This window comes from Podarcis cretensis (genome assembly GCF_951804945.1).
Source record: "Podarcis cretensis genome assembly, chromosome: 6".
NCBI classification, from domain to species: Eukaryota; Metazoa; Chordata; class Lepidosauria; order Squamata; family Lacertidae; genus Podarcis; species Podarcis cretensis.
Genome location: NC_137175.1, coordinates 21067775 through 21177197, shown reverse-complemented (window position 1 = coordinate 21177197; position 109423 = coordinate 21067775). Strand labels below are relative to the sequence as shown.

Here is a 109423-nt window from a genome sequence, read left to right as displayed (position 1 = left end):
GCACCTGCTGTAAAGGGAAACCCCTGGTATAAACATGTACAATTACATTTACATAATTTTATTGTAAACTGTTTTGCCCATGGACAAAAGTGCACCAGTTCTACCATCTTTTTCCTTTTCAAGAGAAAAAGTAGCTGTGATTTTCAGAACCATCCAGTCCCCTGCTGCTGCTCTTCCAAGGAAGATTGGTGTGTATATATATATAAAATAAAAACCAGGGCCAGCGGTTGCATGCAACTTCATGTTCATCTGCCCTTTTTGTATGTATAAAATTTGTAGCAACGTGCAGCAGGTAGCCGGAAGTTAAATATTTCAGTCCTGTTTTCAAAGTGTCTGCTGACTACAGCACTGCAAAGTGAGCATGTGATGCCTGCAGCATTGTTGAGGTTAAGCTGCTGTGTGCGCACATGAGCAGTATCTTAGCAGAACCCTGTTTGCCCCATCCATATAAAGCACTCGGAGCTTTCCAAGAGAATGGAATATAAGCATAGTGAATATTTTGCTTTGCTAGTACCCAGTAGCCACCCAGGGCCAGCATATGGTGTACAATTGTCCTAGTTCTGAAAGCTTTATTGCAGCTTTCTGAAAGCTTCATTGTAAAGAAAAGCCCATCCTGGTCTGCTGTTTTCCTGCAGGTGTAACTGCTAATAATGATGATAATGCCTTAGTGGTGGATTTAGTCTGCTTTACTAGTTATTCTGTGGTGCTTCCCCGATACTACCACGTTACTGCTGTCCAGAGGGGCTCCAGGGCAACTAAACTGGGACCAAAAAAATAAATAAAAACCCAACACATTTGCAGTATGAAGTTACGTCATTTCAGCAGGAAATTGCAGGATATGCAGGGACTAGAAACGAAGTAGTATGACTACCCCAAAACTTCTGCTGGCACAAGTAGTATTGAAAGTGGGATTGCATATAACTGCCGCAATAGCATCATGAGCAGAAATTATGTGCATTGAAAAGATTGAATGGAGGGGTCCCTATGGAAAGGGTGGAAGGTGCTATACCAGTTATGCTCAGCAGCTGGCAGCAGTGATACAAAGACACCAAAGCATTTAGAGCACAGATGGAAACACGAGCTAGATGTCATGGTTAGATGTCCCACGACAGCCTCCCACTTATCTCCTTTCCTCATCCACATTCAAAAGCTCCTATTATGTGTGTGTGTGAAGCAGAGTTGCCAACTTTGTTCTGGCAACATACAGGGCGGGGCGGTTAAGGGCATTTTTAATAATAATAATAATAATCTGGTGCTGAAGTGACTTCAAAGCAATCCATTACCATTTACTGCAGCCTAACAGGATAGCCGCTATGGAATCTGTCACGCACATACACCACACCACCCCCACCCCCGCCACACACACATACATGAACTTGTAAATCTGTCTGTGCTTGGCTACCCAGAGCTTAAATACATGATCTTTTTCACACATCCCTTCAAACATGCAGTTAGAGATGATCCCTAACCTAGCAGAGAGAAGACCTGAAATATAGGACCAAACTGTATCAATACAGGACGTTGCATTTTATACTGAAATGCAAGACAATCCTGTATTATATAGGACAGGTTGCAACCCTGGCCGAAGGTACACAAACAACAACAACAGTTGATTTGTACCCCGACCACCTGACTGGGTTTTATATACAAGAACATTAAAACGCTTCCCTATCATGCAGTGAGAGATTTTACTTTCTTGGGCTCCATGATCACTGCAGATGGTGACAACAGTCACAAAATTAAAAGACGCCTGCTTCTTGGGAGAAAAGCAATGACAAACCTAGGCAGCATCTTAAAAAGCAGAGACATCACCTTGCCAACAAAGGTCCGTATAGTTAAAGCCATGGTTTTCCCAGCAGTGATGTATGGAAGTGAGAGCTGGACCATAAAGAAGGCTGATCGCCGAAGAATTGATGCTTTTGAATTATGGTGCTGGAGGAGACTCTTGAGAGTCCCATGGACTGCAAGAAGATCAAACCTCTCCATTCTGAAGGAAATCAGCCCTGAGTGCTCACTGGAAGGACAGATTGTGAAGCTGAGGCTCCAGTACTTTGGCCACCTCATGAGAAGAGAAGACTCCCTGGAAAAGACTCTGATGTTGGGAAAGATGGAGGGCACAAGGAGAAGGGGGCGACAGAGGACGAGATGGTTGGACAGTGTTCTCGAAGCTACCAGCATGAGTTTGACCAAACTGCGGGAGGCAGTGGAAGACAGGAGTGCCTGGCGTGCAATGGTCCATGGGGTCCCGAAGAGTCAGACACGACTAAACGACTAAACAACAACATTCATGTACAGAGCAGGGGCAGAAGTTCAAAATGTGATGACGACATTATCATAAACCTTTACAAGGTGTCCCCGCACGTCCCGCTCTGCCTTCCACCCACCCCTGGGTTAGCCTGGGTGGACCGATGCGCAGCAGCAGAACGAAGCCAAAGGACAGCAGCGGCGCCGTCATCCAGCTTCCGGGCGCGCCGCTGCCCTTCTGCTCTCAGCCTCCCGGGTCAGGCTTGAGCCAAGCCGCGGTGCCTTGTGGGAAACCGCTGAGCAGGGCGAAGCCCATTGGCCCGCCCGGACTGGGCAGGCTCGCGCTCGGAATTGGCTGGGGCCTTTCGAGAAGGCGGCCGCTGATTGGTGCCCGGCGGGGAGGGGGGGAGAAGAGGCCGCTCGGCGCCCTGCGTAATTCGGTCACTACGTCGCCGCCGCGCCCTCTCGCCGAGGTTTGAATGTGAAGCGGAGGAGTTGCTGTCGCCGCCGTCGCTGCTAGTCGTGCTCTCTCAAGGGGTCCCGTCAGGTGAGGCCGGGCGCCTGAGCGGCGGGGGTCCGGAGCCCTGAGTCGGGCAGGGGGGAGGCGGCGGAGCCCCGAAGGGAGGCGGCCGCGGTCCGCCTTCCCCGGCCCTCGGGTGGCTCTCGGCTTGTGGGCCCAGCCGAGGGAGGGGGCGCACCTGAGCATGCTGCGTCTGCCTCGGCCCGCCCCTTCGGGGCTGCGCGCGCCCCCCGTTGGTCCTTCAGCCTAGCCCGTGACGAAAGCGCCCTGTTGATTGGCCACCGCAGCTGCCACTCCGGTGGGCGAAATAACGAGGTGGTGTGATCCGAATATACTTTCAATCACTGTCTCTCCGTTGCGATTTCCCCCTTCGTGGTATTAAGGCCAAGCCTCTCTCATCGCGGACTCAGCCCGGAGGCCACGGGACTGCCACATGCTGCGGAGGGAGCGGGATTTGTAGCTCCTGGTTCCCTGGGTATAATGAGCGGGTGCCAACCAAGGCTTAGGCTGCAATCCTGTGCGTACTTTTCCCGGGCGTGAGCCCCACTGAATAGAGCTGGGCTGACTTCAGAGTAAGCATGCATGTCAGTGACTACGCTGCTGGTAGCTCTAGAAGGATGTGATGGGTCTCAGGCTTATGCGGAAATGGGGTGTTTCCTAACCTGACTTGGAAAAGACTTGCGGGTGTTCAGTGGCGAGGGAAAGCCACTCTGCACGTGTTCAGAGGTGATTCTTAGGTGCTTGCATGGAATGTTACATTTCAAAGGATTTCCATAAACGTTTGTGGTAATTTTGCATGGCATTTTATTTCCACATTGCAAATTAGGAGTTGAGAAAGAATAATAGCCACTTCCTGAACTCACAGCACAGGCTGTTTGTAAAGGTTACTTTTGCATTAAGTGAGGAAGCAGTCAAGGTAATAGACATACCAGTAAATGGCATGAAATAGAGTATGTTTACATCTCCCAGTACAGTGGTACCTCGGGTTACATATGCTTCAGGTTACAGACTCCGCTAACCCAGAAATAGTGCTTCAGGTTAAGAACTTTGCTTCAGGATGAGAACAGAAATCGCGCAGTGGTGGCGCGGCAGCAGCGGGAGGCTCCATTAGCTAAAGTGGTGCTTCAGGTTAAGTACGGACCTCCGGAATGAATTAAGTACTTAACCCGAGGTACCACTGTATTATTTAGGAGATGTGCAGTAGCATTTTGTAGCAGTGAAACTGGGTTAACAGCGGCTGGATCCTCCTCATACAACAGTGGTTTCTTAAGCAGTGGGTGGACCTTCTCCAGGAAAATGTTTGTAATGGTAGCTAGAAGTTTTCATCTGTCGTGATGGGTCTGGGGTGAAAACACACATCATGGCCTTCACAGTATCAAACAACCTGTGTGGAAACTAGGTCAGACGTGAGCCATGCAACTGCAACAAGTGGATGCTTTTGACACTTCCTCTATAGGGAAGGTAAACAGTGTTTCCATGTGCTGCTCTGGTTCACCAGAAACGGCTTAGTCATGCTGGCCACATGACCCGGAACCTGTACGCCGGCTCCCTCGGTCAATAAAGCGAGATGAGCGCCGCAACCCCAGAGTCGGTCACGACTGGACCTAATGGTCAGGGGTCCCTTTACCTTTACTTACTATAGGCAGTATCTAATTATGCCCCAGTTGGACAGTACCTTAGAAGATTTTTCAGCAAAATTTAACTGTTACAGTGAGTGGAGTCTAACAGCCCCTGCACCATATGGAAAATTCTTTGTTTTTTACCACTAGTGTTCAAGCTTGTCAGTAAACCAAGAAGCGTGATCTATGGAAGAGACACTGGAGGGTCACCCTTGGTTGCCTGATTAACCGCCTCATGCCTCTAACAGGCCATGTATTGAGTTAGCCATGTTCATCATTTCTTGCATTATCCATCAGATCCATACATGCACACATAATGTGCCCTCCTCTTTGCTCAACTGTTTATTCTTGGTCCCATGGCTCTCAGTAGATCAGTGAATAGCTTAGAATTCAGGAGGAGAGTTCAATGTTCCAACTGGGGCTGTCAGTTCCAGAGTTTCAGAAGAGTAATGAGAGTATAGTGACCTTTCTGTTGCCCAGTTGCGCAGGAGAGGGAATTCTTGTTGTTTCCAGAAGCCTCTCAGTATTATAATCAGTTGTCAATAATTGTCTGTGTGTACATGTATGTGAATGATCACTTTGGTTCCTGATTTTGTATGTTGTATGTATGTTGTATGTAACTTATCTAAAACTAAAGAAGAGGAGGAGTTTGGATTTGATATCCCGCTTTATCATTACCCTAAGGAGTCTCAAAGCAGCTAACATTCTCCTTTCCCTTCCTCCCCCACAAACACTTTGTGAGGTAAGTGGGGTTGAGAGACTTCAAAGAAATGTGACTAGCCCAATGTCACCCAGCAGCTGCATGTGGAGGAGTGGGGAAGTGAACCCGGTTCACCAGATTACGAGTCTACTGCTCTTAACCACTACACCACACTGGCTCTCAAACTGCATGTGTGCACCTAGAGGTTTTCATACATGCCTGTCGGGTTTTTTCTTCTAGTGGTTGTTCCCAAGGGTTCCTTGACTTTCCAGAGAGATTTTTCAGAAGGCAATGGAAACAAGTATAACAGGTGGTTCAAAAACATGTAGCAATATACAGAAATTTTGCTTATGACTCTTGTTCTTGTTTCTGATTTTTATAGAAATTTTTGTTAAATTTTTAGGTTCTGCAGTTATGGAACTGAGTGATGCCAATTTGCAGACTTTGACAGAATACTTAAAGAAGACACTTGATCCTGATCCTGCCATAAGGCGTCCTGGTAAACAGTTTAAAAATATGAAATTTGAGCCTGTATTGAATGGTGTCTAGTGATAGTTTGACCCAAAACATTATAAGAACTGTTTAGTCATTTTCTGGGTTTTTCAGAATCAATGGTAATGGCCCAGAACATGGTTTTTCAAACTGTTGGGACAACATTCATTAATGAAAAAGAAAACTGCTTGATTTTTTTCAATATGTTCTTATCTGAAGGAGCAGGCTGACTGAAATCAGTATGTGTCAAAATGAGACCTCTTTTTACTTTCTGTCACTTTAAATGCAGATCAGTTGTGTGGGTGGGATGGCTCACCCCTGGAAACCTCATGTGACAGTTGGACATACATTCTTTTTTAAAAAAAGTTAGAAGGTCCATCTGTATGCTTTTTGAATTGCAGTCGTGTTACTGATTATTAAATGCAAGTTAGCTTTAATCTTGCTGCAATCAAAACTGCATGACGGATCAGTGAATACTTTCTGAGTCATATTAACTGTCCATGGTTCCATTCTGAAATCTGCCTTTGAGGTGATTGGGCATGATGCAAAGAGAGTAGGTTGCATTGAAATCTGAAATCAGATTTGAAGTTGAAGTGAACTGTTTAAGCACTTCACGTCCCTTCAGCTTCATTAGGCATGCCTTACTTATCTTGATTATACCCACGGTCTCACTCAGGATAGTAAATGTGAATTCAGGGGGTCCTGCTTAGGCAAAGTAACTGTGGAAATCTCAAGAAAAACCAAACTAATTTCAAAAAGACTAGAGGAGGGGCAAATGTGTATTTTGCACATCTCTATTTATTAGCTGTTCGGATAAATTAGTGATCTATGCATGCTTAGATTTGAGTAAGCCCCATTGAATATACTGGGATTTGCTTCTGAATAAATATTAATTGAATTGCATTGAAGGTCAGGTCCACACTGTGTTGACCTCTTAGAAAGAGTCACTACTGGAGGTGCTGTTTTTGCCTAGTGGAATTGTTGACTCCCCCCTCCCGCTTTTAACAGCAGATCCTCAGGCCTAATCTCACACAGCTTATGAAACTGCTCTCACAACAGGCTTGTCATGCAGCATGGAGAGCTTCTGTACAAGAAACATTAAGTCTAAACATCTGTTGGCTGTGTGGAACTAGTTATGTGGTTCGTTGAATCCAAAACAGTTTATTAACACTGCAAAATATAAATAAGTAAATATGTATAATATTGGTGTTCAACTGTTAAATTTTACAAAATACGTAACTATTTCATTAAATTACTTCCCATCAGTTAAATTGGGTCTTCCATTACTAATTCTTGCTGTGCATTCTGCATTTCTGGAAAACCTTCAAAATACTATATGTCAAAGTTTTTCAGTAAAATGAAGAGGAGAGGCTTAATATTTTTTGTCTCTTTGTTATTCAGTCATAACATGTAGGTTAAGATGACAGTCCAAACTGGGCTACCTTTTCAGAAATTGTGAAGATACAGAATTTAAGAGCAGCTTCCTGATCTGCATCTAAAATGATTTGCAGTTGCCATATTGCAGCTGTTTAATAATTGTGGGGTTGCAAGTACTGTTATAGAAATATTAGGCGATATCCAACTAAGTCATACTCTGTGTAGGTCAAGTAACAGTAACGGTATTGAACAAGCTGGTTGTGAATAAAATAAATTGATTTCAGTGGATCTACCTAAGTGTGGCTTAGTAGGATACAATCCATTAATAGCCATTTCTTCACTGTATCATGCTAAATACCAGCTTGGTATTGTATTAAATGGTGTTAAATGTTTGGAGCTTAGACTGTGGAATAGCTAACCTTTTTGCTAAATTCATTATATTTAAATGTTTTATAGCGGAAAAATTCCTTGAGTCGGTTGAAGGAAACCAGAATTACCCACTGCTACTTTTAACTCTACTGGAGAAGTCCCAAGATAATGTCATCAAAGTCTGTGCCTCTGTCACATTCAAGAATTACATTAAAAGGAACTGGAGAATTGTAGGTATTTTGTTTATTACTATGATAGTGTGTTTCCTTGTAAAGTAAGTGGTTATGAATAAAGTAATGGGAACACTTGTGAACTAAGATGTTGCAGGATGATTATAGACATCAGATTTGGTATTGTGGTAAGCTACTGAAGGGAATACCAGGGACATGGGTGGTGCTGTGGTCTAAACGACAGAGCCTAGGGCTTGCTGATCAGAAGCTTGGTGGTTCGAATCCCCACGACGGGGTGAGCTCCCGTTGTTTGGTCCCAGCTCCCCACATAGTAGTTTGAAAGCATGTCAAGTGAAAGTAGATAAATGGGTACCGCTCCAACGGGAAGGTAAACACAGTTTCCACGCGCTGCTCTGGTTTACCAGAAGCGGCTTAGTCATGCCTGGAAATGATGCCTTATGAGGAACGGCTAAGGGAGCTGGGCATGTTTAGCCTGGAGAAGAGGAGGCTAAGGGGTGATATGATAGCCATGTTCAAATATATAAAAGGATGTCACATAGAGGAGGGAGAAAGGTTGTTTTCTGCTGCTCCAGAGAAGCGGACACGGAGCAATGGTTCCAAACTACAAGAAAGAAGATTTCCACCTAAACATTAGGAAGAACTTCCTGATAGTAAGAGCTGTTCGACAGTGGAATTTGCTGCCAAGGAGTGTGGTGGAGTCTCCTTCTTTGGAGGTCTTTAAGCAGAGGCTTGACAACCATATGTCAGGAGTGCTCTGATGGTGTTTCCTGCTTGGCAGGGGGTTGGACTCGATGGCCCTTGTGGTCTCTTCCAACTCTATGATTCTATGATTCTATGCTGGCCACATGACCTGGAAGCTGTACGCCGGCTCCCTCGGCCTATAGAGCGAGATGAGCACCGCAACTCCAGAGTTGTCCGCGACTGGACTTAATGGTCAGGGGTACCTTTACCTTTTACCCATAAAGCTACCTTTAGAAACAGGTATCTATTCTTCCAGAACAACATACTATTAGTACACTTATTTACTGAAGGGAATAGTGATTTTGTATCAGGAATCCCAGGTTAACAGTTTCTTTGGTTGCTTTGCTAGTTGCAAGGATCCACACATTTGGACTTGCTTCACTAGCCAATCCTTTATTGGTGTCCTTCATTATCTCCTCCCTTCCCCAAGTTCTGTGGCACCTACAAATAACTTGAGAAAGGTATGGATGATAGTGCTTGAACTTGGCTTTTGTAGAAAACATTACAAATGCCTTGTTGTTACTATCTTCTGCAAATGAGCTGTGGAAAGAAAAATGAGAAGTAGAGGAAAGAAAAAGAAGAATTTTTTCTCTCTCACAGTCAGGATTTTTGAGACAGTACAGTGATCTTGATAGATGAGAAATAGTTCTCATTGGTGAACTGTTGAATGAATTTATTATACTTCCTACCATGTTACCCTTTTCTGATTTGGTTACTTTCAATTGGTGTTTTAATTTTTATAACTTTGAACTGTATCTGCTTCAGATCTTCCAACTATTGATACTAATTCACTGCAACAGGAAATTAGGACACTTAATCACAACTGAATCAAATGTTCCACTTTGAGGTTAATATTTATTATTTTGAGGATGTTCCAGAATCTGCTTTAAGGGCTTGTACTCGGTTACTCTTCAGGTGCTTTCTCATCAATGGGTTTAAAACGTTGAAAAATAACGTCATATAAATAGTTAAATCATAAATTTGGAAAAGTATCATTTTACAGCTGCAGTTATTGGCACAGAATCAGGAATTGGGAAGGTAGCTCCTTTCTCATGGAGCATTTGAACCTGTGAAGATGATAACTGAAGTAGCGGGGGTGGAGTGGGGAGGCTATAAGCAGGCAGTGGATGCTGCACCATGGCAACCCCTGCAGTTGCTGTTTAGCTTGATGATGGAGAACACTGATGCAGTGATCAGTTTATTTCAGATGGAAGTGGAAACAGAGCACGAAATGGAACTCTGCTTCCTGGTGTCAGCAAATTCCACCCATCTCGCCTGATGCATCCACATGCCAGTATGTAGTGTTTACAGCTGAGCTGTTGTGATGCAACTGGTTATGGTCTATTGTCTGTCTGATTGGCGGTATGCACAGGAAAATATTTCCTGGGCCCAACATGTTTCAGAATAAATGTGTAGCGTTTGCTTTTTCCTGAAAGCTTACAACTCAGCCAATGCACTTGCTGCAAAAATGCAAGTATCTCGAGATGTTATGATACTAGCTCAACTAACATTTTGTTCCTAGATTGAAGATGAACCAAACAAAATATGTGAAGCCGACAGGATAGCTATCAAAGCCAACATAGTACACCTAATGCTTAGCAGTCCAGAACAAATTCAAAAACAGGTGAGGTGACAACGAAGAAAAAAAACACAGAATTCTGCTTATTTCAAGAGGGAATTGTTTTGTGCTGGGAGACTGATTGTGTTAATATATGAAATTTTGTTTTAAAGTGAGAAGCAATAGATACATCTAAGGGCAGATGAGTTGCTTTGTTTCTGGTTTGTGTCAGTTTCACACAGTTGGTTCACAAAAAAAAAATCAGTATGAAAATTGGTTTTTAAATATCTTACCCTAAAATAAGTGATTTTTGGTGCATTTCAGTATGTTGTTTTGAGTTGAGAATTGTATTACAAAATTCAGGGAAGTGTGAAATCTGATTCCAGATGTGCCATTGAAGCCATGGGTGGGAATCCTATGAGAACATTTGGACAGATTTAAAAACCCACGAAATAGTTAGGCAGTGTGTGAAACTACCCCAGTATGCCAGCTGAATTTCCCATATGCAGTGTCTTGTTCTAGTTTGATATCTAGGGTGAGTGGGGAAAACTAAATAGGCCCACTGGTGCAATAATCTCTGCTTGAGCACTGAAACTTCTCTCTCCTTGCCCCCCATGCACCTCCCCAGTTTGCTGTAGATGGTCAAGGGAACCCCCATAAAAGATTTGGAGGGTTGGGGGGTCAGGGAGAAGAGAAGGAGAAGAAATTCATTTGCACAGCCAAAAGTCCTTGCCCTAGTGGATCTATTTAGTTGGATACCATCCTTAGAGTAAAAGTAGCATATTCTTAAGGCAAAATGAGCCAGGACACCGAATGTGAGTCTGCCACTGAAAATGGTAGCTGTACATGCAATTCCCCCTCCATAGTATCTTGCACCACTGTCATGATTTCACATGGTCCACTGTCCTATAATGCTGCCATTGACAGTGGGTTGGGGAAGGGGAAAAACTTGTGGTGTCATGAATAAGATCTGCTAGATATTGCAGAGAGGATCAGGGAGGTACACATGCACCTGCTTTTGTCACTGGAAGTTGCATACTTAACATGTAGAAAGCCTGTCTTGAGTTTACTGTAAGGTGGTTGTTTATCTCCATGCAAATATCTACATAATGTTTCTGTCTCTCTCTGTCCTAGTTAAGTGATGCTATCAGCATAATTGGTAGAGAAGACTTCCCTCAGAAATGGCCTGATCTGCTAACGGAGATGGTGAATCGCTTTCAGAGTGGAGACTTCCATGTTATTAATGGAGTTCTTCGTACAGCACATTCTTTATTCAAAAGGTAGTGGGTGAGGGCCATGAATTTCCAAGTTCTGTTTTGAAAGTAAAAGCACTCTGTTCTAGCAATAATGCCTTTCAACTGCTAACTTCTTTCTTTTGCTTGGCTCTAGTTTTCAAATTCATAGAAAATGATCACGCAAATTAAATAGCTCTGGTTTTCCTTCATTTGTCAGGTATCGTCATGAGTTTAAATCAAATGAACTGTGGACAGAGATCAAACTTGTTCTTGATGCTTTCGCACTTCCCTTGACAAATCTCTTTAAGGTACAGTGTTGTATTTGAAATGTGGAATTGATTTATATACCTTCTGTGTAAAGTATTTTTTTAACTTCACAGCCAACATAAAGCATTTTATGTTGACTATTATGAAGTTCCTACTTCTGTCCTAGCTGCTGCGATAGTCAGATATATAAGGTGAAGAAGATAAAGTTTGAACTAAAATCTTCCATGCTTACTCTGTCTGTTCTTAAAGAGGATGTGTTAGCACCCTATAATATGCTCTTTATTAATAACTGCAATAATTGATGCTAAATTAAGATGTTTTTAGTAAAACAATGCTATTGGTGTTCAGACCTCTGTTTTCTAGGCTGTGCCTTTTTGTTTTGTTGCTTTTATTTTTTGTTGATGTTTTAGCTTATCTGGTTTTGTACATATATTGTGTTATTAATAGAAAAGAGAAATTACATTTAGTTGAATTTGGATGAGAGTCATGAATTTGTGACATCAGTGAGCTTTCACAGAAGTGGAACAGTATTGGCAAGTGTCTGAATAGATTTTGTTGGTGATTGCTATTAAAATTGCTCTTTTCCAGGCCACAATTGAGCTTTGTAGTACTCATGCAAATGATGTCAGTGCTTTGAAAGTACTCTTCTCATCTCTGATTCTGATTGCTAAGCTGTTCTACAGTTTAAATTTTCAGGTAAGCCATCTTTTACATTCTCTTCTAGTGGATAGTTCTGATCCTGCAAGCAACTTTCTGTATAGGAGCAATTTCACTGATGGATAACTGCGTGATTAAAAACCTCGGTGCTGCTAGCCAAAATTCTTGATGGGTTTTGGAGATGCTAGAGTGTTTAAAAACACAAGTATCTGGCCAAATGTCAGTGCTCCATAAGTATGCTAAGATAAGTTGTTTGTTAGAGCTTTAACAAATCTAAAGTAATGTGCATGTAACCTTTTAGTATAAGAAGCTTGGCTTTTCAGATTTGGATTCAGTGCTGATTATTTTTGGTAAGACTGGATTTGATCAAAGGTTGTGTCAAAAGAACAGAGGGAACGATAGCTGTTGACAGACAGAACTTCTCAAATTTAGGAGTAATAAACCTACTTAAGTTTAATTAAGTCAAAGGAAAGGTGGGTGCTTCTTGTTTTTTACTCTTCATAGGCATAATGGTAGGCCAGTAAATAAAGAAGCAGGGCTTACATGCATCTGTTACTAAGACTAATGTGGTCCACAACGACCCTTTATTCTGGGAACCCTGGGTGAGCAAAACGGATCTGACACAATAGGCTGCAGTTCCATTGCCTTGAAGCACTGTCAAGCCGTAAAGCAAGCTGGTTGTTACACAGCTCATGCTGTGCTGATTGAAAACTGAGGAGAAGGTTGATGAGCTGCAGGTGTCAAAAGCTACAGAGAAATTGACTTGGTTTGTGTCTCTTGGACTTTGGATTTCCTTTGGCAGTTGAAAATTATGTTTCATACCTTCTCTTGTTTTGTTTCTTTAAAAGTAATGTGGTGATTCTGTATTTCTTTGAGCAGGTTGCATGCCAAAATAGACAGGAAAGTATGTTTCTTAAATAAGCAATTACCTAATAGAAAAATAACTACGGATACGGATCTACTTCTCAATTTTGTAGGATCTTCCTGAATTTTTTGAAGATAACATGGAAACCTGGATGATGAATTTCCATAATCTTCTAACTTTGGATAACAAACTCTTACAGACAGATGTAAGTAGCAACATAAAAGTGGGATAGAGAAGCTGTCGCTCTCCAAATGTTGCTAGACTAAAACTCATCATCCCTGATTGTTGGTCACGCTGGCTGAATTTGATGGAGTCAACAAAATTTGGAGGGTCACAGTTTCCTCTTCTCTGGCATAAAACCTTTTGGAAAATTTCTGTGTAATGGGAAAGGGAATTCAACACTCAACTTGAGCTGCAAAAAAGAAGCTTTCCTGGTTTCTGAACAGGACACTGAAATTGCAGTAGCTCAAGTAATTCTGATTTTTGTCATCCTCTTGGAGGGAAATTGTGGAGCCAGTATAGGAAAGATTGAAGGTAGATGGTAATTTTCTCAAATAAAAAATTGTGTCCCTTTGTATAACATATCATAGCACTGGCTCCACGTGTTGATAGTGGTAATTCTCTTGTCATGGTCATATGCGATGACTGGGCTTTAGAAGAGGGAAATGCTACCATGCTTGCCCTCGGATGAGCATCTAGTTAATCAGACCTCACTTTCTGTTAGTGATCGAGAACATTTCTCCAGCCAGACTAGGATTTTGGCTTTGGGCAACACAAACTACCTTTTCAAGACATGGGGAATTGCTTGGCTGATTTTGGAACCCAGTTGGGACTTTTACCCTAGATGATGCCCTTAGGCATGTGTTATTGTCCCGTTTTCATCCCCTGAGCCTCCTGACCATCCTGCCCTCCAAATCCCCTCCGTTCATTTACTTTACTTGCTGCTTTGGCAGATGTCAGGGGTACTAGGAGACTACATTTTCCAAATACGTTGTTGGTGGTGCTTTTTTGTTGCCAGGATGAAGAGGAAGCTGGTCTGCTAGAGCTTTTGAAATCCCAAATTTGTGACAATGCAGCTTTGTACGCCCAAAAATATGATGAAGAATTTCAGCCTTACCTGCCCCGTTTTGTCACAGCAATCTGGAATTTATTAGTCACAACAGGGCAAGAAGTTAAATATGATTTGGTAAGTGACTCTTTTCCATCCAGCTTGAAATAAATGAACCTTTTGTAGGTCTTCTTCAGATTATGCTCATTTCGTGTCTTTCCCCCCGCAGTTGGTAAGTAATGCAATCCAGTTTCTAGCTTCGGTTTGTGAGAGGCCCCATTATAAGCACCTGTTTGAAGACCAGAATACACTGACAAGTATTTGTGAAAAAGTCATTGTTCCCAACATGGAATTTAGAGGTAAATATTTCCTTTCTTAAAAACCTTGATTAAAATTTTCCAGAAAAGCAAAAATTGAGTTTTTAGCAATGAGGGCTTGAGAACTGGCACAGTAGCCAAGTAATGGACTGCATTTGTGGCCATTTGCGTTCAAGAGGTTTGCAGCATGGTTTTGAGAGGCATTTTCTGTTCTGCACTCTCAGAACTGCACTTCCCTTTAATATATATGCAATATGTATGTCCATCAGAGTTGGGGAACTTCTGTCACTCCAGCTGTTGTTAGATTGCAACTCCCACTATTTCTGACCATTGGTCATGTTGGGCGGGGCTGATGGGAGTTGGGATTCCAGCAGTATCCAGAGGGGTACAGGTATCCCATCCCATCATGAGTGACTGAAGTAACTCATCAGTTTGGAAGTTCCTCTTCCACCAGTGCTTCTAGCTCAGTTTAATCTGAGTGTATTACACTGCTTTTACATTAATTGGATTTTCCCCTTTCTCTGTCATGAAGTGGTTCATACATAATGCCAAAGAAAGTTTTTGTGCTCCAGAAATGAGTCTTTCAGTATCTCAAACTGATTTCCAGTCTTAGTTTGCTGGGCCAAGTACAAACTATAATTTTGGCAGTTCAGATGAAACGGTAAATCATAGTTCACCTCAAATGATGAAAGAAGTCAGGGAATCATCATGTCTAGGGAGAGGCTGCTTCAAATCTTGTTGTTAAAGATTTGGCTTTATGTCTGAAGCAGCCCAACGGTTAAAATCCCCATCTACTCTAAGCTATCCTTAATATTTTGTCATACAAAGATATGCATTGGTTGTGATCAGGATCTAAAGAGCATCTCACGCTAATGGAATCTTTTACTCTTTGCCTTTGAAGAGCAATGCTATACCATAAGCTGCTGCTTCTGGAAATCTCTCTGTTTCAAAACTAATTTGCTGTGCAGTATGGTACAGGGTTGCTATTTAAAGGAGGAGTAAACACCATGCATGGCTTTATGAAAATAGTTCCACAATGTAATTTGGACCCTGGCCTGAGTATTCTAGATGAGAACTTTATTTACTACTCTCATATAAAATACTGATGGTTCACGAACTCCCATTGCCTTGATCATGGTAACTTCATAAAACAGAGCCCAATAATAGGTGATTTAAATTTATTTACAAGCATATGTTATATTAAAATAAATGTAGTTTGTATATCATGGCTGATCCTTTACATGTTTGTGGACTGCTTTTCTGCAGCTGCTGATGAAGAAGCCTTTGAAGATAATTCTGAAGAATATATCAGAAGAGATTTGGAAGGATCTGGTAAGCAGTTCTATGCTGGGTGTATAATGGCGTTTGAGAACTGATGCAGTTTTCTGAAGTGTTGACATGTGCACAAGTACATGCATTAATTGTCTTCCCTTGAATAGGCATGCAGTCGTCATAGGGTTAAAATACTTCTGCCCTTTGGGATTCAGATATGTAATGGTGTGGTTTTTTGCGCTTGTCCTGTGATTCCATGGATGAGCACATTTGTTGGCTATTGTGGGTGGGGGTTCATCTGACAAGCCTTAAGACAATTTTGCTTGCTTTAAGGGTTACTTGTTTTTGTCTTGCTTTTTAGTAGTTGGTGGTGTATTACTGCAACACTAGGAGGACTAGCACTACATCAGATTAAATGGTTGTTGCACCTTATTTATCCAGTGCCTACAGCCTTCTCCTACTGAAAGCTCAGCCTCCACTCCTGAGTTACTCCAAACAGTTCTCTATGAAGTTCTTCTTTACCCCAGCCAGAATTTTCTTCTTGTAGCTTTTCACACCCTCTCTTCTAATGTATAGTCTGTTTCTATGGAGTACCAAAGAAGCAGATGCATTTGGGTTGAGTGCTTCACATACTTCTTACTCAAAAGTCTCAGTTATATATGTGACACTTGGAATTTAAAACCCATTGAACTCTGGGACTGAGAGTGTCTTCTGAGCCTTTAAGGGTCACATGCTGCAGGGAGAAGACATTTTTAGTATACCATTTGTTCCCCTTGTGATCTTAAATTGCTGACTGTGTCAGGATAGGTTTTATAGGATCCTAAACTAATCCTTTAAATAGTCCCAAAATTCTTCTGAATGTTATTTTACTTGTGTTTTGATGCTATGGCCCTGCAGTTTTTGCTTTCATTTATATTCATGAGAATCAATATTTTGGCAGATTTTGTAATTCTGCATTCCTTAATACCACTAGCGTGATTTTTATGAATAATAATAGAGAAGCCTATTTTAGCAAATTGCTCTGTCCCTGAAGCACAGCAGGGTGAATCCAATTTAGCCGTTTTGCAAGCAAAGCTTCAGAATGAAGAAACATTGTTTTAATATAGCCCATAATGCATCTTGTTTTTATCTCTGCCTTGCAGATATTGATACCAGACGCAGAGCAGCCTGTGATCTTGTAAGAGGGTTGTGCAAGTTTTTTGAAGGACCTGTTACTGGGATCTTTTCTGGTTACGTTAACTCTATGCTGCAAGAGTATGCAAAGAATCCATCTGTCAACTGGAAGCATAAAGATGCTGCTATTTACCTTGTGACATCTTTGGCATCAAAAGCTCAGACACAAAAGGTACTTGTTTGCATTTGACTGTAAACACAGGGTACTATAAGTTGAATACCCATCCAGACCTGTTTCCTTGGGGAGAAGAACCATTATTTAATAGTAAGCACTCAGTGGAAGGGCATTCTTCACAGTAATGACATGTTTATGACCCACAGACCTTTAGTTATATAAAACTGATTTTGGAATAGTTTATATAGAGTAGGTCAACCCATGAGCAAAATTTGGTATTTGCCTGGGAACAACCTCTGCAGTCACTGCTTCCAATTTTGTTGCATTCCCACGCATGCCTTCTTGGAAGTATGCTAATGTAAGTGTTCAAGGATTGGATTGCTATGGTTTAACAAACTCTTCTAGGCTTGGCAGAATTTTGGGGCAAGGACTTCAGCACTCGATGTAAATATAAGAGGTGGAACATATGGAAAATAAAGTTTCTGAACAGGGGCCCAGCTTTATAATTTTTGGTGTTTTGGGGATAGCCATGTGCTGCTCTGTTTGAATGGGACATTTCCATTTTGCCAGCAATTGTAATTAGAAGTACTTATTACATTACTTCGTAGATTTAGAGCACCTCTACCATAAAAACCTAAATAGTATGGGTTTGACATAACAATAATGAGGATATTGAGAATTAGCATATTTTCAGGACTATTATTATGTTTGCAGTATAGGCTGTTTCTATCCAAGTTGTGTTTTTTACATTTTAGAAGACATGGCATAAAATGTATTGTGGTTAACCTATCTTTCACTTGGCACCTTTCATAATTATATTATATATCTGAAATAGACTAACCTAGTATCCTATAAGTAGAACATAAGAGTACTCATTCCTTCTCCCATTCACAATCCAATGCTTGAAGCCAAAATATATACAATGAATACTTACAGAAATTGCCAGATATCATTCACTTGCAAACTTCATTAGTGTGTAAATGGGAGCTTCTATAAACCAGTCCAGCAATTAATATTGTTTATGATTACTTGATCACACTTTTTTCATCCTAGCATGGAATAACACAAGCCAATGAACTTGTAAACCTGACGGAATTCTTTGTGAATCACATTCTACCAGACCTGAAGTCTCCTAATGGTATGCTTAGAATTCTATATTAAACATCTGTAACACCAATAAATGTAAACGAACATGGGAATAATTTTGGATCTGTGTTGTTGTGTCATGCAGGGAAGACATGGGCATAGATAACTAAAATAGGCATAATATCTCTTTAATTTCTTATCAGGTTTTAGTGGATTGCCTTGTATATTGTATTTTTGTAGATGCACACCTGGTATCGGTGGGCAAACTGTCCAAGATCCTGAAAAGCCTCTGCCACTCAGAGTGGCCTGGGATGTGGAGCCCTTATCAGCTGAAGATTATCAAAGCAACCTTCCAGGGGCCACATGCAAGTGGTGGGCAGGGCCAAAGTCAAAAGTGGGCAGAGCAATGAATGCAGATTTTGCCTTTATACAATAAACTAGTTTGTATGCATGCTCTCACTCTCCTCTCTATGTAGGCAAGCAAGAGCCATGATGGGCGTTCAAGGGCACATTCCAGCGGGGGGGGGGGGAGAAGCTGGGGAGGGGGTGTGGCTTGTGTACAGTTCCAGGACCTGAGGTTCCCCACTGTTTGATTGGGCAATATTTGTCAAGGTGGACCAGTGTTCTGACATAGTAGAAGACAGCTTCCTGTGTTCTTAATATGAGTCCAGAAATTGGGGATGGCTGGAGTTATTTTTTTGAAGTTGGGTGGGGTAATGGGTATGGAGAGCCAAGTGAAGAGCATTTTTTGTGTGTGTCATTCTGCAATCTTGTCTCTCCTTAAGCTTGAGACTGTCAGTGGGAATCTTTATTCTGTTGATAAATTGTGGAAATATGCTGTGAAATTTGAACTTCTATTATATATCTAATTTTGTCTATATGGTAACCGCGTAACTAGTATTAACTTTTTGGCAGTGAATGAGTTTCCCGTGCTTAAGGCTGATGGTATCAAGTACATCATGATTTTCAGGAACCAAGTAAGTTGTATCATCATTCAGAGTTCTTAACATCCAGCTGAAGTTGTTTGATAGACTATTTTTTGTGGGCAAAATACTGCAAATGGTGTACCTAGAACTGTACTAATTGTTTCACAATGTGCTATCAGTACTTCTGGAAAATAACATAAATTATTTTAGGGTACCCCAACCCCCATTTTAAAACCTCCAATTCTGAAAAAGTTGCAGTATACAGATGAAAAAACCCTTTCCCTGGAATCCATTGAACAGATCATAATCGATTTAGGGAAGATTCTCTAATTTCATACTTTGTTTTTTAGAACAGGTACAAAAAGTGCTCCTGTTTTCGTGTGTGTGATATCTTTTAAAATCTTCAGCTATGCAATCTTCTAATATGCAAAACATTCCAAAGGTCCATGGGACAGCATCCTGGGGACCATAGGATTTCATGAACATTAGTTTCTGTGGCCTCCTGGAAACCTCTTTGTTGTGGCTGCAGCAGCCTCCAAGGCTGTCCCTCTACTATCAGTGATTTGGCAGTAAGGAGGTAAAAAGGGACATATTAGGGGCACATGAAAGAGAGGCTTGGGGTCCATAGGCTCCAAAGATCTCTTGCTTCCCCAGCAAGGGAGGGGTAAATTGCTGGCTCTAGTGCTGCTGTGCTTGTTTTTCCTCCCACACCCAACACACATGATGTCTGCAGCAGCTGCTGGTAGTTCTTCCACAGATTCCCCGACCCACATTGAATTGCTGTGGCTAGGAACTCTTACTTGACCCATGACCTTGGTTTAATAGAATATGCACAGTAATTAAAAAAAAAGCTTAATACAGGTATGGGTGCACAATGTATGTACACCTCATGCAGGAAAGTTACAGTGGTCTGCTTATATAACAGTTGCAATGACCAAAAGATTTTGATAATAGATGGAATGTTTCAGTCCATTGTTTCTGACCTAATTCTTCCAAAACTGCTTGGTACTTGCTTCTAAAGCATTTTTACCTATGTGTCTATTTTGTAGGTACCCAAAGAACAACTGTTGGTTTCTATTCCTCTCCTAATCAATCATCTTCAAGCAGAAAGCATTGTAGTTCATACTTACGCAGCCCACGCTCTTGAAAGGTTATTTACAATGAAAGGAGCTAACAACACTACACTGTAAGTTTATGTTCAGGTATATATGTTACACTCATCTATTCATTGATTTCTTGCCGCTTTGGCTATATCCCTCACTGTATATGGAGAATCCTAAATTGATAAAACCACACACGTGTATTTATTATGCTAGTTCTTGCATTTTCTAAAACCAGAGTTTTTAGCTGATTTCCAAGTTGACTGCGCTCCAGAGGCACTTGAAAATGAATTGGCCTTCTCCATCTCTCTGTCCCTTGCACTGTCATACTCTAGGATTTCATACGTTCTCGCATTCCCTCTGGTGTCCATTCAGGATTGGTAGGACTCTCCAAAGTAGAGGATCTTGATGAGTCATTGGAAAAACATTGGCGATAATCAAACACTCTTTTCCTCTACAGGATTACAGCTGCAGAGATGGCACCGTATACAGAAATGCTACTAACAAACCTTTTCAAAGCACTGACACTTCCAGGATCATCAGAAAATGAGTATATTATGAAAGGTAAGAGGCTACATTTATTAGTCCAAATAAAAAGGTAAAGGTAAAGGTACCCCTGCCCGTACGGGCCAGTCTTGACAGACTCTGGGGTTGTGCGCCCATCTCACTTAAGAGGCCAGGGGCCAGCGCTGTCCGGAGACACTTCCGGGTCATGTGGCCAGCGTGACATCGCTGCTCTGGCCAGAGCCAGAGCCAGAGCCGCACACGGAAACGCCGTTTACCTTCCCGCTGGTAAGCGGTCCCTATTTATCTACTTGCACCTGGAGGTGCTTTCGAACTGCTAGGTTGGCAGGCGCTGGGACCGAGCAGCGGGAGTGCACCCCGCCGCAGGGATTCGAACCGCCGACCTTTCGATCGGCAAGCCCTAGGCGCTGAGGCTTTAACCCACAGCGCCACCTGCGTCCCTACTATTAGTGCAAATAGTTACCCTCAAATTTAAACCACTTTTCCTATCTTAGAGGCTCTCCCATTAGTATTTTTGAATGCTGTACTACGTGCCTATATAAAACTTAATGAACAAGTTCTTATCTTGGATGCATCCTACAAGATCTAGTATTTTTATGCAAGAAAAAAAATGTAATGTTAAGCTTAATGTTGCTGTCGTTTCTGCATTCAGTAATATAAGTCTCTGAATTTCTAGCTATCATGAGAAGCTTTTCCCTACTTCAGGAAGCCATAATTCCCTACATCCCTTCTCTCATCACTCAACTCACACAGAAACTGCTTGCTGTCAGTAAGGTAAAAAAGAAGATACTATTGCTTTTCTCAACCTGATTTAGAGGTTCATTTTTTGTCACTTGTGTTGACGTAATTCCTCGCCAATTTAAAAACAAAGCTTGCTTGAATCCTTGTTAGGGAATCAAATTATGTATGGGGGGGGGAGGTACTTACCATGATCCCAAGATCCACTGGACACACAGTGGATCTGCGCACACAATACTGCTCTGGGCTCATGTGTATGGACAAGAGCTATTGCATACAACTTTATTTTAACCTTAGGTTTTCTCTTACTTATATCACTGTATCCGCTTTTTGAAAGAATTCTATTGAATTTTTGTAGAAGCACACCAGAAGATTCCACTGAATACTACAGAAGAAATGTACATATAAAAGCATAGCCAAAAAATGCCAAGTGTGTAAAGAAAAGCATGTCTGCTGAATAAAGTTAATAGTTAATAAACATCAAAACATTTTTTCACTGTGTTTTCATGTAATTCCCATGCAGGTTAAATGAGGATCTAGTAAGGTATAGTAAAAATTGTGAATGGAACTTGCATGGAAGCATTTAAGCTTGTCATGTGATTTTTCTTAATATATAGTTGTATGTCCACCTATAATTCTTGTAACTTTTAATCTATACGGTGAAAAGTAACTTGGTAGTCAGAAGCGAGTTGATATTTATCTAAGGTGGCCTTGGGAATTCAAGAGGAGATTCTAGCCAGATACAGGCTAAATATGGCCATTTTCAGATTTTGACCTGATTGGAGATCGGAGGAGGCCCATGTCAGAGGTTAACTGTTTGCTTTCCTATGGTGTGACTAGAATTCTCATGTTTTAGGTAATGATAGTTGCACTGAAAGCAACTTCCTACTTTTTAGTTTAAGTAAGAATCTTATCAGTGACTTTGTGGTGTTCACGTCGTCTTTTTCCCCTTTTTCTTTTTAGAATCCAAGCAAGCCTCACTTTAATCATTACATGTTTGAATCAATCTGCTTGTCAATAAGGATAACTTGCAAAGCAAACCCCACTGCTATTGGAAGCTTTGAAGATGCTTTGTTTATGGTGTTCACAGAGATTCTGCAGAATGACGTGCAAGGTATAAAGAAAACATTATCTGGCTTCTTTGAAAAAGGGTATAAGCAGTGTCTGCAGTTCAGGTAGCCATTATTTATTTATCTAATTGAAAATATACCTATTTACACCTTTTTATATTTGGCAGATATACACATGATCACCCATAGCTTCTTATCTTTATGTAATAAAGTAAGCCAAAAGAAGAAAAAAATTAGTTTGCGTGGTTATATTCATTTACTTATGTTATTAGCCCACCCTTACTCCAATAACCTCAGGGTGTTATAAATGGTGTTTTCTCATTCTCTGAGGAGGTAGGTTAGGCTGAGAGTTCACAACCAGCTCAAAATCACAAAATGCTCCTTTGGATTATACTGTAGGTATCAATATTTACACACATGAATACACTCTCCTGTCACTTACAAACTTTCTTCCCCTTTCAACAGAATTCATTCCATATGTGTTTCAAGTGATGTCTCTGCTTCTGGAAATGCATAAAAATGACATCCCATCGTCGTATATGGCCTTATTTCCACATCTGCTTCAGCCAGTCTTGTGGGAGAGGTCAGGAAACATCCCCCCTTTGGTGAGACTCCTTCAGGCCTACTTGGAGAGAGGTGCCAGCACAATAGCAAATGCCGCAGCTGACAAAATTGTATGTATACACTGATTGCGTTGCTTGATTTCTAAAAGTGTGTGTGTTGGTGTTTCATAAAAAAGAGGTTGGAGACCCTCTCCTTTGTTAGTAGATATCAGAAAGAATGAATTATATTTTACTCACACTGGAAATCCAAGCTGTTAATTCAAGTTGGCTTGTGAAGTTATAAAACTTTATTAGACTCTAATGGCTATTGCTAAGGGAAAAGTCTGCACCAGACTGCAATCCTAGATGGCAGAATTCAAAGATGCTATGCATATGCTTCATTGTAGAAAACGACACATTTTGAATGTATTATCTTGAGCAAGTTTCTTTTCATGTTGGAATGGATTCAGATTTGCCCCTCCACAAATGGAAATGCTGCTTTCATTCAGAGAAGGAAATGAGATCCACCTGGGGCTCCCCTATAGCCCCCAGAGCCACTTCCATTCTGTTTGGGATATTTACTGACTCTTCAGATTTTTGCAGACTGAAGAGATTACTGGCTGGGGTTCCGTTTAGAATTCTCAGAAAGATGCCAGCCCCCAAAAGCAGCCCTTCCAGTCTGTTGGAGAGTGCTGGTTTGCTCATGTCCTCTTATGGGCTTCCCATAGGGATCTGGGCAGCCAATCTGGGAACAGAATGTGGGACTAGTTAGGTCTGATCCTGCAGGACTTAAATTCTTAATCTGCACTTGATGCTAGGCATTTGTCACTTACAGAGAATGAATGGCTATGTATTTCCCTGTTGTTTCCAAGCCATGCAATACTTTTCAGTAGTGCATTCAATCTGTCCTAGCACTGCTGAATACCCAGCTATGATCTGAAATTCCTGAATAATCTTAACTCAGTTTTTTACCCCATTGCTAGGGGTAAGTTTAACTAGGCAGTGTTAAATCAGTTCCCAGACTCATTGACTGTTCTGCTCTGGTTGTCAGTTACATCATAATTCCATTCTGGGTAGATTTTGTAGCTGCCAAATCATTTTACTGTTAATAATTTGCTGGCATCTGTCTGTCTCGGGAGACAACGGAGGAGTGCACCTTTGGAGGTGAGGTCAAGCTGTTGGAAGGTTGCAGCGCTTGCTGTCGCAGTGGAGGCCGATGCAAAACTTTGTGTTTTCCTTAATTTACAGCCTGGACTATTGGGTGTGTTCCAGAAACTTATTGCCTCTAAACTTAATGACCATCAAGGATTCTACCTTCTCAACAGTATTATAGAACATATGCCCCCGTGAGTATGAACATACCAAATTCAAGTAATTTTGCTGCTATTAGTTTGCATTGTTGTAGATCTCCTATTGCATGTACTCAAAATATGCCAAAAGAAAGTTAAGAAATAGTACACTCAAATGGCCTACTGGATTGATTAACCGGTTTCAACATCTTTTTGTCTTTCTAGTGAATCCATTGATCAGTACAGGAAACAAATTTTCATCCTGTTATTCCAAAGACTTCAGAATTCCAAAACAACAAAATTTATCAAAAGTAAGCTATATGTTTTATGGCTGAATGATTTGGGGAAGAACTCTGCACTGAGTGGCTTGGTATGCTTTGGATTAAAACAATCATCATGTGTCTTTTGATTTGATTTCAAAGATGGCAATAAAGGGCATACTGGTCAGACTAACAGGATTTGGAAGCCAAGAGAGGAATATTCATTGAAGCTTGAACTTGGTGCCTAACTAGTATAAGGGCTGGGTTGGTGGGGATTTGTGATGGAGTTGGTCCCTCTGCATAACAGCTTTGCCAGGTGAGTCCTAGAGACCCTGTGAAACCAGCAAAGAAGTTTTGTCGACAGATAGCAGGAAAGATACAGATGCTTATTCACTATGATTTTATAGAAGAGAGAGACACATATTAATACTGTTATACGTGCTCTTTTACAGCTACTGATCCATTCATTCTCCTTCTTTTAATAGGTTTCTTAGTCTTTATCAACTTGTATTGTGTAAGATACGGAGCAATAGCACTTCAAGAAATATTTGACAGTATACAGCCAAAGTTAGTATCTTTTTTTTTTTTAATCTATTTCTTATTATTACATTTCTATCCCGCCTTTTATCTCAGTTATCCTGCTCCTCATTTTATTCCCACAACAACCCTGTGAAGTAGGTTAGGTTGGGAGTGGGTGATTGGCCCAAGGCCACCCAGTGAGCCTCATGGCCAAATGGGGATTTGAACCCTGGTATTCCAGGGGGTCTAATCCAGCTCTGCAGCCACTATACCACACTGACTGCACCAGGCTTTACTAGGGATAACTGATAGCTGTATTTTCAGGTATCATTCTGTTTCCCAGGAAGAAGGCATCGGAGCTGGAAGTGAATATGAAAATGTATTATTTGTTTGTTTGTTTGTTTGTTTATTAAATTCATATCCCACCCTTCCTCCCAGCGAAGCCTAGGGCAGCAAAACCAATTTATCCCCTCACAAGTGGCTAGACTTCATAATTAAGTTGGTGTCATCTTGCAATAAGGGCCTGACAGTTATGTGCTTTAATTCAAGGTGGCAAACTGTAGAGGAAGAATCAGGAGCAATCACCCTTTTGAAAAGTTGTTTATGCTGTGAACTGTCCTTAGATTTACGGGTATAGGGTGGCATACAAATTTAATTAATGATAATAGTAACAGTAATGGTAACAACAACAACATAACTACTTTGGCTGCAAAGAAAGATTCTTTGTTTGCACTTTCAGCTTTAATTCAAGATGGCAAAGGAAGGCTCAGGAGCAAACATAATTTGGTACTTTTTGGATTTGGCCCCTTTTTTCTGTCACTGTTCAGTCAGAAATGTTGAGCCCTCTTAATTCTCTTCTTATGGTATACTGATTAAGCCAGGAACTCGTAACACACCATTTCCTTGGTAATGCTCAGTGGTCTGTCTGATTTATGTTCAGATTTCTGAGTCAATGGATCTCTAGCCTCTCTAAATATCTGTACTTGACTCAATAAATGCATTAGGTGGATACTGCAAGATTAAATGGGTTTCTTTTGGCACTTAACAGGATGTTTGGAATGGTTTTAGAGAAAATCATAATACCAGAAATACAGAAAGTATCTGGGCAAGTAGAAAAGAAAATCTGTGCCGTTGGTATCACAAAAATACTCACAGAATGCCCTCCTATGATGGACACAGAATACACAAAGCTGTGGTAAGTGCAATTACTTCTTTGATAAAGTTTATTATTGAAAGGTAGAACTTCTAAGGATGAAGAAGAAATTCCTCTCTTAAAAAAAAAGATGTCTATCTCACCCAGGGAACATGCTAGTTTTTGCTTAAACAGTTGCAACAGAGATTTTTGCCAAAGGAAGGAATCTCTCTGTTGGCCTCTCCCTCCCTCCATTGCTTCCATTTCTATTTCAAAAAAGATTTGAAAATGTGCTGGCCAAAATATGCCGTGCTGTTAGGAATAAGAGGATAAGAGTTCCAACTTGGGGGTGAGAATTCAATCATTCTGTGTCTAAAAGAATTCAGGGGACCGTGCTTTCAGGATACAAATCTTGCAGCATGTGCATGTGTGTGAGGTCAGGAAGCACATGCAATTTAGCACAGGTAAGAGTAATGAAGTTTACTAATGATATGCAACCAGAATATGTTACCGCATTATGTGTTGTTAATATGGGCTTCTGGTCAGTATCGGTGGAGAAGACCTCAGCAGTTAAGCCCTCTGCTTGTTTTGCATCCACCGTTCACTGTCCCCACCTAGCACTTGAGAAGCAATAGGTTTGGTTGTACATTCCTCTTTTGAAAGTGGTTTTCCCATGCACCTCAGTCAGGGAGCAAAAGTATTAATAAGATAGAAGTTCTCCTGTTCTAGATTAAGACAAATAATAATTTAAAAATCCACATTGCCAAGTCAGGAGCAGGACTGACTAGAGCCTGAATGCTTGTGTGAGCAGAAGGTGGGCTGGAGTGCAGCTGTCAATAAGAAGTGTTCCCGGCAGGAACCGTTCCAAATAAGTTGTTATTAGTTTTCCAATATTCCTCCAATAATAGCCAAATTATAACAATATCAATGAATTTGGCAGGAACAGTAGAGGAAATATGAATTATAAGGAAAACAAATAAATGTATGGAGCATAATGGAAACAAGAGCAAGTACATTGTTTTCCTTGGACACCGTCCGAAATAGAAGAACAGCCAGAGTATGGACAGGCTTTTTCCAGTTTTTCTGAATGCTTGTGCCGTTCCATTGCCAGTTTCTGCTCTGGCTCTGATAACTAGATCCAGGTATTCCTCTGCCTAAGGAATATTCTGCTGCTGAAAATTGGCTGTTTTCTGCGGCGGTTTGAAATGGTTTTCGAATCCCCGCAGCGGGGTGAGCTCCCGTCTTTCGGTCCCAGCTCCTGCCCACCTAGCAGTTCGAAAGCACCCCCAAGTGCAAGTAGATAAATAGGGACCGCTTTATAGCGGGAAGGTAAATGGCGTTTCCGTGTGCTGCGCTGGTGCCGGCTCGCCAGAGCAGCTTCGTCACGCTGGCCACGTGACCCGGAAGTGTCTCCGGACAGTGCTGGCTCCCGGCCTCTTAAGTGAGATGAGCGCACAACCCTAGAGTCGGACACGACTGGCCCGTACGGGCAGGGGTACCTTTACCTTCACCTTTAACATATTGTTTTTGTGCTACGCCTTTAAGATTTTAATTTACGTAAGTTGCTTAGATTCTTTTGCAGCGAGCAACGAATAAGTCCATTAAATAAAAGGTTTTCTCCATAGGACACCCCTTCTTCAGGCCCTCATTGGTCTCTTTGAGTTGCCTGAAGATGATACCCTTCCTGACGAAGAACACTTCATTGATATAGAAGACACGCCAGGGTACCAAACTGCATTCTCCCAGCTTGCCTTTGCTGGGAAAAAAGAACACGATCCAGTGGGCCAAATTGTGAACAATCCTAAAATCCATCTTGCACAGTCTCTTCACAAGTTATCAACTGCGTGTCCAGGCAGGGTAAGATTGTGTGGCTGTAATCTAGTGTGTGTGGTGATATGAATGTGGGGAATCGTTTCTTTCTCCTGAGTCTGTTCTCTTATCCTAGAAAATGCAGTGTGCCAAAATCGGAAGATTCCCTTTTTGACTGCTGTCTTGAATGAACATGCTCATAATCGCACTCTGTTGAAATCAGTTGTGCTGATTTTGTAGATGTGTTGAGGACTGGGGTGCCAGTCTTCTGCAAGAGCGATTTCTAAAGCGTGCCTCACTTTCAGATTATCTGGTTCTGATATGGCTTAATTTGTCAAACTCTAGTCAGCAACTAGATGGTTACTTGGTTGTGGCATTGCTCCAAGCACCAACTCACCAGGTAGAAGGTGAAGAGATGTGTTCATAACTTTCCACCTAGCTTCATGCTGGTTGGACTAACTGGATAACCACATACATGATTCCATCTTTTTCCCTTTCCTTGCATCCAAAGTTAACCTCCCTAAGTCCTGGCAGCATAGTACTGCCCCCGGCCCCGTGGTTTGAGGGACTAGGGAGTTTTACAAGTGCCCTTGGTCCTTATTGACTAGAAGCAGATTCAGGCTGTGCTAGCTCTGCGCAATGTTTGCAGCAACGGTACCAAAGTGTGTAGATGCAGGCAATAGCTTAAGTGCTGACTGCAAAACGAAGCTATAATATGAAAGTATACGCTGAGATGCACACAAGTCAATTAACGTTTTAGGATTTGGAGAAACTAAAATGTTAAAACATTTGCCTGCAAGCCTGCATGCTGGTATTTTAAACTACTGTAATTTAGATGCATATTAATAGTGCCACTCTATCTTGTGTTTAAAGGTTCCCTCGATGCTGAGTACTAGCCTGAATGCAGAAGCTTTGAAATTTCTTCAAGGATACTTACAGGCTGCAAGTGTAACATTGCTCTGACCTCTTTATTTTGAATGGGAGAATTTCAAAGTTGCATCAAGGAACGCTGATATTGACTGTTCTAAACAAAGCTCGGACAAGGTGAAACGAGTTGCTACTTCGAAAAACACATCACTGAATTACTGCTTGATACAGAAGCTGAATGATACTTTGTTCATGTGATCATAGGTAAAGAAGCAAGTGACTTTCCCATTCCCAGTTTGCTTTCAAAAGGAATAGTAATAGGAGTTTATCATTTGGGATTGATTGAAGTTCCACATCTGCAGTGTTTGGGTACCATTTTAAAATGTATAGAGTACTGGATGCAAACTCATGTTGTCACTTGTTTTTTCCAGTTTATTGTCATTTGTATTTCTTTTGTGTCTCAAAAGATTTATCTGAATTGTGAATAAATAAGCTCTTGTTTAAAGTATTTGTCTAGCAATATATATCTTACTATGGTAGAATAAATTGTAGTTGTCTGCAAAGAAACTGTCAATTAGTCCCAGCAATACCCAGCACTTCTTAATTTGCTTTTCCACCTGAGCTTTACCTTAACACTATTCATGACAAACATTAAAATTGTATTTGGAGAGGCACCTTCATAGCATTCTGACTCTTTAGTGTCTCAGTCATACTTGAACATCCCACCCACCCATCTTTCAGGAAATGCATTGCTATGAAATATAGTGGAAAATAAATGTCTCAGATTTAATCCATGCAGGTGCTTCTTGTTAAGCAGTTGTGTTCAGCTGCATTTGGGACTTGCTGGTATTCTTCAATTTCATATTTTAAACACTGAAATGCTGAGTCTTAATATTGGTCAGTGAAAGGTAACAAATGATTCTGGAGGAACTGCATCTTGCTGAAATTTTGTCTAGGGTTGTGTAATCACTGCTGTTAATATGTGGTATGAGCACCTAGGAGGCTTAAGGTTACAGATATTCAGAAATAAAGAAAATAAAAAGAGGCAATTTATTATCTCTTACTCTTATCTCAGATGTTTAACAAGACTGAAATGACCTTTACAAATTTAGTGCTATATAAATAGGAGTGATCTTCACAGTTGTATACAGCTTGAACTCCCTTAAAAATAATTACTATGCAACTTGAATATTCTAACCACTAGGCCCAGAAAACAGTCTTGAAGGCACATGATGCAGGTCTACTGCTGAAGGTCTGGGCCTCAGTACTGCATGAGTGTGTGACTACCTAAGAACCAAGTACAAACCATTTTCTGCAGCAAGAATAGGACATGAGCCAATTAAAAAGCAAGTTGACAGTCAAATGTATTCTGATTTCCTTTTTTAGTATGGACTCATGACACACGTGTGTGTGTGTGTGTGTGTGTGTGTGTAACTCCAGAAATCCTTATGCAACACAGACAGTAGCAATGGGCCTTTAAATATGTTTTCATGTACCATTAGTCCAATGTCTAAAGAACATTCTATTTTAAGCTTAGGATAAGTTTGCACAAAAGCATCTATTTACTGTATTTCAGTCACAATTTTCAAACACTTGTAGTTCCCAAGTGGCTCAAATAAGTAAGTAAGTAAGTAAATAAGGAGAGAGGAACCCTTGACATCAGGCTTACAAACTGAAAAAACAACAGACTGGGAAAACATCGAGGAAGGAGATCAAGTTATTCAAGGTCAGAACAAAGTGGTGAGGTTTAAGAGGGTGTTTATATCCCGTTCAGGCCAGGCTGATCTTCCCTTGCTAGTGATCATGCTTGATAAGCAAGTGGTGGTTTTTGTCCCTTTGACTGATGGATGGGGCCAGAGTGTTCTTTCTCCTTGCATTTGCAGTCTTGGGGTAACAGTCAGCTGGAGCTGAGTGTTCTTTCAGGCAGCAAGAAGAGAAGTGAGAGTTCCCTGCAGCTAACTCCTCCTCTCGATGGTGCCAGGTTGGTGTCATCATTCCTCACCTTTTCCTTCATGCTACCTGTAGAGGCAATGGGGTTCAGCCTACCCTCTCTGTTCTGCTGATGGAAGCCTTGACTCATCACCTCAGGGATAACATTGGATGGAACCCCATGGTGCTGAAGAAAGCAAGCCAAGGAGAAAGTAGAACTGGGGCTCTGCTCTACCAGAAGGGAAAAGGCAATGTTTGTTCTGGAGGGCAAGATAGGAGGCGGTAGATGCAGACATGAGAGACTGATAGGAAGTCAGTCATTTGTTTTGTTGTACCATTTAACCTAGCAGCCCAAAGCAGGCAATGGGGGCGAAGAATCGAGTCAAAATGATGAGCAGGGGTTTCCCAATCATTTGCCCTAAGCTTCAGTTCTAAGCAAAAACCGTCCACAAAGTTATCATGCTGTAAGAGGCAGAGAGCTCACCTTTTAGGTTTCATATGTAATATACACTTGCGTGTAATGCTAACTCTGCCCATGTGCTGCTTTATTAAGGCTGTCACTAGATTAAATAAGTGCTGGTTGATTAAACTTGCATAAGCATGAAATTAATAGTTTCTGGATCAGGCTACTGAGGAGGGCTTACTAATTTCAGTGGGACTTTACAACCAAGCAATGCTGCAGAATTGCAGCTTATATGGAAATACTTCATGTGCTGATTGTCCTTTTTCCTCGCCAAGCCAACTCCTCAATACAGAGCAGCAATGCCTCCAAGCACATATGGGATACCTTTTGAACATCTGTCCCTGTTCTGCTGCCCAAGAACAAAGGATGGCAGGTACCAACCTTGAAATGTGGAGAAAGAAGTAACTTTTCTACAGTGATAGGAAGGGGGAAAGCCTTCAGCTGATTAAACTGCAGCTCTATTTCAGAGACTCATCTTTCATAAGCAAAATATATTAAACATTTTTTTAAAAAAAATCTTCCCTGTTTAATTTTCAGGGCTGGCTCTACCATTAGGCAAAGGCACCTGCCTAAGGCAGCAGATGCTTTGATTTCACTTGTAGTATAACAATTACCATGGAAAATATGGATTTAAATAATAGAGTTTGGAGAAGATGCAGTTTTAAATGATTAAAATGGGACTCCAGGGAAGGAGTGGGGGGAAGTCCTGAGATTCGGAGGAATCATATGGATATGTAATTGATTTTTTAAATATAATTTTGTACTGTAAAAACTAAAAAAAAAATTCAAAAAAGGGGGGGAGGCAGCAGATGTTGAGGATAGTGGCAACAGCAATAGCCCCAAACCCCAACTCTTTCATTTGAGCCTAGATAGGATCAGGTTGTACATGTAATTTATTCATGGATGAATGAACGCCCTGCCCCAAAAAGAAGGAAGAACACAGTGTGCCTATTCATAGGATATAATTAGTCACCAACTTTTTTAGGTTTTTTTTTGGGGGGGGGTAGTTTTGGGTCCTGTCCCCACTCTGAACATCTCTTTCCCCCCTTTTGAGGATTAGTCCATCCCATTGAAAGACTGGATGCACATTTTTTGCTTTCCCAAGTCAGATCCAGTATAGTTAATCAGCCTGGAAAAGTAGATAGAACTGAAAAAGGAAATCAGAAAAAGTGTCTCTTTGAACTTCCTCCTCCATCTCTATTCAAGGGAAGGAAAAGGTAACCAGCCTCATGACCAAGAGAGCAGGAAGTGCAGTCAGGGGGTCAGAGGCTTAATGGATGCTAGGAGAAGACCTTAAATGAACAATGTTGGTGGTCCATGGTATATATACCTTATACTATATAATTCTCTGACTCTACCTCAATATTTTGGGCTTTGGGGCAGCCAAATCTTTAGTCCTATGGGAAAAGAAGACAGGCGCAAAAGTAGTATTGATGTTTGCTATACTTACTGATATGAAATTTTCCTTTAAAGCCAATATTGTGACTTTTTTTAGACTGGAGGGGGGCGCCATTTGCTACCCCACCTTAGGTAGGAAAATGTCTCCATTCAGTCGTATTTTAGACTGTGAGCAGGGTGTTCTAGACTAGTGACTGGAAGCAGCTGCCAAGACCATATAACATTGGTCCTGAAAGACCTACATTGGCACCCCAGTATGTTTCCGAGCACAATTCAAAGTGTTGGTGCTGACCTTTAAAGCCCTAAATGGCCTCGGCCCGTATACCTGAAGGAACATCTACATCCCCATCATTCAGCCCAGAGGGCCTTCTGGAGGTTCCCACACTGCGAGAAGTGAAGCTACAGGGAACCAGGCAGAGGGCCTTCTTGGTAGTGGTGCCCGCCCTGTGGAATGCCCTTCCCACCAAATGTTAAGGACATGAGTAATTATATAAGGTTACGTTGCTGAAATGAAAGCTAAGAAAGAATGGAGTGTGTGTGTGTGTGTGTGTGTAAGGACTTTTGAATTCAGGTTGGTTCTGGTACTAAAAACAAATCCCTAGGCTAGGCTCAGAGGCTCTTCTTTAATTCCAATGTGTGTCTTTTGTGCCTGGTTTTGACTGGTCGGGGTTCCGGGAGAAAAGCAGCAAAGTCGATTTGACAAGCCTGAAGTTCGCCCACTCCTGTACAGTGCTAAAAAGTCCGTTCTGCTTAAAGGAATGTCTGAAATAACACAGCTAGAATGCGTGGGGCAGGTTTTGCGGCAGTCTCTACCGTCAATCATGTTCTCAGCTAACACTATTAGGACATGCGGCAGCGCGCAGCCTGTAAGCTCTCGCCCACTCGTTTGCCACATAAGCACTTTGCGGAAGCTCCTTGGGGGGCGGACTTGCTTTAAATAGAGCAGCATGCTTGGCTCAGCGGCTTCCAGTACTACTTCGTAAAAGACTACGATACCCAGCACCCACAGTTACTTTCTCAAGTTTTAGTCGGAGCTTGACGGAAAGGAGGCACTACAAACCCCTAGGAGTCAGAAAACACATGTTGTAATCTTCCAGTCCGTTCCATAGATAAGGCTGCAATTGCAAACCCTATATTGCTTGAAGGAGTGGTGCGAGAGCTTTTGATCTAGCTTAATTAGAAAACTGTTGAAACTAGTATCTGCCCCCCGCCCGGAATCTTGCGTTCCCAGAGCGAAAGTGATCTCTTACTGATCTGGAGGTCAAATCTGATGATTCAGGCCACAGTTTCAAAAAGGAGAGGATTTTACGGCGCTGCAATGTAGTCACTTTTATGATTCAGAAAGAGTACGCGGAATGAAGCAACCTTTAAGCCTGAGATGGTAAAGCGGCGCCCCTCTAGGTATTCTTGGACTCCAACTCCCATCAGCCCCAGCCAGCGTGGCCAAAGCTCAGGGATGAAAGGAGTTATGGGTCAACAACGTCTGGAGAGGGGGGGCACCGGGTCCCCACGCCTGCTTTATGCAAAGAAGCACAATACGTATCTGCGGACCTGTTGGTTGGTGCCTTAGAATCCAATAAAAGGAGGACGTGGGTGCTACTTAGAGCAAAACTGGGATTCCAGAGAAATAATTCCTATCTCAAATAATGGTTGTTTATTAAGGAATCCTGCCATCCAGGTTCTTCATTCGTCCAAAACTTAACCGCGAAATAACAGATACCAATATTATACAATGCTGGACCGTCCCTTCTGTTTCCTTCCCCGCCCTAAATCTACTCGAGACTCCGAAAACAGTTCATTCAGCTCGTTGCACCCGCTATCTTTAAAAGGAACGGAACACAGGGTGCAATTCTCGTTGCCCTTCACTGGTCTTCTCAGCTGAGAAAGGAAAACAAGCATGTCCACCTGGGACCTCCCGCGAGGGCCAACCTTGGGGACCCGACAGGAATTGTTTCCTCCCGGCTCACACGCCCCGCATTCCCCGCTGCGCGAAGCCCCACTACCTCCCTCCCCGCATCCTCCGGCGCGGCTGCAGCCGGGAGTCCCGGGGTTTCTGGTTGGAAAGCACGTGGCGGCAGAGATGTCACTTCCCCTGCGAGCGCAGCATGCTGGGAAATGTAGTCTCGCCTCCTTCGCAAAGGGGGGAGGGAAAGCGAGAGCGAGCTGCAGACTCGGACGGGCCGCCTAAGTGACAGCCGCGGGGCATGCCGGGAGGAGTAGTCCCGCCGGCCGGAGAAGCCGGCCCGTGCCCGGATTGGCGACGCGCTCCGCGCTGGGCGGTGCTATAAATAGCTGCGAGAGGCCTGGTTGGCTCCTCCTCCTCCCCCCCCACGCCGTCGCGTGGTGCCGTCACTTCCTTCCCGGCCGGAGCTGGCCCCGCTCATTCTCTTTAGTGTTTGCCCTGTGTCTGCCGCCGCCGCGACTCGCTCGCCTTCCCCCCCCTTTCCCCGGACCCCCCCCTCTTCGGCCTGCCAGCTGCCCATGGACTGAGCCGCCCCACGGCCCGCCCGCCAAGACGAGCCGGCCCGGGAGCCGCAGCCCAAAACAACCGCCAGGTGAGGGGCGGAGAAGCAGCGGGCGGGTGGGCAGCCGGGCAGCCGGGCAGGCAAGGCGGGCGTCCCTCCCAGCCGCCCGCCGCCCGCCACTCCTACCGCGGCGCTGGGATATGTGGGAGGGGAGAGGCCTCGGCCGGGCCTCGGCTTGGGCTTGGGCCTGTGGACGGGGCGCGGGAGACGAGGCTGGGGCCCCTCCGGCGGCGGCCGGGGTGGGGGGCGCGGGTGGGCTGCTGGCAGGTGGGGGGGGGGCTCGAGGCTGCCAGGCTCTGCCTCCTGTTATTTAGGGGAAGGTGTTCGTGGGGAGCTGGCTTGAAGACCCACCACTCCCCCCTTCTTTCGACTCCGACCCGCCTTCCCTCCTGTCCGTCCCGGGCTCTTCCCGCCGCCGGCTCGCTCTGCCTCCTTGCTCTCCTCGTGTCCTGCTCGTGGGCTTCCCAGAGGCACCGGGCTTGGGAGGCCTTTGCACCCCCAGCCTGTGGCCTGATCCTGCAAGGGTCGCCTTACGTTTTCCTCCTGGCCGGCGCTCCTGTTAACAGGGATCTTCGCCGCGCGCATAGGGAAGTTCGTGGCGGGCAGGGAGAGCGTAGGAAGGGAAGGTTGCGTTCTGGCTAGCCCGAATTACCTGTGCAAAAAAAGGGGAACGGGGTAATTGGTGACAAATCTCTGCACAGTGGGCTACAATAGTACATGTCTCTGCCCCAGCTCTTCATCTTGCCTTTCTGGATCGGGTGAGATTGTGCAGCCTGCTCAACGTTTCTTGATAGTCATGTGCATTGTGTTCTTAATGTGTACATGCCTTGCCAAGTTCCCTGATGTTCTCGTCTTGTACCTGTGCGAGACAGGTGGTAATGCTTCTCTGTCCTGGGTTGTGTCAGCTGCAGGGCATGTGCTTTCTCATTTCTCTGGTCAAGAAAATAATGCTGGAGTGTAGAGCCTGTAATTTAAATCCTGTAGTGTTTACTGGATCACACTTTAGTTGCTTCAGGCTTCTCCCAAGACTTGCTTTCTCCAAGATAGCCTTGGAATATTGCTGTCAAGTTTCAGTTTAATTGGGGGGAAAGTCTTTTGTGTTCTCGCTTACAAACATAATGCTTTCATCTCCTAATGGAAGTAATGAATGGCTTAATGGCTCTAATGGTTTAATCTTTTTCCACTATATATGCCCGCAAACTTAATTGGTCTCCTGTCTTTCAACTCTAGCAATATGAGCAAGCTTTTGATGTGTACTCTTTTCCACTTCAGCCTGGAACCAGAACCACTTCTGAAACTTAAATAGTTTTGCATTTGCATATGTTGCTTCATCTTTGGTGATATGAGTTTTTCATTTTATTTCAAAGCATTTATATACCACTTACTACTTCAGTGTGCAGTCTAAAAAACAAAATAATATAGCTTTAATACATTAAAACAAAAAACCCCTATAAAAGCAAATAAAGCAAATTCAGAAGATTCAAATATGTGAAGCAAAGTCAGGGGAAGCCAGGGTGAAAAGATACATCTTCACAAGACTTCTGCAGCAACTGATGGTTGCTGCTTCACATACAGCAGAAGGAAGGGATGCCCGTTTTTGGGTCACCACCATATGATATTCTGTAGGATGCACAAGTTGAATTTCCTGAGATGATCTAAGAACAGGGGCAGGTAGTCTTCCAGGGTTTTATATATCAACAGGACCTTGAACATGCTCTGGTACTTATTGGCAACCGGTGCAGTTCATTCAGTTCAGGTGTAATATGTGCACATCTTGGTGCTCCACTCAGCAGCCTGGCGGCAGCATTCTTCACCAGCTGCAGGTTTTGAACCAGTCCCAAAGGGAGCCCCACATAGAGCACATTACAGTAGCGACGTGAATCACAGTAGCTAACCCTGTCCAGGAAAGAGCATAGTTGGCATATCAGCCTAAAACTGTGCCCGAATTTGATGAGTGCTTCTAGTGGTTTCATATAGTTCCATCTGTACTCCCATGAAAGGAGCAGGTTCATCATTTGGGGGTGTTCCTTGATTCAGTACTGTCACTGGAGGCTCAGGAGGCCTCAGTAGCTGGTTTTGCCTTTTCTCAGCTCTGGCAGATTCACTTTAGGACAGAGAAGATTTGACCACAGTATTCCATGCTCTGATAACTTCCAGAATGGATTATTTCAACATGCTTTACATGGGGCTTCCCTTGAAGACGACTCAGAAACTTCTGTTGGTCCAAAGTGCAGCAGCTGGAGGTTCCATTTAGATCTCCTATAACCCCTCTTTTAAAACAGCTGCACTGGTTACTAGTTCATTTCCCAGCACAATTCAAAGTTCTCTCATTAGTGTTTAAAGCCCTATTCAACTTTATTTGGGCTCCAAATATTTGAAAGACCACCTCCTTCCCTACAAACCCTCTTGCATGCTGAGACCAGCAGAAGGGCCACTCTTGGAAGTTCCTGCAGGTGACAGCCAGAAGAGGGCATTCCATGTGGTGGCTTCTAAATCCTGGAATTCCCTCCCCACAGAGTTATGTCTGGCACCTCCATTATGCACCTTCCAAAATGCTGTATAATGGAGGTGTGGATCTTTAGGACCCACCTTATTTTTACTATTGCAACTTTAAACTGTTTTTAATATTGTGCTTTAATGTTCTAACCTGCCCTGGAACCTTAGAGTAAAGGGTGGATAATAAAAAAAATATTAATAATACTAAACAGGGGGCAGATGCATAATCTCCCAATCCAGTTCTCTGAATCAATCCTGGTGAGTAGGAATTATAGCGAACAATACTTTGTCACAGCCACATTGTCACACTTTACTATATGCTTGAACTTGAAAATATTTTAATACTGTGGGTTTCATGGAATCGTAAAGCTAAATCCTGTAGAAGTTACCGGTAACTGGTAGTCAAGAGACCAATGCGATTTTTGATATATTTAAAATATCAGTCTGGTTGTTTTAAGTCATGTTCTAAATAGCGCTGTATGGTGACCCTACAAACCAAACACTTGATCAAATAGATATTCAACACTGCACCAGAATGTTTAACATTTTTTATTAAATTCAGCTTTGCTAGACTGTATTCTGTGCTATATATTATCAGACATTCATACCTGACTAGTAAGATGCTCTCTCAGATTAAAGCTTCAATCTTAATAACTCTTAACTAGGAAATGTCATATAGAACTTAGTGATACTTAATGCATGATAGGACTGTGAAAGGAGAAGGAAGTGATCTCCAAGTGAATTTACCCTTTTGTGACACTAGTAAAGTCATGTTCCAAAGACTTACTGGGGGATGATTAATGCATGGCCTGTATATCCCTTGATTACACAACATCTGACAAACAACTGCTAAGGGTGTGAACTGAATCTGTTGAAAAACATTGTTTAGGAGTAAAGACAGATCTATCTGCGATGGCTTATTTATACATGTTGTGTGAAGCTGCAGTCAACAAGTAGTAAATGCAAATGTGTGAACTTGTTTGTAAAACCTCGGCTAACATTGGTTTTAGGCATATGCAAAAGTGTTTGAAGTGCAGTGTGAAGAATTTGTCTCTACCAGTTGCTCTGCTGCTTAGCAAAACTCTTAAGTAAACTGAAAGCGATTGCAGGAACAAACTGAAGTGGGGCCATAGAGGATATTCCTTTGACACTTCCTTGAGTAGTATACCATTGGATGATCCATAACATCAAAATTATGATGGTGGAGGTATGGCCTTGTGCAGTGTTCTTCGATCTTGGATCCCTAGATGCTGTTGGACTACAGTTCCTGTCATCCCTGACCTTTGACCATGTTTGCTGGGGATGATGGGTATTGTAGTTGAACAATATATGCGAACAATATCTGGGGCCCAAAGGTTAAACAGTAGTCTAGTGTATGAATACTGCCCTTTGTGCAGACCTGTTGGATGAGAGGAAAGAGAGAGGGGCTGAAATGGAATTGAGAGCAGAGCTAGAGACTTTCTGTGAACCAAGCTTGCTCACCCACCTCTGCTGCTTCCTTCCCCTGAGTCCTAGAATTTAACTGAAGTTTAGCCTACAACATGGTGCCTCCTTCTGTTGTCTTTTTTAACTAAATATTTCTGTTTGCCTTTCCTTTTTCTCCATTTTATTATCTTAAAAGTTGATAGTGCTGCTAGTGTGACCCACCATAGAGCGTCACAACCTACCAGTTGTGCATCTGCCGTACATGACCTTACTTATTGTGCTATTGCAGACAGCCTGAATTGAGTTAGGGTGGCAAATTAACCAGTTTCAGAAGCATTAACGCTTTTTGCTTTTATAGCATGGTGTGCTGTTGAAAGTATCAAAGAGGCAGGAGGTGTTTCCATTTGTACAGTTGTGCAGCTACAACGAAAGGATTGCTGCAGGTACCATCGGTATTAGCCATCAATTTTGGAATTGGCAGTCTTTCTTAAAATATGCTTACGCTGCTATCTTTGTGTTTGGCAGACTGAATTCTTTCCATTTCAAAGTGTTTGGGTACCTTTTGACATGGAACATACAGGCTAAAGGGACCAGGAAATCGTGTGTGTGTGTATTTTGTTGTTTTTCACTTTTCACAACTACAGAATGCATTCCATCAGGGAACTCATAGGTACAAATCTTGCTCGAATGAATGGTAATTGAGCCAAAGCACTGATGCGTACCCTTCATTTCACTTCCTATATAAGTCAGTTGCAACAAAACCAGAGTCTTGTAGAGAGGCTTAACGTTGGGCAGATTTATTATGGCATAAGGTTTTATTGAGCAGGGACGCAGGTGGCACTGTGGGTTAAAGCCTCAGCGCCTAGGGCTTGCCGATCGAAAGGTCGGTGGTTCGAATCCCTGCGGCGGGGTGCGCTCCCGCTGCTCGGTCCCAGCGCCTGCCAACCTAGCAGTTCGAAAGCACCTCCGGGTGCAAGTAGATAAATAGGGACCGCTTACCAGCGGGAAGGTAAACGGCGTTTCCGTATGCGGCTCTGGCTCGCCAGAGCAGCGATGTCACGCTGGCCACGTGACCCGGAAGTGTCTCCGGACAGCGCTGGCCCCTGGCCTCTTAAGTGAGATGGGCGCACAACCCCAGAGTCTGTCAAGACTGGCCCGTACGGGCAGGGGTACCGTTACCGTTACCGTTAAGGTTTTATTGATGCATCCAGTAGCTTTTGCTGTAAACAATTACCTGGTTCCCCCATATTTTTATTGGGATATTTCTAAACCACTTAATATTTTAAATACCATAATGATGGACAATAAAGGTACAACAAATAGCTTGAGACAAAAAACCCCAGAAAAAAACCTAGGTTCCCCCCTCCCAGTTTTTCTGATCTGGTACCCCCCCCCACCACCACCACCGGTATGCCTTTCACATATCTAGATATTGCCTGTCTTTCTGGGGAAACCTATAAAAAATAGCATCCAACGAAATGTATACAACATCTCAGCCTGTCTTACTTCAGGGAGCAGACTGTAGACTGAACAATAAGGCAGTTCTTCTTACCAGTTACCGGTAATTCTTCCCTGATCTTTTTCTTCTTTAATTGCTTTTTATTGAGTTTTAAAATTATTATTCATATACATATCCCATTCACTCTTAAACATATATTGTGCACATATATCAACCAAACAATAATAATATTTCTTTACGAGTGACTTCCCACCACCTCAGTGCGGCTTCTTGTTTCTTCCTTCTCTTTTCAACTGTGTTGTTTTTCCTTATTACCCTTCTCTTACGCAATATTTCTTATCTGTTCTTTACTTTGCAAAATTTAGTCGAAACGTATCAAGGATTTTATCTGAGAACAGTGTTTTCCATATAATCTTTTCCATCTGAAGGCAGCTCAGTTTAGAGAAGTTTTTAATGTTTAATGCTGTATTGTGTTTTTAACATTCGGTTGGGAGCCACCTAGAGTGGCTGGGGAAACCCAGCCAGATGGGCAGGGTATAAATAATATATTATTATTATTATTATTATTATTATACATTCCCACTCCTTTTTAAATTTTTTGTTTGGTTGGTTCCTAATTGCCTCTGTCATTTTTGCTAATTCCAAATACTAACACAATTTGATTTGCCATTCTTCCTTTGTTGGTGTCTTATCACCCTTCCAATTTCTAGCGATTAACATTCTTGCTGCTGTTGTAGCATATAGGAACACCCTTTTTAATCATTTGAAGTATCAATTGTCTTAATGCCCAGAAGAAAGGCTTCAGGTTTCTTCTCAAATGTTTTTTGAACGTTTTTTAAAAATTCGTCATAGACAAAATTCCCCCCAAAATTAATTTTGTCACAATCCCACCACATGTGGTACATCATTCCTTCCCCTTGATTACACCTCCAGCATACACTTGACTTTGATTTATATATTTTGGCCAGTTTTCTGGGGGTTATGTACCACCTGTTATAGCATTTTCATGATGTTTTCTTTTATTGTGTAGCAGGCTGTAAATTTTAAATCCTTTTGCCACAATCTTTCCCAATCCTCCATCTGGATGGAGTACCCAATTCTTCCCTGTTCTATCCCTTTTAGCATGTCATAGTATGAGTCCCTAGTCATGTACTGTCCAGCACAATGAGAATGTAGTTGGTATATCTGAAGTTCCTGGGGTTTTGAGGAACAGTGTTCTTTAGAACCACAAGAAGATTGAACTCTAGGTTATCTGTGTTGGTAATAAGTGAACCCCTGAAAATGTTGATGATAAAAACATTCAGGACCCCATAATGTACATGTTAAGACCTGAAAATCCAATCTTGGGGAGCATGCTTGAATCCAAATGTATTCTCTCTTTCTTTCTCCACACGCGCGCGCGCGCACACACACACACACACACACAGTGCATTGGCAAAAAAACAGCACATACCACAAATATATTACTGAGCATAGCACAAATCATAGTGGTAGTAATGTAATCTTGTAGTGCCATTAAGATGGCTCTTGCAAGCAAACTAGCAAAACATGAGGGGGAGAGGTGGGTTCTTCCTCTGTCTTGCAGTCATATGTAACACTGACAATTTGCACTGTTAGGAACATCAAAGCATGTCCATGTTTTTAAGAAGAGGTCTGGCCAGTTTTCCCTGGAGCAAGAGAGAGCTTGATCTGTAAGCAATTGGTGAATAGTTGGGTAGATTGCAAACTATTTTTTTGGGCTTGCAGTGTAGTTACAGAACTTCTGTAGTAGATTATCTAACATGTAAAGCTGCTGTTGTTATTTCCATTTCAAACTTATTTGCTACCTGTTATTGCATGTGACTTCTGTAAATGACAGACATAAGACACCTCTGTCCCTAGGAACGTAAAGGTTAAACGTTCAGGCAGTCGGGAAACAAGTACCGGTACTTAAATTCCCACCAATTATTCTTAGAACTTTGAAAGAAATGTAGACAAATCACTTGGTGGTTGGCAAGTGTTAGACCCCAGTATTCAGAGGCTGCAACCTATTTGGACGTGTGTACTATGAGCACACTATCGTATAACCTGTGTGTGAGTTCTTTACGGGCTGTTATGCTAACTTGATAGATCATGTTTCTACATAGCCTATTGAAGTCTTGACATTTTGCCTTGCTTACCTTGGTTTTTAAGAGACTTTGAATGTAACTTTTTGGTAATAATGATCCCATGGTACAAGCATAAGTCAAAGCTGTAGATTAGGAGTGAGGAGCCTTCGGCCCTCCAGATATTGCTGAGCTACAACTCCCATCAGCCCTAGCAAGCAATGCCAGCATCTGTAGTCCCACAAAAGTAATAATAATAATAATAATTTTTATTTATACCCCGCCCTCCCCAGCCAAGGCCGGGCTCAGGGCGGCTAACAAGCAATAATAAAAACAAGTTGAATGATTACAACTTAAAAACAAAATTAAAATACATTAGAATATTGAAACATTAAAATATTAAAATGTAGCCTCATCGCAGGAGGAGAAAGAAAAAGGAAAAAGAAAGAGAGGGAGGGAGGGAATCAAATTGGCTCCAAGCCAAAGGCCAGGCGGAACAACTCTGTCTTATAGGCCCTGCGGAAAGAAATCAGATCCTGCAGGGCCCTGGTCTCATGAGGCAGAGCATTCCACCAGGCTGGAGCCAGTGTTGAGAAGGCCCTGGATCTGGTTGAAGCTAATCTAACTTCCTTAGGGCCCGGGACCACTAGGGTGTTGCTATTTATGGACCTTGAGGGGCATACCGGGAGAGGCGGTCCCGTAGATACGAGGGTCCTAGGCCGTGAAGGGCTTTAAAGGTCAAAAGCAGCACCTTAAATCTGACCCTGTACTCCACCGGAAGCCAGTGCAGCTTGAAAAGCACTGGGTGAATATGCTCCCATGGCAGAGACCCTGTGAGGAGCCTCGCTGCAGCATTCTGCACCTGCTGGAGTTTCTGGGACAGCTTCAAGGGCAGCCCCGCGTAGAGTGAATTACAGTAGTCAAGCCTGGAGGTGACCATCGCATGGATCACTGTAGTCAGGTCAGGGCGGGAAAGGTAAGGGATGTATGTAGTCTATGTATGGCATCTTCTACAACACACAAGAATAATGAATTATATGTATAGGGCAGCAAATCTTTCACAGCAGGATGTGTGTGTAACAAGCTGGATGAAGATCAGGAAGAGTCTCTAGAATCTTTTTATCTTGAGCTTTATTGTAGCCACTAGCATCCCTAATCTCCAGTGACAAATGTGTTGTCTTTTAAAGCATTGTCAACGATATCTTTGTCAGGTCAGTTTGCTCTAGTTTGTGGTACAACTTGGCCTTGTTGCTGATGCTCCATAAAACTCCTAGCTAGCTACATATCTCCACATATTGCATCATTTGATCCGTTTGTCTTGCAGAGGAGGAAGCTGTATGCATATTTTGTCTAACATCTCCACTGTTACATATCAGGACTGGTGTAGCCATCTTTTATGCTCATAACAACATTGACTAGGAGTGAGGAAAAAGGAAATCTGATAGGGTGACATTCTAACCAAAATGCATTCCATTTCGCTAGCTGCTCTAACTTTATTCTTCATGGTCATCAGATTTCTGCAGTCCACCACTTCCTTTGTACAAAACAGTAAGCATGTCACAATTATGTTGGGGCACAGGGCAGTTGTTTAACATTAGGATGTGTTGCAGTAACTAACTTGGATTAATCTAAGGCATTTGCCATGAAGAAATTACTATTTAAATAGGAAGGTTCATGAATGTTCTGTAACTTTTTTAAAAAGTGCAGCACTGATCAAAGTATCTGTAAAAGCTACTTTTTGAAATGCACTCAGGCCTGATTTAACTTCGCACAGCTGGTTTCACTTAACTATGCATGATTGGGCATGGCTGTCATCACACTTCAATTGGGTTTCATTCCCTATAAAATGTAGAGAGTTGACACACCTGGAATTCACAGCCCAAGTGTGTTGGTGTGGTTGAAGACTTAAATCAGGGGGTCATTGCTACACTAACTGCTTATAAACCTGCACAGGTAGGTTTCTTGCACATTCCTGGCATCATATTTTAATGGACTCTATAAACAATGAAGTATTATTTATTGGTTCCACTTAATCTTAACTGGAGGGGACAGCAAGCTATGAAATCTCAGAGCAGGCTGCCTTTCTGTTGTCAGAACAGAAAGACATGTATTATCAGTGTGAGCTTTATATGTGTGTGCTTATGTGTGTGTATAATTCTGATTTGTGCAGGGCTGAGAAGAGGCTGTTAATAGGTAGCACCAAGATACAGTTAAGAAGGCACGGTTGCCAAAATTAAACACAGTTCAAGCATACTTACAGGGCTTGTTTTGGCAAAATGGAAACAAGACTCTCTGTTCTCTTTCTTCAGGATCAACAACTTGCTGGCTCTAAAGAGGAGGCATCAAATATTGTCATTTAACCACCTCAAAAATGTTTGGAATAGTGAAATGCTTCAAATCAGCCTTTTGAGGAGTGAACTGGCTTTGTTTAGATTTAGGTTTATTCAATTTATGAATCGCTTCCAACAACAAAAAGCCCTGAAGCGATTTGCAGCAAGAAGGTAATACAATATTTAAAAGCACAAATATAAACATTCAGATTAAAAACATCCAATTGATGATGCCCAGGAAGACAAAAACACCTTTGCCTGAGGCCAAAATGATGACAGAGTTGGTGTCAGGCGTGCCTCCCTTTTGAGAGTGTCAAATAATTACTGGCTAATTTTTAACTGTAATGGGTGCTGTCTCTTGAAGACCCTCTCTGAAATGACTTCATAGCTAACACGTCTGAAAAAGTAAACATTTCTAAACCTTTCAAAGCATATGTGCTGAACAATTTAATGAGAATTTTTCTCCAAATGTTGCTCCTGGTAATGTTCATTGTGGAATAGTATAATACTGTACTACTCAAAAGCATCTTTCTAACTTTCTCCCCTTTTTCTTTTGTTTATAGGCAATCTCCAACATATAAATCCCCTTGGAACTAAAGCTAAAGCTACACTGTCCCTGGATCACTTAAAGGTACAGGAAGTTGGGTATTCTGAAAGTCCAGCAGCTCTTTATCACTGGCTGATATTTTGGGGTGGACACAAGTATATGGGAGTTCTGTTGCAGTTTCCTATCTTAAGATACTGCTTTAATGTCAGTTGTATCCAAAGCCATCAGTACTTGAGCTGAACAGACATATGCACTTCTCCCTACTGCAGCACCCTCCTGCACCCTCAAAAAAAACTGCTGTGGGTGGTTAGAGAAACTGCTTCTTAGTTTTCCCATATCCTGGCTACTGCTTGCCCCAACACCTGTGTCTTCCCTCCCTGTTGCATTACCATCAACAGCATCTTTGAATCTCTTGCTTCAACAATATGCCATATATAAGGATGACACACTTTAAACCTGAAAGGAAACATCCAGGGCATGGATTAGTCTTCCCTAGATATTGGGAATTGCTTGTGAAGGGTGGCTTAGAATATACACAGACCTGTTCATTTGTCTGGAGTATTAACTGCATTCTGCAGCACATTTCCGATACTTGATTCTGGCATAAAGCAAAAGAATAATATTTACAAACAGGAGAATTTTAAATTCTATTCAAACTACTGAAATCTGTAATCATATCTTTGTTAATGTTTTATTCCTTCATTGAAACAGTCCAAATAGTGAGGCAGTATTCCTGCAAATGGGGGCATGTGTTTTCAAGAGTATATGCTCTAGGTGTGTTGCTCTCAACAGATAGTTAGGGGGCTGTGCATGTTAAAGCTGATGCCTGCATTCAGCAGAGAGCCAGTTTTTTGTCTTGTGTATATCCAGGTGACTCAGTGCTCTTAATGTAGTGGTGAGTCATTCTAAACAGATATCTAGAGGGCAGGCCTCAATTGCATGTCAAGATAATGGGATGTGTCCAAGGTTTTCTGAAAGGGGCAATCTGTAAGAGTGGTATGTGCATGCTCGGCCATTTTATAGAAAAGGCCTTCAACTAAGCAGTTCAGCTAGCGGAGTCGGTTTAGGAAAAACAGGTTTACTCAGTGACACATGTGCCTGCCTTCAGCTTTTTAATCTCTATTGCAATATGTCCTTGCTACACGTTTGTGAACATGCTCTGTCTTAAAATGGCAACTTGAAATTTTCATTATTGAACCTAATATGGAGAGAACTTTAGGCAAGAGCAAAACAACACACACACACACACACACACACACACACACACACACCAAATGCTCACTACTCCTTAGCCAAAGGCCTGGCTGGTGTATGTGTGCTCTTTGTGAAACCTGTAGCCTCTTGGGTCCCTTTCTTGGAAATGTAGGAACATACCAGGTCAGGCCATAAGCAAAACTAGGCACCACATCATTCACACAGTTACCAGTTATGCAGATGGCTTTTTAAAAGGAAGTTTCAGGTGCAAGGTCTGATCCAGACCCTGAAGTTGAAGGCCGGTGGCTTTGACCCTTTGTTCCCTGCTGCTCTCCCAATAAGTGTCACCACAGAGTTGGGGGTAGAAGTCTATTATATTCATAGCTGGGGGTGGAAGCTTTCCTCCAATGCAAATAGCAGGGCCTAATCCATATTGGGACCCACAGCATAGGGCAAAAGGCCAAAGCACCTTTTCCAGGTTTGAATCAGGCTCCTGTACCTGCAATTTGTAGAGCTGATGATTGTGCTAGTTTGGCCCTTTTTGAACTGGCAGGGCTTCTCCCTGTCTCTGTCAGAGATGTCCCTTCGTTTGCTACCTGAACTTTTTAGCAGGAGATGCCTGGGACTTTCTGCATGCAAACCCTATGCTATACCACTGAGCATTTAGTGCATTAAGGGTAGTGTGAGGTACAACATGGCCCAGCTGCTGCTGGGCTGTAAACTCCTGGCTACTAGTGAGCCATGGCCCCTTTCCTTAAGCATGCCCAACCCTGTTTCTGATGGTCATTCATAGCTTTAAAAATGGCTGTTTTGGGAGCTGTGCCTTTTGAAGCTGAGCCAAGCTATTGTAATTTACAGGAAGCATTAACGCTGAGTTGGAAATCAATAAAATTCTTAAAATAGTGAGTGCCATGTTAAACATCAACTTAGTAAAACAAAGCTGTAAACCTTTTTGCTCTCTGGATAAAAAAACCCCCACCTAGCAGCATGGTGGAAGTCTGCTTTTGATAACTTCATTTACAAGCATAGTATTGGCTTATTTGGCAATGAAATTTGTGAACTTGTCAGAATATTAGAAGACTTTGGTCTGTGGTGCTTCACGTGAATACTTTCTGCACATCTCAGGCTAGCATGTTGAGCCCAGCCTGCTATTTTGTATGTGCAGGTATTAGAAAATGTTTGCACGCTGGAGAGCATTCAGTTTCCTACCTGCAGTCCAGCATCAGGTTCATCAAGTGAGACTTTGGATTGTGTATTTCAGCTCTTAGATGCCAACTCATTGTGTTGAAAATCCATTTGCTTCCACTGGCCCATAAACCCTTGTCTGCCTTTTCAGAAGTACGCGTCTTTCCTAAAATCCTTAAGAGGCAGTTTGCAGATCACTTTTGTCTTTGACTCATCCTTTCTAAATTTGGAAGCCTATTCATGACATCAATTCTGAAGGCCCACAGAATGCTTAGACAAATTGCTACTATTAGCATCCAGTGATTGCTCATTTTTAAAGCCAGGACCTTTGCTGGTTCAAGATAAATTTTTAAACATCTACAGGTTTTATTGGGAGACCGAAATTGGACTATGGTAACTTGACATTAGTGCCTTGTGTTTGCTTTCATCACTGTGACAATAGAAGTACTCAGTTCACCAAGTACTACTGCTCCGCATGCGGTCCTTAATTCATTATTCTTGGCTAACACAAATGAAGTGTGTTGGATTGTGCCCAGCATTGTTTCTGGTCTAGAAAGGTTGCCTGCTAAACCTACCATTTGCGGAAAGCCTGAACTATCATTTTTCCAGTACTAACTCCTGAGCAGTTGACCACATGCATGCTCAGTTTGGCATTCATTTGGCAGCACAGGTTCATTGTATCCAGGGTTCGAACTTAGCAGGCGCCAGGCGCATTTTGCACCTAAAGTTTCTCCATTTACGAGCACCTCAGAAAGTCTGGGTGCCATTTTTTGCGTTTGGCTAACACTCGATTACTGAAATGTATGTGCTTTGAAGCTTCGAAGTATATTTCAAGGATAGACAATATGTTAAGGAGTTTAACAATAAAGAGTGGAGTGTTTTGAGAGCTGAAGTATGGTACAAACATTTTTACTGTAAACACCAAATTAAATATGTATTAACAATTTCTGTTAAAATGTAATATTAACCATGTTTCTCTTATGTGAATTGCATATTAGTTCATGCTTACCAAAATAATAAATAAAAATTTATTTATTTATTGTTGCTGAGCCCCCCCCAATGACACTTAAACATTCTGTTTTGGTGCCCACAACCCAGCTTTTCTATCCCAGTTTCTAACACTGATTGTATCCAAATGGAAGGCTTGTGTAGACTGTATGTACTCAGAAGGCCAAAGATACTTGTAGAATAGTCTTATAAGTATTTAGCCTTAAATACATGACACAGTGTAATATGTGTTGTTCATCAGAGGTTGTATTTGCCTAATTTCAAGACCTGCTAAGGAACAGATAATTGTTATTACCCGGTATGTCCTGATATGTAAAACCACAGAATTCAAAGAGGGTGTACTTTCTTTTTCCCATGACTGTAAAGTGTTGGTGGCATCTCAATTGAATATTTTATGTGGAAAGGTTGGGAAGCAATTGATTCTCTCCTTTTTCTTTTTTTTTTAAGGTAAACATTCAAGCACTTGCACAGAAATAGCCTGCATTCAAAGCCAAGTTTACTTGCAGCAATTAGCTTTGGATGGAAGTCAATATGTCTCAAGTTCAAATCCAGAATCCGTCTGCTGCTCTTTCTAGCAGCCAAATACTAAACAAGAACCAATCACTTGCACAGCCTTTGAGTATTCCTTCTCCCACTAGTTCTTTGCCCTCTGAAAATGCAGGTAGACCTATTCAAAATTCTGCTTTACCCTCTGCATCTGTTACATCTACCAGTGTAGCTGCAGGTAAGCCTGAAAATTTATTTGGTATATTTCAATGATAATGTGAGTGTCAAATGCCTTAAAAGAAAATGCCAGGTCCTAATACCCATGTTGTTCATATGCTGCTTGTTTAATGAAGTTGTTTTGGAAATAGTGAAAATTATAAGGAGAAATGTTTGATGGAACAAACAGAGATAAGATGAAAACAAATGGCTAAAATGGCATTATAAATATTTTATATCATCAAATTCACTGCTCCATCGTTCTGGTTCTGTACAGTGTTTTCTGATCATGCATGAAGACATGTTTATCAAGGATTGTTCCAGAGAGCTTCCTTTCTAATATAGAGTGGTTTATGCTAGTAGCGCAACTGTAGTTAAGTAATTTACTTCATTGACTACATGTGTGCATTTGCCATTTGCTCTCTCCAATCTGGCAAACTAAGGTTTCAAGTATCCCTCAAAACGAAAATTGCAAACTGATTTAGAAAATCTTTGGAATGTACACACCCATTGTGTGTTTATCATCATGGGTGGTGGCATAATTTTTAAATAGTGTGGCATTCCATAAGCACTGACCATTAAAAATGTATGGCATTTTGATTGCACAGTTCTGGTCATCTACAGCCTCTGGCCACTAGATAAGCCTAGCTTTGTACTTCCAGAACCCCTTGAGAAATTTGGGGAAGCAGGCGTTAACGGCAATGCTCCACTCAAGGCTTATCCAGAGGCTACAGATTACCAGTTCTCTGCAATTAAAGTGTGCCTCATGTGATTCCACTTTCAGAATATTGAATCCTGGAAGACACGGAGCTTTCATGGGTTGGGCTCCCTTATTTGTACAAACTAAGCTTCTGTAAAGCTTATTGGGCTTTGTGTTCTTTTTTCTTCCGAATTGGGATGACTGGCAAAATGGAAACTATACCTGGGACGAAGCACTCAGATGGGACACCCTTTTTAAAGGATATGACAGAGTAGAAGCAGAGACCATTAAGTATTAAAAATGAGAAATTAAGAATATAAATACCTGTGAAGCAGCTTCATTCTTAGGGAAAGAGAAGCTGTCAGATTAGGACCAAATATGTCCTGGCAGTGGAGGAACTTTCTGAACAGCGTATGCTGTGTAGGTTAAACAAGAGGCCTATGGCTTTCAAACATCAACTCGATGATGCAGGCACCTAGCTAGTTTTGTTGCAAAGCAAATTAGTTTGATCTTTCCTTATATTGCAACTGCAACGTTCACTCGCTGTCTGATCCTTAGAGTTAGTCTTACAATCAACTTTTATCTGGCATTCTGGACAACTAAATTAACATTCTCTGAAACCAATTTACTTTGGGCATCTTCTGTTGAAAGCCACTTAATTTTGTAAGTCTAAGCCTCTGTGTGGTGTTTTCCCAGCTTTGAGTGCTAAAGTCCTTAAGTGCTTCTGTGAATGTAGAATAATACTGAGAGATCAGATTGATTTCTCCATGCTGAAGTAGCTATTGGTCTTTTCTTTTCAGTTCCTTCTAACATGGCAAACCCCAAAGAGAAAACCCCAATGTGTCTTGTGAATGAGTTAGCCCGTTTTAACAAGATTCAGCCTGAGTATAAGCTTTTGAGTGAGCAGGGTCCAGCTCACTCGAAGGTAAACATTGCCTGTCTGACTTCCATGTTTATAGTAAAACGATGACTTGTGTGTGTGTGTGTGTGTGTGTGTGTGAGAGAGAGAGAGAGAGAGAGAGAGAGAGAGAGAGAGAAGTAAAACAAACCTGAGAGGTCTGTTAGCCTGACACAGCTTCCAGTGCACAGCTTGATTTTATTTTTAAGCTGGTGCTACTAATATAACTCAGTGGGCGTTATTTATTTATTATCTTCCACACACATCTCAGGGCACTGTACAAAATGTAATAAAAACAGTTAAATGCACAGAAAATAACAGCAGATAAAAGAAAAACAATATCAAGTATTCAACCAGCTTGGAAGGGTGGGAAGTAGTGTAGGTTTGGCCCTTTGCTGAAATCCAGCTGGCTTAAGCAGGTAGTTGCACTTCACCCCAGTATCCAAACCCAGCTGCAAAAGAAAACGGAGGGAGGAGGAAATAATAAAGGAGAAGTCCAATAAAGCACACTGTTTGGAAACGGCAGCATGCAATTCAAAGTACTTATTTTATCATTTATAGCCTTGCATGGCCTCAGGCCCTGCATTCCCACAAGAGCTTTCAAGGTTTCCAGATTTCTTTGCTTTAGGAAGCAACTTACTGGGCAGCATTCGATAATGTGGTAGGGAGGGAGGGCCTTGGAGGCCTCAGTGTGCACATGGTAGCTCCCGGGATGCAGCCTTCTGGATCCCTTTGGTTCTGTGCATTACTTTCCACAAAGTCCTTGGCCACAGTAGAAAAAAACATTTTAAATACATTGGATACTTTTACAACAATTCATGTGACTTTTCTTTCCTATGGTTTAATAGTGTTTCATGAAGTAGTTGTTTTATAGTAGGCATGTCCAACCGGTAGATTGTCTTCGGTAGATCACTGGCTCCCCCAAAGAAGCTCTTTGACCTGAACCCCCCAAAAGAGGGTAGATCACTGCCAGTTTTTTAACTCTGTGAGTAGATTTCAGTCTCTTGGGAGTTGGCCACCCCTGCTTTAGAGTGATCAGTGCCTTTTGACCTGTGTGTGTTCAGACTATTAAAATATCACACGCATGCAAGATCAGGCGGTGAGTTGTTGCAGTAAAAACTTCTTTCTCATTCTTAGGTGTTTACAGTGCAGCTGACTCTTGGGGACCAGCACTGGGAAGCTGAAGGAACTAGTATTAAGAAAGCTCAACATGCAGCTGCTGCCAAAGCTTTGGAAGGGACGAGATTTCCTAAACCTACAGCTCGCCCATCACGTAATGAAGGAAAGAACCCAGGTACATACAGCTAACATGGGTTGTACAGTGATGTGAGCCATCACTTGATGTTGCAGTGGTACAGTGTACATACTGTACACCTAAGCTGCCCCTGAATTTGCCTGTTATATAATTGCGTTCTATGACGATCATGTTTAAGTATTTGTAACAAATATTTATATGCTGCTTAATATAATAAAAAAATTCAAGCCCGTTTACATGGAAACAATAAAAATACAATATTCAATAAAATTTCCTTAAAAGCCAAAAAAAAACCCTATATATCACATGACAACAGCCAGCCATCAATTCCTGGTTATATAACAGCCAGAAACTTCCCACTACCTGAACACAGATGTGCTAAAGTAGCATACAATTGTGTCGGCTGATACCCATTGTGCAATCAGCTTTTAGCCCTCTGAATCCAAAGTTCTGTGGTTAAAAATTTTGGATTCCAGAATGCTTCCACTTCTTAGACTTTGAAGGCTTTGCTTGGCATTATTTTATTAATTAATATATTTGTATCCCACCTTACATCAGTTGATCTCGCAGTGGGGTACCTATTCCATAAAACAGGATAAAATGTCAATCATCAATCAAACCACCTCCTAGGCAGATCCCACTCCAGACTATATTTGGCATGACCCAAACACCAGTGTAAACAGGCTTAACCTGCTGCCAAAAAGAATCCACCACTGGTGTCTGCTGAGTATCCAAGTTAGACTAAGTCATGCTTTTATCAGTAAGTCATGGTGCCTTTTGCCACCTTTGCATCTTGCCCCTGGAATTTTCTCTAAAGCTGAATGGTGTATGCATTGTTAGCCTCGACAAGGGAGCAGGAATATGATAAAGTGATGGTGCAAAGTTACTACTTAACCTCACAGTTCTTTCCGTTGTTTCACTGGAGCACAAAACCTTGATAGTTCTGTTTATTTTCCATATTCTCATCCAGTTTTTCAGACATTTATTGTCTCCCCAAGAGGCTCATTAAAAAAAAGAAGAGACATGCCCTGCCATTAGACTTACAGACTAGAAAGGCAAGGTTTACAGGGGCAGGGAGGTAAAAGGCAAAAGAGGAAGATTGGTTGAAGCCCTGCACAAAGTGGTGAGCTACAAGCATTTATATCCAGTCTGGGCCAGGTTGGTTTTCCTTTGCTGGTGCTCTTGCTTGGACATCAATTGGTTGGGGTAGTGTCGTCTTTCCTCTTGCTTTTGCAGTCTCAGGACAGCAGGCAGCTGGGAAGCCAAGTGTTCTTTCTGCAAATAAGGTGGGGGAATAGAGCTTCCAGCAACTCTGCTTGTTTCGGTTGCTCTCCACTTGCCATGATGTTGTTTGTGAGGCAGTAATCCTTGTTTCCCAACGGCAGAGACTGCTGCCCTCCAGCTCTGCAGCCCCAGGAGAACTCTTTAAGTATCAGTCATTTCACTATTTATAAAAAGGAGCAAACCAAAAAACCCAGTGCTGTCTCAGGGAGAAATTTAGTAATGTTACCCAAAGCCAGTATCATGAGTAGCTTGAGTCTGAATTGACCCAAAGAATTGTAACTTAAACATAAAAATAAAGTATTGAAGGAAAACAGGATTTACTTTGCACTGTGAAAGTGATATGGACAAGGAATTGGCTAGCTTCTTAACTTTATGGCTGCAAGGGTTGTTATCAATTAGAATTGGAAATATTTGTAAGGAGCATTGATGGACACTTAGTACAAAAATAAGTGGCAATTTGCAGTGTCTGAGAAGCTGACTGAAAACAATTCATTTCAGCAAGGGACAAATTAAAAAACTAATAAACTCATTTTCCATTGTGTGGTATGGCTTTCTTGTGCACATGAACTGAGAGAACGGCACCAAACTGGTCCTGGCATGTGCAAGTATATATAATTCAAAGCCAGTCTGGATGTTCACTTCAGAATATTAGCTCTGTTCTTCCTCTACTGTGCTTCGCCTAGCAGACCCTGTAGAAAAACCAGAAGAGTAATAATGGAGCCATGGGGCCACATGGAACTAAATAATTGTGCTAGCTCAAGGTGTGCCCTGTGTCATCCCCAAATCTGCTCCAGAAGGGGGCTGGAGGAAAGCCAAGAAAGGATTTAGGAGGGTAGCAGAGGGAGAGGGATCCTTGCACTGATTGAACATATCACTATGTAGAAAACTACCCATATTTCATATGCTATTTTAATTTCTGTTGCCTACATTGGTTTTCTTTATTCCTCTTATGTAAAAAAACAAAAACAAAAAAACATTCCACTATATAATACTAAATATTTCCAAAACTGAGAAAAGATAAGAAATGTATACAAATGCAAACTTTCTGATCTGTCTGAAGTTATTTACCCAGAAACAGCCCCCAATGTTTGCAGAAAATACTATTGTTTATTTACACCATGCTTGCAGTAAGTCAAACAGGGATAAATGGAAACAGGAAGCTTTTCCCATGTCTACCAGATTTCCACTGAAAGCACTCTAGGCAACAGGTTAGTCTCATAAGATAAAGGGATGGCTAAATGCATATTTGACATGGCCAGTCCAGGTCAGCCACAGTGAAGTTTTAAGGCTTGTTCCAGTTGTAAAGGTAAAGGGAACCCTAACCATTAGGTCCAGTCGTGACTGACTCTGGGGTTGTGCGCTCATCTCGCTCTATAGGCCGAGGGAGCCGGCATTTGTCCGCAGACAGCTTCTGGGTCAAGTGGCCAGCATGACTAAGCCGCTTCTGGTGAACCAGAGCAGCGCACGGAAACACTGTTTACCTTCCCGCCGGAGCGGTACCTATTTATCTACTTGCACTTTGATGTGCTTTCGAACTGCTAGGTGGGCAGGAGCAGGGACCGAGGAACAGGAGCTCACCCCGTTGCGGGGATTCGAACCGCCGACCTTCTGATCAGCAAGTCCTAGGCTCTCTGGTTTCTGTTCCGGTTGTAGTGTGTGCAAATAAGGTTTCCTAATCTTACACTAATGTAGGTAGGAGGCCGTTCTCTCCCCTGGCTACATGATGCACTATTAACACACCTGGCTATGATTGTAATAAATTCGCCAGCAAAGAAATCAAGCAAGCAGCTAACTAGGGAGAGACTTAAAGTTTAGAGAAAAAAGTTGGTTTGCATGAAGAAGCTAACACAGTTTAAAAGACTTTTGTCACAGGGAGTGCAGAAGATGGCATGGTGCTCTCTTTTACCAGGTGATGATAATCCTAGAAATCAGGGATTAAATGGTAGGTTGCAGGACTTGGTTGCCCATAGAGTAATATCCCTATGAGTTAGTTGTAATTAGCTTTCCTTCAAAGGAAATGACATCATTTTGATGCATGGAATGAGCTTGGAAATAGGTTGTTTGTGCCACCAAGATCTTGGATGTGCTGTGGAATTTTTATTTTACGTTTTTCCTTTTGAAAACAGATCCCCATTCCATGTCACAAACTGCTTCCAAAACTCCTTGGTGTCAAGGGAAGATTGCTAGGGATGGGTGGGTAAGGGGACGCTGCTGTTTTTGACAGTTGACAGCTTATGTAGACTTGCTGAAATGTGTGGGTCTTCAGTAAATCTCCCAGCTCCTTGCCTTTCTCTAATGCCCCTGGCTCTGCTGCCATCTGTCCTCAACTATGGTTGCACTTGCCCCGCCATACCAGGCATTTTAGTCTTCCTTCTCAGCTTTGTTTTAAGCCGTTTTTGGGGAGGGTTTAGATAAGAATATACAGCTTTAAGATACAAGGCAGCAACATCTCCTGTCTTCCCTTAATTTGGTTCACAGTAACACATTTTCTACATTTTCTACTGATAGACAAGCTGTATTAACACTTCATTGGATAAATGCCTTATTCAAGTGTGCTTTATTACATTTTGTTGCTTTTTATCTGGAGAATATGAACTTTTAAAACTCATATTGCCTGACAGTTGTGTAAGTCTCTGGGGAAATAGTGATATTTAATCAAGACAAAGAAATCTAGAGAGCTCTTTGTGGTTTTTGAGGTCTTTCAGAATCTTGGATGGAGTCCAGAGAGCTCCATGCATGTGCTTAATATGCCTCCATGCACTTGTAAAGGATTTGTGGGGGTTTTTGTCCCCTTCCAGCTGCAGCCCCTTGCACTGCACCAGATGCTGCTATGGAGATTTCTCTGACCTTCATAGTGACTTCTGAAGCACATAGACTATGGCTTGGGTGGTTGTTGGGGGCATGGATGCTGGAATGCTCCAGCTCACTTGAAGCCCAGGTGTAGATTTTGGATTTCTGCCATTGATTTTAATTCTCCAGAATTGAGAATTTGCAAACAGTGCCAAGGTACTATGCAAATAAGAAGAGGCGTGCAATCAGATAAAAGATCGATGTGGGCAGCATGTGAGCTCTCAGTGAGGGGGAAAGGTGTTTATATTAAACCAAGCATGTGTAATGCAAGCTTTTGTAGTAATGATAACCTTCAGTTTGAAGAACAGCATGCCTTCTATATTCTATGCATATAGTGCTAGGCTTTCCAGTCAAATGCCAGTATTTAAATATCAGTTTGCAAATACAAATCAAGTTATATGCTGCAGCAAAAATCTATTCACATGGCATTTGCATTAACACTTGGTTTCTGTAAAATAAGCATGCCTCCCCTGAACAAATTTAAATGACAAATTGCTTTCTGTCCTTATTTAATACACATGACCTTCTCTTCCTACCACCCATCCCTTTGATGCTTCTCAAGTTTACTCCTAGCTATCAAGGGAATGAATGTCTGAGGCACAGTGTGGAATTCTCTCTGACCTCCACCTTTAACAGTTGCTTTATCTTCTTCTCTTTAGATAGTGTAACCCCCACAGTGGAGCTGAATGCGCTTTGTATGAAGCTGGGAAAGAAACCAATGTACAAGCCTATAGATCCTTACACAGAGATGAGGTCCACTTACAACTACAGTATGAGAGGTGGTGCTTATCCCCCACGGTATGTCATGCCATTATTCACTCTCCTGTAATGAAGTCCTCCGATCACACTCTTTCAAATTCACAATGTTGGTACTTGTGAAGAATACTGCACTTGTCTTCCTAGTATAGTGATTCTCAGACTTATTTCTCTGGGCCACACTTTCAGAATAAAGATTTGCTTGTGCCATGCCGCACCATTTTTATTTTTATTTTATTTTTTGTTAAGAAATACACTGGAAAACAAAAAGGAACAACTCCTACCAGTGCTTGACTTAGAACAGCAGAACACAAGTGCTTTATAGTATGATCACGTGACATCCAGAAAGCATTAAACAAGGCAGCTACATAAGAACATGAATCATTCCCAAAATATAATTATAAGTGAACCTCTTACATATGTACCTTAAGTACGTTTATGATCTTGCTTTTGCTGAGTAATCTCATTTATATTAGGTCTAATTTGCAAGAACCAAACTCTCATCTCTTCATCAACAGGAAGAATCCTTTCTCTTTTCTAATCTTTTGTATTATAGCAGGCTTAATCATTTTGTCAGCTATTGTATGTGGTTTATTATTTTTAATTAAATTTGTATACCACCCTTCGTCTGTAGATTACAAGGTGGTTTTGTCTGTTGAGCAGTCAATTCAGCCACTTGGTAAGATATAATTTGCATCTTATCTGAGACTTCTACTCATTTTTCAAAACAAGATCATTGACATTTCTGCTGTTCCAAAAGCCTTTCAAAATATTGAAAATTCTTGTTTGCCAGATTTCCATGTTTGACAACAGATGTCTTCATCTTGTCTTTGCCCATATTGGACTGGGAAAAGCTTCCCAAACACATGGCTGAGGGATGTTTTCCTCTCTATTCCATGTGAAATCAAGACTCAAAATAGCTATCCGCATATTGTTGACTAACTTTCTTGTTTGGATGTTTGCTTGGGCCTGCTACCAATGTCAAATTAAATGGGTCTTCTCTAGCACTCTGTTCGAACGGTGATTTTGGATCACAACTAGGATTGTCCTCAATATCACTTGATGCTTTTGCTCTCATTTTGAAAATATATCTATCCATATCCCTAAAATTAAAATAAATAAATTGATACTCTACTATACTACACTAAAATGTTAAAATATTTATTTGATGATTGTCATTGAACCTTCCTGCCACACTTGCCATCCTCTCCTGCCACGCAAGTGTGGCATGCCACACCCTTTGAGAAGCAGTGTCCTAGGACAAGCAGGTTTTATACATGAGCTGCACAGACAGTTAAAAGGCAACCATTCAAAACATCTGGTTCCACAATACAGTCATACCTCGGGTCACAGACACTTCAGGTTGCGTTTTTTTTGGGTTAGTAAAGGTAAAGGTACCCCTGCCCGTACGGGCCAGTTTTGACAGACTCTGGGGTTGTGCGTTACGGACCACCAAAACCCGGAAGTACTGGAACGGGTTACTTCAGGGTTTTGGCGGTCGTACATGCGCAGAAGCACCAAATCACACTTTGCGCAGAAGCACTGAATTGCAACCTGCGCGTTCACAGATGCACCACTGCGGGTTGCGAACACTGCGGGTTGCGAACGTGCATTCCGCACGGATCACGTTCTCAACCCAAGTGTCCACTGTAATGGCCAGCTATTGCTGCACTGCAAAACCCCAATTCTGAATCACCAAAATAATACCACAGCCTTCCCAAGCTTAGCTATAGTGAAGAAGAAAAAATGGATGATTCAGCTGTCCAAAGATCCATGGTATCTGGAATAGAGGACACACCAGAGAAAAGGCTGAGAGCCAAGATCCACTTAGAGGAGCAGAATTTTGGGAGAAGGAGGGGGTTGCACCCCTCAGCCTTTCTAAGTACTACATTTGGTGTAGCGGATGGGAGTACGCCTGCTGCACACTATTGGAGAATGAGAAGGTTGGCACTTTGCCCCCAAGCCAATTAAGCCACACTTCTACAGCCTCCTGGCAACAGCCTCAGTCTCCCTGGTGAGGCTTCATAAACGCTTTTAGAACTCTTTATTTAAAGCACCCCATTCTCTTTGTTTCTAGATGCAAAGGGAAAACTGGTTTCATGCTGTCTTACCCTTTATTTATAAAACTCTTTACAAAATGTCAAGGTCGTATACAGCAACGTACACAGATACAACAAAATATAAAATACTATTGAAAAATAATAATTAAAATCACTGGCTCTACTTAAGAAAACGTAAACAACCTAATAGGCCTGATGGAATAAAAAGGTCTTCCAAGGACACTTGAAAACTAGCAGTGAAGGTGTATTCCGCAGAATGGGACTGCCGACACTAAATCCTTGAATTCTGGTTGTAACCGGTCGGACTGCTGAATAACTAACACCACTCCTGGATTATCTCTGTGACCAAGCTGAGATATAAGGGCTCAGGTTGTCCTTAAGCTATTATGGACCCAAGCTGTTGAAATGAGCCATACACCTTTTTCTTCTTTTTTGCTCCCAAATCTTTTCCTTTGCAGTGTGATAAACATCCCTGCAACCTCCTCCTCCTCCTCCAAAAAGCAACATCATTCGAAAATGTGAAAACAAAAGCTAGGAAGTGAAAATGGTGGTCTGCATTTTGGGGGGGAGGATGGGGGCACGCTACACTAAACAGCCAGTCTCCTTTTTCTTGTAGGTTCAGTTGGCCTAAATAAAGTGGGCAGAATTTACGGGCCTGAGCTTGTAACTTTTTAAAAACAAATGTTCTATTGAATGCAGCCGAATATATTAATAGCTTAACTTGCTGGTTGAGTTCAGAAATGTTTAATGTGTGTTGGTAGCTTTGTGCTTCTGGCTTTAATGTTAATGCTTCTAGTCATGCAGTGTCTGCACTGTAAGTGCTGCAGTCAAACTTTTGAGGGCCAACAGTTGATTCATTGTGTTCAGTGCTGTTTCTCCACTTAACGCTTTATTTGAGCCCTGTCTGCTGGCAAGGATGACCTTGTGCACCCCCCCTCCAGGCCTGAAATGTCAAGTCTTTCTCTTTTCAGGTACTTCTATCCATTTCCTGTGGGACCCTGGCTCTACCAAGTGGAGCTCTCCATCGGGGGACAGCAGTTTCACGGGAAAGGAAGAACAAGACAGGCTGCTAAACATGACGCGGCTGCTAAAGCACTGAAAATCCTGCAAAATGAGCCCTTGCCTGAAAAACCAGAGGTAGTATGTCTAAAACATAGTAGAAGTTAACTGTTTTGAAATTAGCTTTTTGGTTTGCCCCCAAATGCTGTTGCTTTAATGTGTGAAGGCTTGCACTCACATATTTTTCTGTCGCTTATGATAAGCCTGTCTGTGGCACTTGGTGGTTCCCCTATTTAGCCATAGTGAACTGTGGTACCTCTCTGCTTGACAGGCCTGTCGCTAATGAAGTGTAAATGCATCAGTTACTCAAGTGCTAGCAAGGTAAAGAGGGAAGATATTTGCAGACTTTTGGCCTCCTCCAAGGCTGCTATTCTTTCCTTCTCCGTTCCTTGCATTGCCCCAAGGCAAACCCAATCAGCCAGCTGCTCCTCACTGGTTTTAAGCATCTCAGCCTAGAGAATGTGTCACAGATACAGCAGGTCTCATAAAATGGTGCCTCGGTCATTGCGTGGCTTAACTGTATTGCATTGTGAAAATTACATCTTCAAAGTCAAGGCTTTGTGGTATATAAGTGGATATACCCAGAATTTGGAGTGAGGGTGGGAAATGAGCTCGATATTTGGATTTGGTAGTAAGTTTAAAAAACGAATTTGGGCCCCAGGTTATATTTAGTTCGGTTTAGAATAACGGAGAGTACACAATGGCGTAACTCGAGGTAGATCTATAGTCAAGTCTGTGCTGGAGTTAAATTGATTTCAGATTTTGGAGCAACCGCTGTCAAGTCTTTGAGACACAGTAGAAATTGTGAATGGGAGACCAGTTTTCCCACAGAGTATGTTTAAGTAGTACTGGAACAGCAACTGGAATTCTATAAATAGGTTCCACGCAGTGTTGGCTGCAGAACGTTATTGTTAAAGCTGTCACTACTTTGAAAATACAGCATACAGTGGTACCCTGCAAGACGAATGCCTCACAAGACGAAAAACTTGCTAGACGAAAGGGTTTTCCGTTTTTCGAGGTGCTTCGCAAGACGAATTTCCCTATGGGCTAGCTTCGCAAGACGAAAACGTCTTGCGGGTTTGCTTCCTTTTTCTTAAAGCCGTTAATACCCGGGGAATCCGCGCTCCGCAAGACGAAAAAATCGCAAGACGAAGCAACTCGCGGAACGAATTAATTTCGTCTTGCGAGGCACCACTGTAATTCTTTTCCGTAATCATCAGCATCAGAACTGCATTGAAACTCCATATTCTACCTTACCCATAACTTGGGTTACATGAAGAATAATATAGCCAGCTTGCAGCCAAAGCAGAACTGAATTACTGGCATCGTCTCATTTTGTAGATCCATCTGGATTAAACTGTTTAATTTGGCATTGCCTTAGAAGCTGCCTGAAGTATTAACTTTAATAAAGTATTAACTTTAATAAAGTTTACCTTGACCAGCACCAGTTCTTCAGGGGCTTGGATCAAGCAGTCTTCTCACACTGCTCTCTGAGGCCTTCTTAACTAGAGAGATCAAATTCTGGGACCTTCATACGTTCCGTGTGTGCATAGATGTTTCTTAAATAGTGTGTTGAGTTTTTTCTTCCTCTACCCCTTACATTATTTCCTGTTTACAGCAAAATAAAATTCTAAAGAACTGTTCTCTGCTTTAACTTCTCTTACATTCTCATTTGCTCCACTGTTGTTGTTGTTGTTTAGTCGTTCAGTCGTGTCCGACTCTTCGTGAACCCATGGACCAGAGCTTTGCTTTGCCCCATGGACCATTTGCTCCGCTAGCTAGCTCCAATTAACTTAATTTTGCATGATAGTTATTTGGAAAGATTATTGTACTTTTGCTGTGTGTACCACTGCATGGCTGTTTTGCCCGGCCTCTAGAAGGGCGTGTGTATTTGCTTTCAACCTCAATATCCTCATCAGCATGCTTGTTAATTGTTATGAATTATCTGAAGCATGTGTTCAGAGTTTCGTATATGCATGGCTTTATATAGGCCTAAAAGTGATTGCTGCTTTATGAATGGAGCTTGTTTGAAGAATCAAATCATAAACTGGCACCTTAAAAATGGCTCAGTCAGAACATTTGATTTCTTTGATCTTACAGCCTGACATTCTGCCATTATCTCCTCTGTACTATAATTCCCCAGTTAATAAATAACTGAGCCACTAATTCTCCAAACTTGGGCTTATTTGGCAATGTTGCTTCAGTCCGTATATTTTTTTAAATCCATGGTAGTAAAATAAGTAGAAAAGAGATTCAAGGTCTTAGCTTGCATTGGGGAGTCTTTTTATAGATAGAGAGAAGTCCCATAACTTAAATGCTTAGCTTTTAAGGTGAAGATTTAGAGCCCTCCCCTCCCTGTGTTTGGCTTTCTAATACTGGAAGAGATGGGATGCGTTTTTGAGTAGGTGAAGAAAGACTCAACAAAACATAACGTCTTTGAGTGTAGAGGGGGTTTTTTAATGAGCCTCACGGTTTACATTTTATTATTGCCTGCTTAGATATAGATTGTCTATTTTATTGATCACTTACTTTTATATTACTTGTTTTACTTGTTTTAAAAAGCTGTTGATTCAATGAGTATTTTCTTACAAATATTTTAAATTATTTATGTAATCCACTTAGTTTTCTGATTAAGTGGTATATAAATTTTGATGAACAAATAAAACGGTATTTTAGCTTTATTGATTTTCTTCGTCTTTAAGGATGTTTGTATTTCTGCCCTGGGACCATCAGAAATAAATAATGAACCACTAGTTTTCCAAAGTAACTCTCTCAATCACATTTGCTAATTCTTAGCATTCGTGGACTGTACTGTGTCTCTCTGTGTGTATAAAATGTCTGCTGAAACTTCCGTAGCTAGAGTGTGTGCTGATTATGATTTGTGTGGTGTCTTGAGTGTGTTCTGCATAGCTTATTTTCCCTTCCCTTGGAGCACAATAATCTAAGTAGAAAAGGACATTCCACTGACTACTTAAATGCCAGAACTGTCATTCTGAAAGGCATGGCAGATATAGGAAGTAAATACTCTGCAGAAAACTCCCTGAGAGATTAGTTGTTGCAATAGAAAATAGTATTTCTCCTCAAGCAAGGGAATGTCATATGACTCCAGTCTTCACTGGGTGAATACCACAATTCAGCTCCAAAGGACTGCATTAGGTGTTTGTAAAGAGTTGGGTGCACCCAGTGGATTTAATTGCTGCTTCTTCCCTTTTAGTTGCAGCTCCTGTGCTAGACAGCAGACCACCTTTGAAAACTGACCTTTATAAAAGGAGCTTTCCATGTGGCATTGGGTGGGGTAGGGAGTCTGCAGTTGGCAAACCCAGGCACAACACTCCCCTCAGGCACGCAGATATTCTCTGGGTTAATAATGGCCTGAAATTGGAAAAGCTGAAAATGGGTAAATAGCATTGGGCTTGTATTTTGAAAATGTATTTTATAAAGCTCTGAACTTTATTGCCAGTTTTTACAGTTTGCCTGCAAGTAATTTCATGTAGACACCAAAATTAACCTCTCCCATGCTTCATGTGCATCTTTCGGAACTGCTGGCTGTTTCCCCGTAGATTTTTCAGACAAGGGAATAACTCTGGAAAATCTCCTTGGCATGTCAGGCACTCGTGATGAAAACTGTCCTTGAGCCTTCAGTTTAATCTGCTCCTGGGGGTTGAGTGGAGAAAATCATGCTTAATATTATGATACTAACCCTAGATACTGTGTGTGGCAGATTTGTTAGTGAGTCGGTGCAAAAGAAGCTTCTTCAATATCATTGTTCTTCTCTTAGATTAATGGCAGAGAACCAGATGATGAAAATCTCAATAAATCTGAAATAAGCCAAGTGTTTGAGATTGCACTTAAAAGGAACTTGCCTGTGAATTTTGAGGTAGGTTTAGTTAATTGCTCTAAAAGTGGTTTTACTTTAGAATACTGAAGGTAGCACTACTTGGCGGGTGGGGGGAGATAATTTGGGGCGGAATACAGCTGGGCTTTAAAATCGTGTGTTAAAATATATCCTGATTCTCTTTCCATGGGTCCCGTAGTTTTGTTTCATAGCGGAAAGCCATTAAAAGGGGAATTATGAGAAGCTGTGTGCTGGCAGCATTTAAATTCTTCCAATGTATTTGGAAGGAACGGCAGATGCCACTAATGTAATAAAATGTCGCAGATATATTTGCTTATGTGAGTGGGAGGGAGGGTGTCACTGATTTCCCCTTTGCTGCAGCCCCCACACTGTGTACCACCCGACTCCAAAGGTTCCTCCAGCCCTCAGAAGCAGATGTGCAGGTGCATGAGGGCTGCAGTGGAAAGGGACTTCATTGCAAGGGGAAGGAGCTCTTCCCATAAATGGAAGTCCACTCTTGGTAGTTGGATTCAATGGGTAAGGCTATTGAAAGGATTAGAAGAATGGGCAAGTTGAATTATCCTGTTATGAGAGTATAAATGTCTAATGTAATTTCTTTCTGTTTAAGAATGTACTGTCTTGCTGTTTATTATGTGTAGAGTGCAAGAAAAAAGAAAATTTATTCAGTACCAAATATGTCCCTTTGTTGCTTTATTATGAATTGATATTTGCTTAACGTTAAGTACGGATGCATGCCAAGGTTTATAGCCTTTAAATTTTTTTAAGTAAAAACTGCCACAGACCTAAATATTTGTAGTTGGGGCAAAACGTAGTGCCCCCAAAAGACTAACTTGGTACATACTGAATAAAATAAGACTTGCAAAGACTGTCTTTAGCATGTAAAGTTTAGCTGGGTTTACATTTTTAACCTGCATGGGGTGGGGTAATGTACTGAGAGGCTTTTAAAATATAGCCACTTCCCGCTTTATTAGGAATGTTGTTTAAATTAGCCTTGTTCTTCCCTAACCCGCCCCCCCCCCAAAAAAAATTGTAGTTTAGTATATGTGAGTAAAGTTTGCTACAACCATTTTACCCTACCATTTTTAATAAATGTTTATCACGCTTTCACTCAGTTTTTCCCTCTGAAACAGGTGACCCGGGAGAGCGGTCCCCCTCATATGAAGAGCTTCGTAACGAAGGTATCTGTGGGAGAATTCATGGGTGAGGGTGAAGGCAAGAGCAAGAAGATCTCAAAGAAGAACGCGGCCATAGCAGTCCTAGAGGAATTGAAGAAACTGCCCCCCCTTCCTACGGTTGAGAAAATGAAGCCACGAATCAAAAAGAAAACAAAATCAATAGTCAAGGTGAGAGAAGTATGCGCTTAGCCAAACCTCAGCTGTTGTAGAAGGAAATTCTTGATATGTTTCAGGAAGCTGTCTTGCACCATAGCAGACACCTCTGTCTGTGCCTGTAGTCATCGGAACTCTTTGTTCACTGTTGTTATGCCAAACTAGTGGTGATTCTGTATCAGCAAGGAAGCACTTGTCTAAATGCCAGGATCTGTGCTGTGTGTTTGCTGCCATCTGTAATCCAAATGTTCTTGTGCAGCTGTTTTGGTGGAGGCTTGCATAGTAGGCATTCTTAGTGTATGAAGCATAGCATGCATGTTCAGCTTTCATGTAACAGCCTTGTGCAGAAATCAGGCATAGATTAATCTATTAAAAAAAATAATAATTTATTATGCATTTTATAAATTTCCATCCAATCATTCATTTAATCCCGCATACAACAAATTGTGACTGTTTTTTACTTCCTTCAGCGTCTCTGACAATCATCCATATTTATACCTTTAGTACACATTCCTTTCTTTCGTATTGCCATTATTCCTCCTTACTCCCATTGTTTCTAATAAACAATACTTATTTTTATTTACAGTGCCTCTTTAAATCCCACTAGCGTTGTGTTTACACCACATATATTTTTCAGATAATCCACAAATTTTCCCCAGTCCTCGATGAACTTTTGGTCTTTAGTATATCTGATTTTCCCAGTTAATTTATCCAATTCTGCATAGTCTATCACTTTTGATCTCCATTCTTCTATCGTTGGTATCTCCTCTTGTTTCCACTTCTGAGCCAACAGGATTCTGGCTGCTGTTACAGCATTAATCAGGCATAGATTAATCTAATGAGCACAATTGGTGATGTAGTATATCAGATCTCCTTTTTAAAAACAAAAACAAAAAAAGGTCCAGCACCATAGGGAGCAGAGAGAAAGTTCATTTGCAAGTAAGTGGGTATCCCCCATCACCTGTGTTTCTAGACAACATGGACTGAAACCTCCAGAGACGCAAAAAATGTTTCAGTATGATTTATTTCTGAAATAATTGTGATCGTAACCTTATTACTGATGAACGCTGGAGGTTGGGATGCTGTAGATACCTTTCCCTGAGTCAGTTTGAGCTTCCTGTGTCTATGTACCATGTTTGCAGTTGATGCTGGTTTTGTTTTGTTGTCTTCTTAAAGTGATTCAGAATAATTCTTCGCAACTGTGTCTGTAACTCTGCAACATGTACCAATACTTCCTGAAAACCCAATAGCAAAGTTAACAGTTAAAAAAACACCAACCCAACACCACCCTATCTCCTGGAGTGTTTTCATGGGAATGTGATGTATTGGAACTGCTCTTGCCAACTGTTGGCTGATTCTTGCTTTTTCTATCTAAGTTGCAGACAAGTCCCGAATACGGCCAAGGTATGAATCCCATTAGCAGACTGGCTCAAATACAGCAAGCGAAGAAAGAGAAGGAGCCAGAGTACATGCTCATCACAGAACGTGGACTTCCGAGGCGCAGGGAGTTCGTGATGCAGGTTTGTGTTGAGCTCAGCACTTTATCCAGGACAGGGCAGCCATGTAATTAATTGATTTATTTGAATTTATAAGCTGCTTTGGGCCACGAGGGCCCCTCCAAGCAAGATTGCAATAAAACCACAATAGAATATCATAAAAACCTCAAACAGTTCATATAAAAAATGCACGGCAGCAGTTTATCTTGTATTAAATAATTGATCAAAGTTTCTCGGCCTGGCAGAGCAATATTTAAGGTGCTGCAAAGACATTTTTTACAATCAAGTGAGCCGGCTGAATTTCCTTGGGAAACAGAACGTAGGTGGTACCACCAAATGAAACTCCTATTTTTTGGTTAGAGGGTAATCTTAATGCATATTGCTTTGGGTGCTACTGCCACATCTATCTGGTAGATCTTAACACAGAAAGGGAGTGGGATGGGCATATATGTGGGAGCAGATGCACTTTTAAATATCACAGACCGAGTACTTCAAAGGTTTAAAATCAGCATAGATAGTGAATTGAATCCAGAAGCACACCTGGTAAATAATAATAATTTAATAATAATTTATTATTTATACCCCACCCATCTGGCTGAGTTTCCCCAGTGATGTTTTACCCACAGTGATGTTCATAGAAAATGGATGTCATATTATCTCTGTGGGGAGAACTGCACAAGACGTGGGACCAGATGACAGTTTCTGAACTATTCAAGGGAAGCCCCATGTAAAATGCACTGCAGAAGCCAAGAGGCTATCACAAATGAGAGCCTTGCATTAGACAACCAACCTATGCTATGCAGAATGTAGTCCTGTGCTAATTTCAACACAGTGTATTACTATGGTGCTCACATAATTTCCTCCTTGCATCTGTTGCTGACCGAAAGCTACTGTTGCTTCTAGAAGCCGCTGCAGCAGAGCTTGCTCACTCTTTCTCTTTCCCCCAGCCAGCCCCTGTGATGCAGCTGTCTGGTGCAGGCATGGCCAAACTTTGCCCTCCAGCTGTTTTGGGACTACGACTCCCATCATCCTAGCTAACAGGACCAGTGGTCAGGGATGATGGGAATTGTAGTCCCAAAACAGCTGGAGGGCGAATTTTGGCCATGCCTGGTCTAGTGGTGGCGGTAGGAGGAAGGGAAGAGTTCTCCATGGCCAACTAGCAGCTAGCTAGCTCTGGTTTTTGCTGTCTTTATGTCATGGGGAACTTTTTTATTTGTGTGACAGCAGTATGTGATGATTTGAAGTCTATTTTCTCTTGCTGGGAGTGCATTGTCTTTGTGTCCCAAACTCTTATGGAGGTGAAGATAAGCAGGAAATAGCTGACGGCTTCTTCCCATGGCTGTCGTAGGTTCATTCAACACTCCATCCCTATCATGTTACCATACATTATTATATTCCATATTCCTCCTTAGCCCACACTTGCCACCTCTTCTCCTTCTGCTGGCACAGTCCTCTGTTCTCTCCCTTGTTTGGATTTTGATATTCTTCAAGGTTCATAATGAGATCAGTGTGCTGTAATTTTAAAGTAGAATTCTGGGAAGCCTTGTCTTGTCCTCATCTGCTAGTCCATTCTCATAGAATCCTTTGGAAGCTCTGTGCTTTGTAAATGCAGAAACTGCTTAGATGAGCAGCATGTTGCAATAGCATCGGGGAGCTGTTACAGGGACTGAAGAATGTTGAGATCATTGCAAAGCACAAAATCGATTGCCACATGCATACTAATAGATTTCTAAGCATGTTATCTTGATACACTTCCAGAATCCAAACTTATTTGGGACGTTAAAACAAAAATAAAAGCCAGGGGGAAAGTCTTGGGGCATGAATTGCCTGCTTTGTGTGTCAGTGCCTGCAGTCAGAGGCATGGAGGCACCATAACTTGGCTATCCTCCAAGGCCATATTTGGACAGATACGTTACTAATGATCATCGGCATTTCGTTTCTCCTTCCTACATAAAGAGATACTTGTTCTAATAATCCATTTCTCCATACTTCTAGGTGAAAGTTGGCATGCACACAGCCGAAGGAATGGGAACTAACAAGAAGGTAGCAAAGCGTAATGCAGCTGAAAACATGCTGGAGCTCTTAGGATTCAAAGTCCCTCAACCACAACCCCCAAAGCCAGCACTAAAGACAGAAGAAAAGGTAAGACATCTTAAATGATGGGCTGTGCAAGTTCAGATGGGGACTTGTGTGCTGAAGATTATCCAGACTGTAAAATTCACAGGTGTAGGGTTGTTGTCCTGGGGCCAACAGGGTGGTTGTAAACTGGGTCATTTAGACCAGGCATGTCCAATGGGTAGATCACTGCCATTTTTTTAAATAGTGGGAGTAGATCGCAGTCTCTTGGGAGTTGAACGTGTTTGATTTAGACAACTTCAGTTTCTTGATTCAGTTGTAGGCATGATCTTGCTTACCTTATAAAATCCTATTTTTTCTGTGTCAATAATATGTGGGTTGTGATGAATCCCAAATATAGTCCTTTATTAAGGTCCTGCATTTCTTGCATTTCTATAGCGTGCATTGTTGCCAAAACGAGTCTAAACCAGCGTTTCCCAAACTTGGGTCTCCAGCTTTTTTTGGGCTACAACTCCCGTCACCCTTAGCTAGCAGGGCCAGTGGCCAATGATGATGGGAATTGTAGTCCAAAAACAGCTGGAGACCCAAGTTTGGGAAATGCTGGTCTAAAAGCTTAAGGTCGATGTGTAATAAGCATCATAAGGAGAGAGAAACCATGAGCAGTGCATTTTCGTTTGCCGCACCATGTGGTTTTTATTATCGTATTAAGACGCTTTGAACAGTGAGGTTGTTATTGTAGCATCTTAGCCCCCTGTCGTTGTACAGATGGACTAGTGCATATCCGCTATGGATATGGATATGGACATTTCAGCAGGCCCCTTGGAGTGAAACAAGATGCTTGCCCCAACATTGCTGATGACCTAGTGTTCCATCAGGTGGCAATGAGGACAAGTCTCATCTCTTAGGTTCAGAGGGATGGCCCTGGGTTCTTGATTTTTGCTATTAGGGTGGTGTAAGAACAAAGTGGCATAGCCTTTGTTTAGAAAGGTTATTAGAAACACTCAACTCTTCAGCACAGTGGCATAACAACTCCAAATAACTCTCTTTTGTGCTAGACGCCAGTAAAGAAGCCAGGTGATGGAAGAAAAGTAACGTTTTTTGAGCCTGGCTCTGAAGAAACATCTGCTAGTAAGTGACCTTCATTTCATTCTTCTTTTACTTTATTTTACTGGTACGATGGCTGTACCAGAGCAGATTGACATTCCGTGATTTCAGCCATCAAGAATTGAAGGTCAGTTAGGGCATACTATTTGGTTGGTAGTTACTAGGCATTAAATAGGTATAATGGGTCACCCAGGTAGACCAGGGGACACTAGGGCTTGGCGATATCTGGTTTTCAACAGTGTGATGTTTCAGCAGCTAAACATCACAATATACCAATATATCACGATGTCTGAAATAAGTGTGGAGCTATTTAGAGTCATTGGCTGGCTTCAGTTTTTCCTGCAGCGTGATTTTTGCCAGCACCTGCTCTTGTGATTCGCTGCGCCCTCCCTGCATGAGGCAGGGGGAGAGCTGAGATGGCAGAGTTAACAGGGGCTGCAGGAATCGAGAGAAGCTTTGGGTGGCTTTATGGTTTTCCCCACCTTGTGATTTTTGCATAGCATGTACACACATATGTGAAAATAAGTTTGCTGGCCCAGTAATATAAAGGTTTGACCATTTCCTTATTTCCCAAGGTATATTTCCAGAGCAATGCATGCGCAGAGGGTGATGCAAGATTTATTTATTTTTTAACCCACTCTGATAAAACTAAAATACTGATTTATTTATTTTTCTATTTGGAAAAGACTTTCAAAGTTTCGGCTCATATCAGGCATTGCTTGGGACATTAGCCTTAATTTTTGCAAAGTGCTTTGGGAAAAGCAATGTGAAATCATTATCAGAATAAAACACATTAGACCCAGAAGGAATGTTACCATCTTGCTGAAGGCCAGGATAGGGTTTGGATTTCAGAAGCGATTTTGGATTTTGTGCTCTGTGATCTGCCATTTTGTGTATGACCAGACCCTTGCCAACTAATGAAACTTTTTTTGTTTGTTCTGTCTCGTTACTAGATAATAAAGAGGATGAGTTCAGGATGCCTTATCTCAGCCATCAGCAGCTTCCTGCTGGCATTCTTCCCATGGTCCCTGAGGTTGCACAGGCTGTAGGAGTTAATCAAGGACACCACACCAAAGAGTTCAACAGGGCAGCCCCCAATCCTGCCATGGCTACTGTGACAGCTATGATTGCTAGAGAGCTATTATACGGTGGCACTTCTCCTACCGCTGAGACCATTTTAAAAAACAGCTCCTCGGGCCATGTGCCCCACGGACCTCTCACTAGACCTTCCGAACAGTTGGACTACCTTTCCGGTGTTCAGGGAATCCAGGTAAATCGGTTGCAAGCAGCATAATTCAAGGTGTCTCTTCATAGGATTTGACTTGCTCAATAAAAACCTTGTTTCACAAAACCACATGGGGCGGGTACCAATTCATGCATGTCAGCCTTTTGCCTAAGACAGAAAGTTTCCTATGCTTTTGGAGTTATTGTTGAAAACCAATATATTACACTTTTAAAAATGGAACGTTTCCCAGCTAGTATACAACTTGAAGGCTGTTCCTATGTTTTTTGTGCGTTGTCTGTTTAATTACTCAACAAAAACATAGCCCTGTCCATCAAATACTGCACTAAAATAACTTCTGTTCATCTCTGTATAGCTTGCGCCAGAGCCTCTTCTCTTTGAAGAAGAAGGCTTCTCATGCAGTTGAAGTGTATGTCTGAATTTCTTCCTCAGAGACATTTAGATTCAGCATACTTTTTGACTTATTTTCCATTCTTACATGTGTACCAATCTACATGATAATTATGCAATTGACTTTTTCTGGACTAGGCTACCTGCAGGTGAGAGCTTCCTCCAGTTTTAGAAAGTTTTAGAAAGTTGCTGAGGAAGCAATCTCCTTGCATATAGGGAAGTAGCATACTCCTTGAGATGCCCAATAAAAGCCCCTCCTGGTGTACCACTTTCCTACATTTTAGAGGACCATTCTAACAAGAAGCAATTCACATGAGTAGAGTGAAAGTTTAGCCCACCTCCAGTTCTCCATCACATGCAGAACATCTGAAAGATAGATGAGGTTTTTCTTTTCTTTTCACTGTGGTTTGGAGTAGACAATAACAGGGATCTTTATCTGTCTGGAAGAAGCTCCTGCTTGTTACCATATCAATGTTGCAGTACTAATGAGAGTTCTGGGGAGCAAATAAGAGCTTGCTTAGAGGGTTGGGGGACACCTGTTTGGAAATAATTCAAACTTTTTTTTTCTTAGGTTGAATACAAAGATTTCCCCAAAAACAACAAGAACGAATTTGTGTCTCTTATAAATTGTTCCGCTCAGCCGCCACTGATCAGCCATGGAATTGGAAAAGATGTTGAATCTTGCCACGATATGGTAAGAGAACGTGGAGCTGATTTTATATACATGAATTGTGGACCAGTCATTAACTTCCTCCAATGTGATCACTTAAACATTCAGATGGATGGGAGTCTAGATTCGGCATCTTTAGGTTTTTTTCTTTTTGGGTCCAAGAGAAACCCATTGGAGTGATGACAAATGTTGACTAATGGAGGACAGTTTGTGAAATGTGTAGGTGTCTGTTGCTGCTCTGCTTGAGGGAGCCAGTGTGAATTAGGAATCGGCACACTTTCCCATTAAACAACAGTATATCTTCACTGAGCCAGCTGCTTTTAAACTCTCTGAAATGCTCCATCCTAGTAGATTTCACTGCTCAAATATCTCATGCTGGTGTGTCTTACAAAAGAGAAACCTACAGTGGTGCAAAAAGTTTTGTCGTAGAAGCCTTAGTTTCAGAGTTCTGAGTTGGCCAGAACTTTAGGCTACATACAGGGCATTCTTCCCATGCTGAGCCCTAGTTCTTACATTTGCATACCTAACTTGCCCAGTTTATCCATGAGAAATGATCTTCATTCTGTGCAGCTTGGAAATGGGAAAATGGCAAGTCTGCTAATTGAGGCCACGGAAATCCTGTATGGAACAATTCCTTTTCATTTCTGTGTACATGAATGACCAACTTTAGCAGAGTGTTGGGTGTTTTTAATACACATTGCCCAGTATTCTTCCAGCCATTTATCACAACATGCATCCATTATTTATTTATAAGCATTGATGAACCACCTAACATTTCAAAAATATCTCAAGTGGCATACAGTCTAAATAAAAAGAAGAAATCATTGAAACAAAAATACAACCTAAAACCAGTAATATAAAAGCTTAATTCAGTGACTTCAGACACATAAAACATCCATGTTATATGCAGACATTTAATTCAATCTTTTCCTTCTTCAGGCTGCATTAAACATCTTAAAATTGCTGTCTGAGTTGGACCAACAAAGTACAGAGATGCCAAGAACAGGAAATGGACCAATGTCTGTGTGAGTGAAAATGATCTTTTCTAGCATTTACTAAACAAAAAACCCAGCCACAACGTTCTAACCGTTTCACAGAAATATCATTTGCCTTTAGAGAAGTATTTGTTTACATGGAGAGTTATAAAAATCAACCTTGTATCACATTGGCAGATGAGTGGGAGAGCAGGTTTATGCCCAGCCGTTGTCCATTTAGTATCACAGCTAGTCTAGTTTTGGTTTCTTCCAACAACATGTCCTGTCGTTCGTGTTTCTTTGAGGTTTTGAATGTGTTGCTATAAGCCGAACATCATTAACTGTGTTTGCTTTGCAAAGTCGTCTTAAATAAATAATAAATAAATATTTTAATTTTTTTTTCCCTGGCCAGAGCCGGGCTCAGGGTGGCTAACACCAATAAAATTACAATAAAACATAATGGGGGGGGACAAACACCCCCCCCAAAAAAACCGATTTATTAAAATATGGGTTAAAATACAATTTAAAATGCAGCCTCATTTTAATAAAGGTAAAGGTACCCCTGCTCGTACGGGCCAGTCTTGACAGACTCTAGGGTTGTGCACTCATCTCACTCTATAGGCCGGGAGCCAGCGCTGTCCGCAGACACTTCCGGGTCACGTGGCCAGCGTGACAAGCTGCATCTGGCGAGCCAGCGCAGCACACGGAAACGCCGTTTACCTTCCCGCTAGTAAGCGGTCCCTATTTTATCTACTTGCACCCGGGGGTGCTTTCGAACTGCTAGGTTGGCAGGCGCTGGGACCGAATGACGGGAGCGCACCCCGCCGTGGGGATTCGAACCGCCGACCATGCGATCGGCAAGTCCTAGGCGCTGAGGTTTTACCCACAGCGCCACCCGCATCCCTCATTTTAATAGTAGCCCATAAATCAAAGCCATAAGGGGAGGGAAACATAAGGGTCAGACTGAGTCCAAACCAAAGGCCAGGCGGAACATCTCCGTCTTGCAGGCCCTGCGGAAAGATGTCAAGTCCCGGAAGGCCCTAGTCTCTGGTGCCAGAGCGCTCCACCTAGTCAGGGCCAGTACTGAAAAGGCCCTGGCCATAGTTGAGACCGATCTAACCATCTTGCGCCTTGGGACCTCCAAAGTGTTGTTATTTGTGGACGTTAAGGTCCTCCGCGGGGCATACCAGGAGAGGCGGTCCCATAGGTACGAGGGTCCTAGTCTTAAGCTAGCGGAGCAGAGTTTTCTTGCCAGCACTAGTTTAATTGCATTACTGGCAGCGCATTTAAAGTCAATGGATAAATGCGACTGTGGGAGTTTGCTATTTCAAAGGAAATATGCCTCTTGGCATGAGTTTGAAAGTGCCACAATTCTGGCTGAGAGATCCATAATCCCAAGCATGGTTCCCTTTAGGAAGAAAAAACCCTTTTCCCTTTTTTTTCTAGATGCGTGAAGCAAGAAATGGAAAACGACCCTCTCCTCAAACCGGCTAGCTCAAACACTTTGGGACAAACACTGGACACCACTGCCTAAAAAAGGCTTGACTGGACCCAAACCTTGAAAGCACCAGAGAAAATCAAATGCTTCCTAATTAATGTAACCTAACTGTTTTAGAGCGCTACAGTTGTCACAATCCACTGTAGTATCTAAATCATAACCGTTGCTTTTCAAACAGTGATAAAATTTTTAGTTTCATTACATTGTTTTGAATGACACTATAAATTTTTCATTTAAAAAGAAGAGAAAAGTTTCTTAATTGTACCTAGAAATATAGCACAGTTTAGAAACTTTTGTTGTCTGATAACACTTACCTATGAACTAACTTGGGAAGATCATATCCATGTATATGTTTGGTCTTTTGTTTTTAATGAAATTGTAAAAGAATTTCACTGGAAACAACTGTATGCCTGCCATTTGATTGAAAACAAAGCCAGCTAGGCAAGTCTAGCCTAATTATTGAATGGTTGAATAAATTACACATTTTAGGAATTTTAAAACTTCATTTGATCATTTTGATTTCTAGAATATTGGGGGGCGGGGCGGGACTTGAATGCAGCAGAAGTTTAAATGGTCTCTAATCTTTGTTTTTTAAAAAAATTGTGTGTGTGTGTCTATATATAAAGGCACACAAACTCAGTACAGTACAGGATATGATCTCAATGTAGTGCATATAAAACTGCAGATTGATTTTCCTTGAGTGCTTTATACTGTTTAATTACATCTCCATGTAGGGCTGAAAAAAAATACCTATGTTTATATATAAACTGTGTTGCTTTTGATGTTGTGTTTATTGCACACAGTGGTGTGTGCAATAAAGTTTTTGCATATGGTCCAGGTAAAGCACGATAGCCTTGCAAGTTAAGTACTGCTTCAGTTCATTGTTTACGCTGGAATTTTTTCTCCCCATGGAATGTAAGTAAAACTTAGTGTTTGTCACCAATAAATGGTAAATACTAAAGTGGTGGGTTTCTTTGTTCCCCTTGAGATAGATATATATATATATATATATATATATATATATATATATATATATATTTGTTTCCTGTGCTAATATGAGCAAAGATGAAGGGCTAAACCTATAAAAGTTGGTCTGAAATCTCTCGACACAAATGGATCAAAAACTGAGGATATTCAGAATAATACTTCATATGGCAATTTCCCTGGCAGTTTCCCTTAGTGCTCAACATACTTTACATACGTGTTCTGGAATCATTCCAACAATCCTGTAAGGTAGACCAGGGTTATTCTCCGTATATAAAGGATTGGGAGGGTGTGTGTTAAGCTCATCCATGGTATGAACCGTTACATTTTGTCTTAATACCAGTATTACCTTCCTGGTCCACTGACTCCAGAATTTGCATGGAACTTTCTTAATGATTTTATTTCATAAGATTTATGTAACACTTGATTAAAAAAAAAGAACCCAAATCTCAAAGCAGTTGTAACAACTGCTAACCCTAACCCTAACCCTAACTCTAAACCTAAACCTAACCCTTCTTTCACAACATTATTTGTATTTTTCACTGTTTCTTCAGCTAAGGTTTAGCTTCCAGTTAATGCTGGGAATCCATCTTTTTGTAGCCGGACTCTGATTCACTAAGGCTAAGTTAAGTGCTCCTAATTCTAAGTTCCTTCAGGTTATTTTCAGGGTATATTCAATCAAAGGTTAGGCTTATTTTTTCCATAGCTATGGGCATTTCCCTTTATCAGCAGGGTGTGCCTAAGTTGAGTGGTGTACAGATAGTATCTTCATATACCCGATTCTACTGAATCTCCTTTTACCTTAATGGGGTCTATACAAAATGCACTGAAATGAGTAGAGAAGGCAGCAGCATTTGGTAGGTTGAATCATCTCAAGGCTATTACAGAATGGCTTTTTGGGTACTATTTTTGTTGTTTATGCCATTTCCCCAGAATCTTAATGGTCTTCTACTTGGCAAAAGTGAATTTTCACATTAGTTTAGATAATTTTGGTGTGCTATTTTCTTTTAATGTACTTTGTTCACACAATCCACTTCTTCTGTACAGGTGTGGGTAGGGGAGAAGATAACCTTAATGGCTACATAAGAATACTCTTACTCTTCTTGCACAGTTGGTATATAACCTGGCCAAGTTGTAAATAATATTCTGAGTTTGTAACTCTTCAGTTTCCATACACATAACTGGTTTTCTGACACTTCCCACAGAGCAGCAAAACATCCTTGATGCCACCCATTATGAATGTTTCCCTTACATGTGACTTTTTAAAAAAATATGTTCAATTAAGCTCCAGTGTTACACTGCAAGCTTTGTAACTCTCTGACCATCTGTGTGCTTGTGGTCTGCATCATATCTCTTGCCTGGCCAATACCAAGAGATACCAAATATCTCTTGACTGGCCGATACCTGTTTGTCTTGGGACATGTTCCTATCCTACATCAGGGGAGTGGGACCTGTTAACACTCCAGCTATTGTAGGACTCAACAGCCCCAGCTCACTTGCAAATGATCAGCTTGCTTCATGTCAATTTGTCTCCAATGTCAGAATAGAGTTGGAAGGGACCACGAGGGTCACCTAGTGGTGCAGTGCAGGAATCTTGCCCAGTGTGGGCCACAAACATACGATCCTAAGATTAAAAGTCTCATGCTCTACCAGTTGAGCTATCAGAGCAATTACATGTCTTGAATGGTGTTGGTTGTGTTGGAACACAAGATGAAGGGAGAAGCATTGTGGGAAGTTGGAAGAAGAGATAAACAAGGTGGAAAATGCATAACTGTTTTATTCACATAGGCTTAGTTTCTTGAGCAAGGGCAATAACACCCCACAAACATGTTCTGCCTGACTTAATAGGAATGTGTAGCTGTTGTTAGAAAACCCTGTCTTCTGCATTAAATTCTACTTCCTAAAATGGCTGTATCCCTATTCCTTTCCATTCTCCTATATAAAATGAACAGCTGGAAAATAGGTGATCCAAAAGTGTTATCATGGGGTTTAATACAATACACAGTAATGCATACTTCAGAACCATTGTTACAGGCTGCCTCCAAGACCAGCATCATTCAACTCAGATTATATCTCTGCAATGATAGGGAGCTGAAAATGAGGTTTATCAAGTCGGTTTCCTGAAGAAAGATTCTGGTGTATACCTCAGAATATAATGGAAAGTCAAGTGAAACACCCCCAAATAAGAATGGATTAAATATTGCGGAGGAAGGAAATCTCTTATTTTCTGTCAATGCTTAAAATGTTTCTACCTGCTGTATCATTTGATCTTTCTGAACGCTGAATGTTGAAAGAGATTCTCCAGCAATTGTTCGATAGCCAAAGGCATAAATGCTCACAAAGAGAGCCCTTGCATGTACGTTACCTGTGCAAAACCAGAATATTCCAGTGAATCTTGAATGCCAAACTTTGATTTCATCTGTCCTTTTTGCCTGCATTTAGAATCGGAAATCTTGCTACCGAAGCAGTGATGCAAAAGGACAACACTTTTCATCCTTTTCACCTTCCAGCCACTTAATGGTGATAGTTTATTTAGCTTTTTGCGGAATACATTTGTCCAGTCCCAGGAATTTTTGAATAAGAACTTGAACATCCCAAGGAAGGAGACTGAGGAAGAGAGAGAAGGAAAAATTGTAGCTTTGTTTAAAAGCATCTCTGTAATATTGGGAGCACAAATAACAAGTTTCATTCCCACCCCTTATTTCTTTTTTTAAACATAATTTTTATTAACAGGCCAATCCAATCACATTATTTCCAAATCATATTACTTCCAAATTATACAGCCAGATTTTTAAATTTTGTTGGGGGTACCCTTACATCAAGCTCCGAACGAGAATCAAAACATCACTTCTGTTACTGCTTTTATCAAACGATTCTATCCAGCTCTGTCCAGATAGTCTCTTTATTACTTCTTCATCTTCTTGTTGTTATCATGTATTCCTTTCTTTGCAATCTCTGATAATCTTCGCAAGCAGGTTAGGAACAAGCAACATCTGCATGGATTTTGCACACTCCAAAAGTCATATCTCATAAGGACAGCCGCCATTACTCCCCTTCTTCAAAAATTTATCCTCGGTCTGTCCTATTAATTTTCCCAAGCTTGCCACATATATCACAAAGGGGCTCTGCCAGGTTATCACATACAATCCATCATTTACATTCCAATGACCATGGTCGTCCTCCCCTCATCTTTCTTCGACAAGCCTGTCTTAGCAAGATGCCATTAACAACTGCGTCATAGAATTTTCCTTCCACACTCCATATTTACCAGTCCTCTCTTCAATCAATAATTCACTCCACACAGCTCTTAAATTCTTGCTTGCGATTAGTAAAAGGCGACAATTCGGCTCTCTTGGGGTAGAGGTTTATAAATACTCACATAAGGGAAAGAAAATAAAAGTTTTTTCCTCCACCCCCCCCCCTTTTCGCTCCGCACATACCAGTCTCGTAATGGTGGTTCATCGCTTAATTTATTTGTCTCCTCCCGTCGCTCCAAACACAGAGATGCATTAATCAGCAGCCTTATCTCTCGAACTTTGCTTGATGTAAGTGCTTCAGCTTCATTCCAATTATATATTTCCAATTATAATTCCGAGCTGAAGCTAACCAGCACGCGCTGATTGGAATTGGCGTCAGGAAGAGCTGACTTCATCGAGGGCTCGTGCCAAGTGACTGGCACCCCCGACTCTCGGATCTGGGGGTGCATTGTGGACACCGCTGGCAAGGCAGCCCCCCCATCTCCTTGGGGGGGGTAGGAAGACTGCATACTTTGTTATAAAATGTGGCACTGGCTAATTGCTTTATGGCCCCAATTAGCCCCAGTTTATAGCGGTCCGGCACACTTCTTAGCCAAGCTGCGCCGACCTTCTTCTCTCCGGTTTCGCCTTGCAGAGTAAAAAACACAGCGGAAAAAACTGTTGCTGCTTGCTTAGATCCAAACACACCAAGCACTTGTGTGTCCAAATTATCAGTTCTTTATTGCAGCAAAATATTTACAGCTCAGCATTTCTCAGATTCTCCTGGACTGCTAGCATTCATGGCTGCCTCCTCTTTCAGAGACAAAGAGAGAACAGAAAGTAAAGCTCCTCCCTACTTCCAAACGTCAGAATGTGAGGCATTACTCAGAATATCTTAACCCTGTAAGTTCTGAATCCCAACATACTTCCCATAGCAGCCTCTTAATTACCTGGTATGGGTCAGAGAGGTGTTATTGTCGGCCATCTTCCAATGCGCCACCTGGTGGCCCCCCCATTCCCACCCCTTATTTCAGGGTTGCAGAACCTGTCACTCCCCCAGATATTGCTGGAGACTGACTACAAACTTGCCATGAATTTGTGACATTTTGGTTGGGCATAGTAAAGTTATTGTCCAACCGAATTTTGTCGTTCTGTTCTTATGAACCAACGGAGCTACCTTTTAGCTTTTTATGTGTTGTATCCAACTATTTGTCTTTATATCTGCTTTGGCCTCCCACAACATGTTTGGAACGTTGCAAAATCGAGCCCTTTGGGGTGCTGCTATGAAATATAGGGTGAGTCTTTTAAAAGAGGCCCTGTGGAACATGTGAACTCTGTATCCACGGGGCCTCTTTTAAAGGACTCACCCTATACATAGCGTTAAACTACGCCTCTAGTGAGCAGAAAGGATTTACCCAGTTATCACCCAATCCATAAATAGAAACTAAAGTGAGTGGTTGGTGAGTCAGATGTGAAAAGGGACTTTCCTAAACTCGGGCATTTTTCAACATGGAAAGAATTACTGTATTTTTTGCTCTATAAGACTCACTTTTTCCCTCCTAAAAAGCAAGGGGAAATGTGTGTGCGTCTTATGGAGCGAATGCAGGCTGCACAGCTATCCCAGAAGGCAGAACAGCAAGAGGGATTGCTGCTTTCACTGCACAGCAATCTCTCTTGCTGTTCTGGCTTCTGAGATTCAGAATATTTTTTTTCTTGTTTTCCTCCTCCAAAAACTAGGTGCGTCTTGTGGTCTGGGGCATCTTATAGAGCGAAAAATATGGTACTACCAACAATAAACGTTTTCCACCAGAGTCTTCTTGTGTCTTAATTAGTGATGTTTCAGTGTGCATCCCCTCCACATGAAAACTCTCCATCTTGGCTCTGGAGGAGAAGGGAGAGGACAGAGGGCGAAGAAAGAGTTGTGGGTGGTGGGGGGCTCTTTTCCCATCCTTTGGACCCCCTGGGAAACTCAACAAACCTTCTGCACCTGGAACTGGGTGTGGAGTGTGCAGGTGAATAGAACACATATGTGAGCAGCCCCGAGGAAGGACCCATCTACCTGGAGAATGCCCATAAAAAGCAAGTGTGAGACTCAAGTGATATGATGTCTGCTGCTTCCAGGATCTTGGGAGACTTGTGAATGAACGGAGAGTTTGTTTGGACCTTGGGTGAGAACTCAGGAGACAGAGAGGGACAGTGTGTCAGAAGGAAAATGAATTGATACTGATTTATATATACATATTAGTAACTGTTAGTGTAACATTTTTATAGGTTACTGATACTGGCCTTGGTCCAACCAAAAGGCTACAGGATGGTCAATGGGGGTAAGGCAAGTGGGCTATGGCACTGAGCTCTGGCCTGACTCCTTGCTCATGAAACACTGCTTTAGCCTTTATTGGCTGCAGTAAACTCAAAACTGTCCACCCTATCCCTATTAAGGGACGCGGGTGGTGCTTTGAGGTAAACCACAGAGCCTAGGACTTGCTGATCAGAAGGTTGGCGGTTCATAGAATCATAGAATCATAGAGTTGGAAGAGACCACAAGGGCCATCGAGTCCAACCCCCTGCCAAGCAGGAAACACCATCAGAGCACTCCTGACATATGGTTGTCAAGCCTCTGCTTAAAGACCTCCAAAGAAAGAGACTCCACCACACACCTTGGCAGCAAATTCCACTGTCGAACAGCTCTTACTGTCAGGAAGTTCTTCCTAATGTTTAGGCGGAATCTTCTTTCTTGTAGTTTGGATCCATTGCTCCGTGTCCGCTTCTCTGGAGCAGCAGAAAACAACCTTTCTCCCTCCTCTATGTGACATCCTTTTATATATTTGAACATGGCTATCATATCACACCTTAACCTCCTCTTCTCCAGGCTAAACATGCCCAGCTCCCTTAGCCGTTCCTCATAAGGCATCGTTTCCAGGCCTTTGACCATTTTAGTTGCCCTCCTCTGGACACGTTCCAGTTTGTCAGTGTCCTTCTTGAACTGTGGTGCCCAGAACTGGACACAGTACTCCAGGTGAGGTCTGACCAGAGCAGAATACAGTGGCACTATTACTTCCCTTGATCTAGATGCAATACTCCTATTGATGCAGCCCAGAATTGCATTGGCTTTTTTAGCTGCCGCGTCACACTGTTGGCTCATGTCAAGTTTGTGGTCAACCAAGACTCCTAGATCCTTTTCACATGTACTGCTCTCAAGCCAGGTGTCACCCATCTTGTATTTGTGCTTCTCATTTTTTTTGCCCAAGTGCAATACTTTACATTTCTCCCTGTTAAAATTCATCTTGTTTGTTTTGGCCTAGTTCTCTAATCTGTCAAGGTCGTTTTGAAGTGTGATCCTGTCCTCTGGGGTGTTAGCCACCCCTCCCAGTTTGGTGTCATCTGCAAATTTGATCAGGATGCCCTTGAGTCCATCATCCAAGTCATTGATAAAGATGTTGAATAAGACTGGGCCCAAGACAGAACCCTGTGGCACCCCACTAGTCACTCTTCTCCAGGATGAAGAGGAACCATTGATGAGCACCCTTTGGGTTCGGTCAGTCAGCCAGTTACAAATCCACTGAGTGGTAGCATAGTCAAGACCGCATTTTACCAGCTTCTTTACAAGAATATCATGGGGCACCTTGTCAAATGCCTTGCTGAAATCAAGGTAGGCTACATCCACTGCATTCCCTTCATCTACCAGGCTACCTGAGGACTGACTTTGCTGCTCGTCTTCATATACCTGATCGACTGTAATGAGGGAGAGATCCTCAAATGGAGTCTGCTCTTCGTCTTCCATGCTAGGGGAGAGGACCTCAAAGCGACTGTGTATTTCTAAACAATCAGAGCGAACCCTGGGCCTCCTACTTCTTTGAGTCACGTTTCTCCATATATCTGGCTCCTGTGTTGGTGAACTAGCCTCCTTCTCAGGGGAGTCCCCTGTCTCCTCCTTGGTGGAGACAGTGTGCTCTGTTGCTTCCAAGAAGAGCTCCATCTCTCTAATTCTTTGGAGCGTAGCTACATGTTCCTCCAGTTGCTGGACTTTGTCTTCTAAGAGGGCAATCAACATGCAATTGCTGAAGGTAAAGCTGCCTGCAACCTTTGGCAAGATGGCAAACATTGCGCAGGAACCGCAGGTGACTGCAGCTGTTCCTTCACCCTCCATGTTGAGAACGTGTCGTTGGGGGTGGCTACAGCAGTCCTCCATCATAAAAAGCGTGAAGACAGGACAAATAACTCCCCCCCAAAAAACCTAGGTCTCCCCCAACAAACGTTTGAGACTAGCTCCCCTAAATCTAAAAGATGGATCAAACTGCCCTGCCGCTGCCCTGCAAGCTCTGATAAGCTCCTCCCACAGCTAATCACCTGCCTCAACAGAAACCCTGCCCCCTCTGACCCTTGCACAGGGAGAGCAGCTAATCAGCCACAAAGAAACACACACACAAGAAAACCCTTTTTGCTCCTTCTTCAGCTGCTGCCCTGCAAGCTCTGATAAGCTCCTCCCACAGCTAATCACCTGCCTCAACAGAAACCTTGCCCCCTCTGACCCTTGCACAGGGAGAGCAGCTAATCAGCCACAAAGAAACACACACACAAGAAAACCCTTTTTGCTCCTTCTTCAGCTGCTGCCCTGCAAGCTCAATCGAATCCCCGCAACAGGGTGAGCTCCCGTTGCTCAGTCCCTGCTCCTGCCAACCTAGCAGTTCGAAAGCACGTCAAAGTGCAAGTAGATAAATAGGTACCGCTCTGGCGGCTAGGTAAACGGCGTTTCCGTGTGCTGCTCTGGTTCGCCAGAAGCGGCTTAGTTGTGCTGGCCACATGACCTGGAAGCTGTACGCTGGCTCCCTCAGCCAATAAAGTGAGATGAGCGCTGCAACCCCAGAGTCGGTCATGACTGGACCTGATGGTCAGGGGTCCGTTTACCTTTACTTTACCCCTATTAAGCAGTCTTAGGTCTGCCAGTTCCTGAATATAGTGACTTACTTTTTTAAAATGGCCACAAGGTACAGCATTCTGGGGACGCAGATCACATGCTGATTCTGAAGTATTCTGTGCATTGCTGATTTCACAAACTGATCTGGCCTTAAGGGAGAAAGTAGGGTTTCCAGTTCTTGCCTAGAAAAAGAAAAAATGCATGTTGAGGGAAAGGAAGCAGTGTCAACTTTCGTGTGGAAAGACAGTGAGCATTGCTCAGTTCTGCTGCTCAAAACAAATTCGTGGGTGCAGAATTCTTTCTCGATGTGTTTCTTTTTGTCCGGGCTCCAGTTTGTGGATCTCAGGATTTAGGTTAGAAAGCAAGGTAGATCCTGCAAGGCTGAAGTCTGTCAACTGGTCTAGATCATTAATATTAATTGTGGGTGGGTGTGATTCTGTTTGCTTTGCTCTCTTGTGTAATCTAGCTCTTTCTTGGAAACCAAGCCATGGGGCCCATCCTAAGCTAGAAACCTTTTGATTTTCCATCCTCGCAGATGAACCACTGTCCCTATTAACAATGTTCCAGGTTAACACTTTGTAGCAACCACTTCAGACATTATTAATTGCAGAAATGCATGAATCGTTGAACCAGAGTGGAGTCGCTGTAACAAAGTCTAAATATGGGTCTGCTGATTCTGTTCTATATAAGGTGAGTTCAAGGTATCGTTACGGCTTGGCGAACCCTGTCATTAATCATGTGAACAATATATTCCCCTGCAAGAATCAAGCAGCTAAGGGATGAGTCAGTAATCCATGGAACAATTCAAATTAAGTAAGTGGACATCTCTCCATTCCTTCTCTCTCTGTCGCCACACTGAATATTATTAAAGCGTGGGAAGGTGGTAATCACTCTTCTCCAGCTATGTAGTTATAGAACGGGTGAGGAAGCTTTTTTAAACCAAGGGATGCATCTTCTCATGGGTACCATGCCAAAAATAGTGGGCAGAGACTGGCATAGGAAGGGGTGGGTGCGGGATGTGACGCACCCCGGGTGTCATCCTTGGGGGTGACAAAATGGCACACCACAGGGTCGGCACTTACAACGGAGCCTCGCCTGCAGCGTGCCCGAGCCACGCGTCTCTTCTGGGAGTGACGTGGTGGCTTGGGGCCCCATGCTGCCCAAAATGGCAGTGTGGGGCTTGCTGCCCGAAACAGCAGTGTGGGGCATGCATCTACCAGGCAGACTCTGTGGGCAGCTCGCCACACCACCCCCCTGGGCGGATTGCTGTGGGGCACCCGTGCATGCATTGCGATGGCACCCCTTGTGAGGCGCCCCTGTGTGCAGATTGCCACCCTGCCCCCGTGAGGCACCTCCATGCGTAGATCACCCCACCCCTGCTGCTCTGGGTGCCAGAGAAGCTTAGCTATGCCCCTGGGCAGAGAGCCAGTGTGGTATAGTGGTTAAGAGCGGTAGACTCGTAATCTGGGGAACCGGGTCTCCGCTCCTCCACATGCAGCTGCTGGGTGACCTTGGGCTAGTCACACTTCTCTGAAGTCTCTCAGCCTCACTCACCTCGCAGTGTTTGTTGTGGGGGAGGAAGGGAAAGGAGAATGTTAGCCACTTTGAGACTCCTTAGGGTAGTGATAAAGCGGGATATCAAATCCAAACTCTTCTTCTTGTGCAATGGAGGTGACTCTTTGTTTGGTAGGCTATATTCCAGTCACACAAAAGCCAGAGGTGAACACACACACACACACACACACACCTGGAAGACTTCATTCAACCCCCCAGGCCTACTGTTCGCCACTCCTGTTATAGATGAATATATATTAAATTTCAAAAGTTGACGATAGGAGGAGAATTTTGTGCTAGGGGATTTCAGTCTAGGGTAGAGTTCACTTCACTTCATGCCAGAGTTCTGGCCTGGGGAAATAAGGAGCCCCTCCCCTGATGGCATTATGTCCTGATGATGCCCTGCTTGGTTACCAGAGGTGGTATTTTACGTAGGTTAAAGACTAGAACGTCCAAGAATGGAAGCTTACAGCAAGTCTACATTTCCTTCTACTGCTCATTGAGAAATGAGTGGCTCTGAATCCATTCTGAACCTTTCAATGTGCTGTTGAAATGAATGGGTGGCCTTTAACTAACCATCCCATCAGTGCAAGGGCTTCCAACTTCTTGGTGTGCGACTCATGCCGCCTCCGAAAAGGGTTGGGGGAACCCTTACAGCAGATTAAGGGGGTGCACTGGGGGAGGGGAGGGGCAGAATGTTCTGTTGTTCAGCTAAGTTTACTAAGAGTAGATGGACTCCTTGTATCAGGGATCAAGTTGGTGTGTGAGTTTTTTTGAGTAGGAATCTTTGTGAGTGTCAATCAATCAATCAATCAACCAATCATTTTATTTGTACGCCACCCTTCCAAAGTCAAAACCATGCTCAAGGTGGCTTGCAACATATATAAACATTAAAAACCTATAAACATAGCAAAAGTAGTCATAAAAAGTGAACAAACAAATCATCAGAATTGAGTCTGAGCGCAGTGTTACCTGATTCTACAGCCATGGAACATGCCAGTGTCCGTGAAATATGGACAAACGAGGGTAGTCTTCACACCACTGACTCTTTGGCTTTCAGCTCATGGCTAAGAGCTTCATGGAATCCAACCACAGCAAACTTGCTAGCGCAGTAACCCTGAGGAATCAAGCAACATTTTCCCATTTACATGCTTAACTTAGGGGCTCGACCACTGTTTTAGTAAGACCCTGCAATGAAAGAGATGCCCTGCGTCATTAGTGATGCTTGGCCTTGGGAACTGATGGATTATAGACATCTGCATTGGCTCCCAGTACGTTTCCGAGCACAATTCACTCACAAGTGTTGGTGCTGACCTTTAAAACCCTAAATGGCCTTGGTCCTCTATACCTGAAGGTGCATCTCCACCCCCATCATTCAGCCCGGACACTGAGGTCCAGCTCCAAGGGCCTTCTGGTGGTTCCCTCATTGCGAGAAGTGAGGTTACAGGGAACCAGTAACCGGCCTTCTCGGTGGTGGCGCCCGCCCTGTGGAATGCCCTCCCTTCAGATGTCAAGGAAATAAGCAGCTACCCTATCTTTAAAAGACATCTGAAGGCAGCCCTGTTTAGGGAAGTTTTTAATATTTAATGCTGTACTGTTTTTAACATTTGATTGGGAGCCGCCCAGAGTGGCTGGGGAAACTCAGCCAGATGGGCGGGGTATAAATAATAAATTATTATATTATTATAAATCATGCAAAAGACAAAGAGGAAATTTAGCATTTGTGAACTTCTATTGACGTGTGGCTTACCAACCTCCAGACAACCTGTTGCAAAAAGTCCAAATGATCCTGCGACTGTCACAATGTGGCCATGATCTCTCTCGATCATTTGTGGAAGAAAAGCCTTGACTGTCTGCAAAAGGGGATAAGAGAGTTTTGATTATATTCATGCATCCTTTTTGTGTGTTCAGATTTGCAACTAGTAAGCAGCAGTTGTAATGTCTGAAGGCCTGCTTTGCAAAGGTACCAGCAGAATATAAGAACAAATCTGTTTAGTTTCTTTTATTATAAATATGTAAACACACACACACACTACAACTGCCCTATTAAATAGCTTAACTCTTATTTATACTAACAATCTTTTTTAAAAAAGCTACATATATTTCATCAGTATTTTTTTTTTATTTTAGCTCCATTTTCTTTCTATAAACAGAAATCTGTTTAGTTTTTTTACTATTACAGGATACAATGTAGGTAAAATTATTGGCGGCTATTAGTAGTAGTAGTAGTAATAAGAATAATAATTAATTTGTTTATACCTTGCCCTTCTAGCTGGGTTTCCCCAGCCACTCTGGGCAGCTCCCAACAGAATATTAAAAACATGATAAAACATCAAACATTAAAAAACTTCCCTAAATAGGGCTGCCTTCAGATGTCTTCTAAAAGTCAGATAGCTGTTTATTTCAATTGATATCTGATGGGAGGCCCTTCCACAGGGTGGGATGTTTGATATTTTATCGTGTTTTTGATATTTTGTTGGGAGCCACCCAATTGGGGAAACCCAGCCAGACCAATGGGGTATAAATAACAAATGATTATTGTTATTGTTATTTTATTTTCAAGTGGGTGGAGTTGAACAAACCCAAGCTTAATGCAGATAAGATCCAAACACTCTGGCTTGGGAGTTTCTGGAGGTTTCTGCCTGTTTTCCGAAGATGTTCTGACTAATCGTTCACCTAGAAAGAGGAGGAGCCACCACAACTTTGCTTTCATCCATGTATTTCCCAATTTCCCCTTTTCTTCTTCCAAGTAAGAAACATTAATGCCTATTCAAAGTTCCTTCAGAAATTTGAGTCTTAATGGCACATGTGACAAGGATAAAAGAGTATAACAAGATTAGTTTTCATTGCAATCCTCTTAAAATTGCCCTCCATTTGATTGTCTCTCCATCTTTTCAGGCTCTGCAAAGTAGGATTAATGAGAGCCAGGCCATGTTCTGCAAGACGGAACTGATAAGCTGCTTTTCAGAATTAGCTGCTGCAAAGCTACCCATCCACACTGCGTGAGTGAGCTGGGCAAACTTGATTGAATAATTACAAGATATAGCCTTTTGCATAACTCCTTGGTCATATCCACACCATGAATTTAATGTACTCTTCTACTACTTGAACAGTCGTGGCTCACCACCCTGCCAAGAAAAATGGGAACTGTAGTTTGTTAAGGGTGCTGAGAGTTGCTAGGCGACCCCCTCACAGAGTTAAAATTTCCAGCACCTGTAACGAACTGCAGTTCTCAGGTCTGTGTGTTTTGAAGCAAGTCACAACACTTAAAGTGGTATAACAGTGCTTTAAATGTGTAGTTGGGATACGACCTTTTATGTGCCAAACCGTATGAATACAGCATTGAGCTTGCCAAGCAAAGATCAGAAATTTTGAGAAGAATTCAACATAGCACTGTGGTGTTCATTCCACCAGCACAAACATTTCAGCTTTCCAGATTGTTATAAGATATACATTTTTTGTTTCTTCAGCTTGTAAACCGCCTTGAGTATTGTAAGATAGAAAGGCAGTATACAAATTAAAAATGATGATGATGATGATGATGATGATGATGATCTCCCCCAACACCTCACATGTGCTGTTCTGGGGTTTCCCCCGACAACACCCCACAAAAGACAATTTGTGAGGGGCATCAGGATGGGGGGAGGGAGCCCTGTTGCACTAGTAGAAGTCCTTCCATGGGATTTTTTTGTTGTGCTATCTGTTAAGAAGGCCTCTGCCTTCTGCAGGGTTAAACTATTATTATAGATTTTAAAGCTGTTTCTAAGGCCAATGTTTAAATTCATTTATAATATTTTTAGTCAGTTGTATATTTCTATTCATCGGTGTTATCATATGCTACATTGAATATTGTGGTAGAAATATCAGAAATTTCATATTTGGAACATATAACATTTGATATAACTAATGTATTTTGAGCCACATACTTCATCATTTGCTGAGAAGCATATTATCAAGAGTACACCCATCACAAAGGAAGGAAGAGAATGAAATTGCTTAAACTAAAGATGAAAATAAGAATATTATTACACTGATGTTTCCCAAACTAATTAATCTGGATTCTAATGTACTAACACTGCCATTCCCAGACACCATTAATCAAACATATTAGTAAGGCATGCCAATAATCTATGAACATCTATCATCATTGTCACAGTTGCATTTATGGTCTAATTAGCCAGTGCCATGGATACAGATGGATTGGGAGGAATACTGCCTCAAATAATTGCTAAACTGCTTCTATATGCATCTTCCAAAGGTGCAAAAAGGGGCACTCTCTTCTGCTCCCCATCCCCCGGTATTTTCACAGCTGACACAGATGCTCTCTGCATGGATGTTTTGCAGTCCAGGTGGTTGCCTACTTCATCTCCTCAGTTGGGCTATACTGACTGTCAAGAGCTGCAGGTTCACAATTCAGCCTTCCTCTCATTCAGGAGCCTGATTCCTGTTTCATAGGATACACACTTACCCAAAAGTGAGCATGGCAATTAGTCCTCATGGTTCTTTCCAGCAGTTCATCAGGACACTGTAAGATGGGCTTTCCAGCTACAATGCCAGCATTGTTGACCAGGATTGTGACATTGCCCACATCCTTTCTCACATACTCGGCAACGCTATAGACTTCTTCCTTCCGGCTCACATCGCAAGTATAAATGTAAGCCTTCGCTCCCAGCTTGCGAACTTCCCTGGCTGCATTTTCATTGCCTTCGGTATCTATATCCCACAAAACAAGTGTTGCTCCTCGTCGGGCAAATTCCAATGCAAAAAACCTCCCAATGCCAGTTGGGCTGGCTGCACCTGTTATCAGGCAGATTTCATTAGTGACTCTTTTCTCTGCAGGTTTCTTTACCCACCGAAGCAGAGCATGGATGATGTAGCCAAATACTTTAGCTGTAAGTATAAGAAAATCTACAAGCACAGACATTGTCTTGGATCTCTGGGGAGACAGTAATAAGAATGAAAGTTCTGTAAGGCTAGGGCATTGAGAAGCCTTTGGACAATGCAATCCAGACATGCTGTATTTATGGGGAAAGTAAGATTTAAGAGATTATAGCAACCACTACCACTAAGAAGGTGGAATCTGGACAACAATGAAGGCATTTCGTCAGTAATTCCCAAGCAGCAGACTGGTACACGCTAGCATGTAATGAAAGTACTGCTAGTAGGCTGTGATGGCAAAGCAATGGATTAAGAAACTAAAGTGGAGGAGACTCTTGAGAGTCCCATGGACTGCAAGAAGATCAAACCTATCCATTCTGAAGGAAATCAGCCCTGAGTGCTCACTGGAAGGACAGATCGTGAAGCTGAGGCTCCAATACTTTGGCCACCTCATGAGAAGAGAAGACGCCCTGGAAAAGACCCTGATGTTGGGAAAGATGGAGGGCACAAGGAGAAGGGGACGACAGAGGACAAGATGGTTGGACAGTGTTCTCGAAGCTACAAACATGAGCCTGACCAAACTGCGGGAGGCAGTGGAAGACAGGAGTGCCTGGCGTGCTCTGGTCCATGGGGTCATAAAGAGTCAGACCTGACTAAACGACTAAACAACAACAAGAAGAAACTAAAGACTCCTATAAGAACAAAACAAGAACAACCATGAGTCACTGTTGTGGCCACTCAGTCTCCACTGGAGGGGGACAACTTTGTCTAGTTATTCCATTGAGTATGATCGGATCATTCAGTTGCATCCAGGAGTGGCTGCTGCTGTCCTTTGGGAATGACAGGTGTAAAGCAGGAGTCCAACAGCAGGTGGAGCAACAGGCAATGTGAGGCACAGCCAACTAATTATACTTTCGTTCTCATCTTCCTTCCTGCCAAGTTCTACAAGGGCAACACAGGAGAAGGAAGCTGAGGGTCAGTGTCCCATTCTGAATGGGGTTGCCATATTTCAAAAAGTGAAAACGCAGACACAAAAGTTGTGCAAAGGCACAAAAGTTCAGTGCAAAGGCATGGCAGAATTTCCTCTAAAGCTGTGTAGACACTTTTGCCTTTAAATCACATTTGAAACACATTATTTGCCTCAAAGAATTCTGGGCACTGAAGTTTACTCCTCACAGCAACCCTTAGCTCATGAGGGGTGGGGAATGTACTTTGAATGTGTTTTAAAGGTATAGCATGTACACAACCTAAACTGTAAACTGCTCTGTGTGATCCTTGGGTGTTGGAAACTGCCTTATATCAAAGACTGTTGGTCCCCTCTGAGTCCAGTAACGCCATCTGCTCTGGAAGTGAGCCTTGAAGAGCAGACGGGCATTATCTACTGCTTGCTACTTGATTCTTGAACTGGAGATACTATTGACTGGACCTGGGACCTTCTACATGCAAAAGCATGACTTGCTGAGCTTTATAGATTAGTTAGCAGAATTCAGCCTTGAAGGATTTACCTTGTTTCTTACAACCAGTCCAGAAGGTGGCATTGACTGTTCCAAGAGATCCTAAACCCTCTAACTTTGGAACAAAAATATCACGTTTCTATTTATACTTCACTGTAGCAATCAAGCATGACATAGTATACTAAATAAGCAATAATAATTATAACAATGTGGGACGCAGGTGGCGCTGTGGTTTAAAGCCTCAGCGCCTAGGACTTGCCGATCGAAAGGTCGGCGGTTCGAATCCCTGCGGCGGGGTGCGCTCCCGCTGCTCGGTCCCAGCGCCTGCCAACCTAGCAGTTCGAAAGCACCTCCGGGTGCAAGTAGATAAATAGGGACCGCTTACCAGCGGGAAGGTAAACGGCGTTTCCGTGTGCGGCTCTGGCTCGCCAGAGCAGCGATGTCACGCTGGCCACGTGACCCGGAAGTGTCTCCGGACAGCGCTGGCCCCTGGCCTCTTAAGTGAGATGGGCGCACAACCCCAGAGTCTGTCAAGACTGGCCCGTACGGGCAGGGGTACCTTTACCTTTACCTTTAATTATAACAATTCTCCATCTCCATTCCCCTTTTCTCCGACGAAAATAGGGATGTCCCATTCCATAATGATAATGTTACTATTTATAACCCACACATCTTACTGGGTTGCCCCACCCACACTGGGCAGCTTCCAACATATATAAAAACATAATTAAACATTTAAACATTTTAAAAAGTCCCTATATAGCATTGCCTTCAGACAGCTCGGGGGTTAGATAACTCCATACCCTCCAACATTTTTCAAATGAAAATGAAAACAGGGACACCCTGAGGAAAATTGGGACATTCCAGGCTCAAATCAGAAACCAGAATGGCTTCTCTAAATCAGGGACTTCCCTGGAAAAGAGGGACACTTGGATCTATCTATACACCTATATGGCATATTTATATGGGGTGTTTTTAAATCCCTGCCTAGGGCATAGTCTGCCCCTACCACTCTTGACCTATTCACCAGCATCTGGTAAAAAAGCGGGCAGGACTCCCAGCGCATAGAAGCCACACCCCACGGGCTACTAAAGACTACATTTCCCGAAGTGCCTTGAGAAGAGCGTGCGCAGTGAGGCGCTATGGGCTATATAAGAGCCCACGGCCCGCCTCCTCGTTCTTTTCACATGTGGCTTCCGTGGAGGTAGGATGTCTTTTTGGGGAAGCGGTTGGGTGGTGGGGCTGGGGAATCCTCTGCCATCGGCTACCTTCCTTGTTTATTACACGATGCGTGCTGGTTCGCGCTGTTCCTCAGAACCCCTTTAACCCCCTTCGCCCTATATTGACCGTTGTATTTTCTCGGTTAGGAAATCCGGGGCGGGGGCGGGTGGGAACGTTGCTTCGCATTCGAAGCTTTGAGTTTTGCAACCGCCGAGGGCTAACTTGTTGCAGAGGGGAAGCTTTCTCGTTGTTTTTCCTTCTTATGTGGGGTCCCCCCCTTGCCTTTCCTATGGGGCCAGTTCACTTGCATGCTCTTAAAAGCTCGACTTTTTTAAATCTCCCCTCCCCCCGCGTATCTCAAATTGCAACCATACCGATCGGATCCTAACTGGTGCACATGATGACTTAAAACTTTTTTCCCCATCAGAGCGTCAGTGTTGATCTCTTTGCTGTTACAGCCAGAATCTGTCTGATGCACCAGTGTTTTAACAGTGAGAGGGGAGGGCGGTTGAGATTCTCTTGAGCCCAATTCATGCAGTTTGCAAGAGCAAATCTCTCTCGGTTAATCTGACTGTAGTGGGTGTCTTTCCGTTTAGGGCGACGATGCCGCTAGGCATGTACAGAGCGAACTGCTGCAAAAATCGAGCTGGGCGCAAGGAGGCGATGGAGTCACCTGAAACCCACACACGATCAGAATACACGTGTGAGTTTCTGCCTTCAATCCTATTTTTCATGGAGACACCGGCCACCAATGATGTGTTAAAGGGTTTAAGTTTGTTAATATTCCACATACAAAAGGTTGAAAGCCGCAATCCTCATTTTTCAGGAGTTAAACGTGTTGAACTCCATGAGACTTGCTTTTGAGTAATTAAACTAGGATTATACTGCTTCTTTCTCTAATGTGAACTCAGTAGGTTCTGCTGGCTGCTCTTTTAACAGTTCATTTCTAGATGTTAATATGGTACTAAGGGGTGTATCTTCATGGTACACACTGTGCTTTGAGTAAACACCTTAAAATTCATAATAAAACTTAATTGAGCACACATGTGAGTGCCTGATCGTTGCCTATTTGTAAAAAATTTTAAAGGAAAGATTGTGATTTTTGTGTAATTATTTTGTACTGAAGTTTTCTGTTACTAGAGTAGCACATGGGTCAAAAGTACCTTTCGATCAGGAATCAACTCAGTATGTTGGTTTGGCCTCTGAGAACAGGGCACTGGACTAGGCTGCTTTTTGTAAACCCAAATTTGTGTGTATCGCTGCAGAATTAATACGCAGCTTACAATATGTTGGCTGTTGCTGTATTTTTGAACCCACTGCCCACATATTTCTGGCCATTGTGCTTCGGTTAGGCAGCTTCATTGTCAAATTCACCAAGTATTCCAGAATTCTGATGTATAGTTGCAATTTGTCTCCCAAACTGCTGCATACGGCAGCTGAATTTAATTCCAGGGATGGCCATGTGGCTGGAAGATACCATTTATTCAGTTGGGGGCACAGTTCTAACTTCTGTGCAATTTAAGCCTTCCTGTTGATAAAACATAAGATGGTTCAAAGTCCTTAAAACAGTAACTAGAAGTAGCCTTACAGTTTCTTATGTGTGGCAGCTGTCCCTTCCTTGCTATGGTCTCTAGCTGATGTTTGTGATGACCAACACTTTTTTCCCCATCAGAGCGACAGTGTTGATTTGTTGCTGCTTTAGCCAGATCTTTGTCTGACGACATCAGCATAATCTGTTTCTACAGCAGCTGCCTCCTGGTTCAAAAATAAATAAAATGACAGCTCTTTGGTTTTCTGTATCATTTTTAGGATCAAAGTGAGCCTGAAGTTGTAATCATTGAGGTGGGCCCATGCAGAAGAGATGGGTGACTTGAAATAAAACCTTAAAAGGAGGACATCTTGCTCTGATCCTACACAAGAAGCATGGAAGGTAGGGGCTTTGCATTTTCTTGTTCTGTTTAATTTAGAAAAGTTAACCTGAATAGGGCGTCTTAGGAATCTTACGTGTGTTGTTGTAGCAGGGAAGTTGATGTGTGTGTGTGTGGGGGGGGGCTTTTGGTTCAAATCCTTCCTTCACCCATCATCTTTACCAGTAATTTCTTAATTCCTACAACATCTCAGATGGCAAGTCATCAGGCATGCCTAAGCAAGGACGTATACTCTGTATTAAGACACATTTCCCCCCCACCCCCCATAACGCTTAAAGCAACCCTAAAGTTGGCCAGTATTAAAGCCAATTATTATTTATATCCCACTTTTTCCCCAGAACCAGAACTCAAATGAGACTTGCAAAAATGAAAGCAAACACACCACACAGAAAGCTAAAAAGCTGTAAAAGATAATTTAAAAAGTAATTAAACTATAATACAATTAATATGATGTAAAGATGGGAGTTGGGAGGTTAACGACATGTGGAAGTTAAGTGTACAGCAGTGCTCCGCAAGACGAACGCCTCGCAAGACAGAAAACCGGCTAGACGAAAGGGTTTTCCGTTTTGGATGCGCTTCGCAAAACAAATTTCCCTATGGGGTTGCTTCGCAAGACGAAAATGTCTTGCGAGTTCCCACGTTTTTTTCCCCGCTTTTTTCGCCCTTTTCCTAAGCCGCTAAGCCGCTTCTCAGCTGATCGCTAAAAGCCACTAAACCGCTAATAGCGCTAATCCGCTAATGGGCTTGCTTCGCAAGACGAAAAAACCGCTAGACGAAGAGAATCGCGGAACGGATTCTTTTTGTCTTGCGAGGCACCACTGTACCTGGTATAAATCAAGCAGACGACTGAAAAACAGGACCGGTGGTAAACCTTAGGCTTCAAGTGGGTCTTTGCATAATTGCTTCTCAGTCAGTTTACTGTACATGGAAAACTTAGAGGGGTGGTGAGGCCTAGTCTGGAAGTCTCCCTGAAAGCCTTGTTTTCTGTATGCAGGGACTAAATAGTACAAAGAAGCCCATGAACATGCGAGGCCACTTCAGGATATCATTCAGCCACAGATTGGTTCCAGTGGGAAGTGAGCATCTGTACAGTGGTACCTTGGGTTACATATGCTTCAGGTTACAGACTCCGCTAACCCAGAAATATTAGTTACAGATAGGTAGCCGTGTTGGTCTGCCATAGTCAAAACAAAATAAAAAAATTCCTTCCAGTAGCACCTTAAAGACCAACTAAGTTAGTTCTTGGTATGAGCTTTCGTGTGCATGCACACTTATCTGAAGAAGTGTGCATGCACACGAAAGCTCATACCAAGAACTAACTTAGTTGGTCTTTAAGGTGCTACTGCCAGAAATATTACCTCGGGTTAAGAACTTTGCTTCAGGATGAGAACAGAAATCGTGCTCCAGCAGTGCAGCAGCAGCAGGAGGCCCCATTAGCTAAAGTGGTGCTTCAGGTTAAGAACAGTTTCAGGTTAAGAACGGACCTCCGGAACAAATTAAGTACTTAACCTGAGGTACCACTGTATTGGATTAAACTGTCAGCCGCACATTCTGAGCAATCTTTGCAGGGTTGTACAAAATAAAACTTGGAAATCCTATTTTGAGTTTAGTTATTCCCCTGAAGTAGGCATAGCACTGCAGGCTCTGGTGTTGCAAGTGAAATCAAAAGGCCCATTCATACACAGTTTTATGATCATGTTGACTCGGTCTTATGTGAGCCTGTCCCCACAGGCCTTGAGGCTTATGCACTCCCCTCCCATCTTGTGTGATACCCTGCTGCCCTAAAGCATGTGTTGGTTTGAAAATTCACTGGTGCAATACAAAGCAAAATTTTCCCTTTCTTTACTATGCTCCCTGTTTCTTTTTTCAGACTGCAGGACCGTATGTCAGACTGAATGCTTGGGAGGATGGCAAGGGAAATTGTGAAGTCTTCCAAGTGCTGTAAGTTTTGTAAGACCAAAATCCCATTTAGAAGATTGTGGCAGGGCGCTCACATGGCGTGCTATTCAGTGGTACATGATGACTTAATCTTTTTTCCCCATCTTATCGGCAATGCTGATAAAACATGCGTTCTAGCCAGATGGTCTGATTCCACTGATGTCCAAATCTTACATTGCATGCTTTTGTATTGCACTTCGAAGACAGAAGCCTAATGTAAATATTCTGCTATAAATGCACACTGCTTGCTGGATTTTCATGATGGTGGGAGCATGAGGGTTGTGGATAATGAGAAGGTGCAGGCAACTTTCCCAAGACTGCTGACCTCTTGATTCTTTGGTTTATTACGTAGCTGGTGCAGGAGGGTAGATTTGAGATCTACCTACCTAGTGTAACGTACCTCCCTATTGAATGGTGATTGCACTTGTCTGAATAGATGGATAAATGCTTTTCCTTGCCTTTCCTTACACCTAGTGTAACTTACCTCCCTATTGAATGATTATTGCACTTGTGTGAATAGATGGATAAATGCTTTCCTTGCCTTTGAATAGATGACCAGTTTTATAAAACAATTCAAATTTCTGCAACAACAGTTTTTTACTGTAAGAGCTAATGTAACAGCCTTTATTTGTTGAGTCCTTTACTGTTTTGGCTTCAGGGCAGATTTAAGAGCCCCTGAGAAGGAGATATTATTTGTTGTTGTTTAGTCGTGTCCGACTCTTTGTGACCCCATGGACCAGAGCATGCCAGGCACTCCTGTCTTCCACTGCCTCCCGCATTTTAGTCAAACTCATGCTGGTAGCTTCGAGAACACTGTCCAACCACCTCGTCCTCTGTCTTCCCCTTCTCCTTGTGCCCTCCATCTTTCCCAACATCAGAGTCTTTTCCAGGGAGTCTTCTCTTCTCATGAGGTGGCCCAAAGTATTGGAGCCTCAGCTTCATAGCCGTCTTCAAATATTTTAAGGGCTGTCATGGAAGAAGAAGCCTGGTTGTTTTGTGGTGCAAAGCAGCTGCTCTTTGTCACGTAAGCCAGGAAGCCTTTTTGGCTGTTGTTGCAAGCATTCATTAATAGAATAAAATGGTCATCCCCTCAAGCAGAAGGAAGACATGTTAGTAATACAAGTGGCTTTGTTGGCACATGAGCATGGTAATTAACTTATTCCTACCTGCGGTCAATGGGTGGCTAAATTCTCGGTTTCTTTCCACAGGCACAAGGGTTCCTGGTTCTTGGAATGGATGGCTTGAAGCAGAACGGCTGAGACTTGAAGGGGAAATCATTTCAGTGTCCCATGAGTGCTGCTGTACAATAAATGCATGGTTTTGCACCGTGGCAAATTAAAAAGCATCTTTGAGTTTTCAATGGTGGCACGGGGTAACATTCTTCTCTCCTTCCCCAGGAACATTTCTCGGTTTGCAGGGCTCATCCTGACGCTGTTTCACCAGGGATTGCCGTCATTTAGAGAAGAGGCAGTTGGGGGAAAGGCTACAGCTGTATGGGAAAGTGCATATTTTTGGGTGCATAACAACCCAGGTTTTATAGCATTTCCTGTTAAAAAGTATGTCAGATGCAAAAGCCTACTGGTGCAGACAGTCTTATAGTTGTATATGTTTGGCGCTACTTGTCCCACAAATACAGGCTTCATTTCACAAGTACACATTTATTTAATTTTGCTGATCAGGGCCTTATCAGCACTGTTCCCATTCTCTTCATTTAAGTCGGGCATAGGCAAACTTGGCCCTCCAGATGTTTTGGGACTACCAACTCCCATCATCCCTGACCATTGGTGTCCTGTTAGCTAGGGATGGTGGGAGTTGTAGTCCCAAAACATCTGGAGGGCCGAGTTTTGCCTATGCCTGATTTAAGTGGTTGGGTGCAACTCTTGCATAGCCCGCAGGTAAGAGTATTGTGGAAGGGAATGTCCTAGGAAGGACCCCACAATTCTAAATAGGTCACCAATGGTTCTTAACTTGTGTGATCACCATAGGCGACTAGGAATTCCATCCAGGGAGCGAATGGTCAGCTAGGTAGATTGAGGGCTATCCTGATGGCAGCCCATTGCATTTCTGCTTGCTGTCGGGGAGGAGAAACCATCCTGTGTGTTGAGCTTAGGTGCCCCATTTTAGTAGGCTAGGAACTTAACGGGACTGATTTTACAAAAAACTTTTGTAAGTTGTCCTTCCAAAACTGGAATGATTCCACACACCTGTGATTCTTAATTGGGATCCCTGAGGGGACATTGTGCCCACAAAGCTCTTTTGGGGGAAGAAGGTATTGCTACTTTGGGGCTCTTGTATATGAAACAAATAGCAAATAGCATGGAGGTCTGCATTGACCTTGCTAGGAAAAGCTGGGAGCTTGTCTGCTGCAGTCTGGAATGTTTTGAGTACAAGTAAGAGAGCAGGCCAGGAGGGCAAACTTCACCAGATGTTTTGGCAGCTGGTAGACCGGTGTAGAGGGCTCTGGGAATAAACAAGCTAGGAGCTTAATTGTCTTCCATAAGCTCACTTGACAGTCCAAATGGTGCCTTTTATCACAATCTGCCATGCTTAATGTAGTATAGGAGGGACATCTGTACATCAAAATCACATTCCTTCTAAGGGGAGGCTAATCACTTGTATTGCTGTATTTAACTTGTCCTCAGAGCAGCCCTGCAAGGCACCTCCTTTTTTTACCCTTTGACATGAGATACTGATGTGTGTCTCACCAATCAGGTTTGGGTTCAGTTGCTGTTATATACCCACATCTTGAAATTTATGACATTTGGGTGCCAGGTTTCTCCAGGACTTCGCAAAAGCATTTTGTCTCTAATTGGCTCTGGGCCGTCTGTCAATAGATGCTGATCTTGATTCTCCTACATAAGGATCTGATTGCTGTGTACCCAGTTAGAGAATGCCTCCAATTGGAAAGTCTCCAAAGGATCACCTCTGATAGGATGGCAAGGGAAAGTTTGGGATCTGGCATTTATCCAGTCTGTAAATAGCAGTGGTGATTTAAGACCTCCAGCCACTCAAGCTTGCTTATAGAGAGACTTTCATGTATAGTTGAAGCCTTGATTATGTATTTAGTTATTTGTCAATGTCCCCACTCGATTTTTCTTTTTATGTGTGATTGATAGAAGCGTGCAACACATCACAGGTTTTGTTGGAACTGATCAATGCTATTTTGCCACAAAATCAATAAAACTACAGGGAGAGAAGAGACTAGCCAATTGTACAAAGGTAAAATTCACATTCATTGCAGTGCCCACTTTTGCCTTTGATAGGGACGCGGGTGGCGCTGTGGGTTAAACCACAGCCTAGGACTTGCCGATCAGAAGGTCAGCAGTTCAAATCCCCACGGCGGGGTGAGCTCCCGTTGCTCGGTCCCTCCTCCTGCCAACCTAGCAATTCGAAAGCACATCAAAGTTCAAGTAGATAAATAGGTACTGCTCCAGCGGGAAGGTAAATGGTGTTTCCGTGCACTGCTCTGCTTTGACAGAAGCGGCTTAGTCATGCTGACCACATGACCCAGAAGCTGTACACCGGTTCCCTTAGCCAATAAAGCGAGATGAACACTGTAACCCCAGAGTTGGTCACAACTGGACCTAATGGTCAGGGGTCCCTTTACCTTTATTGATATGTTCCCTCTCCCCCCCCCAAAAAAAAAAATTCCCAGAAGAAAATACAGCCCTTGGATTGAAAAAGGTTCCTTCACCCCTGACCTAGATTGTGATCGCCTTGTGAAGGACAGAAGATTGTTACTTCGGCTGTCCACAAATTTGACTTAAAAATGTTGCTGCATCTGTTACCCTCTTCGTTGGCAGGTGGTTGCAAAGTGTAAGCACACAGCTGAAAAGTGGAAGAAATATTGATGGAATGCAAACTTCTGATGGCCTTTAAAACGCAGCCTTGTTAATTCTGTGCCCGCTAGACAGTGCATAATGAATAAGCCTTGCATGGTTATTATTTAGGGTAATTGCATTCTGAGGGGCTGCTGCAATATTCAGATCTCAATGGAAGGGGGGAGGCGGGTACAGAACATGTTTGCCCTTGGCCCTGTGTGTTAGATAAGGTGTAAAAAAAAAAAGAGGCTCACTAAAGCTCTTTCCAATTACGTAGATTGATTATTTTTTTCCCTCCTTAGCAACTGCAGTAGAAATAACTGAAGTCTCCCAATTAAACAAGGTACGGTAATATTTACCATTTGCAGCAGTATGAGCCTCTCCAGTCAAACTAATGGTGCATAGGGCAGCTGTAATTATTTGAAGGCGAATGGGCAGGTGCAACTTGTTATTTGTGGCACTGCAGGAGTGAGAGAACTCGGATACATGGGAAGATGGGTGTAGCAATTCACATATTCCCCAGGGTTGCCAACTAACCAGAAAAATAGCATCGCAGCCTGCTCTGTTTTATAGAAGTTTGACCCCAAGAAATTTGGCAGCTGAAATTGAATGGCATCAGTATATTTATTTTTACTTATGCATGCCTGCAGATGAAGCACCTATTAAAGGCCCAGTGACGTTGGGGCAATATAAAAGCTGGCAACTGTAGCATCTGTACAACCTCTGGTGGTTCCCTCACTGCGAGGTTACAGGGAACCAGGCAGAGGGCCAGTAGTGGCTCCCGCCCTGTAGAACTCCCATCAGATGACAAGGAAATAAACAACTATCGGACTTTTAGAAACAGGAAGCCCTGTTTAGGGAAGTTTTTAATGTTTGAAGTTTTATTCTGTTTTTAGTGTTCTGTTGGGAGCTGCCCAGAGTGGCTGGGGAAACACTGCCAGATGGGCGGGGTATAAATATTGTTATTATTATCATTAACTTGAGATCCACCAATTGCAGTGTAGCCCATAAACCATGTGTAGTGAGACCTCCTGGGCTTGTCTCCTTGAGAGAGCAGAAGTTGGATGGAGTTGGGTATCCTTTTATGCCTGGTAGGTTGGCTGCAACGATGGCAGGTCAGCTTCCTTTCTTCATAAGTTGCAAGTTGTTTGGGGCTATCTAAGTGAGTGTGTATGTGTGCGTGTGTGTGTGTGCATGCAAGAAATTGATGCAATGGCTTGAGTTCTGCCAGTGGAAGCAGATTGTGGGACCTTGCGCCTATAAAACGCTGGCAGCAGTTCCTGCAAGCTTTTATTTCTAATAAAGACAACTTGTCAGTAGGAATGCACAAGTCAGAGATGGGCAAATGAAGTGTCTTATATTAATTGCTAGGGATGTAATGCAAAAACTTGCATTTGCTTATGAGTCTGCAGGGGGCACTGTGTGCACACTTTTTGCTGAGATTTCCCTTTGATCTGAGTGCCTCTTGCCCATTCTTCCTTCTGTGAATTATGGAGTGCATTTCAATATGCCAAGTCATCTCTCTGTTCTGTGTTGGTGCTTTCTCCTTGTCACTAGACCAAGGGATGCCATAAATAAATTATCTGACCAAAAGGTTGCAAGGTTTTTAGCTGGGGCAATCAGAATAAGATCCACTATTTGACTATTGATTCAAAACCCTAAGATTTATTTATTATAATTGACTTTTTATTTCTATTCTTTGTATATCGTATTGTTGTTTTATTGCTATGGCCGATGGCTGACGCAAATAAAGATTTATTCATTCGTTATCTGACCAATAGATCATGGACAGTTTAAAAACAATGTTCTTACTTTTTATTAATAAGGGGCTGGTGGGAGGGAGGGGAGACTCCCTATTTGGCATGTAGCCTTGGAAGAAAGAATTTACCCATTAGCCTGAACTCTGAAGGACCTTTAGGTTCTGAGTTGTCCGAAGTGGTTAATGCCATCTGCAAATATTTTAGGGAAAGGTTCCTTTGACACAACCCAATAAATGTTCATCACAACGAAGTCCCTTTGAAATAAATGACAGTACTGTGCAATCAAATACATACGGCTGCAGTTCTGTGCAAGCAGCGTTTCATCTATGAAACTATGAGACAGTCTGGTGTAGTGGTTAGTGCTGGACTGGTACCTAGGAGACCAGGGTTTAAATCCCCACCCAGCTCATCGTTACTATAGTTTGTATGTTCAAACAGATCTGTTTTCTGGTTCCACTGGGGAAGATAGTACAAAATATAGCTCTGCCAGACATTGGAATTTCTTCTTTCAATAAGCAAGGAATAATTTAACATTTATATTCCCTTCCCCAGACTCGACTCTTTCTAGACACATGCTGGGGGTTATATTTAATCTCCCAGTGCTCAGCAGGACGACTCTATTAAGAGAGAGAGCAGTTTAACCTATTCCCTCAGTGCATCCTTCCTTTTTCATCTGAACACTCTGTGATCTTATGCATGTTTTACTTGGAAGTAAGTCCCATTGATTTCAGCGGCGCTTACTCCCACATCATAAGTGTATACAGGATTGTGGACCCAGTTGATTTCCTTCCTGGGAAGAAGGATGGGCTGCTGATGCATCAATTTTGTTGACGGTCCTTTCTGTTCCACCCCACCCAACGTTATCAGTCAGATTTCTTAGATTTTTGCAGCTGTTCTAGGCAAGGACAGGATGTCCTGCCCTTTGATCTGCCCGTGTTGCACGGTTGAAACATTCTACTCCGTGCTGATGTGCTTATCAACATGGCTTTTGGATTGTTCAGCTTTTGCGTCCACCAGTTGTGTTGGAATGTAGGCATAGCCTTGAATGCATTACAGTGGTACCTCGGGTTAAGAACTTAATTCATTCTGGAGGTCCGTTCTCAACCTGAACTCTTCTTAACCTGAAGCACCACTTTAGCTAATGGGGCCTCCTGCTGCCGCTGCATCACCGCTGCACGATTTCTGTTCTCATCCTGAAGCAAAGTTCTTAACCCGAGGTAATATTTCTGGGTTAGTGGAGTCTGTAACCTGAAGCGTATGTAACCCTAGTATATTGAATTGCAATGCATTTGAGGTTATGCTTGCATGCCACTTTCAAGCACCCCTCATCTGCCTTTCTAGAACTACTTCCCAGTCCTGGGGCACCTGTAACTTGTGATGATTGCCAGTGCCCCAGACCTGGCTGCCACCTTTCTTTTTTTTTTTTAAATATATTTATTTGCTTTTACAGAAAAGAAGAAACATAACAACCACAAAACTGAAATAAAAAAGACAAAAACAATACACATAGAAGAAAAATAGAAATAAAAATTCCAACTTTTAAAATTATGCTTACAAAAACTTCCTTTCTTGACTTCCTCACGCCTCCCTTTTTTGTGTTCCTCTTTACCCAATCGTATACAGCAAATCCAAAAAAAATTTCTAAACTCATTTCTAATTATTAAAATCATTCTATTATGTCTCCAAACTTTCTTCCTTATATTTAAACTCCTTCTAACATATTATTTACCTTTGACATAACATAACTTTAGTCTTTCACCCTTTTTCTATTACATTTTTTACATAGCTTTTAAACCTATATCACTAATGCCGTATTATTTTTAAGTCCAACATCATTTTAGCATTCATAAATTTTGCAATGTTTCTGCAAATAGTCTTTAAACTTCTTCCAGTCCTCTTCCACCGCCTCTTCTCCTGGCTGCCACCTTTCTTTATGGACCTGAACCCCCAGCTTAATTCTGTTAAAAAAAGGGTTCTAGGTTGTCAGTTTGCCATCCATAGATGGCATTCTTTAAGAGCTCTGGAAAAGAGGATAAAACCAAGACTTCTGCCATCATTGCTGGTCCTCTCTCTTACCTGGTGTGGGGCAGTGTAAGCATTCTGCTTGCTCTAGCAGTACGAAGGAAAGGTGGATGATGGGATTGCCCTGATTTGCATAGGAATTCCCCCTTCCCCCCAAAAAACCTGTACATCACTGTAAAAGGTATTGCCTTGCGCATTTTGCTCTTTCCTTGCTATTGCGTTTTGAACTCTCCCTCTCTGAGAGAGTTGGTCCCATCATGGATTATGGCAGATCACTTGTCATGCTCAGATGGTTCACTTTGGTCTGCACAGAATGTACACGCATTGAACTTGATTCCTCAAAACAAGTCTAGATTTGTCCTCGTTGCCCTACTTAGCAAGCACATACTCCCTGGGCAATTCTGATGTTCTTATGCAAAGTTGACCACAGCTGTAGCCTAACCTCTACTGTATCCCGCAGAAGCCAAAGAATAAATGAGAAGAGGAAGCCGAAGCAGCGAGAGCCTCCCCACCCTCCCCCAAGGATTGGTCAATTTAATTAATCAGCTTTTGGAAAATGAGCTGTGTGCGTATGAAGGACGACAAGCTTCTTTCATCATAGCTTGCTTTGCTGTTGGTGGAAAATGGTACATGAAATGACCCTCACTGGAGAATCATGGAATTGTAGAGTTGGAAGGGATCCTAAGGGTGATCTAGTCCCTGCAATGCAGGAATCTCAACTAAAGCATCCATGGCAGATGGCTGTCCAACCTCTGGTTGAAAACCTCCAAGGAAGGAGAGTCCACCACCTCTCGTGGGAGACTGTTCCACTGCCTAACAGTTCTTGCAATCAGAAAGTTCTTTCTGTTGGTTAGTAACTTAAGACCTGTGATTTGTGCCTAAATGTACGTGTGTGTGGGTGCGCGCGCAAACAGATAAAATATTGTTTGCAATGACGTAGGCTGTCAAGTCAGACTATTGGCCCATGCAGCTGAGTCTTGCCTCCACTGGCTGGCAGCAGCCCTCCAAGGTCCTAACTATATGAAGATGCTGGAGGACTGAGCCTGGGACATTTGGGTGATGATGTGGAGGAGAAATTTTGCCCACTTTGCAATAGTCTCCGGTGGTGTAGTGTTTCTCCCTCCACAAAAAATGAATGAAAACCATTTGACCTCAGTGACTTCCCCCACAAATAATTAAAACCTGCTCTTACCTGAATATTCATTCATTCTGTATCTTGGTAACAGCAGAGTGTTGAAAGCGTACTTATTAAAGGCATTCAAGGAGCAGCCCCACCTTACCAGAGCCCCAGAAGCAGGAACTGGGTCCATGCTGGGGTGCGTGGAAGAAAATGGAAGACTGAAGGGAAAGATACAGGTAGGTAGCCATGTTGGTCTGCCGTAGTCACAACAAAATAAAAGAATTCCTTCCAGTAGCACTGTAAAGGTAAAGGGATTCCTGACCATTAGGTCCAGTCGTGGCCGACTCTGGCGTTGCGGCGCTCATCTCGCTTTATTGGCCAAGGGAGCTGGCGTACAGCTTCCGGGTCATGTGACCAGCATGACTAAGTCGCTTCTGGCGAACCAGAGCAGTGCACGGAAACGACATTTACCTTCCCGTTGGAGCGGTACCTATTTATCTACTTGCACTTTGACATGCTTTTGAACTGCTAGGTTGGCAGGAGCAGGGACCGAGCAACGGGAGCTCACCCCGTCGCGGGGATTTGAACCACTGACCTTCTGATCGGCAAGTCCTAGGCTCTGTGGTTTAACCCACAGCGCCACCCGCGTCCCTAGTAGCACCTTAGAGACCAACTAAGTTTGTTATTGGTATGATCTGAAGAAGTGTATCTGAAGAAGTGTGCATGCACACACAAGCTCATACCAATAACAAACTGGTCTCTAAGGTGCTACTGGAAGGAATTATTTTATTTTGAAAGGAAAGAGTTGATGCAAGAGAAGCGTCATATGATGGTGACAGCTGGAAGCTAGAGCCTCCTATCAGTCACTTCCCATGAACCTACTCATGTATAAAGGCCTGCTACTCGCAAGCAAGGCTGAGAAGTCAAGAAATGGACACGGGAGGCTGGGGGGAGACTGATGGGGAAGGTGATTCATGGTCCTCCCTTGCCAGAGACGAAAGCACCCCAGTGAGTCAGAGACAACAGTCTTGGAGACGGAACAGCATGGGGACAACCTTCTTGTCTCTGGCTGAGGACCTGCCAAGTTTGGTGTCAAGAATAAATTGGCTCATATTATTTATGGCAGGGATAGAGAACCTGCACACCTCCATACGTTGAACCACATCTCCAGCTGTCTTTGGCTGGGGACCATGCTGGCAGAGGCTGCTTGGAGTTGGAGTCTAACAATATATGGATCAGGGGTGTGGAAACCCTTTTGTAGCCTGAGGGCCGTGTTCCCTTCTGAGCAAGCATTTGGGGGCCGCTTGCCAGAGCTGGGTGGGGCCAGAGGCAAAAAGTGGGTGGAACAATGAATGTAAATTTTAACTGTGTGTATAATAGGCTGGTTTCTATGCACAGTTCCACACCTATCTTCTATCTGGGCAAGCAAAAGGCATTTTTGGACTGTGTTGGACATTTACCCTGCCCCTGAAGAATCCTGAGAACCATCGTTTACCCGTTCCCAGACCTTCCGTTCCAAGTACCCTTTACAAACTAGTTCCTAGGATTCTTTGGGGATGGGTGTGCATGTGGCCTCAGAGTTCAAGGACACATTCCAGGCAAAAAACACCTGAGAATGGGGCAAAGTGGGGCCAATAAGGGCCGGGGCTGGGGGAAAGCCCCGAGGGTCGGACAGAAGCCCCTAAAGGGCTGCATTTCACCCAGGCCTGAGGCTCTCCACCCTTAAGTCACAGTGATATGGGACTCCGCAGGATGGTTAATTATAGGGCTTCCTGCCCTTTTAACCGAGTATTGATGTCAATATTAAATGCAGAGCAGAACCTGGGTTTCGTTTCTGCATAAAGAGAAGAAGAAGAAACTGGGACGGCAATAACGTCAACAGTCAAGAAAAGACCACGTAAGGGAAGGGGTTTTCCCTGGGACAATGGCTGAACCTGGCCTCTCTGCAGCCCCCATATAATCTTCTTGTCATCTCGCTTGAAACACAGTTATTCTTGGAGCCCAAAGCGAGCAGGGGAGGAAATCTCCAGGGGAGCAAACTCCCAGGCTTTGTTTCGTTACAATAATCACTGGCGCTCAAATTTCCCAGCATAGGAAGGCTGATGAAGAGCTTAGTTAAAAAGGCTTTGGGAGAGCTGTAACAAAAACAAAAGTTACCAAAGTGCTCCTAATTGGGAGGGATTTCCTGCACTTGTTGGGCTTCAAAAAATGTCATGCCTGCTTCCGTTGCTGCTGTTTTCCCAAACCCCACCTGAACATGCATCTTCCTTGAGTTGTGGCGGTGGAAGCAAGAAGGAGCAACACAAGCTCTGTGCTGGGGGGAAGGAATCAACCTTGGGCATATTCTGATAGTTTCCTGTCCAGCACTTGGTGCTGTGCAAGAAGCAAAAAAGGAATGTTTTCCTTGCAAGATCTGTAATTGATGCCACTTGTGATGTCAGCTGATGGGTTGACAACGCTGAGGGTTGACAACACTGAAGATGTCAGGATTGGATAGGTGCATGTGTATTATTGTATGTAGTGCTCCTCCTTTGGATGTGTGGTTTTTGTGTGTGCAATCATGGATCAACACAATTGTCTGAATTTTTGGAATCTCCTTGGAGACAATGGCTATTGTCTCAGGCTGGATCTAGACACATCAAAGAAGTGCTTCAATTAAACGTGTTGTAAACTTATACAGGGAAATCTGGTAGGGAAAGATGGGACCCCACAGCACCATCTGGTGTTGTAGTGTTGCATATACAACACATATAAAACACTTTGTCTTTACCATTCTAGCTGAGTCCCCTGTGAATTCCTGCACTTCAACGTTTTCCTAGTCTACCACTGGATGTTTGTTCCCATCTCCCTGTCCCACTGTATGGTCATTACAAGCCCCAAATTTCTGAACTCTCTAGCCACAATCTAACAAAGTTCAGCACAAGCCAATTACATGTCTGCCAGTAGAGTTTGGCTGAGGATCAGTTTCACCTTGAAATGTCAATTGTTTTGAGCCAGTGGGCTATGTTCTGTGAAGGGCTCCAGAAGTCCCTTGGCATCTTCAAGTAGAGCTGAGAAGACTTCTGTCTTTTAATCCCTGGAGAGCTGGGCTGCTGTGAGTCAGCTCAGATAATATTGAGCTAGATGGAGCAGTAGCCCAGGCTGCAACCATTTTGAGAGCATTCAATTGATGCATGACTACCAAAGTGCGGGTCGTTTTGGACCCGAAAGAGGGCAGAACGGGGGTGGAACATAATGAGGCAGGGCGGGCTTGTGCCTGCTCTGCTGACACACACAGGGGGGCCAGGAACACAACCCACACGCAAATTGGGGTTTCCTGTATAAGGCAGCTTCTTATATTCCTCCCTAATGTCACCTCTGGCTTTCTTTTCACTTGGCCAACGCAACCTGAGAATTGGCGAAGGGATTTCCCTCTCTTCCCAATTATCTGCAGAGATAACAAGGAGGAATGACTGCCATTCAGAGGGGCTGCAATGCCCATTACTCTTGCTCATTTAACATGTTATTTAAAAGTCCCCCGTTCTTTTGGAGCGCAATTATTTAAAGTCTAGTGATCCCATTTGTCACTGACATTTTCCCTCTGTTTTTCTTTTAAGGTTCTCATCTACCAGACAGTACTGAGTGAATATGGCTATCGTTATCAAAGAAACCTGTGTGGTGTGGATAATTTTTTTCTCTCCCTCTGATATCTCTAGAACTTGTGGACAGGTGAATGTTGGAAGATTCA

General features: G+C 42.5%; 3 protein-coding genes and 1 long non-coding RNA gene across 7 annotated transcripts; 3 read left to right on the top strand and 1 right to left on the bottom strand.

The window, feature by feature from the left end:
- The first annotated feature begins 2639 nt into the window (after positions 1-2639).
- On the top strand, positions 2640-29131 carry CSE1L (chromosome segregation 1 like). Its single transcript, XM_079979041.1, has 25 exons — positions 2640-2791; positions 5487-5582; positions 7409-7551; positions 9776-9877; positions 10946-11091; positions 11264-11354; positions 11902-12009; positions 12948-13040; positions 13854-14021; positions 14113-14242; positions 15467-15532; positions 16615-16817; positions 17814-17898; positions 18762-18823; positions 19822-19958; positions 20333-20436; positions 21074-21171; positions 22099-22249; positions 22671-22879; positions 23996-24093; positions 24262-24347; positions 24782-24863; positions 25864-26010; positions 27573-27804; positions 28630-29131. The coding sequence occupies exons 2-25, from the start codon at positions 5498-5500 to the stop codon at positions 28717-28719; spliced, it is 2916 nt and encodes a 971-aa protein (XP_079835167.1). The 5' UTR covers positions 2640-2791; positions 5487-5497; the 3' UTR covers positions 28720-29131.
- Positions 29132-34791: 5660 nt separating this feature from the next.
- STAU1 (staufen double-stranded RNA binding protein 1) lies at positions 34792-75826 on the top strand. Of its 4 annotated transcripts, XM_079979223.1 has the most exons (17): positions 34793-34968; positions 44712-44903; positions 45296-45363; positions 49114-49390; positions 50869-50993; positions 52104-52260; positions 57015-57153; positions 60143-60308; positions 64009-64107; positions 65199-65429; positions 66791-66934; positions 68906-69052; positions 70042-70114; positions 71044-71360; positions 72295-72417; positions 73333-73418; positions 74814-75826. In XM_079979223.1, exons 4-17 carry the CDS (start codon positions 49186-49188, stop codon positions 74899-74901), a joined length of 2100 nt encoding a protein of 699 aa, XP_079835349.1. In that variant the 5' UTR covers positions 34793-34968; positions 44712-44903; positions 45296-45363; positions 49114-49185; the 3' UTR covers positions 74902-75826. The 4 variants fall into 4 exon arrangements, with proteins under 4 accessions (XP_079835350.1, XP_079835349.1, XP_079835351.1 ...); XM_079979224.1 differs by lacking the exon at positions 44712-44903 and having other exon boundaries at positions 34792-34968; positions 66797-66934; XM_079979225.1 differs by lacking the exon at positions 44712-44903 and having other exon boundaries at positions 65217-65429.
- A 465-nt stretch (positions 75827-76291) lies between these two features.
- Positions 76292-90689, bottom strand: LOC307217852 (retinol dehydrogenase 10-like). Its single transcript, XM_079979818.1, is given in 7 exon segments — positions 76292-76325; positions 76356-78456; positions 84051-84182; positions 86527-86605; positions 86608-86671; positions 87309-87407; positions 90023-90689. Coding segments are annotated over 6 exon segments (999 nt in total). The 5' UTR covers positions 90569-90689; the 3' UTR covers positions 76292-76325; positions 76356-78377.
- A 667-nt stretch (positions 90690-91356) lies between these two features.
- LOC307218029 lies at positions 91357-98315 on the top strand. Its single transcript, XR_013839665.1, has 5 exons — positions 91357-91371; positions 92997-93810; positions 94917-95037; positions 96906-96976; positions 98182-98315. It is a non-coding gene; the product is annotated as an uncharacterized lncRNA (long non-coding RNA).
- Positions 98316-109423: the final 11108 nt, after the last annotated feature.

Bases quoted from the DNA above. Each gene is read 5' to 3' on its own strand.
- STAU1 (XM_079979222.1), top strand. From the start codon at position 49,186: ATGGAAGTCAATATGTCTCAAGTTCAAATCCAGAATCCGTCTGCTGCT. The intron at 52,261-57,014 runs GTACATACAGCT...TCTTCTCTTTAG, and splicing joins TAATGAAGGAAAGAACCCAG to ATAGTGTAACCCCCACAGTG. The intron at 72,418-73,332 runs GTAAGAGAACGT...TTCCTTCTTCAG, and splicing joins TTGAATCTTGCCACGATATG to GCTGCATTAAACATCTTAAA.
- CSE1L (XM_079979041.1), top strand. From the start codon at position 5,498: ATGGAACTGAGTGATGCCAATTTGCAGACTTTGACAGAATACTTAAAG. The intron at 11,355-11,901 runs GTACAGTGTTGT...GCTCTTTTCCAG, and splicing joins CCTTGACAAATCTCTTTAAG to GCCACAATTGAGCTTTGTAG. The intron at 22,250-22,670 runs GTATAAAGAAAA...CCCTTTCAACAG, and splicing joins TCTGCAGAATGACGTGCAAG to AATTCATTCCATATGTGTTT.